This window comes from Hibiscus syriacus, unplaced genomic scaffold, assembly GCF_006381635.1.
Source record: "Hibiscus syriacus cultivar Baekdansim isolate YM2019G1 unplaced genomic scaffold, ASM638163v2 tig00109972_pilon, whole genome shotgun sequence".
Taxonomy (NCBI): Eukaryota; Viridiplantae; Streptophyta; class Magnoliopsida; order Malvales; family Malvaceae; genus Hibiscus; species Hibiscus syriacus.
Window position 1 is genome coordinate 1,974,993 of NW_024062543.1, and position 144,179 is coordinate 2,119,171.

Here is a 144,179-nt window from a genome sequence, read left to right on the forward strand (position 1 = left end):
AAAAGAAACTAAGCTTACCAGATGTTAAGATCTGGATAAAGGGTACAAAGAAATCTCGATTATCTGCTCTTCGATTAGAACTTGAACTTTCCCCAACAAACACCGAAAAAAATCCGAAATTGATTTTAGAGTCGGATAGATGAGATGAATAAAGAGAAGCAACAAGGGCGAGTGCAAAACCAGGAGGGACTCGTCCGAGTAGACTCGGTTGTCTAAATCAGGGAAAGCTTGCTTCTCTCTCCGAGTTCGATTCTATCTTCCACGCAGAAACGTATTTTAACTCAGTTGTTTTAACCCTTTCAGGGTTAATTAACTAACTCTAGTTAACACGTGTATATAAATATTATTGTAAAATATAACAATAGTCATTAAAGTTTCAAGGTATTTGTATTTTGATTGCTGAACTTTTAAAATTTATAATAAAATGGCTGAACTTTTAATTCGATTTTATCATTGTCAATGTCATTATTCTTCCAAAATCGAATTCTCCTCTTTAATACTTGAGTCCATCATTTTATTATCCCTCTCAACATGACACACGATTAATTTCTCTTTAAAATTTTTACCGTTACACTTTATTCAAAATATTTGAACCATCTTTAAAAGGTATAATAACACAATTATCCTCTAATGATTGTATAAATAGTCAATTTGTCCCTTATTCTATTCTTTAAATCATTTTGTACTTCTTTAAACCATCGATAACAAAATAAATACAAGATTGGCTGAAGGGCACCTGAATTAATTGATATGTTAAGATCCTTGAATCTTTTTTTGGTTGTGATCCTCCAAGAAGATGGAGTTCCCTTAAGTATAAACTCTCTGACGAGGATAAGGGTAAATACGAGAATGTCTATTTCTTGGGGACTATAAACCTTTATATAGCTGATTCAAGAATCAATTATTGTTTATGCTTATAACTTTGTCCCTCGTCAAGTTATAAATACAACTTTAATAGTATCTACACTTTTATTTACATGACACTTCTAATATCTTCTGACTTTATAATATAATTGATCACTTAATTTATGTCATATTTTATGATAACAATATGCTTTATAAATATGTTCTATAATTATGGATTTTAATCCAACAATCTTCCACTTGGGCAACATATGTTTCATGAGAAATATATAACCTTATGAGTTCAAAACTTGTTATCATATAATAGGTATTCTATAACAATCTCGTCCATCAACTATATCCATATAGGATCAAAGCAACATTTTTCATATCAATCTTGACTAGACCCATCAATGGTCACGTATACAAACATAGTCAAATAACATAAATCAATCATGGAGTGTAGGATGGAAATTGCATGCAATGTTAACTGCACATGTCTATTCCCAACTGGTCCTCTTTAAACATTAGTCAGATCAAATTTTACCAAAACTAGAGTATGGATAAACCAAAACAAACTTTATTTCTACAAAAAAATAACCTTAAAATAAATATTCTTAAACTGAAGTAACTAAAATTGCTTTTAAAACAAACAAGCATTTTTGAAGTTACAAACTCCCACTAAAACTGAATATCCTTAAGTGATATTACATCCACATGAGTAATGTACTCATAAAAGACCTTGGGTGACAATTCCTTAGTAAGCGCGTAATTATGAGTTTATACCAATATACCCTATAAACACATAAGCACTCTGAATTTTCTTTAACAACCAGAAATATAATGTCTATGTGCTTAGACTTTAAGGTGTTTATGTTATATATATAATAAAGGACTGCAACTTATTGTCACAAAATAACTCAAGTGGTTTTTCTTATTAATTCATAATTAGCATTTCATGTGACAAAATTTTCCATTTATATTTTAATAAATCTGAGTCCATAAATCTGATGATCTTCTACTAACTAGACCTCTGATATGTGAGCATGTAACATTTTTGTCCTTAGTTTCAAAATCATCCTTAAGGCATTGATTAAGATTAAACTTGTTTTCTTTAGCAATAAGGGGTATTATTTGTTTTAAATTATCAACTAAATTTATCTCAAAATCAAACGAGATTATCACTTAGTGAAATTTGTTATACAATTAACAGGAATCATACTTAAACTCATAAATGGATTTCCTTGATTTGCATATCATTAATTTTGTATCATTAGACACAATTTTTTTATGCAATTTGAACAAATTTTACCTCTTAAAATCTCTTATACCAATTAAGGATGTTATCCCCATGAGGGGTGGAAATTGTTCTTTCCTTAGTGCAAAGTTTATGTTCATACAATCAAAACCTTAAGTAAGTGCATTTTCTCATTCCTTGAGATTCGTTTTATTAAGCATAAACAGAAAACGTATAATAACAAATATTATTGTAGCAATAAATAATTAGTTTATTACATAATAAAACATAACTAAAATTGAAGCTCTCATCTTAAGTAAACAAATAAATTCAAAATTATGACTAATTCTCATCTTAAGATACCAAACATTACATCAATATCAAGTCTTTGGACAATAATATTAACTGTAAACGATATTCTTGTTATAGTAATCAAACATTGACAATAAGCTATGTCGAACAAAAGATTAATCTTTGGCCTAATGTAATGCTCACATAAAATACCTTACAATTGTCACATGTTATTACCACATGTGTCGCTTGAAATTCGGCCAAATACTAACTTTACTTTGGGTCCATTAATAAATGCATGAATAACAAAAATCACATAATCATCTTGAAATTCTAAATAAATTAGCATACACAAAAGCGATCACTTTGGCGACATTATGTTTCAACTAATCTATCAAAATATCAGACATAACTATAATATGAATTAATTTATTTCAAAATATATATATATTCTAGTAACCAACAATCAAAACTGAAAGACCGAATTGAATATATACATACATTACACTAACAATATAAATAAAACCACATAAATATTGTCAACCAATCAATTTCTCTTAATTTATCTTTTAATTAAATTAAAAGATAACCAAAATAATAATAAATTTGAATACACTTAAACTTTATCACAAAATATCAAATACTTCATTAATATTTCGTCTTTAGACAAAATATTTATCTTAATTAATATCTGAGGCGGTAACCAAACATTGATAATAAGAACATGTCATGAAAAAAATCCTCCTTTGGGTCGATTTATTACTTATACATAAAGACCGAATAATTATCACATGCTTATTACCAAAGTTGTACACATGATTATGCACATTACTAAAGTTGTACGCATAAAACCACTTTAACGATTTATTACTTTAATTAAGTCGTCTCAAAATTAGTATTCAAATTTAATATTTCTATAACAATCAAATGTCAACCAATGAGTGTTGGCACAAGTGATTGGGATTAGAAATTTGAGCTTGTAAGGCCAAGTTCGAATCTCACCACCATCATTCTTGGTAAACAATCTATAAAGTCCTATGTAAATCTCAATTATGTCTTAGGTATGCTCTGGCCCTGGATTGGGGGAGCCACCCCTGACCTAAACTTTTATGTACAAAAAAAACAATCAAAGGTCAAAAACTGAATTTTTTTATTGCACTACAATATCCAAAATAACCCAAAATAAGGTTGCATAAATGGTGCTATCAAAAATCGGAAACTCAGTCTTTGATTGTTTCTGAATAATTCCCTAAGCATGCATTTAGTTCATAACTTCATAAATCACTAAAAAATAAACCGAATTCAAATCAATATAACCAAAAGTAAGGGTCAAATACATACTAGTGAATTAAATCTTTTATCAAACTGAATCAAATATACTAAATATATATTCCATAAATCATAACTTGTTGGAAATAAAAACTGAATTTTCTAATCACATGATGATTTCCGAAGTAACTCATAATAAAGTTGTGTAAGCGATGTTATTAGAAATCAAAAACCTCAATCTTTGACTATTTCTCAAGAATGGATTCACCAAATTAAACCGAAGTACATGATTAACCAAATACTAAATTGAAATTTAAATTTATTTCCCATAAAAATTAAAACAAATAGTATATAACTGTAACAAAATTTCTTAATCATGCAATCAATAATTAATACAAATATGCATAGTGTACTTTACGGAATCATAATCAATGAAACCAAATTTAATCAATAATTAACTTAAAATAATAAATTAATAGTACAGTCTGAAAATTAGACAGATTACAAAGAATGAGCAACAACCATTATTCCTTTATAATCACCAATTCGCAATAAATACAATGCACACCATTAGGGTCTTCTAATAACCCAAAACACATATATAATACAAATCAATTGGTTCTCAATGATTCAACATGACAAGACGACGATATCACTTGTAATTCTTTAAATCATAAATAAATATGAAAACAACCAAGATCTAATCATGTCAAACTAGTAAGAATAAAATAAATATTATATTAGCGGAAGCGTACCTGAATTAATTGATAGGTTGAATTCCTTGAATTTTTCTTTAGTTATGATCTTCCAAGAAGATAGAGTTCCCTTAAGTATAAACTCTCTGACGGGATAAGATAAATATGCGAATGTCTATTTCTTGGAGACCATAACCCTTTATATAACTGATTTAAGAATCAGTTATTGTCTATACTTGTAACTCTGCCCCTCATCAAGTTATAAATACAACTTCAATAGTACCTACACTTTTATTTTCATGACACTTCTAATACTTTATTACTTTATAACAAAATTAGTCACTTAATTTATGTCATATTTTATTATAACAATATGTATTATAAATATGTGGACATAATTATGGATTTTAATCCAACACATTTTACCTTCCAACATTTCAATTTTTAGTCAAAACAGACCCCATTAAATGAAAATCGTTAGTTGACTAACTTTCAACACATGTTGTTGATGTAGAATTTCCACGTGTTTGGTTATTATTAACGTGGTATGTGTCATATCATCATTTTGGGTGACAAAGCACATGTCATATCATCACTTTAGATGACATGGAACATGTCATGTAATCATTTTTTGTAGCATGACACATGACACATCATCAATTGATCACATTTGAAAATTATACGTCAGTAACATGCATTAATCATCAGTCAACTAACGGTTTTTATCCAATAAGGTTTGTTTTGATCAAAAGTTGAAGTGTTAAAAAATAATATGATAAAAAAAGATGAAGTCTCCATTTATCAAACTTTGAGAGTAATTGTATCGTTATGCCTCTTCAAAATCTCGATCATTTATCCATATAAATTATCAGGATGAGAGTAGTCAAAACAAATATATTAGATTTAACTCTAAACATTATCATAATGATATTTTGAGATGGTAGGAGAGTTTAAAAAATATTTGGTGACTATTTTTATAGTTTATTGAATATTGTACACAAATGTATATAAGGACGGACGCATGATTTTATGTTGGGGGAGAGTTAGGGCAAAAACAATTTTCAATAAAAAATACATAGAAAAAATCTAAAATATAAGATAATTTTAAACTTTCAGAGAGCGACTGTCCCCACCCGCCCCTTCGATCCATCCATGTATGTATATACTGAATTTAAGAATCTTAAAAATAAATAATTATATAAATTTTTTATTATATTTAAAATACAACTGAATTTCTAAATCGAAGTAAAACAATTTTAACATTATTATTTTATCTATAAAATTGGTATATAATATATTTTTGTAGAGATATTGAACATTTTAACGTATTATCTCATATATATTTTTAATTTATTTACGTATTTTTATTATAGTTTTACGTTACATAAATTTTATTGTTTCTATACGCATTTTGTTATTATTTGATTCAATTGCTTTGGAACAAAGTTATTATTATCGTGAGATATCATAGTTTTTAATCACTCAATTAATTAACTATTACATAAAAAAAAAAACTCTATCCGATTTCTTCCTCATTCTCTCTCTTCTCTTCTCTTCGCTTTTTTTTTTTGGATAAGTAAATTATATTCATCCAAAATAATGCAATACAAAGACAAGGCAAAATCCAACACTAGATTAACCCCCAATTTATACCCACTTGCCTACTTACATCATCAATCCCCTATATACTATAGCTATACAATTTGGTTTTAACATCATCTTTAATACTACTTACAATCATATCAACAGAACGAGAAACACCCCTGAAGCTTCTGTGGTTACGTTCCTCCCAAATGTGGTACAAAAAACCAGTCCAGCAGAGCTTTAGAATCCTTACCCTGAGAGATTTACCCTTCAAGTTAACAATCAACCATTGAAGGCGATCATTCCATTTAAGCAAAGCAGGACAAATCCCACAGGAGACCTGCACAACATTCCAAACTTCTTGAGCAAAGGAGCAATCAGCAAAGAGATGGTCACGGGACTCGATCCCAGACCCACACAGGACACATCCATTATCCAAGACCAAACCGAATCGAACCAGCCTATCCCTCGTAGGCAGTCTATCAAGGGTGGCCATCCAAGCAATAAGGGATAATTTTGGAATATGAGCAGGAAACCAAATGATCCTGTGCCAACTAACTTTCTCTGCACGGACTCTAATCTGGTCCCAAAGCCATTTACCCTTGATCAGGTTCCAATTAGCACAAGGAATAAACAAATTCCTAGCCTCCTCACGAAGCTTCAACAGCTTTTTCAAAATCCAGCTGAAGTAGGCTTTATACTCAACTTCTCAGAAGCTTACAGCTTTAAGACAGTATGCATGTAACCATGCAATCCAGAGTGAGCCATCATTAGCAATATTTTTTTAATAAGCAGCAAGCCTTACTCCAAAGAACAAGACTTCTTAGACCCAGACCCCCCTCAGACCTAGGTGAGCAGACCTGGCTCCAACTTACACGAGCACCTCTGGCAGGGGAATCACAACCTTTCCAGAAAAACCGCATGCAGAGCCTCTCGACATCATTTATGATCCCCTTGGGGAGAACAAGCTGCCTGCTCCAGAAATTAAAAATACTGAACAGGACAGTTTTCACCAACTGCAGCCTGCCCCAAAGCTGAGCTTTTTGCTAGACTAGTGAGCTAGTTTGCCTTTAATACGTTCCAAAATAGCAGAGCAGTCATTCCCTGTGAGTTTACGAGTAACAAGGGGTACTCCAAGATACCTGACAGGGAGCTGCGCAATCTTAAATCCAGTAGCTTGATGGATTAGATCAAGGGTGTTTATGTTTAAGCCACATGCAAAAAATTCTGTCTTCAATGGATTTAGCTTTAATCCTGACAATTAATAGAAAACCTCTAAAGTGCTCTGCACTCCCAACACAGACTCAAGGGAACCATGGCAAAAGACTAACAGATCATCCGCGAAGCAAATGTGAGTGAGAGAGACTCTCTTGCACTTAGGATAGAATCTAAAAATTCCTCTCTTGGGAGCAACATTCAACAGGGAGGACATGACATTCATTACAATAACAAAAAGATAAGGGGATAGAGGATCCCCTTGTCTAATCCCCCTAGCCCCTTTAAAATACCCCACTAAACTACCATTCAAGCAAACAGAGTACATAGGGGTAGTAATACAAGCCTTGATCCAATTATAAAACACATCAGGCAGCCTCATTGCCTCAAGAACAGACAACAAGAAATCCCAATTAACAGAATCAAAAGCCTTTTGCAAGTCAATTTTTACAGTACATCTAGGAGAAATATTCTTCCTAGAATAACCCTTCACTATTTCCTGAGTTAACAGGGTATTGTCAACTATGTTTCTACCCTTGACAAAAGCTGATTGATTGCATGAAATCATGCCAGGAAAATAAGGAGTAAGTCTATCAACAAGAATTCTGGTGATAGTTTTATATACAACTGAGCATCAAGAAATAGGTCTAAATTCCTTAGCTAAGGTAGTATTAGGGGATTTAGGGACCAAAACTAGGCTGTGGAATTGAAGGCAGGCAGTAAGCAGGAAGTATGGAAGAAATACCTCACAGCAGAAGTAAAATCACTGCCAACAATGCTCCAGGCAGCTTTGAAGAAGCCAGCAGTGTAGCCATCAGGACCTGGGCTCTTATCATTCCCTTGTCTGAAGAAAACCTCTTTGATCTCCACATCACTCACCTCCTTAGTAAGACATATATCTGCACCTTCAGGCAAACAAACATTAATCAAGCTCTTCAGACTTTTAGCAGAGCAGCCTTTACTGAGGGGTCAGGAGAGCCAATGAGGTTAGTAAAAAAGTCCACTAACTCAGCAGCCATATTTTTAAAAGAATAAAACAACTTTCCATCCTCACTTTTTATAACTCTGATAGTGTTTCTTTTTTTGTTAGCCTGAACCTTCTGATAAAAAATTTTGTATTCAAATCCCCCTCTCTAAGCCAGTGTGTTTTAGCTTTCTGTTTATAGAAGTCAGCTTCAACAATTTCCAAATTCACAAGTTCATAGTGAACCCTACTCTCTTCATCAATCCTTCTTTGAGCTGTGTGAGCCAGATTAAAAATTTGGATATGTTCCAATTCAGCCCTTTTAGCTTTGACTCTACCAGAGATGTCAGAGAAAGATTCATTGTTAAGTTCCTTAAGTAATGGCTTGAGCCTCCTCAGCTTACTGAAAAAACAACACATAGCAGAACCACACATTGTCTCTGCCAGGAGTCTCTAACAATAGCCAGGAATCTATCATGGCCAGTCCAACAGTCGAAGAACTTGAAAGGCTTAGGGTGCTTGGTCATTGCTGCCTTGTGTGACCACAATAAGCCTAAACAGTGATCAGAGACCCCTGGGCTTTATACTATACAAAAGAGTCCGGGAAATCCAATACCATTGATCATTTACTAAAATTCTGTCAAGCTTGCGGGCTAAGAAAGAGCCATCCTGCTTGTTGGACCAGGTGAATAAAGGCCCAAGAAAAGGATTATCAATAAGGTCAAGGCTCTCCAAACACTCCTGGAAATCCTTCATATCAGGGGTGCAGTCAGAACTCTCCTCAACTTTGGCAATAATATTAAAGTCCCCACCCACCAGCCAGGAGGAAGGACCAATGTCCCTATCAACAACACTAAGATAATCCCAAAGGCCCCTTCTAACAACACCATTGTTACTACCATAGACAGCAGTAATGGTTGTCCTGTGCCCATCAACAACCCCAATGATAGTTATTGCCTGGTCACAACAACTCAAAACATTGAACAACAAATGCTTCCTCCAAAAGATCCAAAGCCTACCTCCCTCATCAAACTCATAGTTCTCAGCATAATTCCAGTCACCAGTCAATGCATTAGAAAACCTACCAGAATTAACTCTTTTAATGCGAGATTCCATCACACAAAAAACATCCACGCCACAAGCATCAAATCTTCTAATCACCTTCAACTGCTTAAGGGGGCTATTAATCCCCCTAACATTCCAAAAGGCAACCAACATTCAAGATGGAGGAGGTTGAGCACTACTGCCAGTGCTTGGAATACCTACCGTACACCTAGCTTTCTCAAGATGGTCTTTTTTCTTAGATTTGATCTCATTGAGCAACATTGCCACACCCATAGAAGCCACTCGGGCTTTCCTGGGAGCTTCAACCACAATCTCCGTTTTACTGGAAGAGCCAATAATCTCTTTTTCTTTATACCTTATATTAATTTTATTGATTAATACAACTTTTTATTCTTTAATTTTGTTTAACCGATGACAACACCGATTTTGATACTGATTATCGCTCGTCGGTTGTCTTTTTTATTTTTTTTATTTTTTAATAAGAATACTTGTGTCTTTGTGATATGTTATCTGCATTTGTAACACGTTTTTCGCTGCCTTTTGATAGTTTACGATTTTTTGCCGTTGTTTTCGTTTATTTTTTTTCTTAGGGTTGGATTTGACATCGTCATGACTGATCAAGATGATGCTTATTTGTTATTATGTTGATTTTCTCTACTTTAGACCTTCAGATTGATTTGGATACGCATTTTGCATTCGTAGATAGTTTTCTCACGTCGCTTGACTCTGATTTGCGATTGGTCGGTGGTCTTCAGTAGCTTCATCCCCTTTTGTGATTCGTTTGCCTATGCAATCAGATTTGCTCGTATCTTTATTTTGTTCGAGCATTAATTAGTTAGATTTTTTAATCTTTTTTTATCTTTGTGTGATCTAAGTGGCTATTTTTTGTGTAAATGATTATAGGAGAATATTATAACTATAATTTAGTTTATGTTTACGGTTATATTTGTAAATCTTTATTATAATTCTATATATTTTCCATTTTTAATAAAACTAGCTTATTTCTATATAAAAAATAACCGCAAGTAATTTATTTTGGGTAAATACCATACTGGTCATTCTTGTTCTCCATAAAGTACATTTTGATTTTTATAAATAAGCATGAATATGTTTAAAACCCCAAATAAAATGATTATTTTGTAAAATACCTAATTGATGTAAAATATTACATGATTTTATATTAAATTATATTTTTATCAGTGACCCAAATTTTAAACCATACTATTAATATTCAAATATATATATTTTTTAAATTTTAGTAAAATTTAAAAATAATTTTAAAAAATAATATACATATTCGACATAATTTCTCTATATATATATATATATATATATATAAACTATATGTATGCATTATGATACACTTACACTATGTAAAACTAATAAATTTTACACTATTTGATAGCAATTAAATTTAAATAAATAAACGATTTAGATTTAATTAACATTTATAACTCATGAATAAATATTTTTACTCGGAGTAAAATAAGATTTTTTTAGGATTAGAGTTTAGTATTTATGGTTTAAGATTTAAGCTTTATGATACGTGGTTTGGGATTTAAGGTTTGGAATTTAAGTTTTAATAAGGATTTTAGGGTTTGTGAATTTAGAGTTTTTTATATTTGATATTTATTTAATCTAAATAATTCATTATTTATATTTAATATTTATAAATTAGTTAAAACTTATTAAGTTTATATAATGTAAGCGAATTATGTTCATATATATATATATATGGGATATTTAATATATGTAATAATTAACTAGATTATTTATCATATTGAAGGGTTTCAGATGGGATCGATGTAACTCGATGTTTGTACCCCTATTGAATGAGGTACATGTTATCCAAAGATTCAATTTAAGTTTTAGGGAGGGTTGGATGAGATCTTGATTTGATGAATTTTGATACGATTTAATTTTATAAGATGAAGTTTTTGGGTTTTTTTTTTAAGATTTTATCTCGATTAATTTGGACTGATCTACGCCGTACATCAAATTTTGTGTGTCAGTTTCTCAACGAAAATTTTATGCATACACAAAGACTTGAACTCGAGACATTACTTATATTAAATTGTTTACCACTTGAATCAACTACCGTCAATAAAGTTTTTGGTTTTTTGTATTGCGTTCGAACCGAATTTTCTAGATGATAAAGTGTGTCGAGTTTAGGTTTAAGTAAAATAAAACCTTTTTAAATTTATAGAAGATTATATAATGAATAAAGGATATAATACTCGAATCAACTAAATATCTCTTCAGTATTATATTATTTCCTGTCGAGTCTATCCAAACATTAAGTGGAGTGATGCAAAGTCGTTATTTTAAGCCACTAAATCTTATAAATGGAATTAAATGAATACATTAAATATTTAAGTAAATTGTGTATTTAATATCTAAATTATTATTTTTGATATATTTTAATATCTAAATTTAGTTTAGAACTATACTTAAAATTTAATTTTTGTTTTATTTAAGTATATGTCGTAGAAAACTTTTTTTTTTGATTTATTTTAAGGTTAATTATACAGATGATTACTTTTGTTTGTGTTTTGTCCACTTTTGGTTATTGATTTTAAAAAAAACACAAGACAATGTCACTTTCGTTTTTATTTAATTAATATATGGTCACTCTGAGTTAACTATCACTAACATCAGTTAAATATTTTGATATAATCACACATTTGGTCCCTGTTATTTACATGTTATCTCAATTTAGTCTTACTTTCAAATCTATTATGTTAGTTTGTTAACTATAAGATTTATTCGACTGATGTATATGATAAAGCAAGTCTAATTATATTGTTTATCAACTATCATTTTATCACACTCTCTTATATCTTTGGTCACTCTAACACTTATAAATTTGTTTTATTATCGTTTATCAATTTAATTTTGTCAAAATATTATAAATTTCACAAAACTTTAACACTTATCTCTTTCTTTCTTAAAGGGGTAAAAACTTTGTTGGATTTAATGGTTTTGGACGTGGTCAATCAAAAATTTAAATAGTAAGAAACATGCTTTCAATAAAGAAAAATAATATATATGAAACTAACTTCATCGGGCCATTATCGACAGAGATCTGAGCATTAGAAATTAACATCATAACTTGATTTTCATTGATTTTAAATGAATTTCGAGAAAAACAAAATTATTGAGAAGAAAATGGGGAATAAAAGGTAAACATTGTTGTACCATATATGTCACGTACGTTGGTAGATGATAATTGAAAGGATTTAAAAGATCTTTTTACAAAAGAAAAAAAATCATATCATAAACCGTGTTAAGATATTAAGGGTTGATGACTAAAAATGAATTAGAAAACTTTAGTACTATAATTTTAACTTTTCAAAGCTCAATGATCAAAACAAAAATATGGTCAAAGTTTACTATTTAAGAATGTATTTACCTTTTAAAAAACAACAATCACAAAATCAAGCATAATAAAGGGACTAAAAATGATAATTCGACTTTTAAGATTTATATCAAATTAGGATTAAATTGAGAGAATATGTAAATAACAGGGACCAAATATGTGATTATATCAAAATATTTAATTAGTATTAACGACAGTTAACTCGGGGTGACATCATCTTAATTAAATAAAAACGAAAGTGGTCACATCTTATGTTTTTTGAAATTAGTGACTAAAAATGACAAAATACAAACAAATGTGATCATTTGTGTAGTTAACCCTTCATTTTATTTCTATCGTTCAAAATTTAACGTTAAGTTTTGAATTTTTTTTAAAAGTTTAGGCAATAAAACATACCAAAACCGACAATATAAGTACTAAATGTGATAAGTTTTTAACGACTAGATACTAAAATGAAACAACTAAATTTTAGGTATAAATTTGAAAAAGTTAAAAGTTTAAGTATTAAAATGGACCAAAACGAAATGATACTTTATCCATTTTGGTGGAGCAATAATTAAATAAAAATTTGATAATAAGTGATGATTTCCCGATCAAAATTTTAGGATAAATAAAGTGGTATTCAATGTTGTATGTATAAATATATATATAGAATGAAACTGACTTCGGTAGTTACTTCAGTGGTTAGAAGAATGATTTTTATATATATAAGTTTCAAGTTCGAGCACCAGAGTTAATTTAGAGTGGTTACAAGTGATGATATATGTTCTAAAGTCTTTCAACCATTTAACAATTAACGCTCAAATACCTTGCAACTCAAACTTAAAACCTCTAGAAATAACAACAATTCCTTAAACCACGAAGGTAATTGGGTCATGCATATACATGTAGTATTTATATACATATATTTAGGGGATTTTAATAAAACTAAGAGAACAAAAGAGGGTTTTAATCTAAATTTAATGGTTTTGATCCAACTAGATAGAATTGATTTTTTTTAATATAAATTTAGTGTTAATGATGAAAAATATCAAATTTGACCCGAGAACAATAGTACAATTAAATTTTATGTATTTAAAAATAATTATTATAATATTCTTTTCTCTATATTTTCAATCTAGCCTTTATTTTATCTAATAAAATATAAATTATATATATATATATTATCAGGTTGAATGGAGTACATGTTGTTATCCTAAAAATGGGTTTGGTTCGAATATAAATTTTACAAATTTAAGTCAAATCATATGATAAATAAAAAGGTATTATATTTTAATTGAGTTTAAATTAATCAAAACTCAAACTCTACTCAACCCATGATCCCCTTATTACAAGCCTCCCAATTACAATTGCGTGTATATATATCAGACCTTATAAGCTCTCTTCACTTATCAGATTCTTCTAAGATATCATTTTATATATTAAAAGTTTACTAAATTTAATTCGAATATTTTATTTTTCGTAAACGATTCTTGACATTACGATAGTCTCTAACTTTTTTTTAATTAATCATTAGTATCAGATCAACCAATTAATTTAAATCAAATTTTATAAAAATTTATTATAAAGTCGACCATGCCGGTCTAATTTTCTTCAATAGTAAATGTCATAGAGAATATAATGTCTCATTTATTGATTTGCAATAGATATTTGGTTTGCCGGCTGACCAAGTGCTTTGCATTGTGGAGAATCGAAAATCTGATAAAGTCGAATTCAATGAGATAGTGCCACGTCTGGTTTAGACAGATTCGTCCAAGGAACAGCAAGTTGCCTTTGGATTGAAAACAGACAAATGGATTCCTGTGAAGATAATGTCTCCAGGGAATATTATTTCCTGTGGGCGTTCGCACGCGGATTCTCAATCATCCTTCCCTCGTGTGGCCTCACGTTCTCTTATGATTTAATATAAAAATAATTATTTAAATTATATTTAAAATTAACTTTCATTGTTTAATTTCTTTTGTTAAAAATAAATATCTAATATTTTTTTGTTACACTTTTAGGTGTTTATCATTAAAAGATCGAAAAGTGACATATGTCACGTTCATATTTCATTTTTTTTAAATAATATATTATTTTAAATTAAAAATTATAAACGTGTCTTATTTCATTTTTTATTGTAGGCACTAAAAGTGTAATTAAAAAAAATATTAAGCACATATTTTAAATTAAAAAAAATTAGGCACTAAAAATTAATTTTAAGTATAATTTAACATTTTTTTATAGTAAGCCTTTTTTTTATTAACCATCACTCCTCAACGTAGGCAATTTTGGTCTAATAGAGTATGTGGGCTAATTACGACATTTACTATAGTGACTTGGAACTCGTCATGTAGGCATGACAAGTTCTAATAAAATGTATTTTTATTAGAATTTGTCACTTTGACTCGGCAAAATCTAATAATATATTTTATTGGACCTCATTGCTTCAAAATGTCGAATATAAATAAAAATATTATTTGAATAAACTCGTCATGTGAACGTGACGAATTTATCCTGCACTGTAACATTTACCATAAATCTTAAATTAATTTATGAGATAGCTTAATAGATTAATTTTCTCTATCGGGTCAATTTCCCCCTCAACGTACCAATCCCAAAATCAAATTAACAACCCCACGTGATTGGAATCAATTTGAAGATGTAAATTTGATTCCCGAATAATAATTTTTCAGGTTTTAATAGCATAAATGAATTTCATAAGTATTATGGAAGAGTTTTATATATTTATATTCTGTGTAATAAATTATTATCGTTATCATAATATAACTATAAAATATTAAATTGTGTTATTTTTTTATTTTTGTGTATGTAATGACTAAGTCAACCCTATTTTAGACCATTAGGGAGATATTCGCATATATTATATCGAAAACATTAGGGTAAAATATAGGCTTAATTATAAAATAATTATTCAAATTATATCATTTTTTTCAAATAGGTGTCTAAACTTTTTTATTAAATCATCCAAATGTCTAACGTTACAAACATTATAATTTTAGGTCTCCATGACGTAATGGTTGTTAAAAAACTTCATTAAATGGCATGTATCATATTCTAGTAATTTTAAAAAAAAATTATTTAAAAATATAATTTTATCTAAAAAAACTGAAACTTTTGAAAGTCCTTAAAAAACCCAAACTTTGAAAACCTTTATTCAAATCTCTATATCCATGCCGGCCACCCCGTTCACCGTCGTTGTTGTCGATAAACCTCTACCCGACCAAACCGTCACTGATGACCTAGACACCCGAAGAACCCCTAATTGACGATTTTAACCCAACAAAAATAATACAAAAATCACAAAAATTGAAAATACCTTACGCTTTGACGACAACCACGACGACATGGACAAGGACGACTGACAAAGGAGATGACAAGAACGGCATCAGCGATGGCATTCGTGGCTGATAAGGGAGGTTAGAGTTAGGGTTAAGGATTTGAAATATTTAGGTTTTTTTTTGTAATTTTAGGAAAAATAGAGTTTTTTTATAAATATAATATTTTTATTTTTGAAAAAACTCAAAATTATCAGAGTATAACACATGTCAACTAACGGAATTTATGAACGGTCTTTACGTCTATAATACCTAAATAACGTTTATAACGTTAGACACCTAAATAATTAAAAAAAAAGTTTGGACTCTATTTGAGAAAAACGATATAGTTTGTAGACTTTATAATTAAGGCTAAAATATAACAAAAATATCTATTTGCCTAACACTTGAGCTTTCTTCTAAATATCATCTCTTCCATCTCTTTCCTTCTCCAAAAGGCCAACGTTTCATCGAACTGCAAACATATCAAACGAAACAAAAAATTGATTTTCCATAGTCACATTCATTAAACATACACGGAACAAAAACATTTCAAAGAAAAAACATACCGATCCGCCATCTTCATCGTATTCGCTCAAATTTCGAATTATAATTTCAAATGTGTCCTCACATTGGACGTTCGATCTTTGTCTCGAAGAACAATCCTCTTCAATTCTATCTCCTTTTCCTAATCGCTTCGGTCGTTGTTGTCCTCGTTGTCGTTCTTCTTCTTCTTCGGATTCTTGAAGAGACGGAACTTCGCCGGGATCCAACTCGACGGTGCACACTTTCTTATCCTTCGCATTGCTGCCCAATCCAATGGAGTTAAAAGCGACATCGGATTCGATCAACTTATTTTTTAGGGTTCTAATATGGTTTGCAGTAATCTTCAGCAAAACGTGGAAATATCCATCAAAACGACGATAAAAAACGAGTAAAAACACAACACAACAATTGGAGTAAAGCAAAAGAGAAATGGAAGGAGACGAAAGATTGCTCCAGCCCTGAAAAAATGTGTTGAACAAAGCCCTAGCAACCGCTGTAATGGCAGACATTTTTCGAAAAAAGGTGATTTTCCTCGGTCGATCGAGTAACCAAATATATAAAAGGGTAAAGTACACAACTGGTCCATCGACTATAAGATACCGCTTTATTAAGTGTCTGGAATATTAAAAGTTACAAAATGGTCATATGATTATAGAATATTGCTTTGTAAGTCCCCTGACTATTAAAAGTTACAAAATAGTCACCCGACTATTCATTATATTCCAAACACATCATGTTCCGTTAAAAAATTGGTTGTTGTTTAAGCTGAATGTTAACGTGATGACTTATTTATGACAATCGTTTGAGATTTTGAGATCAGATTTTATCATATCACAATCAACAAGTTAATGTTCAACTCAGGATACCATCAATTTTTTTAACGTAAAATGATGGGTTTAAAATATAATGAATAGTCGGGTAACCATTTTGTAACTTTTAATAGTTAAGGGATTCAATAAAACAACACTCCATATTCAGATGATTATTTTGTAACTTTTAATAATCGAGGTACTTAATAAAACAATACCATATATTCGTTGGTTTTCTAGTAATTTAATTATAGTAATGTTTTATGTTTAAATCTATAGTAATTACTTGCATGAATTCAATTTTTTTTAAATTACTTACATGTAGGGTTTATTATAGAGGTACATTTATTTTGTGGTGACGAAACTTCGTTGAAAGTGCAGGGAATAGGATTTTAGCAGGGTATGGAAAGCAATTGGCCTGATGTTTCTACCTCGTACGACACCGTACCCACAAATATATAAGTTTAAGTATATAAGATTTAAGGTAACGAAGTGATCTTAGAAAGTTACATTAAAAATATAAGAGTACAAAATTATAAAATTTTAGAAAATGTAAGATTAATACACTAATAAAAAGTATAAAAGAAATACTTAAATTATATAATAATCTCTAATATTTCCAATGAAACCATTGGTTTAGGATAAAAGATTTGTGTTTTTGGCCGTGTAAAATAATATTAAAGTGATCATTTGACTATTCGATTTCACATTGAGTGTTTCAGAAAAAGCTAAATAAGACCATCAATCGTGATGATAATCCATAACAGTACCCTCACGAGATTAAATAGAGAGAACGTCGCGCGGTTTAAAGTAATGCATGAATATTATGATACACACCGAACAACAATTTACTCCTTTCAATTAAGGAAAAATACAATGAGCCCCCTATTTCAACACTCACCAAGGAATCCATGGGGCCAATAACAATTATCCCATATCTGTAACAGGTCTCCCTACAACAATCGACGGCAAACATTCTTCTGGGTTGGCATAAAAATAATCCTTCCGTTTAGGTTTCCCGGGGAACTGAAGTCTCTGATACGAACTCCCCATTCGATTCGCATGAGCCGCCTTCACCGCCTGCGAGAATTCATTCCATTTCAACGTTCCATTCTTGTATTGATCGACCAAACTAATGAAAACCAATCTTTCTAGACTAATTGTCATCTTGTATCCCAGGTATCTGGTTAATACAATCAGTGAAAATCAATAAATTCATTCAGTTAAACATGCTTGTTCGATTCTTTCTCCGATACCGGACGTACCTCCCATGACCTTCCACGACTTTCGCCATGTTGCCTCCCTAGGTAGGCAAGAAGATGTCACTGTCTAATGAAACCAGATAATCCAATGCTGCCATTTGGTTTGAATGGTTCTGGAATGGTTTGAGGTCTGAAGGTGGTAACAAAGTTTCCTTCTTCACCTGTTTCAGAGCAAAGGGTCAAGGACTTTGATTATCAAATTGGACTTCATTGCAAATAAAGCTAGACTCTGGGGGGTTTTAATGAAATTTACCAGATTTGGATAGAATGCTTTGAGAACTGCCAATCTCTTGTTTCCACCATATATATTGCCAGCAGCTATACATATTTGGATTTGAGGATTAATATTGAATGCTCTCAGTGTAATTGCTGTCTCTAATGGTGTCAATGGGCGGAGTCCAGCTTCTCTTTTGCGCTTCGGATCTATTTCCTTTTCCTTCCACCATGGAATAGCATACCTAGACATGAATATCGTTAGAATATTCAAATTAGGGTTTAGGGCTTAAAACACTAATCTGAAAAGACCCCAGGTAAAGGCGGAGAAGTTTCTAATCCTACGTCTTAATTTCTAACCCTAGTCTCTACTATCCATGTACACTGTGGTGATCACTTGATTATAAATGAAACATACGTAATAGAAATATATTCGAATTAGGTTTAGGGTGTAAAACACTGATCCGAAAAGACCCAGGTAAAGACGGAGAAATTTCACTAATAGTACGTCTTAATTTCTAACCCTAATCTCTACTATATATTTATTTGTGGTGATCACTTGATTATAAATGAAACTTGCGTAATAAGAAATATACTCGAATTAGGTTTTCTAAGAAGATCATGAATGGTATTAGTTGTTCACCTCAGTCTTGTAAGCTCTTCAGCTTCACTTTGATTGCAGCCCTCAGAACAACCAGAAAATGCTAACATATCCATTTCCTAAGAAAGGGCCTTTTCTCCTCAAAATTCTTATGACCTTCTTCCCCATTTCTTCTATTGCAGGATTGAATCTTAGGGCTTCATAGTTAACTCTACACCTCATCTTTTGGACCTCAACGGGTAGATTATTACCGAGCCTAATATCCGTTTTGGCTAACCGTACCACTTCGTATCTTTGGAAACGAGGCAAAACCTGCATTCAGTCATCCCCGGAAAACATTTAACGTTCGGCACCGGTTAACGATTTCCCGGTATCGTAACACGGATACGAGGTTAACTCACGGTGGTGTTGTAATAGGACATGTTAACTCACGTTGGACCAGCTAACGGGGGACATGGAGTAGAGTCCATCTCTTTCTATTGTTTTTCTCAACCGTGGAGGGAGATGTTTGATTATACAGACTTCACCGGCGAGAGATTTTATAAAGTAATCCACATTCCATATGTCTTTGAATGGGCTGCCACAACGAAAACGAATAATTACACGAGTTCAGTATGATACGGAAATGAAAATCGTAATTCGATCGATGAAATAGTAACGGAATATCCGACCTCTCATTAAGCCGAAACGAAGTTTTATCCAATTCGGGAACTACAAGTGTGAGATTCAAGAGCCTAGCTACAGAAACCATGTCAAAAATCTGTTCACGAAGTAACAAAATTTGTGAGGAATTTTAATCAGGGTCCATTTTTTAACACCGTGCAAGACAAGAAACCTGCAAATCGTTTCCCTGCTAATACCCTTTTAGGGTTTTAGGTTTGTGGTTTCAACCTTAAACTATATATATATATATATATATTCATGGTTCAGCTTCAGCATCAACATCAGTTTCTTGTTGCTGATCCTCAGAAACTTGTAATTCATCATCAACTCTTGCCAAACACTCTTCAGGGTTTGTATAAAAGTAGTCTTCTTCCTTCGGCTTACCGGAAATCACCGATCTTTTCAAAGGGTTCCCCATACGATCCACATGAGCTTCATTCATTTCCGATGAGAATTCTTCCCAGCTTATTGATCCAGCCCTGAACAGATCCACTAGATCCACGATCGCCTTCCGGTCCAACAGAATTGTTTTCTTGAACCCCAGTTAACTGATCAATAACATTGAAATTCGATTAAAAAAACACCATCAATCTTGTATTAAATTTAGACTCGAACTAGTAGATCTTACCGTCTATGGCCTTCGACCACTTTGGCCATGCTGCCATCTGGTTTGAATGGTTCCTGAAAGGTTCAAGCTCTGATGGTGGTAGTAAAGTTTCATTCTTCACCTATAGTACAAATCACCAAGTAAGTTTCAACCGGATGCCGAACTAGTCGTTCGACAGATCGTAAAAACGAACGAAATTCGAATTAATCGTTCAGCTATTAACTAACCAGATTGGGATAAGCTGCTCTAAGTGTTGTCAATCTTCTTTCTCCTCCATATATATCTCCAGCAGCTATATAAACTTGGATATTGCGGTCGATCCCCAATGCCTGTAATGTTAGTGCTGTTTCCTCAGGTGTCAAAGGGCATAAACCATCCAGTTTCTTCTTCTCCGAAACTATTACCTTTTCTCTCCACCATGGATATGCATATCTGATATTCACATTATCATATGATTAAATGATTGGATTCACTCGAATCTCATTAGAACATCGTACTAATAACGCGAATGTATAATCATGCATTCGCGTTATTAGCATGTTGCTCGAACGGGAGCTGATGCATAGCTATTTTGTTTACCTCATTTTCGTTAACTCGTTGATCTCTTGTTCGTTGCAGCCTTCGTTACAACCGGAGAATGCGATCATATCCATTTCGTATCGGAGATGAAGGACTAGGAAAGGACCCTTTTCTCTTAGTATCCGAACAATCTTCTGGGCCAACGCTTGTATCGGAGGTGCGAACCTCAGTTTCTCGTAGTTTACTCGGCAACATAGCTTTTGCACCTCTTCCGGGAGTCCATTGTTAACCAGCCTTGCATCTGGTTTATGGAAATGCATCATTGGTGTTGAAAGTATTGTTAAAATGATTTTCAAGTTTGGCAACCAACTTTGAAAAAATGGTTTTCAAAGTTTGGTAAATGTTTCTTTGAAAATGGTTTTCAAAGTTTGGTAAATGTTTCTTTGAAAAATAGTTTTTCAAAATTTGGTAGATGTTTGTTGAAAAATGATAATGGGATAATCACAATTAATCCCTAGGCTTTAGGGTATTTACAAGATTAAGTCCTTAGTTTCAACTATAAATACCCTAGCTCATTTAGCTTCAAAACAATCCCAAAAATCATTTCTTTCTCCCAATACTAGAGAGTTTTCTTGTGAGTAGTGAGTGTTTTGTAAACACCTGTAAATTTTCTCTCTTAGTAAAAGATCTGCAGCAGTCCGGAGACGTAAGCACAATTGGCTGAACTCCGTTATCAATTTCGAGTATTATTTTTCCGCTTTTATTTCGCATTCTCACTAATCTGGTTATAGGGAAATTACTCGTACTCGGTTTATTTCCTAATAACTGGCATCAGAGCTTTTGGTTGTGAATTGTCAATTTTTTGTGAGGTTACTATTCATTACTATTCATGTGAATAGTGAATTTCGTGAATAGTAAAAATTTTGTCGGCGATACGAGTTTGTCGACGGAGGTGTTCTAATACACGGTGGTTCACAAGAATTGTCAGAAACGTTCCAAACGAAATCAGATGGGAGCGATGGCTGCAGACGAAGGGAATGTGAAAATTGAAAAGTTCGATGGTGCGGACTTTGGCTTTTGGAAGATGCAGATCGAAGATTTTTTGTACCAGAAAAATCTATATCAACTTCTCTCAGGAAAGCAACCAGAGGGCATGAAGAATGAAGACTAGGCTCTTCTCGACAGACAAGCCCTCTGAGTTATCCGACTGACGTTATCCCGCAATGTTTCTTTCAACATAGCAAAGGAAAAGACCACGGCGGGTCTTATGGTGGCTCTCTCCAGTATGTATGAGAAGTCATCAGCCTCAAACAAAGTGCACTTGATGAGGCGATTATTCAATTTGCGGATGACGGAAGGGGCATCGATGGCACAACACCTAAATGAACTCAACACAATCACAGCCCAGTTGAGTTCAGTGGAAATTGAATTCGATGATGAAGTTCGAGCTTTAATTCTCTTATCATCTCTACCATACAGTTGGAATGCTACTGTTACAACAGTTGGCAGCTCGTCGGGAAATAGTAAATTGAAATTCGACGATGTTCGGGATCTGGTACTGAGCGAAGAAATTCGACGGAGAGAATCTGGTGAAGCATCAACCTCCTCAACCTTGCACATGGAGTCCAGAGGGAGAACTTCAGAAAGAAATTCAAATCGTGGCAGATTGAAATCCAGAAGGGGCAAATCAAGAACAGGAAAGAAAGATTTTACCTGTTATAATTATGGCAAGAAGGGTCACTTTAAAAGAGATTGTCGAGCACTGAAGAAATATACCGGTGTACAGGAATCTGCCAACATGACAGAGGAGACAGGTGATGTCATGATTCTAAGCGTCAATACTCCGATTGAATCATGGATCTTGGATTCAGGGGCATCTTTCCACTCCACCCCATGCCGAGAAATCATGGAGAACTATGTCAGTGGTGATTTTGGGAAGATTCATCTAGCCGATGATGAAACCTTGAAGATCGTCGGAAAAGGTGACATCCGATTAAAGTTGCCAAACCAGACCACCTGGAAGCTGACAAGAGTGAGACATATTCCTGGCCTCAAAAGGAATTTGATTTCTGTAGGACAGCTTGATGGAGAATGATATAGTACAACCTTTTCTGGCTGTGAATGGAAGATTACCAAAGGAGCACTCCTCATTGCTCGTGGTAAGAAAACTGGTACTCTCTATATAACCTCAAATTTAGAGAATATTATTGTAGTAGCAGATGCTGATGGAAAATCAAACCTATGGCACCAAAGGCTTGGCCATATGAGTGAGAAATGGATGAAGACACTTTTGTCAAAGGGGAAGTTGTCGGATCTAAAGAATGTAGATGTCTAACTATGCAAGGATTGCATCTTTGGCAAACAAAAGAAAGTCAGCTTTGCAAAGATTGATAAGACACCCAAGGCTGAAAAGTTAGAGTTGGTTTATACTGATGTATGGGGACCATCTCCAGTTCCATCTCTTGCAGGCTCATTATATTATGTCACCTTCATCGATGACTCTACAAGGAAGGTGTGGGTTTATTTTCTGAAGAAAAAATCAGAAGTCTTTGATACCTTCAGAAAATGGAAGGTCATGGTGGAAAATGAGACTGGTCTGAAAGTCAAGCGGTTGAGGTCTGATAATGGAGGAGAATACAAAAATCGTAGATTCAGAGAATTTTGCGCAAACAATGGGATCAAGATAGAGACAACAGTTCTCATGACACCGCAACAGAATGGCGTAGCAGAGCGCATGAACAGAACTCTGAATGAACGTGCCAGAAGCATGAGGATACATGCCGGATTGCCCAAATTTCTATGGGCTGAAGCTATCAACACTGCAACTTACTTGATCAACCGCGGGCCCTCAGTTCCTTTGGATGGCAGAATACCAGAGGAAGTTTGGAGCAAGAAATAAATGAACCTTTCATACTTAAGAGTGTTTGGTTGTATTTCTTATGTACACATAAACTCTGCTGAAAGAAGTAAACTTGATGCCAAGTCCAACAAATGTGTCTTTGTTGGTTATGGTGGTGATGAGTTCGGCTACCAGTTTTGGGACTATGAAAATCGGAAGATCATCAGAAGCAGAGATGTCATTTTCAATGAGAATGTGATGTACAAAGACAGGTCAACTGTAGAATCAAGCAGCTCCAATACCAAAGCTGAAACAAAGGAATTTGCTGAGTTCGAGGAGATTTCTGGAAATGATGTTCAGATCAGTCCTGAAGCAATTCAAGAAGAACCAGACACACTGGAACTAAGACGCTCCTCCAAAATTCCTAAATCAACCCAACGTTATTCTCTTTCTTTGCAATACTTGTTGCTGACTGACAATGGTGAACCAGAGTGCTATGATGAAGCAATGCAGGTGGAGGATTCAGTCAAGTGGGAGTCTTCCATGAAATATGAGATGGACTCGCTTATGTCAAATCAGAAGTGGGAATTAGCTGAATTATTATCAGGCAAGAAAGCGCTCCACAACAAGTGGATTTACAGGATCAAGAAAGAGCACGATGGGAGCAAACGCTACAAAGCAAGATTGGTTGTCAAAGGTTTTCAGCAAAAGGAAGGTATTGACTACAATGAAATTTTCTCTCCAGTTGTAAAACTGTCTACAATCAGACTGGTGTTGAAAACTGTAGCTGCAGAAAATTTACATCTTGAGCAGTTAGATGCAAAGACAACTTTCCTTCATGGTGATTTAAAGGAAGAAATCTATATGAGGCAGCCAGAAGGCTTCATAGAGGCAGGCAAGAAAAACTTGGTATGGAGGTTGAAGAAGAGCTTGTATGGTTTAAAACAAGCTCCTAGACAGTGGTACAAGAAGTTCGATAGCTTCATGGGTAGCAGTGGTTTTACCAGATGCCAAGCAGATCATTGTTGCTACATCAAGAGGTTCGACAATAGCTTCATTATTTTATTATTGTATGTTGATGACATGCTCGTTGCAGGCTCAAACATGCAAGAGATTATAAACTTGAAGCAAAAATTGTTGAAGCAGTTTGCTATGAAGGATCTGGGCGCTACAAAGTAGATTCTTGGGATGAGGATTACGAGAGACACAAAGTCGGGGACTTTGATGTTATCACAGGCTGAGTATATCAAAAAAGTACTCTCCAGGTTCAACATGCAAGATCCTAAACCAGTAAGTACACCTTTAGGTGTTCATTTTAGACTCTCCAAAGAACAGTCACCAAAGACGGAGGAAGAACGTGCACACATGGTGAAGGTGCCGTATGCCTCAGCAATTGGAAGTCTATTGTATGCCATGGTTTGTACCAGACCAGATATTGCTCAAGCAGTGGGAGCTGTTAGCAGGTACATGAATAATCCAGGCAAGGTACATTGGGAAGCAGTCAAATGGATCCTCAGATATTTGCGCGGTACTACAAACAAAGCACTTTGTTTCAAAGGTGGAGATACGATACTGACAGGCTATGTAGATGCTGACTTAGCCGGAAATGTTGACATCAGAAGGAGCACTACAGGGTATGTCTATACTCTAGGAGGAACCGCAGTGAGTTGGGTTTCTCAACTACAGAAGATAGTTGCTCTCTCCACAATTGAAGCAGAATATGTCGTTGTTACGGAAGCCAGCAAGGAGATGGTTTGGCTCCAAAGTTTCTTAGAAGAGTTAGGCAAGAAACAAGAAAACAATGTCTTGTATTGCAACAGTCAAAGTGTTATACATCTAGCAAAGAATCCATTTTTTCATTCCAGGACAAAGCACATACAATTGCGATATTATTTTATCCGGTCTCTTCTGGAAGATGGGATTTTAAAACTTGAAAAGATCAGTGGAGCTCAAAATCCGGCAGACTTGTTGATAAAGACGGTGACTACAGACAAACTGAAGTTGTGTTCAACTTCAGTTGGCATGCTAGAGTAACAAGACTAGAAAAGCTGTTGCATTGATTGAGGTGTGAAGACAGATTAAAATCAGTCTTCAAGTGGGAGATTGTTGAAAGTATTGTTAAAATGATTTTCAAGTTTGGCAACCAACTTTGAAAAAATGGTTTTCAAAGTTTGGTAAATGTTTCTTTGAAAATGATTTTTAAAGTTTGGTAAATGTTTCTTTGAAAAATAGTTTTTCAAAGTTTGGTAGATGTTTGTTGAAAAATGATAATGTGATAATCACAATTAATCCCTAGGCTTTAGGGTATTTACAAGATTAAGTCCTTAGTTTCAACTATAAATACCCTAGCTCATTTAGCTTCAAAACAATCCCAAAAATAATTTCTTTCTCCCAATACTAGAGAGTTTTCTTGTGAGTAGTGAGTGTTTTGTAAACACCTGTAAATTTTCTCTCTTAGTAAAAGATCTGCAGCAATCCGGAGATGTAAGCACAATTGGCTGAACTCCGTTATCAATTTCGGGTATTATTTTTCCGCTTTTATTTCGCATTCTCACTAATCTGGTTATAGGGAAATTACTCGTACTCGGTTTATTTCCTAACAATTGGTGCGTTTGAATCTGGGGAAGAATATGTAATCGTATTCGTTTATTTATTTTCGAAGATATTCATATTTAATTCGTTTAACGTTTGTGAGTTCCATCTAATGTTTACTTGTACAATCTCCTTTTACCCTTTCATTTGCAAAGATAACGAGAAATGGTGAAATTACACCATTAGTCCTTAAACTCTTTAAACTTTACTGTTTAAACTCTAAAATTTATTATATATTCAATTTAGTCTCTACCTTCACCAATATTTAAAATGTAAAAAAATAAAAAGAAATCGGGTTAACGAGCTTATAAGCGATCCGAAAAATGAGCTTATTCGTGAACATAAATGAATCAAACACACATTTAGTCGTGTTCATTCATAAAAAATTTATTCTATTATTTAACTTAATAAACGAACGTTATATGAACGGTTCACGAACATTTCATACCCTTTCTTCGTTTACACCCCTACGTGTGTACGGAAGCCTACCACGTTATAGTAATATGTCATGTTAGACCAACTGATTGGTGACATTGGGGAAATTCTACCGTGCGGCGACCTTAATATACGGCTAAGAAAAGACGTTACCGATTTTATTATTATTATTTTTAACATTTCCGGTAAAAAATTACAGAAACATTATTAATTCTACCTAAAACATTAATGTTTTTAATATTTTCGGTAAAATGTTTTAGGTAACGCTTTACCAAATCGGTAGAGCGCCCAATAATAAAAAAATCGGTAGAAATACCTTACATCTAAACAGTACTTCGATCCCTTATCCTAAATTACCACTTTTGTAATACTAATCAAACACTTACAGGCCGACATAAGTACTAACAAGAACAAAATATATCCTCCAAAATTTTCTGTCTTTCATCACACGCGGGCACAATTCATATCTTAATTTCTTGATTTCCTGCATAAGAAAAATTTGTTTTACATAAATTATTAATTATCGAAGTACAATATCTGATACGATTCTTGCATATTTCGATGGCAATTGAAATTTAAAATGATAAAAAATTACACGAAAATTCATCTTAAAACAAATATATGACCACAAATGTCACCTTTTTAGTTTTTTCTTTTCGTCCAAATTTTAGAAACGTAATTCAAAATTTAAATGTAACTTTTCACCTCAACAGTAGTAAGAACAAGAGTGGCATGCCTCTCTTGCCATTCACTCAGATCCTTCCGTACATTGGTCCCCGCAACACTCGCATCGGACGGTTCCGGTTCATATACTCGGAAAAACTGAATTTCAAATTTTGGTTTTTCACTTTTTAAAGAAAAATATATAAAATCGAATGAAGAAATTACCGCGGACAAGGGAAGAGAAGTTCTGGAAAGTACTAGAAGTGAAACCTCTAACGAATCCTCTCAAATCATCAGTGAGACCAAAGTTCCGGAGCTCCGAATCGTATATTGCGGAGGATCCGAGAAATATGAACCGGGGGCGGCAACGGAGAGGGAGGAGAGTTGAGGAGGGATATTATCGGAAATGGACTTGGAGAGGCTCTGGAATTGGATTTGATCGGCTTGCCGGAGAACCGCGGTTTTGAATTCATCGGCTTTATTGGAGGCTTCAAGAGCAAGCTCCCTGGACTTCTTGGCGGTTCCGGCGATTTTGTTCGGCTTTGCCGCTTCTTCAGCGAAGGACTTGGCGCGCTTCAAAAAACCTTCCATTTTTTCTCTTTTGGAATCTAATGGATTTTGAGATTTCTTTGCATCTTCTCCGCTGCTTATATACCTTTGTTTTTCTGTGCAAACTACGTCGTTTTGATATCTCTTTTATTATGTAGTTCTGCACGTGACACCTATTTTACTAGTAAATCGCATCACTCATTACTCAACTATATTTTCATTCCTATTTTGTTCATTAAAGTTTAAATTTTTTAATTTAATTACTCAATTTTCAAATTACTCCTAATTTAATCACTCTAACTTTCAATTTGTTTTATTTTTAATTATATATTAATAAATACCATGTCACAAAAATTATTAATGAAATAAATTAGATTGCTTAAAATATGAACAATTTGAAAGTTGAGTAGTTAAATTGAAAAATTTTAAACTTTAGTATCAAAATAAGAGTAAGAATATAGTTGAGAGATAAATGATGTAATTTATCCATAAAAAATGAAGTGACATTAAGCTTTTAGCGGCGAGGTAATAAAATAAAATAAAAACTAAACGTTAGGTATATTTTAAAAAAAAAATTAAAAGTTTAGGTATTAAAAAAGATCAAAGTTGATAGTTTAGGTACAAAATTATAATTTACCCAATTTGTTATTTAATATTTTTTTATTAATCTGAGTTAAGGACAAAAAAATATTTATTCAAAAATAACTCTCAATTATTTAACATTAAACGTTAACACCCCTTACATTCCTAATGCTCGAACCTAATACCTGAAGAAGTAACAATAGTTCATTGCTTGATTGGTGCTTATTTAATATTATTAAATGCGAAACATTGAGTATTGGTAAAAAGATTAGGTATATTGGGGTTTGTAGCCACCATTTTCACTACCAAGAGAGAACCACAAAACAACTCAGACTCCCCAAGTACCCTGGTTTTACGTAAACAAAATCTTATTTCAACCTTTTTGGCTGTCGGCCATAAACATAAACAAAAAGAAGACAAGAGTTCCTCATTTCCCTAATCACAGAAGGAAAAAAAACATTAGTGGCTAAACTACACTAACAAAATCTTGGTCGGAATGAGATTGTTATCTGTACTTGTCGGAATAAAATTGGATCCTCCAGGTTTCAAGGACCGACCGGCAATGACTTGTTGTGTATGGGGCGTCGTCTTTTTACGTGGGAATAATCCATCGAAAAATAGTGTGAAATGTCGGCCCCGGACTCCACCCATTCTTGCCTCGTGCCTCCACTTCCATGCACTAATGTTATACGAAACGTTAGAGTTTTATGATCTAAATTTTTTATTACATTCGAGATGATTACGAAGAAATTCAATCGAAATAGAATCTGCAGTTTACTATTTTTCTCTTTGTATACTGATTATAAAAAGTAAGAAAATATTAGAGTTTGAATCCAAGTTGGTTAAACCTAAATTCTTTTTATGCTATTTTCGATGTGCTAAACCTAAAATCTAACAATATCTACGCACATGAACATGAGTGCTTGTTAGATATGTTACCGGGAACATGTTCCTTCTGCTTGGTGTTTGAAATCGAATGGTGAGCTTCATTTACCTTAATCTGTTTTAGAAATAAAAAAAACAAAAGACATACGAGTCTAAGGATCGGATTGTAACAATTCTAAAATACTAGTACTAAAGATTATATATGCATTTTTCTGGATAAATTCTTACTGCTACAGCTTCCTCGGTGAACCTGATCTTCCTCGGAAGTGATGGGTACTGAGAAAGCTCAATTCCTTTTGCTGCTCGAGATAAACCAATCAAACTCGTTAAAAAATGAAAACACAAAAAGGGAGACTGTTGGGACAAAGATAGTCGGGTCGGGTAACGACGACGGTTTATCTCTTTCGATTTAGGCAGAGAGTCGCGGTTGGACGAAGGAACCGATCAGTGACTGCGACTCTCTGTCTAAACCGGAAGGAATAAATTGTTCATCTGATGCATCAGCAGAGATCTTTTCTTTATAAGTGCTTTACCTTGTCCATCAGAGGCATGCAGCTTCATTTCCAGGGAAGTACAAGGTGCTTGCAGTGCAAAGAAGGCAAACCACAGCACCGTGATGTATACTATCAACTCCATGGATGACATAAATATTTCCTTCCTTCCTTTCTTTCTTTCTTTGTTCTGTATGACTTTTCTCAATGTGTTGTATCAAGCAAAAGCCTCATACATAGAAAAAGGGAACAGACACACAAAGCACAAGGATGCAGGCTCCTAAAACACTTCCATGGGAAAGCATAAATTTGTATGCTTTTTAGTTTCATGTCACCTACCATATGGTATGAGTAGGACCCTAGGTTTTGTTTTATTATAGCAAGGCCTAACACACATGTCCACCAAAAGCACCAATTTCATGCTGCTATTTTTAGTAAATTTATGAGCTTTCTGACAGAGAAACAAAGTGTTTGATCATTCGATTATGGGTTTAATTCATTCTTTAGCACATCCCTTACCAGCTCATGTGTTGAGGGGAACAAGTTCAGCTTTGCATATTCTTTCTGTTTAATGGGGATGTGTTTTATTGATGATTCAGATTCTAAAAGAACCAGATTCCTGGGAGTTTGGTGCTTGACAGCAAAGAATTATTATTACAAGTACCCCTTTCCTGTACAAACTTTATCCAAGGATTCATTGGAAGAATAAAACATACCCAACCCAAAGCAGTCAAATGTAATAAATTTCCGCTTGTTGGAAAGGGAACACACGTGCATGTGTAGTAAATCCATGAACGGCCATCGAAAAGTGATGGAGGTGGACAAAGGTAGCCTGAATGTTTGACCAACAATGGCAACTCTGTGCAGACGTGTGGGTGTGTAAATGAATCTGGTTTAAAAAATTTTATTTTTATTTATTTATTTTTGAAAATGTTTATGTTTGATTCGTATTCGATTTTTTAAAAAAGTATTTATATTTAGTATATTTAACATTTATAAGCGTATTGTTTATATATTCACAGACAAATTCATTTATAAAATTCATTTAATGTTAGTGAACAAAAAAACAAAACACCATAATGATACGTGAAAATCAAAACTCAGCATGAAAACACACTAAACCTACTGAAAATTACATGCCAAGCGAGGTAAAAGGGGATGATTTATTGTATATAACTTTGATAAGCAAAAATAATATATTTGTATATAACCTAAGGATGGTATTGAACTTTATTTTCCTCTTCTTTTCAGAATTTACAGCAAAGAAAGCTATGCCTCCAACCGCGGTGCTTCCGATATTGTCTCCGGTCGGCTTTCACCATTCGTACTGGACTGCTATTCCATTCGGACTGCAATCTGTATGTATCGGAAAAGTGAGAATAAGGGGCAATAGTTAGTTTTTGAATAGGATATAGAAGAGGATCGAGACGGGAAACAAATAGTTTGCCAACGAATTTACATGGGGAAGGCGAAAGAGCGAGTGCTTGTCGTGCTGCTGTCCGATCTATGGGAGAGGTTGCCTGAATATGCTATCGGGCCAGAGTAACTTACTAGACCTGTTACAGGCCCTGCTGCAGAGAAACTAGACTCTCCGTATCCGTGTTGGAGATAGTTTGAAAAAGGCGGATCAGCTGCATCTTCGGGAGCTCTTCCGGTCTTGAGAGGTTCACGATCATCTTTGCTGGTTGTTGGTGCAGAAGAACCGGAGTCGGATGTGATGGTTCCAGTTTCCAGGTTGTTATCATCAGATACTTGCTTGACAAGGCTGCTCCTGGATGCTTCCTCTGAAGCACACGCCCGAGCAGGACTGATCGGCATAGCATCCGTTTTCCCGCAGTTGGATTCTTCGGCAGCAGAGACCAAAGCAGGAGCTGAAAGACTTGACTCTTCGCTTGGATTGTTCGATTCTTCAACCGCAGAAACAATTATGACTTCTTTTTTACTCTCGTTCTGTATACAATTCATTGCGTATATAGTGTATCTGTGATGTTATTACAAGGAGTTTCGATATCGTAAATTGAAATACTGTCAACTTTGAACCTAGATAAGCTTACCTTGAAGGACTGTTGTTCCATTCCATCACTTACACGATTTGTAGAAATGGCTTCGGGTTTCACCGTGGTTGATTCAGGCATCAAAAGTATATCTCCTTGGGTAAACAACTCTTTCAAGACATCATCCGTGATCATTTTCGTCTCACCATCCTTCATTTCCATTGTCATCGTCAAATCCTTAGAATCAGATTGATTCGGAATCCCCTCGTTAGACTCGTTTTCTTCAAGAGATACGGGAACATCTTGCATACGTGTGCCGGTATCCTGCTTTTTATTAGAGCCACAATCATTGTTGATGTCTTTCCCAGACTGATTTCCTTCCGGAGAGAAGGAAACATCTTGCATGGGCATATCGATCTCCGACCTCTCTTTCATCAGTTTACTATCTTGATTGTTTTCGGATTGCGGAAAGTAGCAGCCACTCTTCTCAATCACACCAGTGTCAAACAAGAACTTACCTTGTGTCGGAACTCCATCATCAATACAAATGTCCTTGACAACATGATATGTGCTCTCATTATAACAAACTACCAATCCAGGCAATTGACATTCCATTACACTTTTGTCGAAATAAAAAAACGAGTCCTGAAACGAATCCTTATTCTCCGAAGAATGAGAATTCGGTGTCACAAAATCTCTGACCTCCTTTTCATTACCATTGGCAAAGTCATGTGCACTGTTAAAGCAGTCGAGTTCCGATGCTGTCAATTCATCCTGTGTATTCTCCGAATATCGTGAGAAATCTGAATCCCGACCATCACCCTTTTCATCAGGCACGGTTCCATTCCGATTTTCTTTCACGATTTCATCTACGCTCAGTCCAGTGGAATCCAAAGGCTTTGCTTTGTTCTCAAAAGATACCAAGGAATAAGGCTTCGAGTCACTATTATATCCTACTATAGTTGAATGGCGAATCGCTTGTTCATTATCTGCAAGTGCATAAAAAATATCCGATAAACATCGTAATCTTCATATATAAATGTCTAAATACAGTCAGCAGAATAACATCTGAAAGACGAAGACTTGCACCGAGAGATACACTGCGAGGCAGAGGTGAGCAGAAGGAAAATTAGGAATGGTGTAATTACCGAGTTTCATGTTTTATCATCGGTTAGCCTCGGATCACGATACCTCCGACCATACAACATATGGAAATTGAGAGCTACTCTGCACACACGAAATGCAGGACAGGTTAGATCGGCATCGAACTTGGAATCATGGAAATTTCCTTCAAAGAAAGAACTGAAACAGCTACCAGCAGGCACTAAAATTAAAATAGTTCGAACGAAAAGTTCGCGACTCGCGAGGACAAAGCTGTTCATATGATCAATCAAAACCACCATGTAGTAATTGTTGTTCGGCTAAAAACTCGAAAAGATAACTATCATCTTCCTCCAAGATTTCTTTAAAACATTTCCCAGGCACAGAAATAAATGAATATCAAACAAGGAATACAGATGAAAACAGAAACAACCTTATCTTCAAATTATATCAGAGATGACACTGACATAACCCAGATTATAGTACCAAATTGCGGCTACAACTATAGTGTAACAACCGCATCGTAGCGTTTTTCAAGGTCGATACAACCGTGACACGGCAGCTGCAACCGACCCAGATTAAGAACCAACAATTATCAAATTATAAGCACCAAAGACAGAGATTGCTCCATGATCAAAGACCTTTCATTTCACCTGGAGAATCTTCTTTTTAATCACTTCCCAATGAATAAAAAGACAAGAGAACAAAGTTGTGAACTTTTTAGAAAAAAAAGCTTACATAAAGTTCAAAAATAGATTTTAAAATCCCTTTCTTTTTCAGCAAAAGCTGCCATATGTTCTGTTTATACCTTGAACTAGATCTAATCCATTGTAATTATTAACAGAAAGAAATTCCCAGATTGGTTTTTACTAAAATGAAAGAAGATGCAGTTAAAACCAAGAGGAGAGAATAATATCAAAGATCTGAAAACAGATCCCAACAAAAACAGAAAGGAGAAACAATCGTAAAAATTAGTATTAAAAATAAAGGACAGTTTTTGTACCTTAATTTCTTCTCTGTGATTCAAAAACATCAACTTCACTGCAAAAACCAAGCGAAAAACAAGGTTATGGAATTTGGGTGTCTGCAAAAAACCCAGCTTTTTGAATGAAAGAGATCAGAGAAGGTAAAGGTTTTTCTTTTTGACGATAGAAGAGTAGAAAGTGAAAGAATTTGGTTTAATAAATAAGAGAGAAGTGAGATATGTAAAATTAATTTAGATATGAGTGAGATGTAAACAAGTAATTATGGACGAAAAAAAATATTCAAATTCAACACTCCAAAGCTACCTGTTATTAATGTCTAAGCAAAGCAAACCAAACCAATTCTCTATTTTTTATTATTTTTATAATTGTTTATGGTTTTGGGTTTTAACTGAGAGTTTCCCACGTCACTCCTTCACTTTCCCGGGGGAAAAAACCCAAATTTTCTTTCCAACCAAACAGCAGCATCAAGAACACAAATGGGAAAAAATCTACCTGAGAAAGATTTTGGAGAATCTCCGCTTTTTTTTAAGTCAAAATGGTTACATATATACTGTTTAAGGAGGAACTCTTTATAACTAAAACGGCAGCGAAGAGAGAACAAAATATTGGCAATGGGGAAGCTTAATCTATGGCTGCCAATTAAGTGATCATGGTGAAGATGACGTTATATTGGCTACGAGGAAGCTTAAACTATGGCTGCCAACAGTAATCATATGAAGATGACGTTAACTGTGTACACGTGTACATTTACTAGTTATCCCACTTGTCCGAATTTTATGCACTCCGCTGTTTTTTTTAATTAATCACTAGTATCTGATTTATTAATCAACTAATTCAGATCGAGTAGTGCAGAAGCGAGAACGACCCTCCCAACCTAGTTTGCTCGGGTACTGAAGAGGTGAGGGCGACTCTCCCAACCCAATTTGCTCTATTCGCAAACATCAAGATTCGAATCTCTAACCTTACTTAAGAGACTTAATGCATCATCCATCTAGATCAACTAATTGTTAGTTATGCACTCTACTCTAATAATGTGTTAAAAGTATATAAATATTTTATTAGTAATAGAAAAGAACAATATAAAAATAGATATATGTTTTAATGAAATAATATATTGAAACGAGTTGACATATGTAGCTATACAATATCTTTAAGATGAATTTTGGGTCACTTTTATGGTAATTAAGATCATTGATTGTCTGTCTCCCAAGATACAACAATCAGATAATCAACTATAATTGTACTTCTGTAGAGATCATGAACTATTAACTATCTAATCTATCACAAAAAAAATAGAGAAAAAGAAAATAATTCTTTTGAATTACTTTCGAGTTGTTTTGAATTGTGTTTAACCTAATAGATTTACACAGTATTTATAGGCATTTCACATAGTAAGTTATAGGAAGTTTTGATCTAACGAAACATTTAATAAAAGAGAATCAATAATCATAACAAACAATTTTCAAAATTATTGTCTAAATTAAAAAATCTTTTAATATTTATCATTTTAATTTCAAAATTGAATTTTGAAAAGATATGTTTTATTTGAAATATATATATATATATATATATATATATATATTAAATTCGGGTTAAAATATCCGTAAGCCCACGGAAGACACGATCAGTTCAGATATTTACGTTACTCATATTGTGCTCGTCTTACATTTATGAACCAACAATTGGTTCCACGTTTTCCTCAACAACGTTTAGATCAATTTCTCATTCAAAATTCCAAAATTATCGATTTTTTTCAACATAATGTCCCTACAACTAACACACTAAAAGTCAATATAAATATCTCTAACTAAGACCGTAAAAAAATGATAGAACTTTCACAACTTCTATATTATCTTCTTCTTCACTGATCAATTTTTTTATTCAAACACCAACTAAAAATCGATCTCTCACCGATTACGATTCTATATCAAATTAAAAAGAGATAAATCATCCGCGGACGATGAGATAAATTTATTGCCATCATAATTTAAATTAAATTAAATTTGGACTAATTAAGTTGGTAAAGTGGGTAGCATTCATTTTGTCAATGTGAGGTTGAGCTTAAACTAACATACTTAGAATGCTAGTTGTGTGGATAACTTAATCTCATAACTCATTTGATTTTTCCCCCCTAAAATCCAAAAAAAGGTATAATCTTAGACAATAAGTGAGGCTCAACAAACATATTTAATCTATCAAATTGTGGATTTTATCGTTCTTGTTTGTCAATTTTTATGATGGAAATTGACGTTGGACCAATAAAAAATTGACACATAACATTCTTGAAAAGTAAAAAAAAACTCAATTTATTTTAGGCATAATAATAAGATTAATCCTTAATGTTTTATTTTTTTAATTTCACCCTTAATTTTTTAAAAACTATTTTTTCTAATACGGAACTAAAAAGTACTAAAATAAAACAAAAACAAAACATTATGTATGGTTTTAAAAAAAATTAAAGTTTAGGTACTAAAATAGACCAAAACTAATAATTTAGGTACTAACGTAATTTATCCAAAATTTTATATATGGAGACGAACTTATTAAATTTAGGAGATAAAAATATATTATCAATAAAAAATACGAAGAAAATACTATTTTTTTTTAAATATCTTATGTCGAAACTGTCCTGATGAATTCATGTTAGCTTTAGTCATGAAAATTAACAAACCCATTAATGGTAAAAAAAAAAGTAGTTGTATAAAAATAAAATTATATGTGGAATGGTATTATTAAACATTTCTTTAGTGTTTACATTAATTTGTGCTTGACTAAAGTGATTTGATAGGTAGTTTTAATAATTAAGGATATAAGAAAATTAATGATATTCTTCATAATAATAAAAGCAAGAATTATATATTCCTTTCGTTCAAAATTAATAGTAATTTTTATTTAAAAGAATCCAATTCCATCGTTTTCACCTAGTTTGTATATATTTTTATTTTTGACTGTTGTACATGATTCCATGAACATAGCCTAGAACTATACTCGTCAACCCCCTTTTATATATATATACACACACGATATTGTTATTTTGTTTTAAATTTTAACAAAAACAATGATATAAAAATTAGAAAAAGTCATCGAGGGGTGGTGGAGAATATCGTCCTTTGAAAATTTTAAATTATTATATAATTTAGGTATTTTTTTGTATTTTTTATTGATAATATATTTTTGTCTCCTAAATTTAATAAGTTCGTCTTTAAACATAAATTTTTTGATAAATTACGTGTTTAGTACCTAAACTATCAGTTTTGATCTATTTTAGTACCTAAACTTTCAAAATTTAAAATCATACCTAATGTCTAGTTTTTGTTTCATTTTAGTACCCCCATCGTTAAAAACATAATGAATGAGCTGACTGGGCATAGATTCGGTGGATGGAAGATCGATTAGAACGATGAACCATGGGAGAATGATGAGTCGACTGACATAGTCCAGTTTCATGCCCATCTGACAGTTGACGATGAAGATCGAAGGATGAAGAAGTCGAAGAGTCCATCATCGATTTGGGGAGATTGAGGCATTTTCCGACAAAACAAAGGTCGAATCATGTTCAAGGTGTCGAAAAGGTGGGAGCTGAAGAATTTGGGCTTCATTGGCCTACGAACGCGACGGCCGACGATTGTAGATCCAAACGACCGACGATTTCGTCCGTTAATTTTTTAACTACGGGATAATAAAATAAAACAAAAACTAAACATTATGTAGAGTTTAAAAAAAATTGAAAGTTTATGTATTAAAATGAACCAGAACTAATAATTTAAACACTAAATGCATAATTTAGTCTAAAATTTTATATTTGTCTATGCATTCAAGCACGATCTTGTGTGATAATGTATTAACTATCCAACGTAACAATCTTAGACGTGGCATGTAGGGATGGTAAAAGAGTGCGGATACTCCTTCTTATCTCTATATCTACCTAATATATTTTATTTACTATTTACCTACTATTTATGACGGGTAAAATTTTTAAATCCACATCCACCCAAGCATGTATATTTTCCAATCCACCTCTACACCCATTATCCAATTGTATACCTACCACCCATCTCGTACTTGTCTGTACCTGCCTATACCTGCCAATTTGAGATAAAAAAAACAACGACCTTAAATTCTAAAAATGTTTATACCTAACATTTGGTTAAATTATAAATTATGTCTTATGAAATTTTAAGATCTATAGAATAGTCTCTAAAATTATACCTATTATAATAATCCAAAATTTATATAGTTGGTAGTTAGTGGATGGGCGGATACGAGACGGGTAAGGTCTTAAACCCATCACCTACCCACTATCCACGACGATATGACTTTTTACATCCACACCCTCCTATTACCCACTAAACTTATACTGATTCCATTCCAATTAAAGCAAATACAATACGTCTGCCATCTCTAGTTGCATGAAACCCTCTGTCAATATTTAATTTCATCATGTTAAATGACGAAAAGCACCAATTCAAACCACTTGGTGGCATCCGGAGCAAAAAGGATAAATCTATCGACTTTGCCAAGCTTATTGACGAAATCACAATGCCATGCATGGTAATTCATTAATGATGCTGTTGTTCCAATTTAATTCAATAAATCCCTTGTTGCCATAATCAATCGCATGAATTGGACAAGAGCGAGAGTGTGGGGAGGACAAAATCTGCGGAACCCGATCTGTTGTGTCTCGGTCAATTCCAACAGCCTAAATCGACAAACCTCCATTTCTGAATCACACTTGGTCGGCCAGTTCATACCTTTTCTTGGCAAACTGTACACAACTCATACAACGGACTTGGCATCTCTTATCTCATTCTCTTTTCCGCATTGAGCTAAGGGGAGTTTGTTCGCTTCAGGGATGGATCGAGTAGGATTGGCGGGCGATTGCCCTTATAATTTTTTTATATTTTAATTGATAATATATTTACGTCTTCTTAAAATTTTATGAGTTTACTTCATACATCCTTGGTTCGAATATCCATGTATCATGTTTATGTATTGCTTGATCCAACGGTTGAAAAGAAGTCGGTGAAGGATGAGCTGTAAGTTGGTAGAACTTGGATTTGCTTTCAAATTGTGCAAGTTTTGGCTGGAAAGAAGCATGCTTTAAGCCACTGATTTGTATTAGTCAAAATGTGATGTAATAAAATATTAATATTATATATGTATGATAATGCGAATTTAAAATAAATTTTTGACAATTGGCATATTAATATAAATCAAGTCAAATTTGAGATGGCTAAGTAACATTCGGTGACTTTAATCAAAGACATGAAATGAAAGGCTTATGGTCGTCTAAAGGAAAATGCTACCTTTGTATATAGAGCTTGCAAGTCCTTCGGCTGCCAACTGGGCCGAAAGGCCACAATACGTAGTCCTATTTTGACTATTTGTTGTAGATTGGACTGATTTAGTTTGGGTTTTGGTAGGCATTTCAAGGGCCGTACATTTTTTAAGGATTAATTTAGGATAAGTACAAGTATTTGTCTAAGATAGTGTAACGTTTCACCATTTGAAATTTAACGCTTAAATTTTTTTACATATATAATGTTCGAATTCGGGATCTCAAGGAATAACAATAATTCATTTACCGTCGATGTCGTTTGGTATTTATTAAGATCTCAACTAAATTCAAAATCGAATTAAGTTGAATTTCATTTTAAAAGTAGTCTCTCTCGATATTATTTTAGCTTCATTATAAAATAAGTGTCTAAACTAAATCGTTTTTCATGAATTGCTGTCTAAACTATTTTTTGAATCATCCATATGCCTAACGTTGTAAATGTTATCACTTTAGGTGTCTAAAACGTAACGACCGTTAAATTCCACCGTTAAGTGACATGCGTCACCCTCATGTAATTTTTAAAATTTTAGTTTTTTAAAAGAACTTAAAAATATATTTAAAAAGCCCAAAGTTTTCAAAAATCTTAAAAATCTCCGCTAAACTTTAAAAACTCTAAATCTAGTCCCTAGACCCATGCTTGTCGATTGGATTTTCACCTGGTCACGCCTCCACCGAAGACCGATTACTTGAAGAACAACCGCCGTAATAGCAGCGAAGACCCCTAAAATCATGACGAAATCTACCCTGTCTACCCCGACGAAACGACGACCATCGCGACTCCACAACATCGTTCGACTATGAAGATGGCAAGGAAGGTGTCAGAGGCGGTGGTCGTGGCCAGAAATGGAAGTGGAATTAGGGTTAGGGTTAGGGTTAGTATTTGAGAATTTTAGGATTTGGGACTTCTTTGAAATTTTAGAAAAGAGTTTTTTTATAAATATACTAAGTTTTTTATTTTTTATTTTTTAAATTATCTCAAAATTACTTGAGCATGACACATATCCATTAACAATCGTTACGTTCGGGACACTTAAAGTGGTAACATTTATAATTCTAGACACTTGGAAGATTCAAAGAATAGTTTAGGCACCTATTAGTGAAAAGAGGTATAGCTTAGGCACTTCTTCTAGAATTAAGCCTATTATTTTTCTCATCTAGTACAATATTCAAACTTGATAGAGAAGTGGGGCACCAACAACAGAACAGCGCGTGGCCGGTTGAAAGGGGAAGCAAACTTGTAGGGCGTTTTTTCTAAGCTGCATGCATGCACACTAGTAAGATAGTCCATACGTTTTCTAGAAGTCGACGTATGGTACAAACGTTTATTTAAAGTCAATTTATTTATTTTACGTGGAAATTTACATATATAGTTGAAAGGCCAGGAAAATCTATTCAAGGATAAACGACTACCATGCAGACAGGAAGACCCAACTCATGATTGACTTAAAGTCGTCGTTTAAATTTAATCAGATTAATGAACATCTATTTCAGCATCGTCCCATTGATTTTGTATATTACAAGGAAATTTCAATGGCAGAATTGGTCAAATTTCATTTTCCACCTTGCCGTATCAGCTAAGCTAAATTTTGTCAATGTCCTTGTATAAACTGAAGTGAGCCGGTACCATCTTCATTAAATCCACAAACCCCTTGTGCTTTGATCTAATCGAACCTGAATCGGCTTTCGTTTTCGTGAAAGGACTGGAAAATGGCTGCAGTCGGTCGAGTTGCTGCTATGGTGACGCTGCTGGTTTTAAGCAGCAAAAGCCAAGCACAACTTTCCTCATCGTTTTATGAAAAAACATGCCCGAGTGCACTTAGTACCATTCGAACCGTCGTGAGAGCCTCCATCGAACGGGAGCGTAGGATGGCTGCATCTCTGATCCGCCTTCATTTCCACGATTGCTTCGTTCAGGTAAAGTGTTTTGTATACGATACGGATCGATAAATATGTGCATGCATGATGAAGCTCCCTTGGCTTTGTTCACCAGGGGTGTGATGCCTCGATCTTACTCGACGATTCGCCTTCGATCAAAAGCGAAAAGTTTGCGAGGCAAAGTAACAACTCCTTAAGAGGTTATAAAGTCATTGATAAAGCAAAATCCGCTGTCGAGAAAACATGTCCCGGAGTTGTGTCTTGTGCAGATATTGTAGCTGTTGCAGCCAGGGATGCCTCTAAATATGTAAGCAATCTTCCTTCCTGAAACATTTATATATATATGGTCGATCGAGTCCGTGATGCCCCGGAGATCGATTACATATATCTATTTGAACAACTCAGGTAGGTGGTCCATCTTGGAATGTGAAGCTTGGAAGAAGGGATTCTACCACTGCAAACATAACTCTAGCTACTAGTCAACTTCCTGGTGTTAATAACAGCCTTGAAGAGCTTATTTCTCTCTTTGGAAGTAAGGGGCTTAGTGCCAGAGAAATGGTTGCTCTGTCTGGTTCTCATACATGCTGCAATCAGACCAAGTCCTCTTCAGTGGTGGACGTACTGATAACATTGTGTTGGAGTATAGCAGGAACCGATCTGCTTTTGATTCCGATTTCGCCTCTGCCATGATCAAACTCGGAGAAATTGAACCTCTAACTGGTTCGGCCGGGATAATAAGAAGGATTTGCAGGCGTGTGAACTAGCCAGTTGATACTTCTCCCTAGTACTAAATTGCGGTCAATATAACATCATATCGTAACGTTTTTTCAAAATCGTTGCAACTTCGCAATCTAGTTAATGAATTATAGAAAATTATTGTGAAAGCAAAGGAACTTAATATTAGAATTAATGAATCCCTGTTAAGAAAAAAATCATTATATTCATCAGAATCAGCAATTTACTTGAAAACTAACAAAATTCCTCCAGTAAAGAGTTTGGAAACGATAACACAGATATTAGATGAGCTATTTTGTATCAAAGAACAAAGGACCATTATCTTATATGCTTCAACATTGAGGGTAATGTTCATATGCATGTCATTAGATGAGCTTTTTGTTATTCCTGAGTGTCCTGCTACACTGATTTCCGGTTGGTTTGACCTTGTGTCTCGATCAACCATTTGAGGTTCATACCAGGAGCAGTTTTGTGGTCAATTTAGAAGATGAGGAATGAGATCGTATTTAACAAAGGGAAGTTGGATTTTGCATTGTTATCCTTTCTCTCAAGGTATAGAGTAGTAGCATGGTTTACCTCAAAATTTCCAAAAGTGCTTATTTCTTTTGATAGCCTAGTGGGGATCCTTCATTAGCTGATCATGTTTCGAATCTTGATAGGATTCCTTCAAATTTGGTGAGCTGGTCTCTACCTCCAATTAGTTTTGTTAAAGTGAACATGGATGGTGCTATGGGTAGAATGTGGTTAAAGGGTGGCATCGGAGGGTTGCTTAGAGATGAGAAAGGTGTGGTGTTGGGATCGTTCTCTGAGAGAGTTGGTTCTGCCCCTCCTATTATGGCAGAAGTGTAGGCAATTAAGAGAGGGTTGTTGCTTTTCTTGGAATCGGGGATGCCGGTGAATCAAAGACTTATTTTAGAATATGATAGTGTTGTGGCTGTGGATTGGATCAAGAATCCTAATGCCACCACTCTGTTGTTCTTGTCCATAGTTAAAGATATTGTCTCGATTGTGGTTGATAAAGGTGTATTGTTAGGCATGTGTTGAAAGCAACGAACTAGGAAGCAGATGAATTTGCTAAGTTGGAATAGGCTAATTGGTTGGGGTATTTTTGTTGCATTGAGTGTGTTGTATTTGGGGAACTTTGGTCATTTTTTATAATTGTGTTTTGCTTGAGGTTGGTCGATTGTCTTTAGGATATAGTTTTATGAGTTCGGCTTGGTAATTGTTGTGCTTCTGTAGTTTATTGTAGCTCATTGTTGAGGTTGTAGTGTAGATTGTTTGGAGGTATTGTATTCTTCTTGTAATTGGATTTATGCAATAAAATTTAGGAACTCTTTTCCTCCTTCCAATGTCCGTTGAGCCACTCTTGTTGCTTGACGGTTATGAATGGGGGTTTTAATGAGGTCATTCTTTCTATCAAAAAAAAAATATATATATATAGTATCTTATATGCTTCAACATCGAGGGTAATGTTTATATGCATTGTAGTTTTTGGTTGTTTCATCATCATTTCTGGCATAAAATATCGCCTGCAGAAGAAACCCGCAGGCGGTGAAGATGACTTTTCGAAGGATGTAATCATCATTCTCAAACTAATGAAACAGATTTATAACTTCCTGCTGCTGTCTCCGACTCTCTGTTTCTTTTGCAGTAGGCTGAAACTTTAAAGTAACATTCCAGTAATTGGTGCCCTTTGCAAGGAGCTGCATTCGGCGTGGTCTACAACGCCTTCTTTTCTGCATCAGCAACGCCTCTTGGATAACGTTAAATGTAGTAAAGGAAAGAAAAAACAAGAAGAGTAGAGGCCAAGTCAAACCCAAACCCTGAAATTCTAGATGGTATGTTCAGGGTTGGTTGAATTTGACATTCTGTTTGTAACGTAGATGAAAGAACTACTATTCTACTTTGTTTAACTTGATGGTTAAATCTATAGCCTGAAGTTGATGCAATGTGTAGTTTTAATTGCTAACTTTGTAAAAGTCTCAGCAGATTCAAGTTTTATTGCCCAATCGAACGCAAGAAACGTTCCCATGGCTGTAAATCATCCATCGCATAAGCCTAAACATACGGTAATCATGCTCATGAACTCGAGAAATAACAGAAAGAACCAGTAAGCCGAATATATTATTGAAGCCAGAAACTGCGAAAACAACCAATTCATTTGAAAAAACAAAAAACATGGATCGTCTCTTTATTTTCTTTATGTATCCTCTGAAACTTGCATAGAGGTTATTGTAACTTGTTCAGCAAGGCTTAAAGGCCTAAAGGAACACACTATACCACAAGAATGCCAGAAAATTTCCCTAAACTCCCCCAAAACTCGATTCCCCTCATTGGTGTCGAACAGTTTCATTTTTCATAAACGTGGCCTCAAGTGCCCTTCCGGCTGATGGGTGCTCAGTGAAAGATTGCCGCATTTGGAGAACTGTTTTTGAGCTTCATCGTTCATGTTAAGCACCCTATATATCAACCCTTGACAAAAATACGGCTTAAAATCAGTCGGATCTTCTTTGGCCAGTTGCTGGTAACTCATAAAAGCTTTGTCCAAGTCGTTTTGGAGGAAGTGTAACTGGGAAATTATGAATCGAACATCTCTGGCTTCTTTGGCTTTCTTCTCTCTTTCGGCAAGGGCTACGACCCCTTCTAACCTTTTGAGGACAGCTTCTCCTTCCCCGCAACGATCCATCAACAAAGCGTACTCGTACAAGGTCTCGTAAGCGAACGGATCCGACTGAAGGATTTCATCGAACAGTCTGCGCGCTTTCTCGGTTTGACCCATGTCGCCCAACAACCTTCCCAACAACAATTTCCAATCAGCAACATCCGGTTGGGCAGAAACCAAGCGCTTCAGGGTGATAACCGCCGCTTCTTCTTCTTGGTTTTCGAGCTTCATGCGTATGAACGCCTTCATTGCCTCGACGGCTTCCGCACCCGATTCAAGAAACGCAGAAAGCGATGAAGTTTGCTTTGGTTTCGGATCCTCCGCTTCCTTTTCTACCGGCAAAGCAGGTTCGCTTTCGACCACCGTTACTGGTACAGGGTCGGCTCGGGCAGGGAAGTCTGAGAATTTCCCAATCATCAAAGCCGTCGCACCGACCAAAACAGCCGTCTTGGCGAACGATTGAAGCTTCTGAGCGACGGAATCAGGCTTTGCAGAACAACAAGCCCTGAGCCTGAGGGGCTTGGGTGAAGGAAAAGCGAGCAACGGGGCCGACGAAGAAGACGAAGGGAGTGATTTCAGGGGGAGAACGGCGGTGCACGGTGATGAAAATGTGGCTAGTGTTGGATTCATGGCTGAGGATATACTTTTTTCTTGGTTTTCTCAAGGTTGAAGAAAGCAACGGAATGTCGAGTGAGGCAAAGATCGAAGCTCTACTGGGAATTTAAAGGCTTTTCAATCAGTTAGTTTCAAGATTATGCATGTAAACGTAATTGGTTGAGAGTCGTTCGGGAGGTTGGAGAATCCGTTACACGTTCTGTTGAATCTGTTCAGCATTTTATGAGACTTGGATTTGATTTCAAGAATCGTCCAATTCTCTCCATTTTCGTTATTAGTTTCATATACTTTCTTTGGGATAAATTATGTGTTTAGTACTTAAACTATTAGTTTTATTCTATTTTAGTACATAAACTTTCACTTTTTCAGAATCATACCTGAAGTTTTGTTTTAGTATCTATGTTCGAAATTTAAAGTTAAGCTTTGGCAAAAAATGAAAGTTTAGGTACTAAAACAGACAAAAACTGATAGTTTAGGTACTAATCGCGTTAATTTTTAACGGTGGGTACTAAAATGAAACAAAAACTTAATGTTAGGCATAGTTTTGAAAAATTAAAAAGGTAGGTACTAAAATGGATTAAAATTGATAGTTTAGGTACTAAATGAATACTTTACCCTTTTCTTTATTTTAAAATTTATTTTCGTTTCAAACAATTTAAGAATATAATACTATTAAATTATAAATAATTGAATTAAATAATAAAAATCAAATTTATAAATCATACCTAATAAAGAGACTAATAGTAAAACTAGATTCAAACATATTTAACAAAAATTAATCATAATTAGAAATAGAAATTTCACCTTGAATCTCACTAGTTTTGATTTGATCTAAAGGGATGAGTTATTTTTTTAAAAAATTCCAATTCAAGTTAGGTCAATTCCAATTTACGTTTAAATGAAAAAAAATATCTATCTCGACTTGGGAACAGTAATATAATTGACTTTTATACATTTAGAGACAATTGTTATAATAATATATATATTTTTTTCAATTGAGTCTCTATTTCGAAACTAATTTTGTCATTTAAGTTTACTATATGGTGTCTGTAGAAAGAAAAATGCCCGTGGAGCAAAGCAGGAAGTCGGCTTTTAAAAACAATGAGATACAGGAACAAAAATGTTTTCTCTACCATACCAAGAAGCAAAACCTAAATGAGCTTCAAAAGGTCTTCCATAAAACCAAGATTATTCATAGGGAAAAAGATTAAAGCAGTCTATCTGAGGAGGGACCATATTCTCACGAAAACATGACGCCGAGTTTCTTTGCAAAGTCGTCGCCATCTTCCTCCTCTTCAGCATCCACATTTTCACCATCCTCGTAGTTTTTGCATTCCCCTTCATCTACCTGCTCGTAATAATAATCTTCACCCCTTCGGTCATCTGCTCCGTATTCATGATCTTCTATTCCCTCATCTCCAATGATCACATCCTCAGCCTCAGCCTCATGCTCACTCGTGTTGAGTGGTTGAGAGGATTCACCATGAGTGGCTTCCGTTATTCCGATGTCTGCAGTTGCGGGGTTGGATTCTCTGTCTTTGTTTTCCTCTTTCAGTGCCGCTGATGATTCTTTGTTATTGGACCTGTTAATCAAGCTTCCCTTGCTTTGTTTTTGTCTATCATCTCTATTTACAGATGCTATACCATTCCCAGAAGCTGCACCTTCAGATTGTCTCTTTCTCTTTAGAATCTCACTAAGAGGCATTGGCCCTTTGAATGAAAGATCACCTTCAGTTTGTTCATCTATGACGCTCTTTCGTTTTCTGAGAAACTGCTGCTCCTTATTATCACTGCTCTTCCCAACTTTCAGCTCCGCAAGACTTTTTGGACCTGCAAAATCAGTGCTCCGCTCATCCGTCACTTCTCTTCTAATCCATGGGCCACCAAAATTTCGACCTTCAATATTTTTGAATTCCCCTTCCACCCTTCCTTTTATTCTGTCACGGAGCCTTCCTTGGGAAGAGGTTTGAGGCTTTCCTGCTGAGTGTCGTCCCCGATTTCGCCCTCTTTCTACCTCCCTTTCAGAACGTAAATCAGACCCATGGCCAACAGATATCCCAGGAAGCTTTATTCTACCCTGAAGACGACTGCTAAGGGATCTCTCATGTGAAGAGCCCTGGTAATTCTGTTCCCCTTCATGATTTTCTACTCCTTGATCATGATTGACAACAGATTTCAGGCCATTAACCCTCCTACGCTTAGCCAAACGATGTCGAAGGTCCGACTCCTCAACATCATCAGGACTATCAACTCTTGAGAAACCCCTTCTCTCAAAAGTAGATGATCCTAGTGGTATCTTCTCAGATGAAGCCCTTTGTTGGTCCCAATCATAATTCCCTTGCACATGGTCAAATGAATCGTAGACCCGTGGATGCTCAAACATTTCTTGGTCAACATCAGCCATGGAATCATAATCAGCAGAGCGACCGATGCCATATTCATTCACATCCCTCAGGTCATCATCCACAAGAACATCAAAACCAGGAGAAGACTCCCTCAAATATTCATCAGTTTCTTTACCACCATGAAAACTCGGTTCATCTGAAGCATGGGCCTGATGCAAGTAATTAGAATAACCCATAGAGACACCATTAACAACGGAAGTAGTTTTTGTTGCTTTGTGTTGAGGAAATTCCTCGTCTATTGTACGTGAAACACTTTTCTCAGTTCCAGTACCACTCCTAGTGAACGTAGCTTTAACTTTTGCAGCAGTTCTATTTTCAGAAGCTATTCCACCAATATTTGAAACGTTATTTGGAGCAAACTTCTGTGGCTTAGGTGCTTCAACAGCACCAAAAGTCTTCTTCAAAGAATGAGGCTCGCTCACGGTGGTAGTTGTCGCTGGTTGTGTGGCTTTATTTCTTGGACTCGGACCATGCAAAAAAGCACATCTGTCGCCTTTAATGCAATGTCCTTTGGAGAAGAAAATACACGGCACCGGTTGTTTGCTGGTGCTGTAAGACACCGCCTGGTTGTAAGGCGTATGACTAGCAGGTGCTGTGGTAGCTGCTGTCTGCAAGGAAGGCTTGGAAGAACCTGTTGGAGTTGTCGCTTGGGTTCCCAACAAGCCATCAAGAGGCTGAAACAACATCAAAACAGCATGAACATTATCAAAATCAGTCCAAATATATCACAATATGGGTGAAATAGCTGGACATATAACTTAATTATTAAAAATAAATGTTCAAAGTATTTATAGTCATTTTTCAAATATTGAAGAGAAGTTGGAATATTTTAAGGAGAAGTACTAAAATATAATCTTATCAAAACATTTTTTCATTTTATGTTTTTTCATTCAATTCACCATGCGTCCAAACATTCAAATTTCATTGTCGACAATATTTCAAACTTCACTTTTGAAACTAATTATGGAAAGAAGACTCCCACAGGAACCTGTAAGACTAACATGCACATAGATTTATAATATCAGTGTAAGAGAAGAGTAGAAACTTACAGGATGCCGAAATGCACATTTTGGGTTCAAGCAGTTCCCATTCAACCAGTAATAACAATCCCTCGGGTTAACCCGGGCATATTCACTGTGACGATACTCGCATTCACTTCCCTATGGACATTGAAAATAGAATAAATATTAGTTACGATAACGGTCATCGATGTCAAAAAGTGAATGAAGCACATTAGCTATGCTCACAGCATCTTACAATTAATGAAGTAAATTATAAAACGACTTGATGCCATCTAAAACAATCGGCTCTATGCATAAACGAAATCGATGAAGACACATGGCAAAACATGAACCTCAAAACTAATCCAAAGAGACAACAAAATAGTTCCCGAATGATAAAGGTGAAACTGCAGGCAGACGACAACAGAAAGTCTCGGAGTGACGATATTAGCGACAATTCATCAAAACATTCCATCATAGATAACAGAACAAGTACATCACCATGATAAAACAACGGATCCTGCAATACTTTTAACAATTATAAAGAGTTATTATAAGGAACATCAATGTCCCCTAACTAAAAATAATTTAGCAAAAAATAATAATAATAATAATCATTTAACAGCCAACCCTTTGGAGAAAAGGCAACACTTTTCTTCAGTATATCCAGGAGGAACATCAAGGAAAGGATGCACTAAATTTCTAGATGAAATTCACCAGGGCTTTAGCACTAAGAAACCAAGATAAATCAGCAAGATCTAACCTCTAAACAGATCAAAACACGAACAAAACAGTTTACTTTTCCGATTAAATGTATTTATTATCAATTCAATATCTAAAAAATAACCGAACAAGCAGCAAATAAAAAGGGGAGAGTGGAATTTAAATCCGAAGCCCTAATCAAAGTACAAAAGCAAGATCCCAGAAACAATAAGATCTTGTTTCAAACCATAAGACAAAAGGACGGGGGGGAAGAAAACCTTTTTGCATGTTAAAGGGGAAGCGAGAAAGTAAACGCAATCTGTATTCCTCTTCAAAGCCTCCTCTTCGGCCGATGATTTTGAAGCACCAGCCACCGTCACGTTCATCGCCGCCGTATTCGGCTTCTGCTGTTGTTGAGGCGTAGCCGCAACCATGGCGGATTCTTCAAAAAAAATTCCCCCAACAAAGTGACAGAAGAAAAGTTCCTTCCGTTATTAGATTGACTATTTCAAATAATGAAATAAAAGACGGATATAAGATGATGCGATAAGGGAGGGAGGAGGAGGAGGAGCCGCCACAGAAGAGATTGGGGGTTAAGCTGATGAAATTATATTATATAAGAAACCCGGAAAGCTGGCTAAGCTAAAAAGAAGAGAATTTAATGGGGGAAAATGAAATTTAAAAAAAATAGTAATAATCAAAGTTGGAGAAGAGAAGGGAAAGGGTAAAAAACAAAAACAAAAATAAAAACAAAACGTTAGGTTAGGTGTAGTTTTAAAAAAATTTAAAGTTTAGGTAATAAAGAAAAGAGAAAATAATTTCAGTGACTAAAAATGTCTTATAATATATGATTTTAACCAACTTTTTTTAGATTTGCCAAAATGACCAACTAAATCGCAATGCGATCGATAATTCGCAACGCGATCTCCGGTATCGCAAATCAGTTTCCAGATTCGCAACGCGATTCTGACTATCGCATTGCGATTTCCCAAATTCGCGTTGCGATTTTCCTAATTCGCAATGCGAATACGTAAATCGCAACGCGAATTTGGAAAATCGCAATGCGATTACGTAAATCGCAATGTGAATCTGTAAATCGCAAAGAGATTTTGACTATCGCAATACTGAATTTCAAATTCGCAACTCGATTTCTGAATTCGCAACAGGTTTTAATTTCGCAACACAAATGTTTTGGGTATATAACTACGCAGCAGCAGCGACTCATAACCTAAATCCCTAAATCGCAACTCATTCCATCTCCATCTATCACTCTCTCTGGCGACATCCGTTCCTATATCCAACGACATCCTTCCCCATCCGGCAACAGGTTTTAGTTTCGCAGCTCGTTTGTTTAGTAAATTAATTTACAATAATGAAATCATCTAATGTTGATCATGTTTGGATATATTTGTGTTTTGGAAGGTCATGGGAGAATGTTCATGGTGTTTTACAATATATGTCTTTACCCATGAATCTTCAACTAAAATTGTCATTAAAAAAGTTAACTTATGAAACTCTAATGTTACGTGTTACAAATAAATTGAATTTAGAGCCCCTAAGTGGATTTAGGCTATCTTATCAGAGAAATGGTAAAGTTTATTTATTAACCGACAATGAAGATGTTGAACGATTCATTGCTTACATTAGTGTTTCAAGTGATGATGTTACATTGTATGTTGTTGAACCTAAAAGTAGTGAAGTTGGGTCAGTAGCGGGTAGTAATCAACTAAATTTTTCAACCCCAGTTTGTGGTGCTCAAAATTTAATGGTTCCACCACAATTTCATCACCAAGCAAATATTGTTTCACCACATTTCCAATACCAAACACAATCTCAAAACCCACCCTTTCCCTAATCCAATCCCAATCAACTTTCAGCACCAAATTTCGGTTTTCGTATTGATCAGTTAGACGATGATGAGCCAACAGAAAAATTTGTGAGTACTAGTCAGTATTCGAAATTTGATCTTGGTCAATACCCGGACTTTGATCTTGGTCAATACTCGGATTTTGATGATTTTTCAGAAGAAGAAACAGACCCTGCGTGTAATGATTTTGATATTGGTCAATACCCGAATTTTGATGATGAAACAGTCGTTGCCGAGGAAGATGTTGTTGATGATAATGAGGAGGAAGTTACGACTGTAAATGAACATGTTGAACATCCATTATGTAATTCATATAACACTGAAGAAGAAAAAGAAGAATAAGAATCCCCAAAGAAAAGTCCCCGAAGAAAAGCCACGGGAGATAACTGGAATATGCCAGAATTACTTCAGATACCGGAAAAAGAGTTGGTAAAGATAGCAATTGATTGTTACACAAAAATTATTCGTATCAAGAAAGATGATTGTTTTGATACAAAGGAAGACTTGAAGATAGCTTTGTATACGAAATGTGTGGAAGATGGCTATCAACTAAAAGTTAACAAATCAAACAAAGATCATTTCGAAACAAGGTGTATGATTGACAAAAACTGTATGTGGCGTATGATTGCAAAGAGGATAAAATATTGCGAAATGTTTCAAGTTAGGACTTTTATTGATAAACATACATGTTCAAGAACCCAAGTTTTTCCTCACCATAGACAGGCAAACAAAAAGGTGTTGGGTGGTTTTCTGGCTGAGTTAATGTTTTTGAATGGTAGGGTATATCGGGGACATGAAATTATGACTGACATGAATGCTCGGTTCAAGATTAGTATCTCATATTCTCAAGCTTGGAGAGCCAATGTTTGCCTTGGAATTGTTGAGGGGGTCGCCAGAAGCATCGTTTGCCCAACTGCCGGCTTATTGTCACAATTTAAAGCTGAAAAATCCTGGGTCGGTAACTCATATCAAAACAGATAGAGATGGACGCTTTGAGTTGCTGTTTATCGCCATTGGTGCTGCGGTTAGTAAATCAATATAATTTTATTGACTCATTTTTGTTAGTTACATGCATTTCACATTTAAATGATTATATTTCTTGTGTATATGATTTTATAGATTCGTTCGTTTATTAATAGCATGCGCCCAGTTATTATAGTTGATGGAGCACATTTAAAAGGTCGATACCTTGGAGTAAACTTATTAGCAGTAGCCATGGATGCTAACAATGGGATACTGCCAATAGCTTACGGGGTTGGCAAATCTGAAACCTCTTATTCATGGATATGGTTTATAGGGCATCTTAGGGATTGCATAGGTCCTATTAGCAATCTGACAATCATATCCGATAGGGCAAACTCAATTGACAACGCTGTTAGGTGTTTCCCAGATGCTTTTCATGGACTTTGTGGTGTTCATTTGTATAGAAATCTAAAATCAAGGTCTGTTGGTATAAAAAATCACAAATGGACATACTGGAAGGTTGTAAAAGCTTATCGGGAAGTGGATTTTAATAAGCATATAAATTGTTTAAGACGTGTTTTGCCTCAGTGTGCTCAAACACTAGAAGATGTCGGGTTTGAAAGATGGTCAAGAGTACATCAACTTGGAGCAAGATATGGTTTCATGACGTCTAATAGTGCAGAATCAATCAATGCTCTAAGTCGTCATTCCCGGAAATTACCAATTACTATGTTAATGGAGTTTTTTCGAGCCTCTATTCAACAGTGGTACTACAAGAAAATAAACCATGCATGTATTATTTCTTTAAATTCGTAACTTATCATATATTTTACTAAGTATTATTTATTTAAATTACAGGAACATTGGAACATCGTGTTACACCATGGACAGAAAAAAAGATAACGAAACGTGTTGTGAAGTCAACGTCATGGAGAGTTGAACCATGTTCAAACACTTTGTTTGAAGTACTTGATAATAACTTAAATGGGCTTGTCGATCTAAATGCAAAGACGTGTAGTTGTATGAAATGGCAAACATCTGATTATCCGTGTGGCCATGTTATAAAAGTTTCTCTTCATCTAAACCAAGATGATTCAAGCGCATACGATATGGATTGCTACACTACAGAAGTATATCGACAGACTTATGGCGAGATTGTCTACCCTATTCCACATCCTTCTAAGTGGGACATACCAGATGACTTACAAACAGTTTTGCCACCAGCCATGGACAGAAGGCTACCTGGCTGACCAAAAAGTCACGATCGTATACCGTCTAAGGGTGAAGAGAAGAAGAGATCAACATGTAGTCGGTGCAAGGAAAGTGGTCATACAAGGTTGACATGTGGATCACCAGTGCCATCACAATCATCTTTTCCTCTACCAAAATATGGATCCTCATCAAAATCCCAATCACATCGGCTTCACCTTTTGGGACGTTAACTTAGGTGATTTTAAATGCAAACGTTGTATTATGTGTATTTTGTGTGAACTTTTAACATTTTCAGTTAGGCATGTTTAGTAACTTGAGTTTGAACATTGCTATGATATGTTCAGTTGTTATCACTTATTAGACATTCATTTGACTATCGCAACGCGGAAATTGCAACGCGAATATGACTATCGCAACACGGAAATGACTATCGCAATGCGGAATTGACTATCGCAACGCAGAAATGACTATCGCAAGGAGAGAATCGCAATGCGAAATGAAAATCGCAATGCGAAATGAAAATCGCAACGAGTGAATCGCAACGAGTGAATCACAATGCGAAAATGAAAATCACAACGCAAAATTAGTTTCGCGTTGCGATTTTCATTTTCGCATTGCGATTCACTCGTTGCGATTTTCATTTCGCATTGCGATTCTCTCGTTGCGATAGTCATTTTCGCGTTGCGATAGTCTGTTTTGCATTCAACATAATGCAGATTGAAATCAACAAATCAACTATTACATTTCAATCAATTAAACAAGCACAAATATTATGTACACATCAATTAAACAAATCAACATTTACAAATCATCTTTTACAAATCAATTAAACAATCAAAAAATAATAATGAAATCAACTTTTGCACCCATACATCCATTTCACGCAGCTCACTTCAGGATTAACCTGCAGAAACCAAACATTGAATCAACACTTTCTACACATCTAAAACCTACAAACAGCAAATTATTGAATTCTAGCTACTTAACCAAACATTTTCAAACCAAAAAGAGTAAATATGTTTAACAACACTTGCATTTGACTTACAAATTGTTTATGGACACTTTCATAATGCGGATGCAGGTAGGCAGCGTCTCGCATATATCGCTCTAGCCATAAAATGCCGAAACCACAAGCCTACTGCACCTCTATCTCTATCGGTGGGAAGTAGAAAATATGTACTTCCTGTCGTCAAACGCTCCAAGCACATGCATACGAGAGGACCACAATCCCCTCTGGCTTCCTTCGTTTGTTGTGGCGTGGTCTCATCTCTGATAACTGTAACATTGAACTTCTTTGGCTTCTTGTTTCCAGACTTAGTCCAATAATCAATTGCATCCAAGAATTTAGCTAAATGCGAGATCCATCCCCTTAATCATATCTCTCAAATCAGACAATGATATGTAATTTATCATGTTGTCATATACTATTGTCTTTAGGGATGGGAGCTGAAGCTCGACGAGAAGCCAATGAGTACGGTCCAAAACAAGGATAAACACCTGCATCGAAATGTAATAATTCAAATTGCGCACTTATTTATGAACACCTTTAAAATATTTAAACAAATATACTAACATTATCGACCTCCCACCATGCAGGATAAAGTTTAGCTTGTCCATTAGCCAACACATATGATTCCTGTCGTTGATTCTTCAATTTCCTTACAATTAGAAGACGTGTCACCCATGCATCAATATGCTGTTTTACAAAAAAAGACATATATTAGTAATTACATAAATTTTTAAAAAAAATTAATCAAACTGAAATATAAGAAATATAAGACTTACCCCCATCGAAATAGCCGTTGTCTTCAACCCCTAATAATACACCCCACCAAGACCGTTCAATCAACAAATGCATATCATCGTTGAGTTTGTATATGTCAGCGTAACACCCTTGGCTCCGCTCGTGTAGATAAAAATCAACTGCGGTCTTAGCCCAAAGGGTATTATCCAAAAATTATTTCCGGTAGTTGTTTCCTCTCCACTTCATCTGCCGGAATGGTACTGGCCGGTAACTTATACGAAAGCCAACAGTCATCCATCATGTCCGGCACGTGAGGGGGCTTCTCAATAATTTGATATATTACGCCGTGTGAATCGGGCTCTAGAATATTGGGAGGGACCTCTTCAACGATGACAGTGGCCTCTTGAACGGTGGGAGGGGACTCTTGAGGGATGATAGGGGCCTCTTGAATGATAGGGGAGGCCTCTTGAACGATGACAGGTGAGTCGGGCTTTTTCTTACGGATTCTTCGCATTATTGGGGTGAACGGAGACGTAATGGCACGTGCACACCGTCTGATGCGTGAACTCCGTCTTGCAAGAAAAACCCGACGTAGAGCATCCACCTTAGCGGGCCGCTAAAAATAAATTAATACATAATCAGTAATAAACAGACATGATATTAAACAGTGAGAACAAAGACAATATATTTCAAACTTGCACGGTATTCACCCAAGTCATTATTATATCATTGTTCACAAATGCATCAGATAACATTCCAGAAGTAAGCACTTATATAAACATTTAAAACACATATAGGTTTAGTGCAGGTTCAATGACAACATAAAGAGTAGTAGTTTATTCTTGAAACTTAAATTTTCAACACTGTGAAGTTAGTATTTGTATTTTGGTTGAAGTAATGCAATTCATTCAAGTTTCAATTTGTAGAAGAAGAATAGAATTTGAAACTTAAAATCGCAATGCGAAAATGACTATCACAATGCAAAAATGACTATCGCAATGCGAAAATGACTATCGCAATGCGAAAATGACTATCGCAATGCATATTTGACTATCGCAACGAGAGAATCGCAATGCGAAATGAAAATCGCAACAACAAAACCGCAACGCGAAAATGACTATCGCAATGCGAATTTGACTATCGCAACGAGAATCGCAATGCGATTTCATTTCGCATTGCGATTCTTTCGTTGCGATAGTCAAATTCGCATTGCGATAGTCATTTTCTGGATTGCATTACTTCAACCAAAAGACAACCAAAAACAAAATACTAACTTCACAGGGTTAAAGAATAAACAGTTAAACAGTATTGGCAACAACCGAATGAATTTACTAAGCAATCTAAGTGAAATTACGAGTAAATTTATCATCAAGTTAAATATGAAAAATATTAAACTTACCTCGTTGCGTAGAGTATGAACTTCATTCTGCAACGATGCTACAATCTCACGTAGAGCTGCTACCTCACCACGTAAAGTAGACACCTCAACACGCCATGCACCATTGTCATCGCGTAAAGTACCGACCTCCTCACGCAAGGCATTGACCTCATTACGTAACTCCCCTAACTCATCCCATGGAGGTGGAGATGGAGATGGAGAACAGGGAGATAAACGTCGTGGCATCTTTATCGGTCGCCTATCATGAGGTGATGGTGGAGAAGAGGCTCGATGATGTGACAGAATAGGTGATGACTCTCGTTGTGGAGGTGTATATTCGGGTCGATCAGGTGATGGCTCTGGGTAAGGTGATGGCTCTCGAAGTGGTGGCTGGCTAGCTACTCATCATCTGTGCCATCAAAAAAAAGCTTACTAGCTTGCCACCAATCAGTGGCAAGCTTAGCTTCCGTGGGTGTCAACCTCTGTAATGGAGTGTTGGCCTCCTAATAATATAAAAGCTCAAATAAAGTTAAACGTGTACTAGTAATAACTTGTTTATAAACATATGGTAGTATTTGTGTTAACTTCCATTATTTATTGTAGTATACAGTAGTAAATCTTCCCATTGCTGCAATGACCGTTTCCTCTTCCAGGAAATAACCCTAGGAATATCATTAGAAGTTTTTAATGCATATGTCTGCATGGCTGGAAAGGCCTCAAATATCCAAATCTACAAACAATATAATAACAAACATTAGTAATTTTTAAAGAATTAATTATAATTTTGGAAACATTATATAAAAATTATTACCTTAAAGGCCCAAATAAAGCCTGATAAAGTGTATTTGGAACCTTCGCCACGCAAACTTTTCTGATCATTAAAGGCAGACGACAACTTATTCCATGTAGCTCTCCATAGATACGAATCTCACGGAAACATGTTCCATGCATTTAGGTCCTCTACCAATTTAATTAGATCATTAGGAATAGGTTGTCGGGCCTCTCTGCCTAAAAAGCCGGCTTGCAAAAGTATTAGAAGGCATACTCGGACAACATCGACGTCATCCATCCGAGTAAAACAATCTTTCTTATTCAATAATCTCGTCAAGTCTTCCACGTGTAAATTCGACTTCTCCGTTGACTGCTCAGGAAAAACCTGGGAAAACCATGATAGGCGGGTAATATGTCTAGTGTACCGATCTACATCATCGTGTCCGAAGCGTAGACCGGTGATTAAGCAAAACTCCTCCCGCCCAAAACACGTATACGCCGGTGGAAAATCAAACCATATCTCTTCATCACGACGTTGTATAGTCTCTGGTAGATCGCTAGTCATGGTTTGAAGAAACAGATGGGTCAATATAGCATCTCCACCCAGATGTTGTACTTTCAGCCATGGCCCGAGGCAAGTATCCTCAAATATTTTTCTTTGTGTAGGTGAAAGCTTCGACGCAATTGTTTTGGCCAGGCTTACTTTATTTCTTAAGGTCAATTGAGCCGAATAAAATTTCTGCAAAAACAATAAACATACCAATTTAGATATACCAAAAACTACACTGTGAAGATATGAACAATAAAGAGTAGTAGTTTATTCTTCAAACTTAAATTTGCAACACTGTGAATTTAGTATTTGTTTTTTGGTTGAAGTAATGCAATTCATTCAAGTTTCAATTTGCAGCTGAAGAATAGTTTCTGAAACTTTAAATCGCAACACGAAAATGAAAATCGCAACACGAAAATGACTATCGCAACGCGAAATGAAAATCTCATTGCGATTCTCTCGTTGTGATAGTCAAATTCGCATTACGATAGTCATTTTCGCGTTGCGATTCACTCGTTGCGATAGTCATTCTTGGTTTCAAATACTAAAATTGAAAGAAACTTGAATGGATTGCATTACTTCAACCAAAAGACAAAACAAAGACAAATACTAACTTCACAGGGTTAAAGACTAAACAGTTTAGCAGTATTGGCAGCAATCGAATGAATATAATAAGCAATCTAAGTGAAATGGTTAATTTATTATTGAAAACCAGTAAACTTATCATCAATTTCAATATGAAAAACCTAATAATAATGTAAAAATTTCAAAATAAAAATAATTAAAAAAACTAACCCTCAGTGGTTGATTTGGTTGATTTTCCATTTTTAACCGTGAATGATTTCACCGGAGATGGAGATTGTTATCGTCGTGGGGACTGATTTCGTCGGAGATCGGGACGGATGTCACCTTAGAGAGTGAGAGATGGAGATGAGACTGAGTTGTGATTTAGGGTTTTAGGTTATGAGTTGTGATTACGGGATATACTGTGGACGGTTCAGTGTTCCGATATATTAATATATTCATGTTTGGAATTTGAAAAAAAAATACGTGTTAATACGAATGGCGCTATGTAAATCGCATTGCGATAGTCAGATTCGCATTGCGGTTTACGTATTCGCATTGCGATTTACGTAATCGCATTGCGATTTTCCAAATTCGCGTTGCGATTTACGTATTCGCATTGCGAATTAGGAAAATCGCAACGCGAATTTGGGAAATCGCAACGCGAATTTGGGAAATCGCACTGCGATAGTCAAAATCGCGTTGCGAATCTGGAAATTGATTTGCGATACCGGAGATCGCGTTGCGAATTATCGATCGCATTGCGATTTAGTTGGTCATTTTGGCAAATCCAAAAAAAGTTGGTCAAAATCGTATATTATAAGACATTTTTGGTCACTGAGGTTATTTTCTCTAAAAAAAATAAAAATTGATAGTTTTAGTATTAAATACGTAGTTTACCCTAAATTATTTTAAGGCTTAAAGTAAAAATAAGTACATAAACTATGCTCCTTTTTTGGTTTTAGGTACTTAAACTATTATTTGCTCTACTTAAACTATTATATTTAATTTTTTAAGTCCTAATTTATTTTAGTTAGAAAATTATTTTTCGACCAATAAGATGTTGATACATCATACAAAATTAGGTACTTATTTTGATCTAAAAATATATTTTAGGGGCATAAAGTAAAAAAGGGGTATGGTTTAGGGACTTATTTTGATCAAAAAATTGTTAAGGTACTTAAAGTAGTTACATCAATAGTTTAAGTATAAGCATATCATATTAGAAACAAGTGATAGAACGTTTATCTTCTCTCATATTATGTTTCTTATTTTCAATTTTTATAGTTTTATTGTTTAAATATAATGCAATAATCCTCTTTTATTTAACTTTAAAAAAATTCCCGTGCTTTGTATTTTGATGAAATTTGTGGCATTTGAGCTTTTATTTTCGATTGATGATGAAAATATTTATTAAATATTTTTTTTTAGAGTTTAAGCAATATAAAAAAATGAAGTTGAAAAAAGGGGAAAGTTAACAAATCAACCCATTAACAATTTGATTCAGTAATGGGGTGCTCAGTTATGTGGATTCCCCCCCCCCCCAAAATTTATGGATCATTATTAGCTTCCAAAAGATCCAAACCCAAAATTTACATTAACTTCCTTTTTAAAAATAAAAATAAAAATAAACTCTAATTAATAATAATATAACTTGGTCAGTCTTTTAGGTGAGATGAAGTGTTTGAATATGAAATTATAGATAAAAGAATTAGCCTCTATAATACTCTATCCAAATTATTGACAAATATATGGAATATCAATAGTTATTATAAAAAGGATTAATACAAAAATAAGTGACCAAACTATACTCGATAAACGTTTTAGTGTTTAAAGAATTTTTCGCTAAAAATAGGTGCATAATATTTCAAACGTTATATTTTTAGGTGTCCGGACGTTAACTGCCGTTAAATATCTCCGTTAAGTGACACGTGTCATATTATGGTAATTTTGAAAATTATTTAAAAAAATAAAATATTTTTTATTAAAAAATAGTAGCCCCTACCTTCTCCCCTCCCCCTTTCTCCCTTCCTTTTTCCCCTTCTATGTCGGTTAGCCAACGGTGACCATCATCGCTACTATCATCATTACCGACGTTGACCCTCAATCAAACCCCCGTTGACCTTTTTGTCATAACATGCCATCTTTTGCCGTAGAAAAGCGTTCAAAGGTTAGTCAGTTTTTAAGCCATCGTCGTCGTTCTTCATCGATTCCGACCAATTTTGACATTCATAAGTTACACCACCTCCGCCATTTGAACTAGCGTGCAATTCCAATCAAAATCCAACCGTTCGACGACGATGACGATGGTCGGAGACCATTTGGGTTAGGTAATTAAAATTGAGAATTAGGGATTCGAATATTGGAGATTTTAAATTTAATGATTTTGGGTAAAGATAAGAGCGACAATTGATCAATAGGTTGGTTGACGACGGGTGAGTTACCGTTTGATGATGACAATGGTGGCCAGAGATGGGCAACGACGATTGATAATGTGATTGAAATGAGATGTTTTAATTTTTTAGGGTTTTTTATATTTTAGTAAAAAATTGATTTTTTTTAAATAAATTAAACCTTTTTTCTTTTAATTTCTAACTAAAAATAATATTTTATTATTATAAAATTAAAAAAAACAATAGACACCTAAAAATATAACTGAAAAAACGTTAAGTGCATGTTTTTAACAAAAAATTCTTTATACACACATTTTTTGAATCATAGTTTGAGCATTTATGTTAAGCCTAAAAAAATAACAATGTAAATGAATTCCCGAGTTTCGAGAATGTTAAAAAGCTGAGAGAAAAGCAAGCAAGCACAGGAATAGCATTGGTTTCAATTGCAAGGAGAAAAAAATCAAGTTAAGAACTGTTAAATATGAAAATCTAAACTCATATGCCAGCAAAACTGTGCTGTATAGAACTCCATCATGCAAAACCCAAAAATACATCGAATTCTAGAGAGTAGTCTTGGCTATCCATCGACTCAAAGAGTTCCAATCAACTGCCATATTCCAGCCCAAAGAGGCTACATTAAGCACTTTAACAAAACAGATTCTTCCTTTCTTAGTAGTACCTGCTGCTTCGGTCTCGATCCCGGTCCCTATCCCGTCCATAATCTCTACCTCTATCATAATCATAATCACGGCTTCGATCCTTCCCCCTATCTCTCTCTCTGCTCCGACTACGGCGCCTTTCCCTATCTTCACGGTCTCTGTTCTTACCACCTTCTCTATCGTCCCTTTCCCTTCCTCTGTCTCTGCTTCTCTCTCTTCCATCCCTGTCAGCCACACCTGCGGGGGTACCCACTTTTATTAGAACATAATGATACTCCAAAACATCAATACACTGCAGAATATACAAGGAAATACCTTGTTACCTATATATATATATATATATATATATATGTATGTATGTATGTATGCCCATTTTGAGAGGGTCACCAAATGGTAGCTGTTAGTCTTTTTTAATCTTTACCCGAGTGAAAACCCTGTTCCTTTTTTAAGCTTGTTCAGTTAATTAAATAAACTTGACAATTACGACAATCAGTATCTTAAAACAACGCATCCCCATATTAGGTAGTTGTTACCATAATGAACTCAATACCTAGTTCCTCAACTTCCCAACCAGCACGACCAGAACCTGGTAGCACTTGAACAGCTTCAGCTTGTTGTGTTTTTGCTCGGAACTTTTTCTTGAGATTGCCAAATTCATCATACATCTCACCATCATCCTGAGATTAACACGTAATTGCCATCAAATTAAGATACTAAACAAAGTAAGTTTCAAGTAATGATAATGGAGATATATTTTACTTCTTCTGCCTCACGTCGACGTCGCCTTGTTTCCTCTATCTCTTCTTCATCAAGTTCTTTGTAACCACCAGCACGTCCTCCTCTGATAAGAACAGGTATAAAGAAAATGTAAGAAGCTTGCACATAGCAGTAAAAATTGAAGGACAAAAGGTGCAAAGGCACAGTAAAACTGTAGTAAAATGACATGATATAAACAACTTATTTGCATTTCGCTCCTCCTATGAAAAGCATATTAAATGAGTCGAATCAATTGGATGGAGTGATTCAAAATAGAAAAGAAAACAGAAGAGGAAATGAAACCAATGGCTTTAAAGATAAAATTAAAAAACAGAAGAATACTGTGAAACCACACAATAAGAATGCCTATGCAGTAACGGCACTTACACCAGAACATCAGTAAAGAATCAGGTAAAACTGTTAAAAAGGAGCACTGTGTTGAGGAATGGATGCAATTCAGATAATAAGAGGAAATTAATCAACTGTTTTCCTTTTTAGTTAGCCCTCCAATGAAGTGACTGATTAAGCAATTAAATTTAGGAATCTTCTTGCTCTACATCATGATCATAGATGGTTTCTTGCACTACCGATTCTAACAAGTTCAGATAACAGAAATGGGTAGCTAAGAGGAAGATGATGGAACAAACTTTAGAAATGTCGATGTCAGTTGTACTACAAATTCTAACAATTAGAGGCCATTGTGTGTCTTCTGACCATGAATAAAATCTGTTCACCATGAAAGAGATGAAGTACAAAAAAAAATACAAGAATTATTTTGTGTAATGGAATTTTCTTTTATTTTCCACCTCCTTCCAGTAAAGGGAATGTAGTACAAGTTTCTTTTGAGAAAAGGGGTCTGTAAGCAAAGGTAAATGCATCTGAAAGAGAGTAAAGGCCTCGTTTTAGTAACTTCACATTAATTGAAAGAGATGGTTACTGAAAAAGGGTATGTCATGCCTGATTGGAAATAATACTGGCAACAATATACCCACAATGAAACATGGTTATCAACTTTCTCTAAAACTCAGAGGAAAACAAAGGATACCAAAGTGAAATGATATTTGGAAAGAAAGAAAGAAATGGAAGAAAAATATAGCAACGCCCATCCAAAACCAAAAAGTAAATCATAGAAAAAAATGCAACACTTGTAATATTAAAGGAAAATGATTCCTTCATACATGAATCAAAGGTTAAAATCACCTCAAGCATACTCATAATAAGAATGAACTGAAGCAAATGATTGGGCTGCACAAAAACTTCTTAGAAAAGTAAATCGATAATACAAAGATGAAAGATCAAATTTTCAATGAAAATATCCACAAGATTTTAATTTGGATCTAGGATTAGAATATATCAAATACTTATCATATACCTTACACCGCCCTCATTGTGACCAGGTTTATTAGTGTTGCAAATATTGCATTTCATACGCTTAGCCCAGTTGATGTTACCACACCTGTTAAACAGAATTTCAAAGAACTGATATAAATAACATTGCAAAAAACAAGGCATCACATTTATATATACATACCCAAATATCTTAACATTAGCAGAGTTGAAGTGTTAAAAATGTTTTAAGCCAACAAAAACGACCATCAGTGGTTCCTAACCAATTTGCAGTCCACCAAAATATTAAAGACGCCAATTTGGTTTAGCTTAAGTGGAAAGAGAGTGAGCATGTTAGTGTAGAGATCATAGGTTCAAACAGTAGTGCTCCCCTTTGTACCAAATAAACAGAAACATGAAAACAAAAAAAAATCCTGACTTCTCTATGATCACACAAGGACCAGAAAAGAAGAAAGTGTTTCATTGAAGCATTAGAGGTCATACATAGGGCAGGGCCAGTCATTTGGACCAAAAAGTCCACTAGTAGCAGCTACTGCTCGGCCATGACCTCCAGAGTCAGGGGCACCATGGTCCCTCCCACGACCAGCAGCCCCTCCACCACCACCAGAGGCACCTGTAGGTCGAGCAGTTCCACATCGGTTGCACACACCACGGAATGAAAAATTGACATTGGAACAACTGCAAACAGAAAAATCATATTGAAGTATGAACAGAACAATCAGAGTTCAAGACAAATGGAAAAAACGTTATAAAAGAGCAAGAAGAAGCTGCTCACCAATATCACATCACAGACCTTGTATTCGGACAGAGCCAGTCTCCCTCCTGTTGCCACATCTTTCCTGATGCATCAACCCTACCACCCCCCCCATCCATGTCCTTAGCTGCAGTGTCCTCCGACACACTACCATCTACTGCAACATTTGGAAGATAAACACCAGCATTACCACTCTTACTCTCTGCCATAAAAACACCAATTGTGCTCCCATGGAAATCCTTATCATTAAACCATTCGACAGCAGCCAATGCAGCATGTGGATCCTCATAAGTAACCGTAGCATCACCTTTTGGCTCATTTGTCACCTTATCTCGGTATAACCATACCTTAGGTCGACCAGTTCGCTTATCTTTCTATAAAATCAGCAAAAACACAACAATAAGCGACAAATAACACACACATAGCTGCATACCTTTTGTGTTTCCATCAAAATTTTATATATACCTTTAGCAAGCCAATCGTTCCAAAATATTCAGCTAGCATAGTTTCATCGGTTCCCTCAGGTAAATTACAAACATAGACGGAACCATTAGTAGGAGTTCCTCTTCCTAAATTGCTTGCCATAGTTTCTTCACACACATCAAAATCCTTCCACAGAGCTCTGAACAAAATGAAATGCTTAGCCAAATTTATAATTAGCAATAAATTATCAGAAAGAAAAAGAAAAGGAAAGGGGAAATGCTTAATTGATGCTGGCTGGTAGCATAAAACATTATAGATCGCGCCTTAAATTCTTTTCATAAGAAAAAAGAAACTTCAAGATAAATTGAAATTTTAGAGGAAAAAATAAATCAATTAAAATCTCTAAAAGTTAGAATAATCATAAGATAAAGATCTGAAGCCCAAAATATCAAGGGTAATGAGATATGTATTCTCACTCGTTGTAGTGGCGCAGGCAGCGGCGGTGAAAGATCAAATAAGTAAATGAGATGACGGCGGTGATTTTGACGGCAGCGGCACCGGTGGCTTCTTTTCTCTTCTTCGTTACGATACTCGTAAATGGATAGGGCTTCTTCTTGTGATTACGATTCCTGTCCCGCTCCGTGGTGTTATTAATTTAATTGAAGGGAAAATTACAACATGTCACTCTGTTATTAGTAAATTTATATTAGACCGTGGTACTTAGAAAATTGCAAACAAATTGTTTAAATAATTAATTACTATATTTAATATTGTATAATCAAATCTTAAATGTAAGCTAACCTTTTTATGTATATTTTAGGGTAAAATACAAAAATGATCTCTCAACTATAAGGTGTTGCTTTGTTAAGTCATCGACTAGTAAAAGTTGTAGAATGTCCAATTATATGGTATTGTTAAAAATAATCAATTTTTCATATGTTTCAAACTCGTCATATCTATTAAAAAAAAGCGAAACTACATCGATAGTCTCTTATGTTTTCGGTCTGACTGGTTTGGTCACCGAAAAAATTAAGGGGAAATAGTCACTAACGTCATCGGTCCGTTCGATTTTAATCTCCAACGTTATCAATCTGTTCAATTTTAGTCCCTCAACCATGTTAGTAACTTCAACAAAAGGGACTTAACATAAAAGGAGGTTAAACAAAATTAATAGCATAGAGACTTAAACCGGACGAACCGATAACGTAAGATACCATTTCCCCTTAATTTTTTGGTGACCAAAGTCGGTTATCAACAAAAGGGACTTAACATAAAAGGAGGTTAAACAAAATTAATAGCATAGAGACTTAAACCGGACGAACCGATAACGTAAGATACCATTTCCCCTTAATTTTTTGGTGACCAAAGTCGGTTAGACCGATAACAAAGGGGACTATCGGCATAGTTTACTCATTAAAAAATTAATGATCTTCTGAGTTAGATGTTAGCATGTTGATTGAGATATAATAAAATCATACCTTAATGATGCTTATTGACTCCGCTATTACTTTAAAGCATTGGCTCAACGACATAATATTACATGCATTGGCTCGACGTCATAGTGTAAATGAAGAATCAATCCACAAAATACAATTTTAACGGTTCAAGAATCATATTTTATTATATCATATTCAACAAATTAACATCCAACTCGGATAATTGCTAAATTTTTAACAAGAAAAGAGTTAAAAATATAAGAATAGTCAGGTGACCATTTTGTAACTTTTATTAGTAGGATGACTCAACAAAATAATGTTCATAAGCAAGAGATTATTTTATAACTTTTCATAGTCGAATGACTCAATAAAATAATACCCTATAATTAAAAGATGATTTATGTATTTTACTTAATAAAATAAAACCCTATAATCAAAAATTTATTTACGTACTTCACATTATATTTCAATTATTGAATTATAAATGAGTTTATATTTGAAAAGTCATTTGAACCATTAGGTAATATTTTACGAAGTCAAAACTTGGAGCATTGTTAAACAGACTACAAATTTATCCTATCAAATAGAAACCATAATACAAGAAGCACACAAGATTTAGAAGTGATCGGAGTCAGCAGTTGAATGCTGAGATAGGACAAACTCAAAGTCTAATTGCTTTGCGTATTTTATTAATGAATATATAAAATTCCTTTGCATATGAATATACGAAAACGCCATCAAAAGTTGTTTTGACTGAGGAGGAGCGATAGTTAAATGATCGATCAAACATGTTGAGTAAATTGGTTTAATGCACCAAGCCATTATTTCATTACTATAGTAACAATTGTTATTAGGAATGATCAAAATACCTAAACTCAATAGGTACCGGCCCCATTCGACCTTATAAGGGTGAATTTTTTTGAATTTTCGAGACTCAGGGCGGGATATGTAGTAAAAATTTTTGGAACGAGTCGGGGCTGGGTTTAAGGTGAAAAATCACAGACCCAACCTAATCCGGTTATTATATATATATATATATATTAAGATTTTTATTTTTATATTATTAAAATATATTATTTAATTATTAAAAATATTATAAAATATATTAATTTAACAGTTTAAATATAATATATAATTATAAATATATTATTATAAAATATATTATTTTAATTATTTTAAAATATTAATTTATTAGGATCGGGTCGGGATCAGAATTTTAATCTAAAAATCTAAGCAGGTTCGGGACGGGGAAAAACTCAAAATTCCTCGGGGCGAGGGTAGGGGCGGGGTAGGGTTTTAAATATATATTTTTGAGTCGGAGTCGGGTGGCCAAAAACCCAACATGCCCCGTGCCTATCCCTAGTTTTGTCTATTATTACTACAATAACAACATAGTGATTGATTGAGTTGTTATAAATAGATGATATTAGTGACTAATTTGTTACTTTTTAAACTTTAGAGAAAAATAAAAACTTACTCAAATATCAGTAATCATTTGTGTAGTTTATTCTTTTAAAAAATATGTCAAATTTTAGATAAAATAAAAAAATAAATTTTGTTTTTTTATAAATATAAGATGTATATAGAGTAATATCTTTTGTTTTTTTTAAATTAATCACTGGTATCTGATCTATTGACCTACTAATCTATATTAGGTACTGCAGAGGCGATGACAACTATCCCAACCCAGTTTATTCCATTCGCAAATATCAAGATTCAAACCCCTAACTTTACTTAAGAAACCTAGTGACTCATCCTACTAAACCAACTGATTATTGGTAATTTTTTTTTAATTATTTAATAATAAATACACATATTTTTATCATACGTTATATTCAAATCTTAAACTTTAAAAGTAATAATAAATATACTTTTATAGAAATCATCGTATTATTAAAATAATTTAATTCGGGTTAATAAGTTGACCGTAGGGACCTTAAATTGTGCGATCAGCTGATGGATTCGTTTCCAAACCACGCTACGGCCGCATCCGGGAGGTACCACAAATATCTTCACCCATCTGATGACGTGGTGGGCTTGTGGCTCTATGGTGCCAGATTTTTTTCCGCCCTTTGACTTCACTTTGGCTTTTGATGCGTGCTTGTCACTACACTGACGTGGACACACAATCTTTAACTTTTGCCGCTCCATTTCTTACTAAATTACGAACTCGCCACTCTCCTTTTGGACGATATTTTGGAGAATAAACCCAACAAATCCTCCCATTCGTAACAAACTTCTTTTTTGTTGTATTTGGATCAAATTCATAAATAATTTTGAGGATAATCACAGTTAATTATATAAAATATTTAAGTGGAGTAAATATAAATAAAATTTTAGGTGGATGTCGCCATTAAATTAAAATACGTAATTAAAGGAAGAAAATTTAGATTTTAGAGTAGACACAAAATAATTAAAAAATAAGTATAATCAGTCAAATAAGTAACTAATCGAAAAAAAATCAGATTTCAAGATAAACGCATGCCTACAGATGCTCCGCCTCTGTTTTGGATTCGATTTAGAGACAAGAGAACAACCTTCGGTAACATGGAAGAATACTTTCAATTTACCAATGTGAACTTGGCCAGAATAGTAATAAGAACGTTGAGGATATAGATATCAAAATTGAGTTGTATCATATTTAAATTGTTTTTGGATTTATATTGATATATGCTTAGTATTAAAAATTGAATAGAATATATTATAAATTGTTCAATAATGTTTAAATGATCATTTTGACTATTTAAATTTTTTTAAAATATAAAATAATTATTAAATTTATCGAATAATTATAGAACGATCATTATAATGTTATAATAATTATAAAAAAATAAATTTATAATAATTGTTCAACGCATAAATATCTCCCTTAAGCAAAACAAAAATCTTGAAGATGGGAAAGCCCACATATCCCGATTACAAACAGAGAAGAAAGAAGAAAAAAAATGTCTAAAGGAGAAGAACTGATGATGCATAGCAGTGGAAAACGACAACGATTTGCAAAAGAAGAAGAAGTAAAACGACAAGAAATGGAAGAAGAAGAAGATGGTGGTGGTGGTGGCGACGAAGACGATGATGTTGAAGAAGAAGAAGAGAGCCAGCTTCCTATGAAATCAGGTCTATTGTATTACCCTAAAACCCCGACTTCTTTCGTTGTTTCCGATGCTTTGGAGCCCGATTTCCCTATTATTTATGTCAATAACATCTTCGAGGTTTTCACCGGTTACCGAGCCGACGAAGTCCTTGGTAGGAACTGGTGAGATTTCTTTTAGTTTATTTGCCCTTTTTTACTTTTATAACATTTGATGCCGATTTTAGGGGTAATTAAATATTTTTGGAGTAAATTTAGGTGAAATTTGATGATTTGTAAATATTTGAAACAACTTTCAATAATTGATCAAAAACAAGTTATAAGTGCTGTTTATTGGACTCATGGTGCTCATTTGATGCGTGAAGGTCTTGCAAGTAGTCAAATATGAAAGTATAGGAGCTCAAAACTTTTTACAAAACAAACTAACAGAATTTGTAAATCGAGGCTCTAAAATGAAGTCATAAATATGAATCATCTGGCCTAAGAACATGAATTGTTGTGGTGGCAGAAAATGTTTAAGCTAAATGGAGCCAACTGCTTTAGTGTAAGAACACGAAGATAAAACAAAGCCAATTATATAAGCCTATATAATGGTATATTCTTAATAATGGCTTTTTTGGATAATTTGTATCTAGGAATTAGAATGGACTGTATCTTTAGGATGCTTCCTTTGCCTCGAGGGCTTGACAATGTGAACATATGCAGAGCCAGGCCACTTGCGCTCGGATTTAATTAATAGAAAGAATAAAGGTAGCTGAGAGTTCCAGTTTGGATATTTTGGATGACTACATCAGAAATGCTTTGATATCATGTCAAAGAACCTGTAAACTTAATCCTAGCTTATTAAGTCAGGGTTAATTACATTTATTTTGGGACTTGGTAGAAACTGTTTGTTCTTGTATAGAGGCAATGAGAAGAGTGTGCGCTGAATTGCTCGGGTTCAATCATTAAAGCCACTTTAGTAATCTACTTTTTCAACATATTAAGTCAGGGTTATTACATTATTTGGGACTTGGTAGAAACTGTTTGTTCTTGTATAGAGGCAATGAGAAGAGTGTGCGCTGAATTGCTCGGGTTCAATCATTAAAGCCACTTTAGTAATCTACTTTTTCAACATAGTGAAAGTCATTCTATAAAGCATTTTCGTCAAGTGAACATTCATCATGATGACTTTCATATAAATGTAGAAGACTTGTGATCTAGAGATCATTTACAGCAACCAGCTTCTGTTTCATCTTGTACAAAAGTAAGTTCCACTCCCAATCAAGGTTATAAAAAAGAAAGGAAGTAAATGCTTGAAAATCTTATTGATAAATTCTCCTATGAGAATTTTCCGTCATATTCTTAAGTACCATCTTATTTCAGATGTAGATCAGTATGGGATGAATTAAGAAGAGCCAAGTAAGGAATGAACTTTTGTTTGCCAATAATGAAGAGTTGCAAGGAGAAACAGAGAAGAATCTATGTAATTGAACCTATCCTTTTGAAAGATGACTTTAGTGTGTTTAAAGTTAGTATTCTTTCCAGCTTGAAGCAGAAAATGATTCTTCCAGGCTCTAAACCACCATAAATACTCATGAATAGCAGTTGTCTTTGAATATTTAGAAAAATGTTTTTCGATGGTAAATGATGATAAATCTTTTTTATTTGTGGTTAAATGAGCATAAAAAAAGTTAGACTGTGCTGCAAAATTATCTTTTCCCTCTTTGCTTTGTTGAAAAGGATTTGATTTTATTGTGGTGAGTGAGAGACATCTAGCTATTGATTGTTTTAATTTTTAACGTGTTAAAAGAATTTGAGATGTTCATGTCCTCCAGCTTACAAGGCGAAACATGGAGTGGATAAAAATTGCTCCAGAGATTAATTTATTTCCATGTTATCTTGTTTTGGGCATCCTTTTGGATGGTATTCACAATTTTGGTAATGGAAGTTTTCATTTTCTTGTAATTCTTATGCTTCCCTATCGAGTTCTGATGTTTATTTATCTTTTAATAATCACTTGATTTAAAGGATCTAGATTGGCCCTCTTATGGGATTCTTTTTTCAGTCGGTTCTTACAGTATAGAGATCAATGTGCTCAAAGACGGCACCCTTTGGTAGATCCTTTTGTTGTTTCTGAGATCAGAAGATGTCTTGAAGATGGTATTGAATTCCAAGGTGAGCTTCTGAATTTCAGGAAGGATGGCACTCCGTTGGTGAACATATTGAAAATTGCACCTATACGTGATGATGATGGAATAGTCACTCACATTATTGGTATTCAAGTGTTTTCCGAAGCAAAACTAGATCTGAATCGTATATCATATCCTGTTTTCAAAGAGACTTGCAATCAGCAGTTGGATGAGTCAACTAAATTCTCTCATTTGAATGATCCACCATTCAGTCAGCAACGAGAAATATGTGGAATACTCCAACTCTCTGATGAAGTTTTAGCTCATAACATTTTATCTCGGTTGACGCCAAGAGACATCGCTTCTATTGGGTCTGTCTGCCGAAGGATACGACAACTGACAAAAAATGAGCATGTGCGAAAGATGGTATGTCAAAATGCCTGGGGAAGAGAGGTCACTGGTACGTTGGAAATGATGACTAAAAAGTTGGGATGGGGACGTCTTGCCAGAGAACTGACCACTCTTGAGGCTGTCTGTTGGAGGAAACTGACCGTTGGAGGAGCGGTGGAGCCGTTACGATGCAACTTCAGTGCATGTGCAGCAGGGAACCGTCTAGTGCTTTTCGGAGGTGAGGGAGTCAATATGCAGCCAATGGATGACACCTTTGTTCTCAATCTTGATGCTACAAATCCAGCGTGGCAGCGGGTAAGTGTGGAATCGTCCCCTCCAGGGCGTTGGGGCCATACTCTCTCATGTCTAAATGGTTCGTGGTTGGTGGTATTTGGAGGATGTGGAAGGCAAGGATTGCTCAATGATGTCTTTGTTCTCGACTTGGATGCCAAAACAACCTACATGGAAAGAAGTCTCTGGTGGTGCTCCCCCTCTCCCTAGATCTTGGCATAGTTCTTGCACCATAGATGGCTCTAAGTTAGTTGTGTCTGGTGGGTGCACAGATGCTGGGGTGCTTCTCAGCGACACTTATCTTTTGGATCTTACTACAGACAAGCCAACATGGAAAGAGATTCCAACATCATGGACACCCCCTTCTAGGCTGGGCCATTCACTTTCCGTTTACGGTCGTACTAAAATTCTTATGTTTGGGGGGCTTGCAGAGAGTGGGAACCTGCGATTGCGATCAGGTGAAGCCTACACCATTGATTTGGAGGACGAAGAACCACACTGGCAGCAGCTGGATTGTAGTGCCTTCACCAGTGTTGGTAGCCAAAGTGCTGTGGTACCTCCTCCTAGACTCGATCACGTCGCTGTAAGCATGCCTTGTGGGAGGATAATTATATTCGGTGGTTCCATTGCCGGGTTGCACTCTCCTTCTCAGCTCTTCCTCTTGGATCCTTCAGAAGATAAACCGTCATGGAGGACTCTCAATGTTCCTGGGCAACCACCAAAATTTACTTGGGGTCATAGTACCTGTGTCGTCGGAGGGACCAGGGTCCTGGTATTAGGCGGACACACTGGTGAGGAGTGGATACTCAATGAGTTGCATGAGCTGTGTTTAGCAAGCAGACAGGACTCGGACTCGTGATTCACAACCTTGCCCATCACCATTATCTAATACAACCATGGAAGAAAAAATTTCGTTATATTCGTTTGCAGAGGTTGTTTCTTCCATAATGTTGAATCTTATTTTTGACTTCTACTACTTGACGCGTCGTGTTTTAGTCCGGATTCTGTCATTGTATATAAATCCCATTCCATGGAGCAGCTCTGGTTGTACGATGTTAAACATAAATCAGTATTTGTTCACTGTTTGTGACCACGCCGCATGTTCTACGACTCAATTTGAGTTCTCGTCTTTTACATATTATAAAGCCTAGGACTTGGTTATGAAAATGGTGCATTTATTTCAGATCTTGCCTAGTTTTTCTAAATTGGGGTTACCATTTGCTACAGTGTCAGCCATTCGAATAACCGTGGCTAGTAGCTTCTTTCCTCTTGCATATATAATCGTCCATTCAACCATCTGCTGTCGATCTTCTAAAGCTTAGTCCACTTGATCATATTGAGTCAGATTTTAAATACATTATTAACGAATAAAATACAATAAGAAATGGTTTAATGTTCAACATGGAAGTGGTCCACTTATTGTATTTGGGTAAACAAATGATCCAACCAAACTAGTCGTTTTGCATCAATGAATGCCAACCCAAGCTGGATTTGGTTCATATCATTATTAATTTAAAACCACTTAACCATTTTTTATATAATGCAGATTTTAATAATCGCAATTTTCTTCCATTGATCTCTGCCTCCCCATTCAAGCTCATAGAAACGAGAAAAATGGAGTCGGAACATTTTGGACATCAACATCCACTGGTGTCGAATGAAGAGCAGAGCAATAAAAGTGAAGCGGCTCACTGCTCAAGGTGCGGTGAACTCATGTCCGGTCCAAGTTTTAGCTGTGCCGACTGTGGGTTTTACTTGCATAAAGAATGCGCCGTGGCAACCTTGCAGATCAATCACCCTTTTCATCGCGATCTGCAACTCCAACATACGAGCAAGGCTTTATTTGCAATTTCTGCGGCAAAGATGGTGAGATGTTCGTATACCATTGTTCTTGTGATGTAGATTTACACATCAAATGTACTTTGTTCACATACAACTTTGCTGAAAACGGTTTCGGACATCTTCAAGGTATTGCCTACAAAGATCCATCCATTTCCATTGATGATAAGAACAAAGAACTTGAAAGTAGTATCTGCTTAGGGTGTTGGGAGCCACTGTTTGATTCTTCATATTATTCTCTGGATCACGGATTTAATCTACATAAGAAGTGTGCTGAATTATCTTTCGAAATCCTATATCCGTATCACCATAAGCACCTTATTGTTCTACAGTTTAGTGTTAAAAAACTCCCTTGCATCATTTGCGGCGACACCGATCGATTCAGACTTTGTTATTGTTGTTCGCTTTGCGACTTCGTCGTTCACATAGCATGTTTGTCACAACCATCTACTATTGAAAGTAAAGGTCATCAACACCCCTTCACTCTCTTTTTTTTTTACCAACATCGTTCACTTGTGATGCACGTGGTGTCGAGGGGAATAGTGTTCCCTACATGTGTACAAATTGTAACCTTCTGGTCCATAAGAAATGCATTTCATTGCCGCCCATAATCAAATTGTTGTGGCATGAGCACCCTGTTTTTCACATCTATTTCCTTGAAAGACATGAATATGAGAATATGGATTGTGTGATTTGTCTCGACGAGGTCGACTCGGATCACGGTAGTTACTGTTGTTCAAGGTGTCGTTTTATCGTCCATGTGGAATGTGCTACAAAGGTAAACTGGTACTCTGTAATAGAGTCGGTTGAAAAGTACGACGATGATTCGACATCATTGTCTGAAGAATCTAGGGATTCTTATATTGTTATCGGAAGGAATGAAGAAGGAAAAGTAACAAAGATCAGACATTTTTGTCATGAACGTGATCTAATATCGAGTGACATGATCCCGGAGGAGTACAAGTTTTGTGATGGTTGCACATCACTTATCTCGGATTCATTTTACTGTTGTTCGGAATGTAACTTTTTTCTTCACAAGAAATGTGTTGCATTTCCTAGGAAGCAACATTTTTGGCTTCACGAGTGCGAGAGACCAGTCATCCTTGTTGCAGGCAACATTTTCAAATGCTCCTATTGTCGGCGCATCTGCAATGGCTTTGCCTATGACTGCCCTCGGTGTGGGATAAATTCGTGCCTTCAGTGTGCAACTCCTTATACTCTAACATTTGAAGGACATGAACATCCTCTCTTCTTCTTATACATGTATGAAAGGTCGTGCACAGGTTGTGGTGAGGAAATAAGTGGTGCGTACATATGCAAGATTTGCAAATTTGCTTCATGTCTTAGGTGTGTCAGACTACCGAGCAGAGTTCATCACAAATGCGATGAACATCTTTTAGCCCTTACATATCACGATGATAGTACATAGAAAGTCATTTTTGCGACATTTGTGAAGAAGAACGAAACCCGAGTCATTGGTTTTATTGCTGTGGAATTTGTGACACTTCTGCTCATCTCTATTGTGTCGTCCGAATGGGAGAATATCCGTTTATCAAACCCGGAAAAATCTACAAAGAAGGAGAGCATCCGCACCCTCTGAGATTTGTGAAGAAAATGTATTATTATCCGGAATGCTTTGAATGTGGTGTTCCTTGTCAAGATTTAGCTCTGCAGTGTATGGAGCCAGGATGTGAATTCATTGTCCACTGGGAATGTGCTTGCCCTTCTGATTTGAGGGAATGAGTGCTGTGGTTTCGCAGCAAAACGACAATAGTGGTGGTGTTGTATTGTTGTACAACTCCTTACACTCTCACATGTGAAGGACATCAACATTCTGTGTCTTTTCTGTACAACTCTTAAAGGGCCATGCATCGGTTATGGTAAGGAAAGAAGTGGAGCATTCATATGTAGGATTTGCAGATTTACTTTGTGTGCTCACTGTATTATATTACCAAGCAAAGTTCGACACAAATATGAGTTTTTTTAGCTCTTAAAGATCATGATGATTATGCTTATTCAGAGAGATATTTAACTTTTAAAAGTTATATAATGAATATTAAATTTTAATTTTGTTACAAAATGGGCACAAACCCATTAAGAAACATCTCATTTAACCCTTCAATTATAACTGAAATTTAATTTTACTCTTAATTTTAATTGAAATAATTTTTATTAGGTTCGTTGAATTAAAAATAAAATAGATATGCATAAAATAAGTATCATCTTTTAATTATAAATATTAAACTTGTACTATATAAATTAAAAGTTATTTGATATGATATTATAATAATATGGTGATTTTTAAATTACATTTACATTTTTTAAATAAAAGTTAAATGCTTAAATCACATCATTAATAAAAAATAATTTTATTATTTGATAATATAAATTTTCATACTTTGAAAGTTATAAATTTTTATTTTACAAATACAATAACAATTAAATAAATAATTATTTATTAAATAATTTTTGCTTAATAAAAAAATTAGTTTCATTGTTTGATAACTGGATTTTTTGAAAATATTTTTTAATTTTTAAAAATAATTTATTTTCATATATTTTTAAAAAAAAATCTAAATTTTCTAATTTTTTAGAATTATTACTTAAAATGTTGGAAGATATTGAAATGAAATTTTATTTATAATTAAGGGGATAAATAAGATATTTTTCATTAATTTTCAATGTTTTACTAATTATTTATAAGATTCAAAATCATATTTTTTTTAATTATATGGGTTTTTACCATCTAACAGGCAACAACATTAAAGTCCAAAATCCAAAGAGCAAACTCGAAGCCTCTCTCTTCACCCGAAAACATTCCTCTCTATAGTTTTCCACAACTTTCCATTCAAGCTTACCTTTCCCTTTCCTTTCTTTCAACAAAAAGAAGAAAATTTAGCTAAATTATGTTTAATTTCTCTATCTGAAGCCCCGGAGATTCCCTACAAATAGAGAGAGAAAAACCCATATCGAAATTCCCACATGTCTTCCCCATCGTTATCCGCAACGACTACCACTACGTCGGCGACTGACCCTCTCGCGCCTCTCCTCCGCTCCCGCCAGCCCGATGCCCCCGCGACTCGTCCCGCCTCGCTGGCGCTTATGTTGGGGCGGGTCACGGGACGTCGTGGCGCCTCCATGCTGGTGAGGGAGACGGCGGCACGTGAGCTGGAGGAGAGACGAGCGGACTGGGGGTACTCGAAGCCGGTGGTGGCTTTGGATATGTTGTGGAACACGGCGTTCGTGGTGGTGTCGGTCGTGATGCTGATCTGTTCGGTGGATGAGAGGCCTAACATGTCTATTAGACTGTGGATATGTGGGTATGCTTTGCAGTGCTTGGTGCATGTTGTTTTGGTTTGGTTGGAGTACAGGAGAAGGAACACTATAAGAACATCTGCTAGGGATGAGGAGAGAGGAGATACTGCTGCTGCTGCTGGAGATGCTAATGATAGTGAAGATGAATTAGATGGGACTGATTCAAATCAATCAAGGTAAGTTATTTTATAGTTTGACTTAAAATTTCATGTGCGTCTTATTCTTTTAAGCTAAAGCCAATCTGGGTTTTTTGTGAGTGTTGAATTTGATGTCTTTGAGTGTTTATTTATTGGTTTAGTTTAATTTGGATATGGATTCTGGCCTATCTTTTTAACCAAATTTGTATTGGAGCATGATTTTTATGCTTTTTAAATAATATAATATTTGTGAAAGCATTGTTTCTTTTGGTGCTAAATTCATAAATTGCGCGAGGGTTCAAGCTCAATTGGGATTTTATTGGTTTTAAGCCGAATTAGATGGGGGTAAGTTTGATCTCTCTCGTTATTATCAGAGATTTTGAAGGGTTTTTTGGTGTTGCCTTTTGTTCCTGAATGACACTCTTTGAGTGTTCGCGGGAAAATAGTTGGTTGAATTACCATTATCCTTTTATTGTTGCTTTCAAGGTGAGCAGAATTTCCAAAACTTATGGAATATATCTGAGTGAGTGAAATCGGTCCACTTTAGGTACTCGAATACTTCCATGACTCAAATACAAGAACAAGAACCCTTTCCCTTTTATGTGAGATGCTGGACATCAAGAAAATGATTTGTGGCATTTGTCTGGTTTAATGATTGAATGGTTGAACATGATTTTTCAAGCAGGTAATAGATTAATGGAAATCGATGACCTAAATGTAGAATTCCCTTTCAAGATGTGAGTGCCAAGTCCGGATTGTACAAACTGAGTTGATGTGCAACTCGTCGTACCAACTGATTTACGGACACTATGTAGTAGTGTTTGGTAGCTATTTATTTTGATTATCGGATGATCCTATTGACCGAGATGTAAAAATTGTTACCGTGCTATCATTTGAGTGAAACTCTTCTTGTATTTCCATCTTGATTTTGCATTTCTTTTCTGTTCTAGAGACCATGATGTAGGAAATTTGAATTATTATTCTCGTACTGAGTTGATGGTTAATGGGCAGTGTAACTAAACGATGTGAATCGGTGAATACCATGGCATCATTTGTTTGGTGGATAGTGGGCTTCTATTGGGTAGTTTCTGGTGGTGACATCCTTCTTCGAAGTGCTCCACGCTTATACTGGTATGCCTTTAACCAATCTTTTTATTTGACAAGCATGTCAGTTTCGACATATACGTTATCGTTAGTACCATATATCGACTTTGACGTGATGGAGACCAGAAATTTATACGGGAGTTTTCTAAATCCGCTTACCAATTTATTGAAAAATGCAACCATTCCAGATTTTCAAATATAGTTTCTATGTTTTGAATTTTCTCGTCTTTTACTGTTTGTGACTTGTATTGTACTATGGTGTAATCAAGAACGACTTCAGGATCTTTATCTTTGCTATCTGCAGGTTGGCTGTGGTTTTTCTGGCATTTGACGTGATATTTGCGATCTTTTGTGTTGTTTTGGTGTGTTTGATTGGGATTGCTTTATGTTGCTGCTTGCCATGCATCATTGCAATTCTTTATGCTGTTGCGGGGCAGGTATAAAAACGACACTTAATAGTTACACCGACTCAGAAATTTTAAACGAATTGGTCATAGCATGATGGCATCTTCGTTTCTTTTGCTATTGACTAGGAAGGTGCATCAGAAGCAGATCTTAGCATACTTCCAAAATATAAATATCAGATTATAAACAATGGTGAGAAGACTCGTGTAGGGGCAGGAAAAATGGTTCCCACAGAAACAAGCAGTGGATATTTGGCATATGAGCGCATACTCTTACCCGAGGATGCAGTAAATTACAACTTTATTATGGAATTACTATAATTTTCGCAATTATGTTGATCCGTCAAAATAGTTTTGCCTCATTCCCTTCCTGTCTTGGACATTCATTCTTTTAAGGCTACTCCACAGGACCACAGCAAACAATCATGCTTCGTAATAATTTGATGAGTGATCAGATGGACTTATTATATTCTTGTTTTTTTCTGACCCCCCCCCCCCCCCCGAAAATAAAAGGACTCTTTTGTCTAAGTTCATATTGGGTATTTTACAAAATACATATTTTCAGGTCAGATAAAGGTGGTACTATAGGGCGGTCTGAGCACCTGCAAAATAGAGAGAGGAGGTCAAGGGTGCTGGAGTTTGGTCTCGGGAAAGAGGATAAAATAGCAGAGTAAGGGTAAGAAGTAGAGAAAAGAGCCTATCTGGATAGCTCTTTAATGGCTATTTGCACTAGTCAGATGAGTTTCTTAGATTTCGTTGTTTCAAGCATTGATTCTGGTTTCATAGCAGAAATGTGGATAGCCTTGTTTTGGGGGGATAGAGCTCCACTTGGTTTCTGGTGTCATTTGGGTTTGACTACGAGCATCCAATGTGGGTTATGACTTGAAGGTGAAGGGTAGGGTTTTGGTAGGCAGCCAATGTGTCCCTCTAGTTGATCGGTCGAGCCATCGAGTCTAATGCCATTGGTCGAGTTTTGTGCTTTTGTTTTGGATTCCCTTCATGTCAATGCCCATTGGATCGATACATATTTTAGAAAGAACTCAACTCCTTTGGTTGACTACTGTACTATCATTATACATTTTCTGTCTCTTGTAGGAATGCTGTATATGTCTATGCTCATACGACGACGGGGACGACCTCCATGCTCTCCCATGCAACCACCATTTTCATTCAACGTGCATCGTGAAATGGCTGAAGATGAATGCAACTTGCCCTCTCTGCAAGTACAATATTTTGAAGGGAACCGAACAAGTATGAAAAGACAAAACGGAGACTCGGGCTCCATATGTAAAAATCTAATCCGGTTGTTTATATTTTCTGCATACGTAAAGTAGAAAACCAAGTCATGGAGAGAAGCACCTCTGGTTAATATCTTAGCCTTTCTTTTCATCTAAGAATGGATTTATTTTCATGCTTCAAATGTTATGTTTATACTTTATGTTGTATTTTGCTTCATTAATGTTCTGATATAAAAAAAGTAGGAAATATGAAAATATTTATTGTGGAAAAAAAATTTAATCTCAGCCATCTATTTTCACTCATCAAACGGTCTTAAGTTTGTGTAAAACTAAAGAGTTTTACATTGTGTAATTGGATCCTAACCCATTATTTCACTATATCCATCTTTCCCAGCTTCTCCTCTTTTTCTAATGCATCCCTCTATTTTACGAAAATTGATAATTATGTACCTCTATTTTATGAAGATTTGATCTTTGTACCTTATGATAACTGAAATTTTAGTTCGATTAGATAATATTAGGCAAAATGGTAAATTTTGCCCTTGTAGTAAATTCAATTTATCATTTTCGTCCCTATCGTATTTTCGCACCAATTTAGTCTTTAAAGTTGTTGTATCATTTTTATAATCTTATTTCTAACTTAAAACCCTAAATTATAGGAATGACATAAAATGATACAATTGAGTAACTTTAAAGATTAAATTAATACGAAAATACGATAGAGGGTAAAATGATAAATTGAGTTCACTGCAAGGACAAAGGTGACTCTTAAGCCATAATATTATTAAACCTTATCATCATATCATTATATGAATTACCAAAACTCAGTAGTTCAACAAATTATTAAAAATTATAAGATAGTATATATGTAAAATCTTTATTAATCATTGGTAATATACATATATCTTACGGATATAATCTTTTTTACCATTAAGATCATTTAATAATTTACATTTAAAAAATTGCATGGTCATTATGAATATAAGGAAGAATTAGAGACCAAGTAAAAAAAATCCAAATTCAATTATATTTGAATTTTTAAGGATCATAATGAACATAAGGAAGAATTAGAGACCAAATTAAAAAAATCCAAATTCAAAATTGAAGGTTAATTTAAATTAGTAAGACACTGTGTTAAGGAAATTATTGTATTTTTCTATTAAAGTTAAAATCCTCAAAAACCATCACACATTTATTAAAGAGAAAAAATAATTTAAGTGACCGAAAATGCCTTATAATATACAAATTTAATCATTTTCTTTTGGATTTACGAAAATTACCAACAAATTCGCAACGCGAACTCTAATTCCGCAACACATGTTCTAAAATCGTAACACGAATAGAAAAATCGCAACGCTAATTACCGACCTAAGTAAACACTACTATCGCAACACGATTTTCAAATTCGCAACGTTATTTTCACAAATTGAATTCGTTAATTTCGCAACTCAATTACCGATATAGGTAAAACGGTAGAAAAAATCCGGTAAAAAAAATCCGAATTCGACAAATTGAAAACTGAGTTACGAATTTGGTAAATGAATTGAACAAACACGAACGAGAGTATGTTCATATTCGTTCGTTCGTTTGTTCGTTTAACTTTAACCAAACAAATGAACTGTTAAAATGATTTTTTCTTTAAGAGGCGAGATTTTTTTTCGGATGTTTTCTACTGTGTTTACCTATGTCGGTAATTAAGTTGCGAAATTGGCGAATTCGATTTGCGAAATTCGCGTTGCGATAGTTGTGTTTACCTATACATGTAATTAACGTTGCGAATTTGAAAATCGCGTTGCGATAATACTGTTTACATATATCGGTAATTAGCGTTGCGGATTTGAAAATCGCGTTTCGATTTACATATTCGCGTTTCGATTTACATATTCCCGTTGCGAATTTGGAAAATCGCATTGCGATTTTGGAACATGTGTTGAGCAATTGAAGTTCGCGTTGCGAATTTGTTAGTCATTTTCGTAAATAAAAAAAATTGATTAAAATCGTATATTATACCATTTTCGATAGCTGAAGTTATTTTATCTTTATTAAATCCACTTGGAAAACGTTAAAATGGAATAATCCACCAATTAAGACAAAGCGGATTTAATCTAATCTAAAACACCAGTATCACGGGTAAGAATTAGTGGAAAAAGTACCACTTTTTCTTATCATTATAGAATTTCAGTTTTACCCTTTTGCCCACACCTCATCAAACTATGAGACGCTTGGATTGTAAACAGTAAAAGCGTCATACCAAAGACTGAAAGAGTAATTTGGTCATTTCACGTTAACCACGTCAGTTTCGACCCCCGTTATCCTTTTATCTAAAGTTCTAAACCAAAAACTACACAATCACAAATTGATTAATTATTTTTTAAAATCAAATGTTAAAAATAATATAATTCAGAAGAAAGGTATTTGAAAAATCCGATCTCATTCGTTTTCCTCAAAATAGGAGTATAGCTTCGTTGCTGCAAAATTTCTCCAGATCTAAATTTCCCCCCAATTTCCATTTATCGATCCAAATAGAAAAACAGGAAACCCTAAAGGATCGAAAGAAGAGAAAAAAAGGAGGAAATTCAAGAAAGCTATGTTCAGATTCGAATTCGAAAATATTAGGAAACGGATTTGATTTTACCGAAAGATTTTTCCCTTCTTTCTTTAATTTTCTGCTATGGCCGACGCGATCTCCGTGATTCCCGCGTCAGTTCTCCGTAATCTTTCAGACAAGCTGTACGAGAAGCGCAAGAATTCTGCTCTTGAGGTTTTCTTTCCTTTTTCTTGTTGCATTTCAGTAGAATTCAATTTCTAAGTCTTTGTTTTATTGTTTTTCTTGCAATGATTGAGTTGCTTAACCTTTTCGTTATGACGACTTTGTAGATTGAAGGAATCGTGAAACAGCTGGCGTCGACGGGAGATCATGATAAGGTATCGGCGGTGATCAATTTGTTGGCCAAGGAATTTACCTACTCTTCACAATCCAATCACCGTAAGGTTGGTGGACGATGAGTGGTCTTGTGAATTTTTAATTTTTTTGGGGACTTTTTCCATCCTTTTTTTTTTGCTTAGTCTTGTTAAATTTCGGTGTTGTGTTTATGTAGGGAGGACTGATTGGTTTAGCTGCTGCCACTGTTGCCTTGAGTTCCGAAGCTGCCCAACATCTTGAGGTAAGCACTAGTTTGCCTTTAGTAGCTGTCTGTTAGCATGTTTAAATCTTTTGGAAACATGTAGAAGAATGTTTACCATGGTATTGTTATTCGAGGAACAAGAATTAACTCTCAAGTCTTTCAAAAAAAGAAAAGAAAAAGATTACCTCTCAAGGCTCAAGGACTTATTCCCTATGATTGTAATGTTTTTAGGGTTGTTTGCTAGTACGCCTTTAAACTGTTTGTTTGTTAATACGAAAACAATTATTAGTTATAACCTGAATTGAGCTACGGGGTTTTTCATTATCACTTAATAAATTTAGTGATTAATTTGCTCTTGATGCAATCTGCCAGCAAATTGTGCCGCCCGTGCTTAATTCTTTATCTGACCAAGATAGCAGAGTGCGATATTATGCATGTGAAGCACTATATAACATTGCAAAGGTGAAAGAAGATTGGTTTAGCTATGTTTTCTCGTAATTTCATTTTTTCTTTACTAATAGTGGACAGGATATGCCGTCTTCTTCTGTACAGGTTGTCCGAGGCGATTTTATCATATTCTTTAATCAGATATTTGATGCATTATGCAAGCTATCTGCTGATTCTGATCCCAATGTACAGAGTGCTGCTCACCTTTTAGATAGGCTTGTCAAGGTTAATAATTGCTCTCTCATCTAAATGTTGGCATCTACTTATGTGGAAATATGGGAATTTATTGCCCTACTATTTTTTCTATGTGAAACAGGACATTGTTACTGAAAGCGACCAGTTTAGGTATGCTGTGTTCCCTTCCAAATTTACCTCACAAATCTTGTTTTATCTAGAGGTCTCATTTCAACTTTCTGGGTTATATCTTTATAATATCATGTGTATGATTGCTTTGCTTTCAGTATTGAAGAATTTATACCTTTACTAAGAGAGCGTATGAATGTCCTGAATCCTTATGTCCGCCAGTTTTTGGTTGGATGGATAACTGTACTGGATAGTGTCCCAGATATTGACATGTTGGGTTTCCTCCCTGATTTTCTTGATGGTAATAAAATCTCGTGTCTTTCAAACCACTGTACTACTTCCCTTGGAGAAGTTGTTTTAATTAATTAGTTCTTGACAACTTTCAGGTTTGTTCAATATGTTAAGTGATTCTAGTCGTGAAATACGGCAACAAGCTGATTCGGCACTTTCAGAGTTCCTCCAAGAGATTAAAAACTCCCCAGTAAGATTTCTACTAACATGTTCTTTGACTGTTGGATTATCTTCATGGCCACACGTCTTGAAGTTTCTTACGCTGAGATTTTCTGTTTTACAGTTTTTTTATGGGAATAACATGATTGATTACATCAACTTTTTACTCAAACGGGCTAGGACATATTATATATCATTACGAAGATTTCTCATAAAAAGAAATGTTTTGTTCATTTGTAATTTTCTGACTCAAACAGTGCTACTCTTGAAGTCTGTAGATTATGGTCGCATGACTGAAATACTGGTGCAAAGGGCATCTTCTCCTGATGAATTCACTCGGTTAACAGCTATCACTTGGGTTAGTAGCATTTGACTCTATGCTGCCATAGATGGGAACATTTTTATATGAGAAAAGAGGAAAATCAACTTGATAATTGATTCTTTCTTCCGCTTATCAACTTATTTGTTCATACTATTTTTTTACCTTGCTATTCTAAGATCAATTGTTCCATTACCTTCACATCACATCATATAATTTTAATTTTTTCTTCGGACAGATAAACGAGTTTGTAAAACTTGGTGGAGACCAGCTTGTTCCTTACTATGCTGCCATACTGGGAGCCATTCTACCCTGCATATCTGATAAAGAAGAGAAAATTAGAGTGGTAAATTTATAGCATGCCTAATGACTATTGATTAACGTTTTGCAATGTCTTTTAGAAACTCATTTGAGTTCTTTCCTTTATGTGTTTATTTTAATATTTTTATATTAGGTTGCTCGTGAAACCAATGAGGAACTTCGTTCAATCAAGGCTGATCCAGCAGAGGGTTTTGATGTTGGGGCTGTTCTCTCCATTGCAAGGAGGTATAGTTTTTATTACTTTGGGAAAATGCTTGTTTTGAAATGTTACTAGTAATCTGCACTTCCATCAGCATATATGCCCCTTCTGTATTTTGAAGACTGTAAAGTGCTCAAAATGGTGTCTTTGTTTTATTTTACTCTTCAAATAACTTCACTGTGCAGTGGTTTTCTAGTAATTACTATTTTCTTTGACTGATCAGGCAACTGGATAGTGAGTGGGAAGCCACTAGAATTGAAGCATTGCACTGGATATCAACCCTTTTAGACAGACATCGTGCTGAGGTGAGGAAGCAGTTATTTGTTATTTTTTATTACATCTGGCTATGTGTGTTTTCTCATACTTTGTTTTGTCAGTGATCTTACTTGTCAAACACTTCTTTGAATTCCAAGTTTGTATTACTGTTTAAGCATTTAAATTCCTTGCAATAAATCTCAAATTTCTTAAAATTACACATTGAAGGTGTCTTCTTTTCATGTTGTTGTTACTTTCTATTTTGTCTTCCTTTTGAACAAGGAGTGTCTATCACTTTATGCATGTTTGTAGTTCTAGTAGAATTCACTGAAGATGGTGGCTGTTAAAATACAGGTAGACGCTAAGTAAAAGATTTGAATTAAAGTTCCACTAGCCTTTTCTTCATTAATACAACCTTTTTGATAAAAATAGGAGGCCTCGTTAAAAAACCCCTTCATAACCTTCAAACTACAGAAGTAGCTTAACGGACATTGGAAGGAGGAACAGGGTGCCACAAATTTGTATGGATATAATACTAAGTACAGTACCAGTACAATACAAACAACAACAGCCAGAATACACCTCAACCCAAAACTGACCAAAACATACAAACCCACACTTAAACAACCAGCATAACACCCAGAACCTAACATAATCACCCAGACCCGAAAACCCAGGAATCACTCAATTCCTACTTTAGCCAACCCATCCGCCTCCCAATTGGCGGATCTCAAAATATGTCAAACGATAACATCCTGTTCTACCACTAAATCAGCAATATCTTTCACCAATGACTTGAACAACGAAGTGCAGCAACCCGGATTTTTGATCCACTCCAAAGCAGTAGAACAATCCGATTCTAGAATAAGCCTCCCCCTTGAATCAAAACCGGACTCCACAAATAAAAACAGACCCCTTTTAATAGACAATAATTCAACAAGGATAGGAGGCCCGGGACCAACACTCTCTGAGAATGAACGCAGCAGCACACCATCACTGTTCTTGAGCAAACCACCAATACCTCCTCTTGACCACCCCTTAACCATAGCACCGTCCACATTGACTTTGAAGAAGCCCGAAGGAGGAGGAACCCAGCGCGCCAAGGAAGAACTGACCTTAGAACTCACAGCAGAATCTGCTACTTTTGGTTTGCCTGCTAAAGAGTCAAAAGGAATTACCAAGTCCAGAAATCTATCTACAAACCATGCTTCAATCCTATATCTAACAAGAAAAAATAACACTGTTGAGTTCAATTTTCCTTTCTCAAAAATAATCTCATTCCTACCCTACCAAACCGACCACATTACCGCTCCTAGAATGAAAGTCCAAACAGTCGAGCGTGGAACTAGATCTGCCTAAACAGAGATCAAAGCAGCCGGACTCTCCGGAACAACAAAGGAAACGTTCCAAAAGTGAAAAAATCTAGACCATAAGCGCCAAACCACAACACAATGCACAAAGAAATGAGAAACAGACTCCGAAAACCTGCCACACAACGGACAAAGTGGATCCACGATCCCTGCGACTCCACGCTTCAACAACTCCTCTTTAACCGCTAATCTTTGATGAACGACCTGCCAGACGAAAGTTTCCACTCGAGGCGGGGCTACCCCTAATCAAACGTGTCTGACCCAAATAGGATTAGCAACCGACATCTCAAAAAATTTCCTAATACATGACTTGGCTGAAAAACAGCCCTCCCCATTCCCTGTCCAAACCCAGCAGTCCTCTGCCGAAGGCGACAATAAAAATTTACTCAGCATCGTTTTAAGCACGAACCATTGGTCCAACTCCCAATCGGCAAGGTTCCTTCTCATTTGTAAGTCCCAAAACCATCCCGACGAAGTATTTTTCCTGAAATCAGAAACTCTGCTCCCTTTGTTAACCGAGAGAGCGAATAACCTCGGAAACCGATCTTTTAATGGAATCGAATCCAACCAAATGTCATGCCAAAACAAAACAGACTCTCCATTACCGACTCTTAATTGCATATTATTTCTAAGACTTTCTCCAAAATCGTCGCTTGAATAGAAATTTTTTTCCACCCAACTTGACTCTATAATGGTCCACAATTAGGGATGGCAAAAAAACCCGAACCCGACGGGAAAAACCGAAAACCGAATTAAACGGGTCGGGTTCGGGGATGATAAACGGGGACGGGGACGGGGAAAACCCATTTATTTTAAACGGGGACGGGGACGGGGACGGGTTTGGTAATCCCCGCCCTGATTACCCGATTACCCGCCCCGATACCCGACCCGATAAATATTAAAAATAATTATTTATATATATATATATAATATTAATAAATTTAATTTAAATAAAAAATATATATTTATATATTTAATTTAAATATATATATATATACCCGGCCCGATTCTCGGCCCAATACCCGACCCAATACCCGGCCCAATACTCTTTTAAATAACCATTTATGCTAAACGGGATACCCGTTTCCCCGCAGTTTTCCCCGATTACCTGACGGGGATCCCCGTTTAAATCCCCGCGGTTTTTTAAACGGGGACGGGTACCGGTTTTTTAAACGGGGACGGGGACGGGAGGACCAATACCCGGCCCGTTACCATCCCTATCCACAATTAGATATTGATGGCTGCCAAAGTCAAAGCTTTTGACTCCTTTTGGTACATGATATGCATAACATCTTCGTCTCAATGGAAGTCTTAATTGACCTTTCTTTGGACTATTGTTAGCACTTTTTGTAGATGTCTGATGCTGCATACCTGGAATCTTTCCATGTATTGAACGTACCGCATTGCCTAGCATGATAGTTTCAACGTAAATCGGAAAAAAAGCGTATGACCTCATGTAAAATTTGTAATTTGCATGTTGTATTTATTTGCAGCTTCTAATTCTTGTGTTCCTCAAATATGCATGATTTTAATTTTTTTTCAATTGAATCAGGTCTTGTGCTTTCTAAATGACATATTTGACACCCTTTTGAAAGCTCTATCCGACTCTTCTGATGAGGTATATTTCTGCTTGTGCTTGTGTGTCTCATATTTGACGATTACATTAAGAGATTTTATTTTATTTTTTCTCTATTCTTGTTTTGTATATTTGTATTACTATAATTACAACAGGATGTGCCCTCTATATGTAATGTTGTTTCCTAGATGAAACTGTGATTGAAACTTCCTAGGCCCTAGCTAACTCAGTTGGCCTTATCCTTATAGTCTCTTCAAGAACCAAAAAGGAGTTTTGCCTTTGCTAGAGATTCTCGTACTCCCCATGTCTTTGTAAACAGTAGTATTTTGAGGATCAAACCCATAGGAAGATTAAATTTCTACAATTTATACTTCCTAAAAACGAGACTAATTGACTAATTAAAGCTTCAGTTGCCAAAGTTGGTTGACCTCCTTATAAGTTCACATGAAAGCAGATTACAAAAAATGAATGAAACTAATTTCCACAATTATCTAAACAATTAACTAAATTGAATTGTAGACTTAACTCGGAAACTAGAATGGAAGTATGGTGGATTAGTGACTTGGATTTATATCATAATTAACTTGGATAATCTTTTTGTTGGACAAACTCATTGATAGCTCTCAAATTATAAGGATCCTAGGATTTCTCTCAATAACCTAGACTTCCCACTAGAGGTTGCAGATTGTCTCACATCCTAATCTGACCCTCCTAGGATAACTGGACACAAATTCTAATCGAGCTCCCTTCCTAGGACCCACTTCCGCATGCATCTTAGTGAATCTTATCTCCCAGTACTAAAATTGGAGACAATCCATTTCTAATTTCTGTAAATCAGCTAACCCCCTAATTCGATGAAAATGTTGCCTTGCTTAAAAACTGCAAAATTAACTGTTCTCCTGCTTAAATCCTCCATGGCACCATTGTGCCTTTTGCTCTCCAATTTAATTCATTCCAAGGCCCTTCTACCTACAACGTAGGCTTGGATTAGAAATTTTTATATACTAATACGAAATTAATTCAAAATCTAACAAAATAGTATGAACAATGACTTTAAAAATGAAATATAAACACTATCACAGAAAATGGGCAAAATCAACTAAAATAGTTTAGATTTACCTAAGAACAAGCTAATAGGTGAAAATAATCTTGCTTTTGGAGAGTTATCATATATGCTAACTTATTATGCAATTTTGATGTTGCCATCAGGTTGTGCTCCTGGTTCTTGATATTCATGCTTGCATAGCACAAGATCCCCTAAATTTCCGCCAGCTTGTTGTTTTTCTGGTGCATAATTTTCGAGTTGATCATTCTCTGCTGGAGAGGTAATTCTAGGTCCCTCAAGTACTCTGTTTATTTCTAAATGAAATTTGTTATAAATTTTGATTTTTTTTTTTCTGTTGAGTTGGGTCCTCATGCAGGCTATGTGACCAACTTGTCTTCTAATTTTGTACACGTGTCTCATTTCTTTCTTTTTCAAATCATTCTCCTTTCTTAGGCGTGGTGCTTTGATAATCCGTAGACTTTGTGTTCTATTGGATGCTGAACGTGTCTATCGTGAGCTATCCACCATTTTAGAGGGAGAAGCGAACCTGGATTTTGCCTGCATCATGGTTCAGGTTGTCTTGTATTTAGGGATTCAACTAATGCAATAATGCTCTTCTGTTGAAATATCTTTTTTTTCCTTTGTGTTCCAGGCTTTGAATTTGATTCTACTCACTTCTTCTGAGCTATCCAAGCTACGTGAACTTTTAAAACAGTCGCTTAGTAATGCTGCTGGAAAAGATTTATTTGTTTCTTTGTATGCTTCATGGTGCCATTCACCCATGGCGATCTTAAGTCTTTGTTTGTTAGCACAGGTAAGAAACTAAACTCCTTTAATGGCTATCCAATCCCTTTATTTTCATGTGACTGGTTGCGGTTAGACCGTCTGCTTTCATTGTTGTTAATCTAGTTTATTCGCTTGATAGACATACCAGCATGCAAGTTCCGTGATTCAGTCCTTGGTTGAGGAAGATATTAATGCCAAATTCTTGGTTCAGCTTGATAAATTGATTCGCTTGCTGGAAACTCCCGTCTTCACTTATCTTAGATTGCAGGTGACTTGATAAATGCCAACCGGGGCACCACTTGTCCTTTTAATATCTTTAATATGCTTGAATTGTAGGAATTGTAATATTGCATGTGTTCTCTTTATTTTTGATTATTTTTCTACTTAGAACTCCCCCCTTCCCCATTGCCACATATCTTATGCACTGAGATTTTTTGCCACTTGCTGCTTATTTTACCATGCCAAAATATATTAGATTTAGTGAATTCATTAGTTGTAGTTGCATTTGTACTTTTATTATAAGTAATTTCCCCCTACTTTGGGTGTTCGTCTTTTAAATTTAGCTGATCCTTTCTTTTTATTGCCAGCTTCTTGAACCAGGAAGGTATACATGGTTGCTGAAAGCGTTATATGGTCTTTTGATGTTGCTTCCACAGGTATGTCTGTGCTACTTTCTTTTCTTGGCACCCCTTCCCAAGCCTAAAAAATGGATGTCATTGCAAACAACTTGACTCGTCAAACAGGTCAAACATTTTCTTCTACTCCAGCTTCGGTATAGGGATATGGTTGATTGGTTTTAAGGGGACATCTGTAGTGAGTTTCTTGAGAGACTGTCACAAACTGACCCTCTCGCGTGCGCACATTGTGTGCTAGATTTTCATTGTTTAATTGTATTGACCCTTTGATTTAACTACAGCAAAGTGCTGCATTCAAGATCTTGCGGACTCGTTTGAAAGCTGTGCCTTTGTATTCCTTCGATGGTGATCAACTCAAAAGAGCATCATCATCAGACAACTCATACAACCAAATTCTACATTACAGTGGATCGCAAATCACAGAGGATGGTGATATAACCCAAGATAATCGGAATTTGCATGATGGAATTAACTTTGCTTCAAGGCTGCAACAGTTTCAGCAAATGCAGCAACAACACCGCATGCTTGAAAAATCACAGGCACAAGCAAAAGCACGAAAAATTTCCACTTCTTTATCGAAGGTGTGTGAGCTGCTCGTAAGTTAGTACACATGATTGTATGTTAAGTACAGGTTTTCAGTTTGAAGAGTTGACTTCAAACTTTCTTCATGATGTACATCTCTCTGTCTGCACCGTCTTTTATGGCTTTCCTATATGAGAATCAGTTTGTCATCTCTCCCCTTCTCTACGCAGGAAGGGCCAGAGGCAAAAGAATCCCAGCGACCCTCAACATCAGCCCCAAACATTCCGTCTTCAGCATCATCTAGACGAGGTCCGGGGTAGTTGCCGATTTATTCACCGGCGCTTCTTGTGGCCTATGAATAGTTCCGGGTCATTTTGTAGTATGATCTCGAGATGGTAGAGCCAGAGGGGTGATACCAAGTATAGCATGTAAAATTGTATATCATGGTAGTTTGCTTCCGTTAAAAACACTCATGATGGAAGTTGGGATGGTGCAAAATTGGGTTCTGGATGTAAGCTTGGAGAGGCTTTTCAGGCTATTCTATTCCCCCCCCCCCCCCCCATCGTAAACAAGATATACTCATGTGGTTCTGTTATTTTTTTTATTGAAATCCACATGGATTAGAGGGAGAAGTGCAGTTTTTTTTCTTTTTTCCCTTGGTGTCTAATACCAATCTCTATACCGATACGATTGGTATATGTCAAAAAACATTGGAACATTCTGCAATTTAAACGAAGAACAACGCTCCCTTCAAACACAGAAATCAATTAATAAATTTTTAAGCTTTAATATATATATATATATATGAGATGACTATCCAGTTCAGTTGGTAGAGCGTAAGATTTTTAATCTTAAGGTCGTGGGTTCGAGTCTCACGGAAGGTATTTCATAATTCGAATGTCTTCTACGGAAGTTACTCTTAATCTGGTGTTGGGAGTAGCCTATTATATTAATTCCCCCTTATCCCATTACATTTATATATATATATATATATATATATATATATATATATATATTTCAATTATCAATCTAATTATTCTCTTATAATAATTATTATTGTTGTAGTTGTTTCCTATAATTATAACTGTTGTAATCATTGATATAAAAAGTTCCGTAAGAATACGTAATATCACATTTTTCTTAATAATTCAAATTGTATCATGAAAGATTATCTAATAGATTCATTAAATAGAAATTAATTATTAATAGAAATTAAATAGGCGAAAATCTCTTTTTTTATATAAGGAAATACGCGATACTCTCTTAATCCAGTAAATTTAAAATTTCTAAGTAAATACAAAAGGTATAATAATAAAAGAACCCTTAATACTTGAGTTATTTTCAATTGAGCCTCTAATTTTTTTTTGTCGATCTCAATTTTAATGTTCCATTTTCTTCAAACAAAACTCGTTTTTACGAAAAAATCTTTATTTTTTTTAAAAGTTAAAAGGTCTTAATTGAAAAATATGTCAAATGTTAAAGAGTTCTTTTGTTATTATACCAAAATGTTATTTCCTTAATAATTTGAGTATTAAAAAAGGAGAGGAAAAGAAAAGTAAAATTAACGAAAAAACAGGAAATTATAGTATTCAACTGCCCAACAACACGGTTCCAAGTTGTTATTTCTCCACAAATTTTGCAATGTAAATCGCCGCTTAAACTGCCTCTATTACTCATTCCCTCTATATATGCCAAATAATCAGTCATTATTTGTTGAAAGAACAAAAATCCCAATTTTCCTTTCATCTACTAATTCCATTCACGATTCAGTTCCCCTATTTTTATTGCAATTATTTCATCGATCTTCAGTGTTTTGATTACAATCTAATGGGATTTGGATCGATTTTCAATCGGAAAAAGAAGCGGCGTCCCACGAATTCAACCGCTTCACCACCCGATGCTCCGTCGAGGGAATCGTTGTTAGTTCAAACCCCGATCCGACCTCCTTTAGGAAACTTCACCGAGGCCCAACTCCAAGAAATCGAGGAAGTGTTCAAGAAGTTCGACGCCAACGGAGACGGCAAGATCTCGGCGTCGGAGCTCGGTTCCATCTTGAAATCACTCGGGCAGCGTCCCTCCGACGAGGAACTCGAGAACATGATCAAGGAATTGGACGTCGACGGCGATGGGTTCATCGATTTCCACGAGTTCATCGAGCTGAACACCAAAGGGATCGACTACGAAGAGGTTCTGGAGAACCTGAAGGACGCATTCTCGGTCTACGATATCGACGGGGACGGTTCGATTTCGGCTGAGGAACTTCACGAGGTGCTTCAAAGCCTCGGCGACGAATGCTCGATCGCCGAGTGCAGGAAGATGATAAGCGGGGTGGACCATGATGGGAATGGGATGATTGATTTCGAGGAGTTTAAGGTAATGATGATGGCCGGGGCCACTTTTGGTTCCATTCAAACTAATGAGAGAAATGCTGTTGTCTAAATCTATCCATCATTGTTTTTCCTCTTCCACTGGTACTGCTTAATTGGTCTGCAGCAGCAGATTTCTTTCTTTCTTTTAAATTTACTTAAATGGATAATCTTATGGAAATTGTGTATATTTTGAACTCTTTCTATGTAATTTAATGCTATCGCGTTTTAAATATGATTATAATACGTAAAATTATGTGTTGATATATATATATATATATATTATGCAAATTGTAAGATTTATGATTGAATGGTTAGTTGTCGAAGGTGAAAAAAAAGAATCGAATATAGTTTTTGTAAAAAATTATGATTGATTTTGAGCATACTAATGGTAAAAGACTTACACTAATATTCACCAAAGACATAAAATGTTGGTCAAATGATCATATTGGTTTTTTTTTAGTTGGAGTCCCACCTTCAGGAAAAAAATAGTACGATGATTACATTAATTTTTTTTTCAAGGGTACAAAAACTTCACGTACCCTTTTACCATATGTTTTTATCTTGAACATTTGATCATCGTGATCAGATCTTTTCGATACTTGAACCCCTCACCACCAATGAAGAGGGGTACTAATCGAGCACATCATAGATCCAATCTAATGCAAGTCGGTATCTTTGCTGCATTATTGGTTTGGTAAGATCCAAATTGAGATTTGATAACATGGTCACTTTCATTTTGCCCAGAAATTGTGGGTGTATGTATATATATATATTGTAAATTCGATCAAACTATGCAGTTGAATTTGAAGTAGACTGTAATTTCAGTATGGGTAGTCTCGTCCAGATGGAAGCCACATCGAGACCCCAATGATTTGTTTCTAATATGTGAGCCATCGGTTCAATTAAATGCCCGATTGCTTACAATGGTGAAGCTCATGTCAACGAGTGTTTGATGAAATGCCTAACTGCCCCCACAGTGGTCGTTCTTGAAAGGGAGATCGTACAAAGTGAGCCTTTACGTCTCAATTATTAGCAACAAGGGTTAAAAAAATAGGTAAACTACATGAATAGTCACTAATATTTGAATAAGTTTTTGTTTTCCCCACTGAAGTTTTAAAAGTAACAAATTGGTCACTAAAATTATTGATTTATAACAAATCGATCACTCACCGTTAGCAGCCGTTACTGTAGTATCAAAATGCTGAAGTGGCGCGTTAAACCAACTGACTCAACATGGTTGACTGATCATTTGACTCTTTTTCTTCTTCTATTGATAATTTTGGATCCTTTTAGTTGATAATTTCATGTTCATCTTAATTCTTTTGCTTTTCTATTCTTCCATTTTCCACTATTGATTGAGAAGCTTTTTGTTAAAAAATATTTAAAGAAACTTATTATCTTTCATTAAAAAAACATACGGACATTCAAGCATAAATTTATGCTATTGCAGTAGTATAATTCTTGATTTTTTTGGTATTGTTGTAATTATTAACATCTCATTCATAACGGAGGTCTTCCACGGAAGCTGCTCTCAACCTGGCGTTGGGGGCAATCTACTACCCTACCTCCCCCTTATCCCATTACATATGGGAATAGGATCAGCTAATTATAATTATTTATAAATTATTGAGAGTTAGGCTAAGATATTGTTGCATGGTGTAACTTTAGTTTTTAATGTCCTCTGGCTTTCTTTTTCAGTTTGGCTAATTGCAATTATATGTTGGCTTCTATTTAGTGAATTTTCTTATGTTTTAAATTAATCTCATTGTTTTAAAACTAAACTTTGTTGATTGGAATGACAGAATGATGACTATGGTGAAGGTTACTTGGTTCAACCAGTTGTGCAAGCAGAAGAAAATGATACTGAAGGAAGTGATATGGACCCAGGTAATGAAGAAGAAGAAACGATGGAGATGAGGAAGAAGTTGAAGATGATGAGAATGTTCAAGTGCCGCCATCTACTTTTTCACAGCTTAAGAGAAAGCGAAGTGATGACGACGACGATGAGGAGGAGGATGTTGTGGAGTTTCCACATACAAAAGCTTGGTTAGGTGTGTTGTGATTTGGAGAGTTGGATCATATTTTGTTAATATTGCTTAGAATAGATTGATTGTTGTCTTTAAAGGGACTCGGTTAGAAGAAAAAGAAGAAGAGTAGTGAAACGGTCAATAGCGTGTTGAGTCAGTTGGTTTAACGTGCCACGTCAACATTCTATTACTGTAATAATGACTTTTAACTACATGTGACCGATTTGTTATATATTGATAACATTAATTATCAATTTGTTACTTTTAAAACTTTAGTAGGGAAAATGAAAATTTACTCAAAAATCAGTGATGATTCCTGTAATTTACCTTAAAAATATGAGTTAAAAAATAGAAAAAGGGTAAATTATACCGATAGCTTTTGAACTTCTAGAGTATTTATAATTTAGTCACGTAAATTAAAGAAATTTCACTGAAGTCACAATTTCTCGAGCACTTACACTTTGATCATTGCGGTTAGTGCTGACAAGCTAATAATACGTGTTATAATTTTATGGGATGTCTCAGGTACGACAGCCTTAATATACGACTAAGAAAAAGAGTTACCGGAAATATTAATATTTTTTTAACATTTCTGGTAAAGCGCTATCTAAAACATTATTTTTTTACTGAAAATATTAATATTGGACGCTACCTAAAATATTTAGTATTTTCGATAAAATGCTACCTAAAATATTATTTTTTCTACCGGAAATTAGTTAACGAAATTAACATTTCTTGTAAAAAAAATAATGTTTTAGGCAGAGTTTACCGAAAATGTTAAAAAATATTAACATTTCTATTAGGGCTTTTCCTTAATCATATATTAAGGTTGTCGTATAGTAGAACTATCGAATTTTATGGGAGTGGGGGGAGAAGAAGAAGAAAAATAATAAGTGGTGGAAAACAAACTTGGATATATGAGAAAGAAAGACCTAATACCTAATCATTATATTCATTTTGATCATTATCTTTAACGTTAAAGTGGTAATGATTAGATATTATATGTATTTCTTCTCTAGGGATTTAGGTTCAATTTTCTTCTCTTACAATTCATATGTTTCTTTTATTGTCACTAATAAGATAGACAATATGTGTTATAATCTTATTAGAGTGTGTTAATTTATTAAAAAAAATAATGTCCGCTCAATCCTCGTTAACTTATGAGCATGTCACATTGGATGTTACTAACGACACGATTAAAGTATAAGGATTTTAAAAATTCGATGATGTCAATAAAAAAAGTTTAATTTCGTACAAACCAAACGATCTTAGTGGTAAAGAAATTTTTTGTTATTTCTTGAGATTTCGGGTTCGAGTATCGGAAAAATAAGAAACGTAAACGTTTAATACCAAATGGTTAAGAGATGTCTTTGAACAAATAATGTCGTCCACGGGATTCTTCTTCTTCTTCTTACCCGGTGGTTATGTTTGGTGCATCCGTTTTGCCTTTTATATCATTATTTTACAGTTGTGTTTCATCCGTGTTTTAACTTTTTACCTTCTTCAAAGCAATGATGTATATATAGGGATGATCAAAATATCTCTGGTTTTTACTTGATTCGATATTATAAAATTGATCTTTTTAGTTCGAGTTTAGAACGAATCGAAATTGAGCCACATTTAAGGTAAAAAGTTGTCCGACTCGATCTAAATAATTACTATAATGTTTTTCTCTTTATATTTAAGCTATCTTCGTATCTTGTTGAATAAAAAATAAATATTTGGATTAAATCGAGTCATTGATGAATTTTATCTCAAAATTCAAGATGAGTTCGAAATGGTGGATCACCAAACGTCAAAAAGGATTAAGATCATGTAGAAGCCTTCAATTTTTTAATCGAGATCAAATCAATAAAAAAATTTGACTCGTTCCATTCCATGCTCGTCCTTAATTATATTTTTCAGTTTAAAACTTTGATATTTACATTATTCACACCTAGGGATGAACATGGGTCGTGTTCGGTTAGATTTTGGTCACCCGAACCTAATTCAAATTTAACCACTCTACCCATGACCCAATCTAATTTGGGTTTAAGAAAGTTTCGCCCGACATATATATCATTTTTTTCTTAGATAAAATAAAGACATAATAGGAAAAAATATACGAAAAGAGGGATTATAATGATTATCTTTAAATAAAAAGTAATAACTAAATTATTATTTATGGGATGGATGAAGACAAACATTTTTTTGCTTCAATTCTAAAATTGAATTTTGAATAAAAATTAAATTTATAAAATCAGATTGAATCAAAATTTAAATTTGAGTAAGATGATCATCAATCAGTGGCGGAGCCACAGTTTGGTGAGAGTGGGCGCCTGAAATCCAAATTTTCTTCGATTAGTTACCTATTTTACTAATGGAGCTCATCCTGAAAATTTTTATGCCCATCCAGAAATTTGAGTTTTCTTTGATTAATTACTTATTTTACTAACGATACCTATCATGAAATTTTATTTGTATTCACTCCGTTTAAAATTTTTATGTGATTAACATATATGTACCGACTCTCAAAAATATTTTTGAATCTGTCAACATCATCAACCTCACAAATCGATCAAATTGTGAGACATGGAAACATCATACATGTGATAGGATACATAGATATATGTTTACCTTTTAACCAAGTTTTGTCTTGTATTAAAAGGATAACACGCGATTACATATGTAATATGCAGATAATTGTAAAAGAAGAAATTATTAATCTAGTGTGTTTGTAAGCGATAATATTTATTTTAAATATTATCAATTATTTAATCTATAATCTCTAAAATAACAACTATATCTTAAACCACTGAAGTAATTTAATTAGTGCAATTGCAAAAAGTCGAAGAATTGGAATAATGAATTTAATATATTTACAATAATAAAAGTCATTATATCTTGAGTGATTCTCAAATTGGTATGCACGTGTCGAATATGTATCATACATGGGTGATCAATTCATTGTTGTGGGTGTAAAAAACAGAGGTGATATTGCAATAAACCAAACTGTCATCCATGAACAGAGGGACCTCAGCTGGTTAGTACGTTTGATTCAGATAAGAACAAATTATTAACAGATGAAAACAGAAACAGAGAAGAAAGAGATAGTGTGTGTTTTCTCCATAATCATATTTCAAGATATCTACAGCAGAGAGAAGAGAAACTCAACACAGAACAGAACAAAACAAGACAGAAGACACTAATCCTAAAAAACCTGTCCGTACGTCGACATGAAAGTAAACCATTTGTGTTTCTTTTCTTCTTCTTCTTCAACCTTGGTCCGTTAATTCCCGACAGAAATGGGTCTCTCGGCTAAGCCCAAAGGGGAGCGGGACCTTTGCCTTGTGATCTCCCGGAGCACTCGTCTCGTATCCGCCTCCTGCAACGATGGGTGCTTGATCTTCTCGAACTCTTTCTTTATCTTCATCACTTGGCTATGGACCGGAACACCTTTACTGTGTCCATCTCCATCTCTTGTAGCTGCTCGGTTGTTGAAGACGATGTTTCCATGGCAGATGCAGCTAATGATCTTGTTTTGATCCATATTTTCCTCTTTCTCGGTCGTGTTGTAAACCTAATTCGCAACCTCTTTTGGGGGTGGGATTGCGAGTGTCTTCACGCCAAAGGCCTTGTTTACCTGTATTTTGTTTTGGAGATTGGAGGGTTTATATATACGTGGGTGATATATAAGTCTTGAAACTTGCATGATTTCTTCATGAATACCGAGGAAAAGGAAGCTTGTTGGGCAAAGGGTATGCACATTAAAAAAATATTTTATATTTAAATATATAGGTTTGAATTGATTAAAAAAGTTTTGAATAAATAATTCTTTATAATCATCTAAGGTTATTAACAATACACACATCCCAGAGACATAACTGTTCAAGAATCTTTTAATGATAAGAATATTTTGTTTTATCACTGGAATTATTTAATTAATTATATTTAAATATAAATAATATTACATCAACGATTAAGGAATAGTTGTTATTCTTAGAGATCACGGGTTCGTACACCAACAACTGCAACAAGGTGATTGAGCATTCATTGTCAAATGGTTGAAAGTATTTAAAACATATAATCACCTAATTTAATTAAAAAATAATAACGAATTGTCATTATTATTATTATTATTATTATTATTATAATAGTGGTTGAGAGAGCATGGAATAATGTAAAATAAGGCAAGTGCCAAACTTGGCCTATGGGCCAATGTTCAATACGGTTAGGTTAATGTATGATAAAACCTGAAGGTGACTTGCTTGCATAAAAATGGTAAATAATTGGGGGGTACTTGCATGTGCCAAAAGATTAGGCAAACCATATTTGTCCATTTTCAAGCTAAACACATGTCATATTACCCACATCTTCAAAATTAAGCTAAAGTCCCATCTGAAGATACTAATTTTTTATCCATATTATTATTATTAATATTAATATTATTATTATTATTATTATTATTATTATTATTATTATTATTATTATTATTATCATTATTACTATTATTATTAAATATATTAAATACATATATAAATTACAGACCAATTACAACTGGACCGGCCCAGTTACAAACCAACCAGAACTGGTCTAAATCCAACCAGAAACCCTAAATATTTGGGTTTCCAGTTAGGGTTTCCCAACCCTAATTTACCCAGCCGCCTCAGCTCACAGCCGTTGGATCTGGCAAGATCCAACGGACCAGATTGTCCCAGATGGAAACCCTAGGGTCTGATACCCTAGGGACACGCGGCCGCCGTTGCTATCTCGCCGCCTCCGCCGCTGCCACGTCCCAACCGAAGACTCCAGAAGATAGAATACCAGCCGTCCACGCCATGGCTACTCGGTGAGTCACCACTGGTAGTCCGGTGACTCACCGAGACCCCATCTTCGGACCGGTCCGACGGCCACACCGGTGGTGGCTATAAAAGCCACCACCCCAACCTGAAAAAAAAAGAGCAGAGACAGAAACTAGAGACAGAGACAGAGAAAAAAAAACAGAGAAAGGAAAAAAAATAAACTATACCAACGATCTCAGTCAACATCAACGCAGCAAGGGAAAAAAAAAGAAAAGAGAGGAAAGAAGCTTACCCTGTCAACGGAGAACCACAACCGTCGCCGGATCTCACCAAAACCTTCGAAAAGCCGAAGGTATTATTTTAGATTTGCTCCGATTGGGAGCCGTTTAATGGAAAAAAACATCGGAACCGTCATTAGGACGGTCCGATCTACGTTTAGATAAAAGAAAATTTTTTTCCGGCCACCGAAGACGGTGGCCGGCGGCGGTGGTTGACGGCGGATGAACGCCGGCTAACGGCTGCCGGCCGGCTGGGCTTCTCTCTGTGTTAGAGAGAAGCGAGAGAAATTTCTCTCTCTCAGAGAAGAGAGAGAGAAGGAAGAAAAGAAATGAAATGGCTGGCCCTTCGGGCCAGCCGGTTTGGACTCTTATAGTCCTTCCCGAACGACGTCGTTTCGGGAAGGACTATGCGCATAATTACAAAATAGTTAAACCCCGTCCGTAGTCCTCCCAACTTGTAAATTTTACATTTTAGTCACTAAATCGAGTTTATAATACTTTTAATTTGATCTCGAAATTTTAATTTTATTTATTTTAGTCCTTTTTATTAAAATAATATATTTAGGATAAATAACAGAATTAATCCCTTAATTTTAACAAATAATTTTTTAATCCCTAGTTTATATTTTTAATTTATTTTATTATAAAATCCGAATTTTAGATAATTTTATTTTGGTCACTAAATTATTAAATCAGAAAATAACATATTTAATCCCTATAATTTCAATTAATTAGGAATTAGATTTAGTTTTATTTTTATTATAATTTAATTATTTATTTTATATGTTTTCATTTTACTGCTTAAAATATATTGTTTTAGTGGTATTTTTATTTTATTATATTGTTAAATATTTTTATATATTCATAAACATACATATAATAAATAGTAATTTTTTAAATATTTATTTTTAATATCGAAGAAAAGGACAGTCTTAATACAACTGGATGTCCTATTCTGATATTTTAAAATTAAAAAGTAAACAATATTATTTAAATTAATATTTATCAATATCAAAGAAAAGAGCTGTCTTAAGATACCTAGAAGTTCTTTTCAGATATTTTTAAATAAATAAATATTTTTATATAATTTTGAAATAATAAAATTAAAAATTAAATATATTTTTTGAATTTTTAATAATAGAGACAATTTATAATTAAAAAGTACCAATTTGGGGCGTTGTAGGGGTGCTAATCCTTCCCTAAACGTAACCGACCACGAATCCCTTTTTACTAAAAAGAACGAATTTTTGGTTATAAAACGCAGATCAGTTCATTTTTTTTATTTGATGTTTTCTTAAAACTCTAGAAAAAAAAATAATTTTTAGGTATTCGACCTACCTGATCCAAAAGGTCGATGGCGACTCTCAAATTATTTTCAAAATTATTTATTCACATCAATTTCTCCGCCAAATTTAATATTTCGTGCCCGGACGAAAACCGGTTACGACAGCTTGGCGACTCTGCTGGGGACTGGTCAAACTTTTAAAAAATCAATTATAAATTGTCTCTATTAGTTAAAAATTAAAAATTTATATATTTAATTTTTAATTCTTTTTTTTTCAAAATTTTGATTTATTTATTATTTTTATAATATTTATATGTTTTATTTTCTTTGCAAGTATTTCATTTCATTATTTATTTTTCTAAAGTTTGAACATTTCTCCTCACACACAACACTTGCATTGCATAACATAAAGCTCTATAATTGAGTTGTCCCTTTTAAGTGAGAGTGAAAGCAACGTCTTCGTGAGAATTTATTCTCCGTGTCAGACCTAGCAAGTAACTTTCGGGGTTCATATGCTCTATGTCTTCGTGAGAATTTATTCTCCGTGTCAGGCATAGAGAAATGTATCCCCTCGAATTGAACTCGATTCACTTTAGTCTGTAATGGACTAGGATTGAGGGTTAGCAACCCAAGGGGGCACTAACAAGGACAATTCGAGTACCTTTACTCCTAGATCTGAAACCCTGCATATAAAAAACCTTAGAAACTCTTCCAATCCGAAGTCATGCCGAAATTTTGTCCAAAATAGGTGTACACACAGGAGAAATGAATTCTGTCTTTTCTGTTAATTTATTTATTGTTTAAATTACATGTTTATTTAAATTATTTAAATTCAGAAAAGCATGTTTAAATAAAGAATATTTATGTAAATGTTATTATTAAATTTCTTTATTATGTAAACTAATTTATTTTCTTTTTGTGTGTTCTTTATTTTTCTGTTTGCATTGCATCATACAGGATAAAAGACATTGATCCTTGTGTTAATTGTCTCATTGGAAAGCCTTCATCTATGGATAAAAAGTGTTCAAGTTAAATAATTCTAAACTCGGAAGTAAGACAGTGGGCTGAGGATTTACAAAGACAAGAAGGAGACAGTCTGCAGGATGATTATGTATCTGACTTGGCCAGTTATACTTCAGTTTCACTAAAAAGAAATGATATGCAAGATTTGCGAAGCATTTGGGAAAGTTGGGATTCAAACAAAAAATTGCAGTTTTATCAGATCTACGGAGACATCCCATATTTGCTCTATGTTGAAGTTGATGATGAATTACTCAGAGCCCTAGTTCAATTCTGGAATCCAGGGTACAATTGCTTCACTTTCAATAAGGAGGACTTGGTCCCTACTATTGAAGAATATACAACTTTGTTACATCTTGAAGGTGCTTTGGAGAATCGAATATATTCAAAGTCAATTAAAACTCAACCCTTTCGAGTTAAATTAGCAAAGATTGCCGGGGTACGAGAAGAATGGGTAGCATCCCGTACAAAACAAAAAGGCGAAAGCGAAGGCATTGCTTGGACCAACATCAGAGAACTTATTCAGAGCCATCCAGATATTAAAGTACGATTCGATCTATTTGCTCTGGGTATATATGGTATGGTCATCTTCCCAAAAGTATTGGGATATATTGAAGCTGCAGTGGTAGACTTGTTTGAACAGCTACCGAAGAAGATTAATCCTGTTTCTGCCATCCTAGCAGAGACCTTCAGATCGTTAAATGCTTGCAGAAGGTTAGGAGGTGGACGATTCTCAGGGTGTACCCAGTTGTTATATGTTTGGATTCGTAGTCATTTCTGGAGGACGGAAAAGGTTTCATACCGACGCTTCAATACGGATTACTCACCATTAAAAGAATTTCTAGAGCAGGAATGGCCGAAAGAAATTAAGAAAGATATGTGGATTAATGCCTTTCGAAATCTGCAAAGCAATGACGTTGTTTGGCGAGCCCCGTGGCAAATACAAAGGGAATTCTTTTACAGGTGTGGTGATTACAACTGGATAATGCTGCTCGGATTATGGGGAGGAATTGGATATGCACCACTTCTGGTTATAAGACAGTATGAAGGTCGTCAATTTGTACCTGTCACTGCTGGATTACAGTCATCTGAGTTCGCATTCCACAGCAAAAATTATAAAAGAAATATCATGGAAGCCGTTACAGCTTGGAAAACAACTTTTTGTATCCGAGCTAAAGCAGCAAAAGAAATGCTAACTCCTGATTATGAAGATTGGAGATCTGTCAGAAAAAATGAAAATATTCCTCTACCAGATCAAAATGAGGATATTTCTATGGAAGATCGCATTAAGGTGGTTCCATCAGAGATTGAAATCTTGAGAGCTGAGTTTGAAGCAGAAAGAGATGGCTGGTCGAAAGAGTTAGAGCAAATGAGACAAGATAAAGCTATGTTAGGGGTTGACATTGACTTTCATTCATCACAATGTACAATGTTGAGAAAAGATAAAGAAAAAGGTGAAGATGAGTACAGAGCCTTACAGAAAAATTACCAGGAGTTATATAAATCCCGAAAATCATCAGGACCCAGCCAATCGACGGTACAGATGACCAGAGAATTGAACATCGAGAAAAGACGAGTTGAAGATCTGAAAGGAAAGAATAGCCGTCTACTCAAAAGCCTTGAGAAAGGAAAGTAAAAAATGGAAGATTTTGAGGTCGACAGAAGAGAGCGAATTATAAAACACAAGGCTGAACACCGTGAGATCATGAATGAAATACAAAGAGAAAGGGATCGAGCCAAAGATTTAGAAGAGATGAAGAATGACATCTTTGTTAAATTTGAAAGTGAGAAAAATATCATGTTCAAGGGATTTGAATCTGAAATGAACCAGTTGATTGTTGAGCTTGAAGTCAGAGACCAAAAGATGGAAGAATCCAATGTTGAAAAAGAAAAATGGGAGCTAGAAAGAAAAAATTTCAACACCAGACTTGAGGTAGAACAAGAAGTGGCTAGCAATTGGATGCAAAGATGCAGAAACAAAGATGTTCAAATCCAGAAGCTTAATCAAAGAACGCAAGAAGCACGAACAAAACTTGAAGAGGATCTGGATCAGTCTAGAAACAAAAACTCAGAGTTTAATGCTTACATTTTGCAACTTGAAGAATCATTGTTTCAAGAAAAGGTTCGTCTAGGACCTAATGATCTCAAAGAAAGTAATGAGGAAAATGCTTCACTGCGAAGACGCATTAGAGATCTTGAAAAAATTCTGCACAATTGTCAAGTCAGAATCACTGAGTTAGAGCAAACTCTTGAAGGAACAACTGAACAATGGCAAAAGTCAACTGAGTTCTATGTCGAAAGAAGTGAAGAAAGAAGCAATATGGTGTTCGAGGCCATGGTTCAAATGAGCGAAGTTGCTAGATATGTTGGGGAACTAGCTGTTGAAGCCAAAATAATTGAGCATCATGTTGATCCAGTTTCTAAGTGCGGAAAGAAGGTGTCATGGTTAATGAAAGAAATTATAGAGCTTAATAAGAAAGCTATGTCGTATCTGTAGTTATGAACTATTATAAAGAAACTTTTGTATGCCGATGAAAGTTGTTCTATGACAGTTAACTTTTTGGGATCAATGTTTTTACATACATGCATTTTGCATACATTCATCATTCATTTCATAATTTTCGCTATGTATGTATTTTATTTATTAAGTTAAAATTCATTAATTAAAATTTGAAAAAATAATATTAAAAGATTTTTCAATCGCAGTTACTCTGGCCAAAAGAGAAATACTACATCACTACGGTACTAGACAAGCTACTAAGAGAATTATGGATGATAAAATACAGCATATTGAGGAACAGCATCATAAAGAACAAGAAGAAATGAGAATGAAGTTGGAAAAAATTGAAGCCAGTATTGCAAATTCACAAGACAGTATGATGAAGAAGATAGAGGACATGTTTAAAAGGCAGGCTATCAGTGGAAAAATGCATGAAAATCCTGTATCTTTCGACCAAAAACCCATATATCCTCTAGGTTTTTCACCAGAAACAATTTATCACTCTGGTACTATACCTATACAAATCAATGCTCGTACATCTGCATTACAAGAAGCCAAACCACATGAAGATCAACAAGTGGATCCTGCCTCTTCAAGCAAAATTCCGCTTATATCAGATGTGAAAATAGGGGATCTTAATACTGATCATTTGATCCCGGATTTGAATGATCTGAATGAGAAACAAAAAGTAAATGAAGAACTGACCAGACAGATCAAGAGCTTAGAAGAACGAATGAAATCCGTGGAAATAACTGAATCGTTCTATGGGTTTGATGCTAGTGAGTTGAGTTTGGTTCCAGACTTAATCCTTCCCATCAAGTTCAAAGCTCCCGAATTTGATAAATATGATGGTACTACATGCCCTTCATCCCACATTACTATGTTTTGTCGAAGAATGGCAGGATATGTGAAGGACGAGAAATTGTTAATTCACTGCTTTCAGGATAGTTTGACAGGACCGGCTTTAAAATGGTATACTCAATTGACCAAAGCCAACATTAGATCCTGGAAAGATTTGGCTAAAGCATTTTTAGAGCAGTATCGCCATGTGACAGACATGGTTCCTGATAGATGGACTCTCCAGAATTTGGAGAAAAAGAATAACGAAACATTCAGACAGTATGCCCAGAGATGGCGTGACTCTGCAGCCCAAGTTCAACCACCTTTGTCAGAAAAAGAGGCCACAGTGATGTTTGTCCATACATTGAAGGCTCCTTATTTAAACCATCTAATGGGGAATGCAACCAGAAATTTTGCAGATTTGGTCATTTCTGGAGAATTAATTGAAAATGTCTTGAAAAGTGGCAAGATTGAATCAAATGATGGGTCTAGTTCCAAAAGACCTACGTACCGGAAAAAGGAGAATGAAGTCAACAATGCAAATTCTTACAGCAAGGATTCATCGAAAAGTGTTACAATAACCCAGCCAAGGGTTAAGAAAGAGGAAACAAACACTAATCGAGCAGAGTCCAGAGGATTTCGAAAGGAAAATGAAAGGTTGTCTTTTACACCTTTACCAGTACCATATGCAGAGATCTATGATTCGCTGTTAAAAGCAGATGTTATACGGCCCTATCCTTTGGTTCCCATGCAACCACCATTCCCTCCTTGGTATGATACAAAGGCACACTGTGTTTACCATGAAGGAATTACAGGACATTCTATTGAAAACTGTCTAGCATTCAAAAGGGTGGTTCAAAATTTGATCAACACTGGGAAGTTGGAATTCAATACACCATCCGCATCAAGTCATCCATTGCCAAATCATGGAGATAAAAACGTGAATGCAATTCAGGAAGAGGACAGAAAGAAAGCAAAGACTGACATTTCTGAAATTAAATCTCCATTTGTTTGGATATTCCAACAACTTTTTTTAGCCGGTATAATTCCACAACAATTCAGGCCAAAGCAGAATGAAGGCAAGAATTATTGTGAATATCATCAGGAGAAAGGGCATAAAATTCAACTATGTCCTGAGTTTAGAGATTTGGTGCAAAAATTGATGAACAACAGAGAAATAGAATTCTTTGAAGAAGAACCCGGAAAAAAAGAAGATGATGTTTGCTCATCAGAGGATTCTAAACCAAATCAAAGAATAAATGATCCTGTGATCATTAATGTGAAATCATCCACGGTGATTCCTGCACCAATAAGGCCAAAAGTAGTTATTACCACTCCTCTACCTTTTCCATACAAAGATACCCGCAGGGTACCTTGGAATTATACTACCAATGTTTCAATGGTAGGAGGATATGTTTCTCTAGAAAAAACAGAAGAGAAAATACAAAGTCTGAGTACAACATCAACGTCCGAAGCAGTGAGCGAAGTCGGTTTCTTTACGAGAAGTGGGAGATGTTACTCTCCCGAAACATCCAATGCTTCAGAACAAGTGAAAGCAAAAGGAAAAGCCGTGGCAATACCTCAGAAGGTATTTGAAGATGAATCCCTTCCAGCATTCAATGAGCCTGTGACAGAAAAACAAGCTCAAGAATTTTTGAAATTCCTAAAACATAGTGAGTATAGTGTGGTTGAACAACTACACAAACAACAAGCGAGAATTTCTATTCTTGATCTATTGATGAATTCAGAAGCACATAGAAATGCTTTGATGAAAATCCTCAATCAGACATTTATCCCCGAAGATATATCCCTCAATAAACTTGACAGAATTGTAGGACATATAGCCGCTGACAATTACATAACATTCACGGATGATGAAATACCAGAAGGCGGAATGGGGTCAGTAAAAGCTTTGAACATCACGACACATTGTCATGGTCATGTGTTGCCAGGAGTATTGATTGACAATGGGTCTGCTCTCAATTTGATGCCTCTAGTTACACTTCAAAGAATGCCTCTGGATCAATCACACATGAAGAGTTATCAGAATGTGGTACGAGCATTTGATGGTACTCAAAAAGAAGTGCTTGGGAAAATGGAAATACCGTTATTAATTGGCCCAGTCGTGTACAATATTGACTTTGTGGTGATGGACATCCACCCCACATATAATTGTCTATTAGGGAGGCCATGGATTCATTCAGCAGGAGCCGTTCCTTCTTCATTACATCAGAAATTGAAATTTGTTGTTGAGGGACAACTAATATGCGTCAGTGCTAAAGAAGAAATCATTGCGTCTGTAACAAGCGATGTTCCATATATCGACACCAATGATGAGGCTCTTGAATGCTCTTTTCGAGCTCTTGAATTTGTAAATGCAACCTTTATTGCAGAAGGAAGCAAAATTCCATATCCCAGACTGTCTGATTGCACCAAGATGACGGTACAACAAACTTTAGGCATCGGAGCTAAAACTGGGAGAGGTCTAGGAAAGAATCTTCAAGGGATTTCAGTTCCTATCAGTATAAAGATGAAAAAAGACCGTTTTGGGCTAGGGTTTAAGCCCAATCTTCAGCAAAAGAACAAAGAGATGAAAAGAAGATGTGAAGACAGAAAGGCAAAATTGAAAGGGGGGGAAATCTTTTGGAAACACATGTCTTTCCCACAGTTGAAGACCACATTCAGATCAGGGGGAACAATTAATGTGGAACAGCAGCTTGTTGAAGCCTTTAAAGAAGAAAAGTTGACGAAAGATCAAGACATAGTTGAAGAAGCTATGAATGGATTATTTATCAACATGATCACAAATGACAACAAGACTGGCAAGTACTTGAATAGGATTCGCCCATGTCTTCATGGAGAAACACTCACCAATTGGACCACTGAAGATCTTCCTATAGATTTTAATATTAATGCAGAGTAATATTCAGAACTAATCTTTATGTTTAGCTCAAAAATATGAAAACTTTTTGTTATATTGTAGAAGAAATTATGTTAAATATAAGAAATTTTCTTTAAAATTTTCAGATGGCAATCATTCTTTACATTTTCTTACATTTTTACATTTATTTATTTCATAAATTTACTATATTCTTTCGGAAATATGTCCGATTTAAATTTGCAGGTGTCACAGTGTTAATAGCATGTGTATTCCTAAATTTAATCCAGTGATAAATTTAGAGCATCCTATATGTCTGGAAGAAATCAATGGTTGTGAGGATGAACTGGAATGTGATGTTCCTACTGAATTATTAAGATTGGTAGAAAAAGAAGACAAACAAATTCTACCCCACATGGAAGAGGTTGAGACTGTGAATTTGGGAACAGATGAAGAAATAAAAGAGGTGAAAATTGGTACCACTCTGACAGTCCAGATAAAACAAGAATTGATAAATCTCCTTCAAGAGTTCAAAGATATATTTGCCTGGTCTTATCAAGATATGCCTGGTTTGAGCACAGATATAGTGATACACAAGCTTCCAATCAATCCTGAATATAAACCAGTCCAACAAAAGCTCAGACGAATGAGGCCAGAAATGTTGTTGCAAATCAAAGAAGAAGTGATGAAACAGATCAATACAGGGTTCCTACAGGCAGCTAAATACCCAGAATGGGTAGCTAACATTGTTCCCGTACCAAAGAAAAATGGGAAAGTTCGAATGTGTGTGGATTACAGAGATCTCAACAAAGCTAGTCCGAAAGATAGTTTTCCATTACCCCACATAGACACATTGGTGGACAATACTGCAGGACACGCATGGTTTTCATTTATGGATGGATTTTCAGGATATAATCAGATAAAAATGAATCCTGAAGACATGGAAAAAACAACATTTATAACCATGTGGGGCACATTCTGTTATAAAGTGATGCCATTTGGATTGAAAAATGCAGGGGCAACATATCAAAGAGCCATGGTAACTTTGTTTCATGACATGATGCACAAAGAGATTGAAGTATACGTAGATGACATGATTGCCAAATCCCGAACTGAAGAAGAACATATTCAAAATCTGAGAAAGCTTTTCCAGAGATTGAGGAGATATCAATTAAAGCTCAACCCCGCTAAATGCACTTTTGGGGTAACTTCTGGAAAACTTTTGGGATTTGTGGTCAGCAAAAAAGGAATCGAGATTGATCCAGATAAAGTCAAAGCAATTCAAGATCTTCCACCACCCAATACAAAAAAAGAAGTTCGAGGCTTTTTGGGAAGATTAAATTATATATCTCGGTTCATTTCTCAATTAACTGACAAATGTGATCCAGTGTTCAAATTACTTCGAAAGAATAATCCTGAAGTCTGGAATGAAGAATGTCAAGAAACTTTGGATATTATTAAGAAATATTTATCCAATGCCCCAATTTTAGTATCACCAATGCCTGATAGACCATTAATTCTATACTTGACAGTCTTTGAAAATTCGATGGGATGTGTACTAGGACAGCATGATAAATCTGGAAGAAAAGAAAAAGCTATCTATTATCTGAGCAAGAAATTTACCGATTGTGAAGTTCGATATCCACCAATACAAAAATTATGTTGTGCCTTGGTGTGGGCTACTCGAAGACTCAGACAATATATGTTATACCATACTACTTGGTTGATATCCAAACTTGATCCTTTAAAGTTCTTAATGGAATCACCAGCTTTGACAGGCAGAATGGCTAGATGGCAGATGTTATTATCTGAGTTTGATATTATCTATGTCAACCAAAAAGTAATAAAAGGAAGTGTAATAGCTGATTTTCTGGCCAGTCGTGTATCAAATGATTATCAGCCTTTGAACTTCATTTTTCCCGATGAAGATCTCTTATGCATATCCATGAATGAAGAAGTCAGAACAAATGATGAATTTGCAACTTGGAAGCTTTATTTTGACGGAGCATCTAATGCTTTGGGACGAGGAATCGGGGCAGTGTTGATTTCTCCAGAAAATATTTATTATCCCTTTACAAGTAGACTGGAGTTCTTTTGCACCAATAACATGGCGGAATATGAAGCTTGTGTCATGGGATTGAAAGCAGCTATAGAAAGAAAAATCAAATTTCTCAAGATATATGGAGATTCATCTTTGGTGGTGTATCAATTGCGAGGAGAATGGGAAACAAAAGATCCCAAATTGTTGGAATATCGAAATTTTACACTCGAATTAGTGAAAGAATTTGAGAAAGTTACCTTCAATTATCTCCCTCGAGAAGAAAATCAAATGGCAGATGCTTTGGCTACATTAGCTGCTATGTTTCAGGCAAATAAGAAAGTTGATATGATGCCAATCAAAATGCAAGTGTATGAAATTCCTGCACATTGTTATAGTGTGGAAGAAGAGGTAGATGATAAACCGTGGTATCATGATATTCTGCAATATATCAAAAATCAAAGCTATCCACCAAATGCATCGGAAATTGATAAAAGAACTTTGAGAAGAATGGCTGCTGGATATTTTCTGGATGGAGAGATTATGTATAGAAGAAGCAATGATCAAATGCTATTGAGATGTTTAAATACTAGCGAAGCTCGAAATGTCATTGAAGAAGTACACAGCGGAATATGTGGAACACATGCAAATGGTCTTTCCATGGCCAGAAAAATAATGAGATATGGATACTATTGGGCTACCATGTACACAGATTGCATTGATTATGCAAGGAAATGTCATAAATGCCAGATATATGCAGACAAGATTCATGTACCCCCATCTCCTCTACATGTAATGACAGCACCCTGGCCATTTTCTATGTGGGGAATAGATGTCATTGGGGCAATCACACCAAAAGCATCGAATGGACATTGTTTCATCCTTGTGGCAATTGATTATTTTACCAAATGGGTCGAAGCTGCTTCATACACCAATATTAAGAGGTCCACAGTCTGTAAATTCATAAAGAAAGAGATAGTTTGCCGGTATGGCCTACCAGAAAGGATCATTACAGATAATGCTCTGAACCTGAACAACAAAATGATGACCGAACTTTGTGCACAGTTTAAGATCAAACATTCAAATTCAGTGGCATATCGTCCAAATATGAATGGGGCAGTTGAAGCAGCAAATAAGAACATCAAGAGAATCATTACAAAGACTACTGAAACTTACAAAGATTGGCACGAGAAGTTACATTTTGCTCTATACGCATACCGAACTACTGTTCGAACATCTACTGGGGCAACACCGTTTTCTTTAGTCTACGGGATGGAAGCAGTCTTACCAATTGAAGTTGAGATTCCATCGCTTCGAATATTGAGAGAAACAAAATTGGATGAATCTGAATGGATCCAAGCTAGAGTTGATCAATTGAACCTTATTGAGGAGAAAAGATTGAAAGCTATTTGCCATGGACAGATGTATCAAAAACGGATGATGAAGTCTCATGATAAGAAAGTACATCCAAGAGAATTCCAAGAGGGTGATCTAGTACTAAAAAAGATCTTGCCTATACATAAAGATTTCCGTGGGAAATGGATGCCTAATTGGGAAGGGCCATACGTTGTGAAAAAGGCCTTTTCCGGAGGAGCGTTGATCTTGGCAGAAATGGATGGAAAAATTCTGAGAAATCCAATAAACTCGGATTCTGTCAAGAAATATTATGCTTGAAGAAAAAAAAAGAAAAGAAAGAAAAGAAAAAAAAAGAAAAGAAAAAAAATAGAAAATGAAAAAAAGAGAAGAAAAAGAAAGGGGGTCAAGGTGAAAACCCGCAAAGGGCATCTTGTAACCAAAGGAAGGATCTGAGTTGAAAACCTGAAAAGGCGGCTCAAATGCAGTTTGATATTAGGCATCTGGCAATTGAACTCTCTTAAGATTTTGACAGTTTGGGAGAAACTTCACATCTACAAGCATTTTGACAACGTTTGAGATCTTCCAGACAAAAGCTTACATCATTACTCTAAATTGTGTCAACTTGATTAATTTAGAAATACTTATGCTTATAATTTGTTGAGACATTTGAATTTTTATCATTCTTATGCTTGCCATAACTTTGAATACAATTATATCTATTTCAAGTTCAATTTATTTGAGATTCAATTTATTTTTGAAATTCAATTTATTCTTTTATATTGAATTAACATAATTTTGAAATAATTTAAAGATTTCTGAATATCACTTTATGTTAATACTTTTAAATACATGGAATACAAAGTAAGCAAATCATCACTAGCTTAAAGTCATGAACATCAAGATTATTACACGGGATCCTATCTACAACAAGGTCGAATTTGCCAAATCTACTCATCAATTGCTCCAACCGATCACCATTCAGTTCTTGCACATCTGTTTTCAAAGATATACTAAGACAGTAGAAGGCAACTTTTGTAGCACTGATTCCAACAAAAAGAAACAAGACATTGATATCACTGGGAAATATGTCTCTATACAGATCCTTGTGTATGGTTTTTTAAGGAAACCTAGAAGCATTTCCACCTCATCAGGTTCAAGTGGAGTAACTTTATTCTTTCCAACCCATACTAGATTCCATTTTCAGCACTCATCAAGAACATACTTCTGGACACTCGAAGGTGGCTCATTGTCATAAGCTTCAAGAGCCTTACAGATCATTTCTGTCAATTTGGCACTTCATGTACATGTTTATAAACAGTTCAACTTTATTCTTGAATCCTATGAAAGCCATCATTTCTTTGTCAATGGAAAAGCATCAGCACATGGAGGAAGCAGAATAAGAGAAAATCTATTCTTAATTGGCAGAATTATGAATATAGCCATTTTCAGTGTAGTAGCATGGAAATACTTCGAATCTACAAATTCTGGCTCTACATCAAATAAGTGTTGTGATATCTTAGTCCAATCATTGAATTTGGAAGATGAATTTGCTCAATAGCATCTTTTGGAAGTGTTCTTTGAGTTATCTGATCTGATTTGGCAGAACTAATCATTGAATTTGGAAGATGAATTTGCCAATAGCATCTTCTGGAAGTGTTCTTTGAGTTATCTGATCTGATTTGGCAGAACCAATCATTGAATTTGGAAGATGAATTTGCCAATAGCATCTTTTGGAAGTGTTCTTTGAGTTATTTGATCTGATTTGGCAGAACCAATCATTGAATTTGGAAGATGAATTTGCTCAATAGCATCTTTTGGAAGTGTTCTTTGAGTTATCTGATCTGATTTGGCAGAACCAATCATTGAATTTGGAAGATGAATTTGCCAATAGCATCTTTTGGAAGTGTTCTTTGAGTTATCTAATCTGGTTTGGTAAAAATTACAGAACCAATCATTGGAATTAAAAGATAAACTGCATGATCGTCTTCATTAAGAAGTTTCTTTTCAAGCTTCTTTTGCTTATTCCTTTCTCAAAAATCATAGCCCAAGTTTCACCTTTTCTTGTAATTGGGATCATTGCATAATGACTTCCTATCTTTTACCAGAAGAAGTGCATCAGCAGCCTTAGTCATTTGCACAGCACATATAAAATTTATCAATTTTACAATTGATGAATCTGGACCACATTTCTACATGGCTATTGAAGCTTCAGCACTTGAGAATCCCATTTTTGTCAAGTATAACAGTTTATTCTCCTCATCAGAATCAGAATTCATGATTTCTCGGTATTAGAAGAAATATCGATATCTGTGAAATCATCTTGAAAGGTCAATTCATAATCAGACGAGTTGTTATCAGAATCAACATGTTGTCTGAATGCAAGCTTTTCAAGAGCCTATACTATTGAGTTTTATTCTCAAGAGGTTTTGTGACATTATATCTACATTTGTCAAAGATGATAGATTCTCTGATTTGAAGAAGAAAGATCTATTGGGTTTTTACAATTGAAGAAATACTCAATTCACCAGTCTGAAATCAAATAAATTAACATTCATGCATCATATTTTAGGTGTTTACAAAAATAGGTGCATTTTCATTCATTTTCATCTATGTTGAATTTTTAACAGGAATTTCAAAGACTTTAACAAAGATTCAAATCTATCATTTGATGGATTATCTTTTCCAGAGAAAGTTCATAATGAGAAGAACTCATCTGAAGAAGGAAGAAGAAGTTCATAATGAGAAGAATTTGTTCAACCTTTTATTTGAATTCATCAAATTGATGGATTAGCTTTTCCAGAGAAGTTCATAATGAGAAGAACTCATCTGAAGAAGGAAGAAGAAGTTCATAATGAGAAGAATTTGTTCAACCTTTTGTCTGAATTCATCACTTGATGGATTATTTTTGCCAGAGAAAGTTCATAATGAGAAGAACTCATCTGAAGAAGGAAGAAGAAGTTCATAATGAGAAGAATTTGTTCAACCTTTTGTCTGAATTCATCACTTGATGGATTATTTTTGCCAGAGAAAGTTCATAATGAGAAGAACTCATCTGAAGAAGGAAGAAGAAGTTCATAATAAGAAGAATTTGTTCAACCTTTTATTTGAATTCATCAAATTGATTGATTAGCTTTTCCAGAGAAGTTCATAATGAGAAGAACTCATCTGAAGAAGGAAGAAGAAGTTCATAATGAGAAGAATTTGTTCAACCTTTTGTCTGAATTCATCACTTGATGGATTATTTTTGCCAGAGAAAGTTCATAATGAGAAGAACTCATCTGAAGAAGGAAGAAGAAGTTCATAATGAGAAGAATTTGTTCAACCTTTTTGCTCAAATCTATTACTTGATGGGTTATTTTTTTTAGAGAAAGTTCATAATGAGAAGAACTCATCTGAAGAAAGAAGAGAAAGTTCATAATGAGAAGAACTCATCAAAAGCTTATTCAACCTTTTGAATGACTCTATCACAGAAAAAAAGGAGGTCATCATCATCCCCAGCAGAAAGTTCATAATGAGAAGAACTCATCTGGAGAGAGAGAAGAATTTATTCAATATCTCCATTATAATCAAGTAAAGTCAAATGGATAAAAAAAATTTATTATCTTTTCATCTTTGCCCTATTCTTGTTAACACAAGAATGAGCAAAGAGGGGCAGCTGAAGATACTAATTTTTTTATCCATATTATTATTATTAATATTATTATTATTATTATTATTATTATTATTATTATTATCATTATTACTATTATTATTAAATATATTAAATACATATATAAATTACAGACCAATTACAACTGGACCGGCCCAGTTACAAACCAACCAGAACCGGTCCAAATCCAACCAGAAACCCTAAATATTTGGGTTTCCAGTTAGGGTTTCCCAACCCTAATTTACCCAGCCGCCTCAGCTCACAGCCGTTGGATCTGGCAAGATCCAACGGACCAGATTGTCCCAGATGGAAACCCTAGGGTCTGATACCCTAGGGACACGCGGCCGCCGTTGCTATCTCGCCGCCTCCGCCGCTGCCACGTCCCAACCGAAGACTCCAGAAGATAGAATACCAGCCGTCCACGCCATGGCTACTCGGTGAGTCACCACTGGTAGTCCGGTGACTCACCGAGACCCCATCTTCGGACCGGTCCGACGGCCACACCGGTGGTGGCTATAAAAGCCACCACCCCAACCTGAAAAAAAAAAAGAGCAGAGACAGAAACTAGAGACAGAGACAGAGAAAAAAAACAGAGAAAGGAAAAAAAATAAACTATACCAACGATCTCAGTCAACATCAACGCAGCAAGGGAAAAAAAAAGAAAAGAGAGGAAAGAAGCTTACCCTGTCAACGGAGAACCACAACCGTCGCCGGATCTCACCAAAACCTTCGAAAAGCCGAAGGTATTATTTTAGATTTGCTCCGATTGGGAGCCGTTTAATGGAAAAAAACATCGGAACCGTCATTAGGACGGTCCGATCAACGTTTAGATAAAAGAAAAAAATTTTCCGGCCACCGAAGATGGTGGCCGGCGGCGGTGGTTGACGGCGGATGAACGTCGGCTAACGGCTGCCGGCCGGCTGGGCTTCTCTCTGTGTTAGAGAGAAGCGAGAGAAATTTCTCTCTCTCAGAGAAGAGAGAGAGAAGGAAGAAATGAAATGAATGGCTGGCCCTTCGGGCCAGCCGGTTTGGACTCTTATAGTCCTTCCCGAACGACGTCGTTTCGGGAAGGACTATGCGCATAATTACAAAATAGTTAAACCCCGTCCGTAGTCCTCCCAACTTGTAAATTTTACATTTTAGTCACTAAATCGAGTTTATAATACTTTTAATTTGATCTCGAAATTTTAATTTTATTTATTTTAGTCCTTTTTATTAAAATAATATATTTAGGATAAATAACAGAATTAATCCCTTAATTTTAACAAATAATTTTTTAATCCCTAGTTTATATTTTTAATTTATTTTATTATAAAATCCGAATTTTAGATAATTTTATTTTGGTCACTAAATTATTAAATCAGAAAATAACATATTTAATCCCTATAATTTCAATTAATTAGGAATTAGATTTAGTTTTATTTTTATTATAATTTAATTATTTATTTTATATGTTTTCATTTTACTGCTTAAAATATATTGTTTTAGTGATATATTGTTAAATATTTTTATATATTCATAAACATACATATAATAAATAGTAATTTTTTAAATATTTATTTTTAATATCGAAGAAAAGGACAGTCTTAATACAACTGGATGTCCTATTCTGATATTTTAAAATTAAAAAGTAAACAATATTATTTAAATTAATATTTATCAATATCAAAGAAAAGAGCTGTCTTAAGATACCTAGAAGTTCTTTTCAGATATTTTTAAATAAATAAATATTTTTATATAATTTTGAAATAATAAAATTAAAAATTAAATATATTTTTTGAATTTTTAATAATAGAGACAATTTATAATTAAAAAGTACCAATTTGGGGCGTTGTAGGGGTGCTAATCCTTCCCTAAACGTAACCGACCACGAATCCCTTTTTACTAAAAAGAAAGAATTTTTGGTTATAAAACGCAGATCAGTTCATTTTTTTTAGAGAAAATCGCCTCAGTGACCAAAAAAAAGTTATAATATACGATTTTAACCAACTTTTTTTGGATTTGCCAAAATGACCAACAAAATCGCAACGCGAAATAAAAATCGCAACGCGATCCCCAGAATCGCAAATCAGTTTCCAGAATCGCAACGCGATTCTTGAAAATCGCGATGCGATAGTACAAATTCGCATTGCGATTTTCCATAATCGCAACGCGAATATGAAAATCGCAACGCGAACACATAAATCGCAACGCGTATCCGTAAATCGCAACGTGTATCCGTAAATCGCAACGCGTATGGGTAAATCGCAATGCGTATCCGTATATCGCAACGCGTATCCGTAAATCGCAACGCGTATCCGTAAACCGCAACGTGTATCCGTAAATCGCAACGCGTATCCGTAAATCGCAATGCGTATCCGTAAATCGCAACGCGTATCCGTAAATCGCAACGATAATCCGTAAATCGCAACGCGTATCCGTAAATCGCAACGATAATCCGTAAATCGCAACGAGAATCTGTAAATCGCAACGATAATCCGTAAATCGCAACGAGAATCTGTAAATCACAACACTGAAATTTTGGGTATATAACACTGAAATCATAAACTAATCCCTAAATCGCAACTCATTCCATCTCCATCTATCACTCTCTCGGCGACATCCGTTCCTATATCCAACGACATCCTTCCCCATCCGGCAACAGGTCTTAGTTTCGCATCTCGTTTGTTTAGTTACAACCATGAAATCATCTAATGTTGATCATGTTTGGATAGATTTGTGTTTTGGAGGGTCATGGGATAATGTTAATGGTGTTTTACAATATATGCCTTTACCCATAAATCTTCAACTAAATTGTCTTTACAAAAGTTAACTTATGAAACTCTAATGCTACGTGTTTCAAATAAATTGAATTTAGAGCCCCTAAGTGGATTTAGGCTATCTTATCAGAGAAATGGTAAAGTTTATTTGTTAACCGACAATGAAGATGTTGAACGATTCATTGCTTACATTAGTGTTTCACAAGATGATGTTACATTGTATGTTGTTGAACCTAGAAGTAGTATTGTTGGGTCAGTAGCGGGTAGTAATCAACTAAGTTTTTCTCAAAACCCACAACCTTTCTCTAATCCAAATCCCAATCAACTTTCAGCACCAAATTCCGGTTTTCGTATTGACCAGTTAGACGATGATGAGCCAACAGAAAAAATTGTGAGTACTAGTCAGTATTCGAAATTTGGTCTTGGTCAATATCCGGACTTTGATATTGGTCAATACACGGATTTTGATGATGTTTCAGAAGAAGAAACAGACCATGCGTGTAATGATATTGATATTGGTCAATACCCGAATTTTGATGATGAAACAGCCGTGCCGAAGAATGTAATGTTGATGATAATGAGGAGGAAGTTACGACTGTGAATGAACATGTTGAACATCCATTCTGTAATTCATATAATCCTGAAGAAGAAAAAGAAGAAGAAAAAGTCCCCGAAGAAAAGAAAATGCCACGGGCGTATAACTGGAATATGCCAGAATTACTTCAGATACCGGAAGAAGAGTTGATAAAGAAAGCAGTTGATTGTTACACAAAAGTTATTCGTATCAAGAAAGATGATTGTTTTGATACAAAGGAAGACTTGAAGATAGCTTTATACGAAATGTGTGGAAGATGGCTATCAACTAAAAGTTAACAAATCAAGCAAAGATCGTTTCGAAACAAGGTGTATGATTGACAAAAACTGTACGTGGCGTATGATTGCAAAGAGAATAAAAGATTGCAAAATGTTTCAAGTTAGGACTTTTTGATAAACATACATGTTCAAGAACCCAAGTTTTTCCTCACCATAGACAGGCAAACAAAAAGGTGTTGGGTGGTTTTCTGGCTGAGTTAATGTTTTTGAATGGCAGGTATATCGGGGACATGAAATTATGACTGACATGAATGCTCGGTTCAAGATTAGTATATCATATTCTCAAGCTTGGAGAGCCAAATGTTATGCCTTGGAATTGTTGAGGGGGTCGCCAGAAGCATCGTTTGCCCAACTGCCGGCTTATTGTCACAATTTAAAGCTGAAAAATCCTGGGTCGGTAACTCATATCAAAACAGATAGAGATGGACGCTTTGAGTTGCTGTTTATCGCCATTGGTGCTACGGTTAGTAAATCAATATAATTTTGTTGACTCATTTTTGTTAGTTACATGCATTTCACATTTAAATGATTATATTTCTTGTGTATATTATTTTGTAGATTCGTTCGTTTATTACTTGCATGCGCCCAGTTATTATAGTTGACGGAGCACATTTGAAAGGTCGATACCTTGGAGTAAACTTATTAGCAGTAGCCATGGATGCTAACAATGGGATATTGCCAATAGCTTACGGGGTTGGCAAATCTGAAACCTCTGATTCATGGACATGGTTTATGGGGCATCTTAGGGATTGCATAGGTCCTATTAGCAATCTGACAATCATATCCGATAGGGCAAACTCAATTGACAACGCTGTTAGAAGGTGTTTCCCAGATGCTTTCATGGACTTTGTGGTGTTCATTTGTATAGAAATCTAAAATCAAGGTCTGCTGGTATAAAAAAGCACAAATGGACATACTGGAAGGCTGTAAAAGCTTATCGGGAAGTGGATTTCAATAAGCATATAAATGTTTAAGACGTGTTTTGCCTCAGTGTGCTCAAACACTAGAAGATGTCGGGTTTGAAAGATGGTCAAGAGTACATCAACTTGGAGCAAGATATGGTTTCATGACGTCTAATAGTGCAGAATCAATCAACGCTCTAAGTCGTCATTCCCGGAAATTACCCATTACTATGTTAATGGAGTTTTTTCGAGCCTCTATTCAACAGTGGTACTACAAGAAAAGAAACCATGCAGGTATTATTTCTTTGAATTCGTAACTTATCATATTTATATATTTACTAAGTATTGTTTATTTAAATTACAGGAACATTGGAACATCGTGTTACACCATGGACTGAAAAAAAGATAACGAAACGTGTTGTGAAGTCAACGTCATGGAGAGTTGAACCATGTTCAAACACTTTGTTTCAAGTACTGGATAATAACTTAAATGGGCTAGTCGATCTAAATGCAAAGACGTGTAGTTGTATGAAATGGCAAACATCTGGTTATCCGTGTGGCCATGTTATAAAAGTTGCTCTTCATTTAAACCAAGATGATTCAAGCGCATACGCTATGGATTACTACTACAGAAGTTTATCGACAGACTTATGCCGAGATTGTCTACCCTATTCCACATCCTTCTGAGTGGGACATACCAGATGACTTACAAACAGTTTTGCCACCAGCCATGGACAGAAGGCTACCTGGCCGACCAAAAAGTCACGATCGTATACCGTCTAAGGGTGAAGAGAAGAAGAGATCGACATGTAGTCGGTGCAAGGAAAGTGGTCATACAAGGTTGACATGTGGATCACCAGTGCCATCAAAATCATCTTTTCCTCTACCAAAATATGGATCCTCATCAAAATCCAAAGCTCATATGGTGTGAACTTTGTATTATGTAAACGTTGTTATTCAGTTGTATTATGTAAACGTTTTAACATTTAACATTTTATGTGTATTATGTAAACGTTGCCATCAAAAGCTCATATGCAAACGTTGTATTATGTGGATTTATGTGTGAACTTTTAACATTTTCAGTTGAATTAATGACTCAGGCCAACCATTTGACTTAACCAACTCTTGTTATTCAGTTGTTATCACTATTAGGCATGCATTTGACTATCGCAACACGAAAATACAATCGCAACGCGAAATGAAATCCCAACATGAAAATCGCAATGCGGAAATGAAAATCGCACGAGAGAATCGCAATGCGAAATGAAATCGCAATGCGAAATGAAAATCGCAACGAGAGAATCGCAATGCGAAATGAAAATCGCAATGCGAAATGAAAATCGAACCGACATAATCGCAATGCGAAATTAAAATCGCAATACGAAATGAAAATCGCAATGCGAAATGAAAATCGCAATGCGAAATGAAAATCGCAACGAAAGAATCGCAATGCGAAATGAAAATCGCAATGCGAAATGAAAATCGCAACGAGATAATCGCAATGCGAAATTATAAACGCATTGCGATTTTCATTTCCGCATTGCGATTTTCATTTCGCATTGCGATTCTCTCGTTGCGATTTTCATTTCGCATTGCGATTTTCATTTCGCATTGCGATAGTCATTTTTGCCTTCAACATAATGCAGATTGAAATCAACAAAATCAACCATTACATTTCAATCAATTAAACAAGCACAAATAAGAATTATGTTCGCATCAATTACACAAATCAACTTTTACAAATCATCTTTTACAAATCAATTAAACAATCAAAAAATAAGCAATAATTCTTATTTCCGATCATCTACTATTGAATCAACTTTTACAAATCAATTAAACAATCAAAAAACAATCAATTAAACTATTGAATCAACTTTTGCAGCTCGACATCATTTTCACGCAGTTCACTTCTGAGATTAACCTGCAGAAACCAAACATTTGTTCAAACAACACTTTCTACGCAAATTATTGAATTCTAGTTACTTAACCAAACATTTTCATTTATAAGTATATAAACTTACCAATTGTTTATGGACATTTTATAACGCGGATGCAGGTAGGCAGCGTCTCGTATATATCGATTTAGCCATATAATGCCGAAACCACAAGCCTACTGCAGCTTTATCTCTATCGGTGGGAGGTAGATACTTGATGCTTCCCGTCGTCAAACGCTCCAACGCCAAGCATACGAGAGGACCACAATCTCCTCTGGCTCCGCTCGTTTGTTGTGGCGCGGTCTCGTCTCTAATAACTGTAATATTGAGCTTCTTTGGCTTCTTGTTTCCAGAACGAGTCCAATAATTGATCGCATCCAAGAATTTAGCCAAATGAGAGCTCCATCCCTTAATAACATCTCTTAAATCAGCCAATGATATGTAATTTATCATGCTGTCATACACTATTGTCTTAAGGGATGGGAGCTGAAGCTCGACGAGAATCCAATGTTTACGTTCCAAAACAGGGATAAACACCTGCAATCATAAGTAATAATTCATTCATTTGCGCACTTATTTCATAAAACCTTTAAACTCAATCTAAAATAAATACTAACCTTATCGACCTCCCACCATGCAGGATAAAGTTTAGCTTGTCCATTGCCCAAATCAAATGATTCATCTCGTGCATTCTTCAAGTGAACGGCGTGAAAAGACGTCGGCATTATTGTATATCGTATATTTTATTTTTCTTAAGTTTTCTTATTATTAGAAGACGTGTCACCCACGCATCGATATGCTGTTTTACAAAAAAAGACATATATTAGTGACTTACATAAATTTAAAAAAAAAATTAATCAATTGAAATATAAGAAAAATATAAGACTTACCCCCCCATCGAAATAGCCATTGTCTTCGACCCCTAATAATACGCCCCACCAAGGCCGTTCAAGCAACAAAAAGATATCATCGGTGAGCTTGCATATGTCAGTGAAACACCCCTTGCTCCGCTCATGTAGATAAAAATCAACTGCGGTCTTAGCCCAAAGGGTGTTATCCAAAATTGTGTCCGGTAGTTGTTCCCTCTCCTCTTCAGATACCGGTATGGTACTGGCCGGTAACTCATACGAGAGCCAACTCTCATCCATCATGTCCGGAACCGGTGGGGGTTTCTCAATACTTCGATATACCCCATGTGAATCAGACTCTGGAATGGTGGGAGGGACCTCTTCAACGATGACAGTTGCCTCTTGAACGGTGGGAGGGGACTCTCGAGGAATGATATGGGGGGCCTCTTCAACGATAGGAGTGACTCTTGAGGATGACAGGCGAGTCGGGCTTCTTCTTGCGGTGTCTTCGCACTATTGGGGTGTACGGAGACTTAATAGCACGTGCACGCTGTCTGATGCGTGAACTCCGTCGTGCAAGCATAACCCGACGTAAAGCATCCACTCTATCGGGCCGCTAAATAATTAAATACAAAAATCAGTAAATAAACAGACATGATCTTTAAACAGTGAAAACAAAGACAAATATGTTTCAAACTTGCATTGTATTCACCCAAGTCATTATTCTATCATAGTTCACAAAATGCATCAGATAACAAAGAAAAATATGTTTCAAACTAATACCCTGAAGTTAGTATTTGTCTTTGTTTTGTCTATTGGTTGAAGTAATGCAATCCATTCAAGTTTCAATTTGCAGAAGAAGAAGAAATAGTTACTTTCGCAACACGAACTTAAAATCGCAACGCGAAACCAAAATCGCAACGCGAAATGAAAATCGCAACGACAGAATCGCAATGCGAAATGAAATCGCAACGCGAAATGAAAATCGCAATGCGATTTTGGTTTCGCGTTGCGATCTTGTCGTTGCGATTTTGGTTTCGCGTTGCGATTCTGTCGTTGCGATTTTCATTTCGCGTTGCGATTTGGTTTCGCGTTGCGATTTTAAGTTTCGTGTTGCGAAAGTAAACTATTTCTTCTTCTGCAAATTGAAACTTGAATGGATAAATTTACTTTCAACCAAAAGACAAAACAAAGACAAATACTATTTCACAGTGTTAAAGAATACACAGTTTAGCAGAATTGGCAGCAACCGAACAAATTTACTTTCAACCAAAAGACAAAACAAAGACAAATACTATTTCACAGTGTTAAAGAATACACAGTTTAGCAGAATTGGCAGCAACCGAACAAATTTACTTTCAACCAAAAGACAAAACAAAGACAAATACTATTTCACAGTGTTAAAGAATACACAGTTTAGCAGAATTGGCAGCAACCGAACAAATTTACTTTCAACCAAAAGACAAAACAAAGACAAATATATTTCACAGTGTTAAAGAATACACAGTTTAGCAGAATTGGCAGCAACCGAACAAATTTACTTTCAACCAAAAGACAAAACAAAGACAAATACTATTTCACAGTGTTAAAGAATACACAGTTTAGCAGAATTGGCAGCAACCGAACAAATTTACTAAGCAATCTAAGTGAAATGGCTAATCTAAGTGAAATTACGAGTAAATTTATCATTAAGTTAAATATGGAAAATCTTAAACTTACCTCGTTGCGTAGAGTATGAACCTCATTCTGCAACGATACTATCATCTCACGTAGAGCGGCAACCTCACCACGTAAAGTTGACACCTCCACACGCCATGCACCATCGTTATCGCGTAGAGTACCGATCTCCTCACGCAAGGCATTGACCTCATCACGTAACTCCCTTGACTCATCCCGTTGAGGTGGAGGTGGAGAACAGAGAGATAGGAGTCGTGGCATCTTTGCCGGTCGCCTATCATGAGGTGATGGTGGAGAAGAGGCTCGATGATGTGAAGGAATAGGTGATGGCTCTCGTTCTAGAGATGTATAGTCGGGTCGATCGGGTGATGGCTCTAGGTGAGGTGATGGCTCTCGAATTGGAGGAAGTGGATGCTGCTCATCATCCGTGCCATCAAAAAAATTCTGACTAGCTTGCCACCAATCAGTGGCAAGCTCTTCCTCCGTGGGTGTCAGTCTTTGTAATGGAATGTTGGCCTCCTAAAATATAAAAACTCAAACAAAGTTAAACGTCTACTATTAATAACTTGTTTATATATTATATGAAAGTATTTGTGTTAACTTACATTATTTATTGTGGCATATGGTATTAAGTCTTCCCAATCCAACAGAGTTTTCCTCTTCCAGGAAATAGCCCTGGGAATATCATTTGACGTTTTTATTGCATATGTACGCATGCTGGGGAAAGCCTCGAATATCCAAATCTACAAACAATATAATAACAAAATTAGTAATTGTTAAATAATTAATTATAATTTTAGAAACATTATATAGAAATTCTTACCTTAAAGGCCCAAACAAAGCCTGACAAAGTGTATTTGGACCCTCGCCCCGCAAACTTTTGCGGTCATCAAAGGCAGACGACAACTTAGTCCAGGTAGCTTTCCATATATACGAACCCCACGGAAACAGATTCCATGCATTCAGGTCCTCTACCATATTATTAGCTCCGATGAATAGGTTGTCTGGCCTCTCTGCCTAAAAAGCCGGCATACACAAGTAGTAGAAGGCATACTCAGACAACATCGACGTCTTCCATCCGAGTGAAACCAGCTTTCTTATTAAATAATTTCTTCAGGTCGTCGACATGTAGGTTCGGCTTCTCCATTGACTCATCCGGAAAAACCCGGGATAACCATGATGGGCGGGCGATATGACGAGTGTACCGGCCTACATCATCGTGTCCGATCGTAGACCAGTGATTAAGCAGAACTCCTTCCGCCCAAGCAAGTATACGCTGGTGGAAAATGAAACCATATCTCTTCCTCACCACGTGTATACTGTCGGGTAGATTTGATGTCATGGTCTGAAGCCACAAATGGGTCAAATTAGCATCTCCACCCGGATGCTGTACTCTCAGCCATGACCCGAAGCAGGTTTCCTCAAACAATTGTCTTTGAGCAGGTGAAAGCTTCTTTGCAATTGTAGTGGCCAGGCTGACTTTATTTCTCAAGGTCAATTGAGCCGAAAAAAATTTCTACAAAAACAATAAACATACCAAGTTAGATATACCAAAAACTACACTGTGAAGATATACCAAAAACAATAAACATAAAAAGTAGTAGTTTATTCTTTAAACTAAAATTTGCAACACTGTTTTGTCTTTTGGTTGAAATGAAAATCGCAACGAGAGAATCGCAACGCGAGATGACAATCGCAACGAGAGAATCGCAACGCGAAATGAAAATCGCAACGAGAGAATCGCAACGCGAAATGAAAATCGCAATGCGATTTTGGTTTCGCGTTGCGATTCTCTCGTTGCGATTTCCATTTCGCGTTGCGATTCTCTCGTTGCGACAGTCATTCTCGTTGCGATTTTCATTTATCTCGTGCGACTCTTCTGCAAATTGAAACTTGAATGGATTGCATTACTTCAACCAAAAGACAGAACAAAGACAAAGACAAATACTAACTTGAAAATCGCAACGAGAGAATAGCAACGCGAAATGAAAATCGCAACGACAGAATCGTAACGCGAAATGAAATCTAAGTGAAATGGTTAATCTATTATTGAATGACCAGTAAACTTATCATCAGTTTCAATATGAAAAACCTACAATAATGCAAACATTTCAAAATAAAATAATTAAAAAAACTAACCCTCGGAGGTTGATTTTCCATTTCTGAATATTGTGAGGGATTTCTGACCGTGAATGGTTGTGAGGGATTTCGCCGGAGATGGGGACGGAAATCTTCGGAGATGGGGACGGATTTCTTCGCCGTAGAGAGTGAGAGATGGAGATGGGACTGAGTTGTGATTTTAGGTTTTAGGTTATGAGTTGTGATACGGGATTTTGTCTTAATATTCTTTTTGTAATTTGAAAATAAAATACGCGTAGCGATTATGGCGCTTTAAATATCGCGTTGCGATTTACGGATACGCGTTGCGATTTTATATGTATCGTTGCGATTTACGGATACGCGTTGCGATATACGGATACGCATTGCGATTTACCCATACGCGTTGCGATTTACGGATACACGTTGCGATTTACGGATACGCGTTGCGATTTATGTGTTCGCGTTGCGATTTTCATATTCGCGTTGCGATTTTGGAAAATCGCAATGCGAATTTGTACTATCGCATCGCGATTTTCAAGAATCGCGTTGCGATTTTGGAAACTGATTTGCGATTCTGGAAACTGATTTGCGATTCTGGGGATCGCGTTGCGATTTTTATTTCGCGTTGCGATTTTGTTGGTCATTTTGGCAAATCCAAAAAAAGTTGGTTAAAATCGTATATTATAACTTTTTTTTGGTCACTGAGGCGATTTTCTCTTTTTTTTATTTGATGTTTTCTTAAAACTCTAGAAAAAAAATAATAATTTTTAGGTATTCGACCTACCTGATCCAAAAGGTCGATGGCGACTCTCAAATTATTTTCAAAATTATTTATTCACATCAATTTCTCCGCCAAATTTAATATTTCGTGCCCGGACGAAAACCGGTTACGACACCATCATTTGCTCATTATTTAGCCTTAACTCTGAAGCCGATGTTTAATTTCATTTTCTAATTATAAATTAGAAGTTGTTATGTTAATTGGGTCCATCTCAATCATTAAATTAAAATTTGGACAACACCCGAAATTTCCCCACATTCAAAGTCACGACAGTGCTGGTGCCTGTGCCAGACGATCTTCCACGTGGAGATCACTCGGTATCTGATGAAAACGACTCCACGATAGAGTTTTGGAATTCATCTTTGTCACGTTCTTTTCTCATAATTTAATTCATATAAAAACCATTTTAAATTAATCAGTGAGATTGTGGGTTTTGATTTTGATTTTTTTTTAGGTAGTGTATTTTTTTTATTCTAAAATATATAAATTTTATTGACTGACATTTGTCACTCAGTTAAGCTTCCACTTTTTTATTTGTTTTTTTCCTCACGGTTCTAGGTTTTGTCTTAATTAATTTGAACTCACGTCGCACACCTGACTTTAGTGGGTGAGTCTCCCAACAACGATTTTTTGCATATACAATTACTCGAACTCGAGACCTTGTTTAAGCGATATCAACTATTTATCACTTGAATCAACTCATATCAATTGTTTTTTCTTTCTTTCATAAAAAATATTTCATAAACTCTTTTTTTCACGTAATTGTGAATGACCTAATAAGATAAATCCACATAATAATTATTTCCTCATGGGATTTAGTATAATATTTTAGATATTTATTTACAAATATAAAGAAACTTTTTATTGGATTTATATTGTTAATTTGATCGGGCTTATTTAAAACACCCAACTCTAAAAAAATAGACCCTACCCAATGGATAAGCCCCGACCCAATTTAGCCGTTCTACGGGTCCTGGCTTTACAAATCACAACTGTATCCCCAAGTTATCGGGAGATTAAGAAACTAATATGAATATATGTCGTTTCATTCAAGATCGATTTATTTGAACCCGTCTTCAGTGAAAAAAGAAATTGTTATTTTTTTTAGAGATTTCGGATTCGAGCAATTGTATTTATATGGTGCATATGCGTTGTCAATAGCTAAAAAAATTCTAAACAAATATTACTTTATAATCATCCGATACTAATAAAAAATTAATTTATTTATACTTAATGCTGATATAAAATAAAGATGATCTATTTCTAGAATGTCAACCTGCCTCAATTGGTAATTTTCTTCAACAGAAAAATTAATTAGCCCACTGATTCATTACCTAAATTGACTAAAATGTTTGAATTTCGAGCGCCGTTCTCTGGAAGAAAATGAAAGAAATATACGCGGGCAAAATTCCAGACTACTTGATTTCCTTATCCAGACTCCACGACACATATGTGGTGGGCAGAAAAGTTGGACATTTTCACATTCCCCCCCCCCTATTGCATCAGTATGTGAACGATTGGTTCGTTTCTAGGAATTTGGAAGATTCTTGTCCACTCATTAAATTCAATTTGCTTAATGTATTATATTCATATAATATAGTTTATTAATAACTAGGATTAAGTACACAAATGGTCCCCTATCTCAGGGCGTTGTTTTATTCGATTATTAAAAGTTATAAAATAGTCATTCGATTATAGAGTATTGCTTTGTTGAGCCCTTTAACTATTAAAAGTTACAAAATTATCATCTGATTATTCATTATGTTCCAAACTCGTCTTTTTTTATAAAAAAAAAAATTGACGGTATTCTCAGTTGAATGTTAACCTACTGACTGTGATATGATAAAATTCGATCTCAGAATCTCAAACAACTATCATATCTCAATCATCTTATTAACGCTCAGCTTAAACAACCGTCATTTTTTTAACGAAAAATGATGAGTTTAGATTATAATTAATAGTCAAGTGAGCATTTTGTAACTTTTAATAGTCGAGAGACTTAATAAAGCAACATTATATAATTGAAAGATTATTTTGTAATTTTTAATAATAAAAGGACTTAATAAAATAGTACCCTATAATTGAGGACCATTTGTATAATTTACCCTTATAACTATTATATTCATATGATTAAATATAAGTTACGACGAATATTATATTCATATAATTATAGTTTATAATAACTTTAAAATTTCTTTCTTTCTAATACTAAATAACAAAATTAATTTAATATAAACTATACGCATTATCATTTAATTATCAGAATTCTAGTATAATTATTCATATGTTAATTTTATCAATCATGCTATATAACTATTTAAATGATGTTAGTCAAATTATTTGTTGTTAATATTTAACAAAGAGATGATATGATAATTAACAAATTGCTATAATTATACATTTAGTCCTTATTGTTTATATATTTTATTAATTCAAAAAAATCAAATGGGAATGATCTTACCACTGGGTCAAATCTCATATTTTAAACTATAGTTAAAACAATATGACCAAATTGATTTTTTTATATATCTCATTTTATATTGGATGATCGGAATTATTAGATTAAATTAAAATTAGGATCAGATTGATAGATGGTGTAAGTATTAGGTCTAAATATGCAATTATATAAATTTTGTTATATACTACGTCAGCTCCTCCGTTGAATGTTAAAGATAAGTGACTTGATTGACATCATTTAAATACTTGAATAATTTGATTGACAACACTAAAAGATTAGAATACAAAATCTCAAATATATTGAGCCTAAGTCGAATCTAATCATTTAAGAAAGTTATTTTTGAACACACAAATTGACATGACATTGGAAATGTTGGATTGTTTCCAAGCAAATGCATGATCCATGTAATGAATGGCCATGTGGCTCACATTGACCAGGCAGGCAAAGGATTTTAAGTTGTCCGAATGACGAGATTCATTAATCACCCAACTCCCAACCGTCTTAACATTTTCTGATTTTTAACTAAAAAATAAAATAAGAGTGAATTAAATTTCTGTTCCTTATGGTTCTTGGGGCCTTCGATATATTTAGCCTAGAAAACCTCCCCGGTGAAGGAGACAAAGAAGGTGACAATCACATGGAGTAGTTATATGAAAATAATAATAATTAACTGCCGAATTATTAATTAATTAAAATGATGCTCAAATTTAATATTGATGATAAACAAATTCATATTTTATTCCAGAATTATGTATTGAAATTTAACAAAACTATATATATATATATATATGTATGTATCAACTCCTAAATAACTTTGTTGGCAAGGCCATAGCACGGGCAAACAAGGTATCGCCTCCTAAATTGCTTTGTTGGCAAGTAGGACTGTAAACGAATTGAACGAATATGAATGAGAGTACGTTCATGTTCGTTCGTTTAACTTTAACCGAACAAACGAACGAACATGAACAACTAAATGAACGAAATTTCTTGTCCGTGTTCGTTAATGTTTATTAGTTAAAATGATAAACGAACGCACGTAAACAAACATAAACGAACGAATGTAAACGAACAAACATAAAATTAAATAAGTTTATATTTGAGAAGAGTTTTTCATTTATTTGGGTACTTTTTTTATTTGAGTTTAAAATTAATTGGATTTTAAAATATTAATGAGTTTAAGGTTACATTTTTTTAGGTCTGAGGTTTGGAGATTAGGTTGAATATAAACGAACTAATATAAACAAACATAAATGAACTAATATAAATGAATAAATTATCGAACTTTCACGAACATAAATGAACGAACGAACTCATTTTTCAAGTACGTTCATTAATTAAACGAACATTAAATCTTGTTCTTGTTCATTCTTTTGATTAACAAATAAACATAAACGGACTTCCTACCGAGTAGTTCACAAATAGTTCACTGAACATTTGGTTGGTTTAGAGGCATATTGACCCGACCATGACTTTGAGGTTGTAATTCACTTTCCCATTTTTTTTAAAAAAATAGTATTACTTGTTGGTAATGCTCAATCCCACATAGTATTGGAAATACTATTGGGAATGGGTATTTATGGTTTGGATTTCCCACTTCCTTGTTGAGTGGAAGAGAACAAGGGGGACTCTCGCGCACCGCCGCCGTCCGTCTCGTGGTCGTGGTCGTACGTGTCTTCGACACGTTCGCACGGATACTATCTTTTTAGAGAAAATTCTTGAGGAATTTCTCTTTGAAAGAAACAAATGAAAAATGTGAAAGATTTTAAATGATAACAGCTGGTTTATGAGAGTTATCAGAAATTAAACAGATTTTCCTAAATTAAATAAAAAACGTTAAATAGAGAGCTATATTCAGCTTCTCAACTCACTCTCAACATTTAGAATTCACTCTCCAAGTGTTTTCTAAATATTATCTCTGTGTGCTTTCCGATAAGAAGAGCAATACCACCGGCAGTCCACTCCGATTTCCGGTGTATGGAATTCGGAGCGACCGTGTTAACATTGGGGGATGGTCTGCCTACTGCAGCGATTACACACATTGGGGCGAATTCGTTTCTAAGGCAGTGGTTATACCACGACACGGTTTACGAATCTGTTCCTTTTAATTACTGTTTATTTTTCCAGTCAGTGCTAACAATGTAGTTTTGCAGTTCATATATCCAACATTACTATTAAATTATAATTAGTATTATTATAATTCAAGTTTTAAACACGAGATTAATATATTAATAATCAAATATATTTTATTCTATACATAATCATTTGTTGAATAATATCTATAAATAAAATTTTTGCATAATATATTTTTTACCACATTATAATTATGACAAAATTTACTATAAATAAATCAAATATCACTTTTGGTACACCCAACTTGTCCAAAACATTTCTTTTCTAACTTATCCAAAACTTTCAAATCCCAGAACATAAGTTACATTGTATACGACACATTGTAAACATATATTTTATATCATGCTTTATAAAAGATAATTTTCCTTAGTAGCTGAAATTGACCTTTCGTGATATGGTTTAGTGTCCTTAAGAATGTTAAAAAAAATAGTGTCCTTAAAAATACTATTAAAGTTAAACAAAATCAAAATAATTAACCTCCCCAGATTAAGGGATTAGTGACCAATAATGTAATGCTAAGGTTATGACAATAAAAATTAGCTGACCATATTCCCATATGTAATGAGGTAAGGAGGAGGTAGGATAGTAGACTGCCTCCAATACCAGGTTGAGAGCAACTTCCGTGAGAAACCTCCAATTATGAATTGCCCACCGTAAGACAATATTTTTTTAATCTAGTGTGAAGTTATCAATCATAAATTTTTTGAGTTAAAATGTAATTCTACCATCATACGTTGATATGAACGTGTGATTTTACCAATTTCAGAAGTACCAAAGTATAATTTTACCATTTTTAGTATAAGCGTGCTTCACGTCGGGCGTGCTTATTATTATATATTAAGTAGATGGATCCAATTGACGTTGAAATTATAGTTATTTTGTAAATGGAGTACGTAAGGAAACATGCAATGGATAGGTTCATGTCATGACTATTGTCATCTCTCTAGAATTTACTTTATCATAATTTTCATATTTTTAGTTGACATAAATAAATACAGTTGAAATATATATATATAGGGATGCGGGTAAGAACGGTAGTCCTAAAAATTTAAAATTATTATATATTTAAAATTTTTATATGTATTTCTATTAAAAATGTGTTTTCGTATTTCTTAAAATTTTATAAGTTCAAATTTGTTACTCTAACTTAAAATCTTGTGTACTCACTATATATATATATATATATATATATATATATATATATATATGCCACGAAGTTGTCACGAAATTTTATGTAAAAAAGGTCAAATATGGGCAACGAATATCATGGTATGGACTTATGAAATCATTGCTCGATATTTATTACGAAAGGTGAAATTAAACTGAAAATAAATTAATTAATAAATAAGAAGGCAGCAGGAAAATGTTGATTTTCTGACGGAAGAACCCTTTGGTCCACATCAACGAGGTGTAGAAACACATTATTTTTAAAGTTTGAAAATCATAAAATAAATAAATAAATGGGAACACGAGCATGTGTTTATTAAAAGTTAATCTCGTCATAATAGCATTTGCCTGCTACGCAATGATAATCTGATTAAGAGTTTGGTTTTGAGAGTATGATTTTAGGTTTGATTATTAAGTATTCAATTCGAAATAGGGAGGAAGAATTTCATTTCGAATATATATTCTATAATTTTTTTTATAATTTATGTTCGTTTTATGATTTACATTATTTTAGAATTTATGATTATAATTTTTAATGATATTATTTTTTAATATTTTAATTAAAATTATATTGTTGAAAATATAACATATATTTTAATATATATATGTGTGTGTACGTTTATATATGAACAAGTAGATGGTAAGTACCAAGCAGGATTGTAAACGAACCGAGTCGAGTTTGAGTATTGATGAGGTCGATTCGACTCGAAAAATTCTAAAATGGAGTTCGGCTCAGTTCGAAAACTCACGAGCTTAAAGTTTTCAACCTTATCTCAAACTTGAAACCATGAATTGAAGCTCGTAAAAACTTGAAATGAAAAAATAAATCTTAAACTTAGCTAGATTGAAGCTCGAACTCGAACTTGAACCTTAAATACATAAAAATCTTATATTACATTTAAAAAAAAAGAAAATCAACACATTAATGTTAATATTATATTAATAATCTATTTTTTTTTTAAAAAAACTTAATATATTATATGTTCGAGTTGCTCGCAAGTTTTTCGAGTCAAATATAAAGTAGCTCGTTTCGACTCATTAAGAAGTCGAGTCGAATATTTATCAAACTTTAATCTTTTCAATTTTGAATAGTTCAAGATCTATCTTGTCTTATTTATATCCCTATGAATAAATCATTTACAAAATTGCGCGCGTTAATATTTCTTTTATTCTAATATTTATACGTTTCAATTATTTTTTTATTTTATTTTATGTGATAACTGATTTTTAATTTTTTATATTGATCTCCATGTGTTTCTGCTAGTACGGTGGCTGGCTACAAAGCCTAAGATTATAAGTGAAGAAAGACAAGGAATTACTTTATACTTATAACAACTGTTTAAGATTAATTTAATTATAATTATCATTTATAATATTTGATGCTGTCGTTTTCAATTTATTTAATATTTTTGTATGCAGAGACAACCTATTAATAATCAATTATTTTATCTTATTTATTATTAAGTAAAAAATAAAAAAATATACTCTCCGTTTATTATTACTTTTATTAATTTAAGATTATTACGAGTGATAGTAATGTTTTAAAGTGTTTCAGTTAGAGTAATGAGTATCGGTAAAAGTGGTTGAGATTCAAGAATTTGACTTTAAAAGGTCAAGTTCGAATTATACCAATGTCACTATTGGTGGATAATTTGTAAATTTCTATGTAAATCTAATTGGGTCTTAAAGTATGCTCTGACTCTGAACTGGGGAACCCGCCCCTAACTTAAAACTTTTTTGTACAAAAAAAAGGTTTTTCAATTATTTGATTATGAATATTCAAACATCTTGATGTTGTTGATTCTTAGACTTAACCTCTAGGGATAACAACCATCTCTTTAACCACTGAGATTATTTGGTTCGTATTCCTCTACTTATTGCTTAAAACTTTGATTTCATGTAGGACTAATATGTAAATTTTGATTTTATATTGCTGTAATTAGACTTAGAAAGTTTTGCTTTCAAAATGAATTCCTTCGGTGCTAGGATCATTCGTCGTGCATTATTTTTCATCCAATTATAATATTTTGATATAACTATATATATATATAGATATACTTATACAGTCTATCAAAATTAAATATGTTATTCGATCATCATATTTACTTGTTTTATTAATCTATAAATAATCATCATCATCTTAAAACCGACATCAACACTAAAGATCTATAGATAAAATTTTATTTATTTTGATAAATGATATATTTACACCGATACATATCGACAAGGGAAATAAATTGAGAAATTAGGCATGCTCCAAACACATGCAAGTCAACGGGTTTTATACATCATATCCCATTATAAACGCACACCAAACCGTGTTCGTATTGGTTAGAAGACCTTGGAAAATCAGAATCTTTCAACACCATTTTGGTAAGAACTTCATAGCAGTCCCTATACATTGATGATATTATGAACGTAGCCTAATGTTTCAATTAATTTTTAATAATTATATATGATTTTTTAAATCTTTTAATTCAAAACTCTTTTATTACTTACAATCTCATACTTAAGGTGTACATTTAGTCATTATTCTTTGATTTGACCGTTTTAAGTCCCCATAATTTAGATACTAAAATAATATGGGACTGAATTGAATATTAAGCCTAAAATAAATAGACTAGAAGTCGGTCTGTGCAAACTGGACGGCACCGAAGCTAATAAAAACAGGCGTTTATTTTTTTTCCCTCGACATGCCGTTTCTGATTTTAAAAACAGTTTTTTTTCTCATAATTATTATTCACTAATTAATTAATTAATTAATTATTTTGTCTTTCTTTCTTTTCTTCTATAAATACCCGTTCTTTATTTGCTCCAGCATCTTCCATTTCCACTTTGAAACCTCTTTGGCGATCTTCTGTCTGTCTGTATTTACCAGATTCCGATACTCCTCCAAAAGGAACCCACTGTCGTTATTTGTGTCGTCGGCTGCAATAATTCCAACAAAAAAAAAATTGTTAAATTTGACTTGCGGCTAAGTTTGTTCGAATCGTTTTCGGTTTCTTGTTCCTCTCGACTTCATCGAGGATGGCTTGCTTGGTTTCTCGCACCGGAAGGGACTTGCAGCGTTACGACAATCTCGGACGCCGCCAAGTCGTCGGGTGAGTCCCCCCCTACCCAACCCTTTCTGGTCAGATTTTTCTTCAATGAATGACGAGAAAAGCTAATAAATTTCTTCAAAATTTCGATGATTTGCAGATGCATTCCCTATAGATTTAAATGCAGCAACGATGGAACCGTTACTGATGAGTTGGAGGTTCTCTTAATCTCTTCACAGAAAGGTCAAAAGATGATGTTTCCCAAGGTACTGCAAACAAAAAATGGATTTTTTCCCTCCTTTTCAATACAAAGTATCCATTAAATCATGCACTAAAATTCATCATTTTTTTCCCAATTATTAGGGTGGTTGGGAGCTTGATGAATCCAGGGAAGATGCTGCTTTAAGAGAGTCGGTTGAAGAAGCTGGAGTTATTGGCAATGTTGAGGTTAGCCCTACACTCCTACTAGGTAATAATACCTTGTATAAATCAAAGTTACCGATTAATTATAGTTTTGCATTTGATGAACACAGCTTGAATTGGGGAAGTGGTACTTTCTAAGCAAAAGCCATGGCACATTTTATGAAGGTCACATGTTCCCTCTGCTTGTGAAGGAGGAACTCGACTTCTGGCCGGAGAAGAATCTTCGTCGACGGACTTGGGTAAGCCATTTATCGCATTAATTAACCGAATCAAATCTCGGGTTTTATTTAAATTAACATACGAATCGAGGGATCGCGATTTTTTTTAATTATTTTATTTAAATTGTGCAGATGAATGTGAAGGAAGCTAGGGATGTATGCCAGCATTGGTGGATGAAGGAAGCATTGGACATATTTGTTGAAAGACTGAGTTCTTTGCAGCAATAGAAAGAAAAAACATTTCAATTATCTTTGGTTTAGTAGTAATTGAAGAGGAACTCATTGTCTGTAAATAGGGGTTTTCTCTTTGATTAAAGGGCCAAGGAGACCGTGGCAGCATGGTAGATGTTTTCAGTTTTTTGCATGAGCCATGTTCTCTGTGCCTTCTTTCAGGTCAAGCAGAGAAAATAATATAAACATGTACAATTTATATAAAAAAAACCCCTAAATCTCAAACCTTTTAGAAGGAAAATAACATGAAGAAAATTATTGGGCCAAAGGCAAAAGATTCCATCATTCAATCATTTGATTCTTAATTTGTATTATTTCAAAACTTATTAAAAATTAGGATAAACTATGTATTTAGGACCTAAACTATCAATTTTGGTCGTATCAATTCCTAAACTTTCAATTTTTTCAAAACCATACTTACCGTTTAGTTTTTGTTTCGTTTTAGTATCTCACCGTTAAAAACTTAACGCATTTAGTTGGTCCGTTTTAGTACCTAAACTTTCAATTTTTAAAAAAAATTAATGTTAAATTTTAAACAGGGTTACTAAAGTGAAACAAAAACTAAACTTTAGGCATGATTTTGAAAAAAATTGAAAGTTTAGGTATTATAATATACCAAAATTAATAATTTAAGTACTAAATGTGCAATTTATCCTAAAAATCAAATTAATAAGGAGTCCTTAATCCTTATATCACATTACCGAGGACATCGTTTCAAAAAAAAAAAAAAAATACGCCATCTAGGGGCTTAATGTACCAGAACTAACTAGTAAAAGGCCTAGAGCCGGAAGTTATCTTAGAAACCAATCGCAGATGGGAACCCTTTTGAAAATGGTGAATTGGGTTCGAAAGAAGCCAATAGTATCCGCACTGCTTGCCTTAATTTCGCTAGAAATCGCTTAGTCTTATAAGGTATGGAGAGTTTCTAGTTATCATAGTGTTCGGAAGTTATCTTAGAAACCAATCGCAGATGGGAACCCTTTTGAAAATGGTGAATTGGGTTCGAAAGAAGCCAATAGTATCCGCACTGCTTGCCTTAATTTCGCTAGAAATCGCTTTAGTCTTATAAGGTAATGGAGAGTTTCTAGTTATCATAGTGTTGACGTGAGTTACCTTCCCTTTGCGTCGTATCTTTATCTGAGTTTCGATGCATATAACCTGTTTGATAATATTTTCCATCGATAATGAATATAGCCGTTTTGTGTTCTTTTCGTGTGTCTGAAGAGCCTTTTGCTTCCAGGTACTTCTCAAGGAAAGATATTCAGGTCATTGTAGGATGCGGGTGCCCGAACCTTGATAGGAAAGTTGTCAATTCCGGGAAGCGCTTAAGAGCTCATGTAGGCATTGTTGAAGGAAATGTATGTACTGGGCGTCTTCAATTTATTGTTTCATATAGTTGATGTCGTAAGTGAAAGAGAGGTTCTCTCTGTTTTTCTTTTCCCTGATCACTGGTTGTCTACCTTTCTTTGTAGGTATGCAGCTCCTGCAATTTGAGAGGAAACTGTGATAGGGCGTATGTAAAGGCGAGTGAAGACGAAGTTGGAAGGACCGTGGATGTGATGCGCATTTTGTTGACCTACGGTCTCGACTCTGTCACCGGTTCTGTCGACAACAAACCATGTCAAAACAAATTGGTTAAAGAATCGGTGAGACGACAGCTGAAAGAAATGGTTGGTTATGGCAGAGAAGATCAACGAGCTGACATGCCAAATGCTGCACCCTCAAGAGCGGGTTCTTCACGACACGATTATTCAAGTACACAAGGACACATAAAAGTTCCGATGAAGCCAGACGATTGGCTTTGCCCCAAGTAATTTGATAGCCTATTGTTATTGCAATTTGAAAATTTGGTTATCCAATTGTTTGTTCATTGTGACAGCAATTTGTCTTTGCTTTCTATTTGCTAGATTTGACTTCCTAAATTTTGCAATAAACATCAAGTGCTTGCGCTGTGACGGTTTTTTCGAAGAAAGACTGAGGCAACTACGGGAAGATCATGATCATCTGCCATTAAAGAAGGGAGATTGGATATGTAACAGGTACTGATTCTTAAAGGTCTTTTGAGTTTCTAATGGTGCATTCTTCATCGAAACTTCCAATTCTTACAGATGCAACTTCCTGAATTTTGCAAAGAATACAAGATGTCTGCAATGCAAAGAGAAACCTCCGAAGCGACATCTCAATCCTGGGGAATGGGAATAGGAATCGTGAGTCTTATCTTGCGTTTGATTTCCTTTGAATTCACCAAAGCACCAGTATAACAGCCTTGTTTGATATTATGTGGTGAATTCGAGCGTCTGGAATTATACAGGTGCAACTATATTAACTTCACACAAAATATGATATGCTTGAAATGTGACCACAAGAGTCTCGAATTCTTCAATCACATCCACTGGTGGATTTGAAGGCAACATCAGTAAATTTGAAGGGCAAGACAGAAAGCGATATGAAAGTTCAGATAGATGGAGATTTGTACATGAAGAGAATGTGAAGATGACTGCTTAGATTCAGGGACTGAGAATTCAAAGTTCTTTGATCTCCCCATTACAAGAAGTAAGCCTACCGTGCCACTTGAAACAGACAGGAAACGCAAGTCAACGTCGGAGATGTCGGAGACAGACAAGAATCCCACAAGGATAATGCAAAACGATGAATCTAAATGCAGCAACAGTCGGAGAAGGTCGGAATTGCTCAAATCTTCAGACGATGAAGAGATGGATGGGTGGTTTTGACGTCGATAGAAGAGCAAGCTTAAAGGTTAACTGCTTTATATCTGCATCTAGAAGTGATTGGCATGATCTAGATGAATGTTCTTTTTTATGATAGATTGAGGGAATAATTTTTAGATCAGATCTGTTCGTTTTTTTACTTCAAAAACAACGAAATATGATTAAACGTTAGACCAAATCAAAATAGAAAAATCTTCATTTTAAATCAAAATCAGAAACGATCTGAATCAACATGTATTTTGTACATTTGGGACGAAAGCAAGATTTTATGTTAGAGGGGACGAACTTGATCTCATAAAATTTTTGAGATGAACTTGAACTTATAAAATTTTAGGAGCGAAAACAAATTTTCAATAAAAAAATACATAGATGAAAATTAAAATATATGATAATTTTAAATTTTTAGGGGGCGACCGCCTCACCCACCTCACCTAGGAGCATCCCTAATATATCACTTAAGAAGCACTTCACAATTTTTTTAATATAATATTTGAAATATAAGTTTTATAATCCTTAAATTGATGAAAAATACGTACTTTAACTACTTTTGAACTCACTAATTATATAATATTATTGAAGTTATAATTAAATTATGATTCGATAAATATTATTCAATTTATTCTGAAAAATATAAAAATTTAAGATATAAAATATAGATAATAGAAAAGTGGTCGCCTATACGAGAGGGAAAGAATTTTGTTTTTGGGTTAACTACGAATATATTACCTTAATTATCAGTTTTAATCTGTTTTAGTTTTTAAATTTTTATTTTTTTTTCAAAATTATACATAAAATTTAGTTTTCATTTCATTTTAGTACCCAATTGTTAAAAACTTAACGCGTGTAGTACCTATCTATCATTTTTTTGTCAATTTTAGTACCTAAACTTTCAAATTTTTCAAAAATTAATGATAAATTTTTCATGGGGTACTAAAATGATAAAAAAAACTAAAACTTTTAACGACGGAGTACTAAAGTGAAACAAAAACTAAATTTCAAGTATGTTTTTGGAAATATAAAAAGTTTAGATATTAAAACGGACTAAAACTGATAGTTTATATACTAAATGCGTAATTTACTCTTTATTTTTCTTTATCTCTATTTCATTTCTCTTAACAACCTTACCTTTCCTGACCGCGATCCGAGACAAAGTAGCAGTGGAACATTCAGATGTCAGTTTTGAACAGTTGTTGTTGACTTTTCGATTTTAGATTCCAAGCTTTCTCCTTTAACATTTCCCCTTTATCCTCCTCCATCTTTCTTTTAGTTTTCATATAATTTTACCATAATTTTTTTGGGGGGTTTTCCCCTCTTTTGAATTAAAGGAAACTAATAACTATAGCTGTTTGTTCTTTCTCCCCCCCCAACCTTTGAATTGCGAAGATCGAGAGAACTGATGGGTACAGAAGGATCAAGTGTTGTTGGTAAGTTTTCGATTTGCAAAGCCCTATATTTCTCTTATTTATTACTCAAATTTCCTCTTTTTTCTGTTATCCCTGAAAAATTGTTATTATTCCGCTGCTGTTGTTGCTTTGAAGGTATATGCATCTCTGGGTTTTTCCTTAGGGGAGTGATCATCCTTGGATTTGGTCGAAATAGGGTTTTGGTTTTGATATTGGTGTTCTTTTGTTTAGTTTAATGTTCTTGTTTTTAGATGCTTGAGAATGGAGTTTTTGTGCTTGGTTTGATATTCAAGGTGAGAATTTTTTACAGGAGATTTTTTTTTTAAATTTTAATGGGTTCTATTACCAGTGTGAGATGGGGATCAAATAATAGAAATGTTTATGATTTTTTGTTTGTAGCCTTGAATTTGGAAATTATTTGAAATTGTAGGGATAAAATGAAAGATCTGTTATTTGAAATTTGGATTAAAATAGTTCTGTTATTTGTTTTCCTTTTCACTTTGCGTTCTGAGGTACTCCTCTGAGTTTTAAGGTTATTCGTGATGGTGGGATGCATATGCAACTATTTACGGAGTGCTAGCCATCTTAACTGAACATTTGAAAACAGATGTCTGTGGTTTAGCTTGTATGCTATCGGGATTACTTCAGTTATTTCTGGTATCTTGTTGACTGTTTTGGATTCTTTGACATACCATCCAAGCATTTCCTTTTAGTCTTGGATTTTACGTTTTGCTATTGAAGAAACTTTTGTTTTTAATATTTTTGAGAACTGCATTTTTTAAGGATGGTCTTCGTAAAATCTTCATACGTGACTTTGTTACAATTATGACCTAGGGACTAAAATGTCTGGTCTTGTGCAGTGCCCAGGAATTTCAGATTGCTGGAAGAGCTTGAGAGGGGTGAAAAGGGAATTGGGGATGGAACTGTTAGCTATGGGATGGATGATGCTGATGATATATACATGCAGTCATGGACTGGGACTATTATTGGCCCCCTTAATGTGAGTCCTTCTCTCTCTCTCTTTTATTCTTTTCAGTAGCCCCTGTGTGTGTCTCTGAATTTGAGTGGAAATGTGCAATAATGAGTGTAAGCCAACCTCGAAGTTGACGACTACTTGTAGCTAAGCGAATTTTTGCAAGTTAATGTCATTCTTGATGAGATATTTGACATGTTGTTGGATACCAATAACATGAAAAGAAGATATGCTCGAGGCAAATTAGTCTGTTGCTCAAATTGGAAGACTGCTTCTTTCTGCACCACAGGGTAGAAAATAGTTGACTGTCCTAATTTCGCTTATATTTTGACAATTATAGCTTGTTGAAACATATGAGAAGATAGTAGTGCTTTTCATATTTACGATCTTTTAAAAGACCTTTCTTGGTACCTTTCTATAGGAGTTGCTTAGGACTTTCTACCATCCAAACCCGACTAATTTTAATCGCTATTTCATCACATAATTCACCTGCTTTGTTATTAAATAAAAAGCACTTTGTTTGAAAAGTTGAGCTATTACCTGCAAAACCCATTGAGCCTTATTAAAACTGTGTCACCTAGAATATACAAGCTCTATGATCTAAATCCTTTTTGCAACTCAATTTAGCTGGAGCTTTGAACATTTGAAATATACTTCAATTATTCTCTCATCTTATGACAGTATACAATGTTTGTATTTAACAATTTTAATGCCTTTAACTAAAATTAGAAATCTTCCCAACTTCTTTATTTTGAGAAACTATGTTAGAGATGCACATGCTGATGTAGATATGCTTTCGTTCACTAACGGGACATGCAAATCACCATCAACATGTCGCGTTTACCGCCCTCCAAACTTGTCGTCGTTATTATCTCTTTCTTTATGAAATACGTGC

At 34.9% G+C, this 144,179-nt stretch overlaps 13 protein-coding genes and 4 pseudogenes across 19 annotated transcripts in view; 9 read left to right on the top strand and 8 right to left on the bottom strand.

The window, feature by feature from the left end:
- Positions 1–6,016: 6,016 nt before the first annotated feature.
- Positions 6,017–9,316, bottom strand: LOC120211333. Its single transcript, XM_039209894.1, has 7 exons — positions 8,715–9,316; positions 8,232–8,501; positions 7,880–8,095; positions 7,193–7,739; positions 7,062–7,150; positions 6,725–6,891; positions 6,017–6,624 (listed from the first exon to the last, which is right to left on the bottom strand). The coding sequence occupies exons 1-7, from the start codon at positions 9,314–9,316 to the stop codon at positions 6,017–6,019; spliced, it is 2,499 nt and encodes an 832-aa protein (XP_039065825.1).
- Positions 9,317–18,054: 8,738 nt separating this feature from the next.
- Positions 18,055–20,041, bottom strand: LOC120211271 (annotated as a pseudogene).
- A 112-nt stretch (positions 20,042–20,153) lies between these two features.
- LOC120211334 lies at positions 20,154–27,044 on the bottom strand (annotated as a pseudogene).
- A 283-nt stretch (positions 27,045–27,327) lies between these two features.
- Positions 27,328–28,199, bottom strand: LOC120211335. The gene is made up of 4 exons (XM_039209895.1): positions 27,994–28,199; positions 27,831–27,955; positions 27,651–27,748; positions 27,328–27,429 (listed from the first exon to the last, which is right to left on the bottom strand). Exons 1-4 carry the CDS (start codon positions 28,197–28,199, stop codon positions 27,328–27,330), a joined length of 531 nt encoding a protein of 176 aa, XP_039065826.1.
- Positions 28,200–31,254: 3,055 nt separating this feature from the next.
- On the bottom strand, positions 31,255–34,352 carry LOC120211488. Its single transcript, XM_039210012.1, has 5 exons — positions 34,214–34,352; positions 33,258–33,336; positions 32,170–33,098; positions 31,575–32,065; positions 31,255–31,471 (listed from the first exon to the last, which is right to left on the bottom strand). Exons 2-5 carry the CDS (start codon positions 33,265–33,267, stop codon positions 31,363–31,365), a joined length of 1,539 nt encoding a protein of 512 aa, XP_039065943.1. The 5' UTR covers positions 33,268–33,336; positions 34,214–34,352; the 3' UTR covers positions 31,255–31,362.
- A 6,802-nt stretch (positions 34,353–41,154) lies between these two features.
- On the top strand, positions 41,155–42,378 carry LOC120211490 (annotated as a pseudogene).
- A 2,004-nt stretch (positions 42,379–44,382) lies between these two features.
- LOC120211489 (protein SLOW GREEN 1, chloroplastic-like) lies at positions 44,383–45,508 on the bottom strand. The gene has a single exon (XM_039210013.1). It carries the CDS (start codon positions 45,434–45,436, stop codon positions 44,501–44,503), a length of 936 nt encoding a protein of 311 aa, XP_039065944.1. The 5' UTR covers positions 45,437–45,508; the 3' UTR covers positions 44,383–44,500.
- A 1,069-nt stretch (positions 45,509–46,577) lies between these two features.
- On the bottom strand, positions 46,578–50,217 carry LOC120211487 (zinc finger CCCH domain-containing protein 17-like). The gene is made up of 3 exons (XM_039210011.1): positions 49,808–50,217; positions 48,876–48,986; positions 46,578–48,500 (listed from the first exon to the last, which is right to left on the bottom strand). Exons 1-3 carry the CDS (start codon positions 49,961–49,963, stop codon positions 46,662–46,664), a joined length of 2,106 nt encoding a protein of 701 aa, XP_039065942.1. The 5' UTR covers positions 49,964–50,217; the 3' UTR covers positions 46,578–46,661.
- An 11,162-nt stretch (positions 50,218–61,379) lies between these two features.
- Positions 61,380–65,540, bottom strand: LOC120211491 (transcription initiation factor TFIID subunit 15-like). 5 transcript variants are annotated; one of them, XM_039210018.1, is made up of 8 exons: positions 65,387–65,540; positions 64,953–65,099; positions 64,527–64,861; positions 64,217–64,411; positions 63,759–63,842; positions 62,393–62,471; positions 62,181–62,307; positions 61,380–61,867 (listed from the first exon to the last, which is right to left on the bottom strand). In XM_039210018.1, the coding sequence occupies exons 2-8, from the start codon at positions 65,070–65,072 to the stop codon at positions 61,641–61,643; spliced, it is 1,167 nt and encodes a 388-aa protein (XP_039065949.1). In that variant the 5' UTR covers positions 65,073–65,099; positions 65,387–65,540; the 3' UTR covers positions 61,380–61,640. The 5 variants fall into 5 exon arrangements, with proteins under 5 accessions (XP_039065949.1, XP_039065945.1, XP_039065947.1 ...); XM_039210014.1 differs by having other exon boundaries at positions 64,953–65,109; XM_039210016.1 differs by having other exon boundaries at positions 64,953–65,109; positions 65,335–65,388.
- A 3,692-nt stretch (positions 65,541–69,232) lies between these two features.
- On the top strand, positions 69,233–73,355 carry LOC120211492 (adagio protein 3-like). Its single transcript, XM_039210020.1, is given in 3 exon segments — positions 69,233–69,602; positions 71,485–72,388; positions 72,390–73,355. Coding segments are annotated over 3 exon segments (1,914 nt in total). The 5' UTR covers positions 69,233–69,291; the 3' UTR covers positions 73,089–73,355.
- A 1,392-nt stretch (positions 73,356–74,747) lies between these two features.
- Positions 74,748–75,811, top strand: LOC120211337. Its single transcript, XM_039209896.1, has 2 exons — positions 74,748–75,372; positions 75,525–75,811. The coding sequence occupies exons 1-2, from the start codon at positions 74,748–74,750 to the stop codon at positions 75,809–75,811; spliced, it is 912 nt and encodes a 303-aa protein (XP_039065827.1).
- A 1,051-nt stretch (positions 75,812–76,862) lies between these two features.
- On the top strand, positions 76,863–80,481 carry LOC120211493 (E3 ubiquitin protein ligase RIE1-like). 2 transcript variants are annotated; one of them, XM_039210022.1, is made up of 5 exons: positions 76,863–77,559; positions 78,532–78,651; positions 78,929–79,061; positions 79,158–79,316; positions 79,594–79,685. In XM_039210022.1, exons 1-5 carry the CDS (start codon positions 77,051–77,053, stop codon positions 79,600–79,602), a joined length of 930 nt encoding a protein of 309 aa, XP_039065953.1. In that variant the 5' UTR covers positions 76,863–77,050; the 3' UTR covers positions 79,603–79,685. The 2 variants fall into 2 exon arrangements, with proteins under 2 accessions (XP_039065953.1, XP_039065952.1); XM_039210021.1 differs by lacking the exon at positions 79,594–79,685 and adding an exon at positions 80,124–80,481 and having other exon boundaries at positions 76,867–77,559.
- A 2,247-nt stretch (positions 80,482–82,728) lies between these two features.
- LOC120211494 (protein VAC14 homolog) lies at positions 82,729–92,248 on the top strand. 2 transcript variants are annotated; one of them, XM_039210023.1, is made up of 20 exons: positions 82,729–83,027; positions 83,144–83,257; positions 83,365–83,430; positions 83,764–83,853; positions 83,944–84,063; positions 84,155–84,183; positions 84,300–84,442; positions 84,528–84,622; positions 84,863–84,949; positions 85,149–85,256; positions 85,365–85,456; positions 85,654–85,735; positions 88,608–88,673; positions 89,841–89,956; positions 90,130–90,250; positions 90,329–90,490; positions 90,602–90,730; positions 91,050–91,118; positions 91,379–91,678; positions 91,850–92,248. In XM_039210023.1, the coding sequence occupies exons 1-20, from the start codon at positions 82,938–82,940 to the stop codon at positions 91,937–91,939; spliced, it is 2,169 nt and encodes a 722-aa protein (XP_039065954.1). In that variant the 5' UTR covers positions 82,729–82,937; the 3' UTR covers positions 91,940–92,248. The 2 variants fall into 2 exon arrangements, with proteins under 2 accessions (XP_039065954.1, XP_039065955.1); XM_039210024.1 differs by lacking the exons at positions 91,050–91,118; positions 91,379–91,678; positions 91,850–92,248 and adding an exon at positions 91,119–91,353 and having other exon boundaries at positions 82,736–83,027.
- Positions 92,249–93,156: 908 nt separating this feature from the next.
- On the top strand, positions 93,157–94,213 carry LOC120211246 (probable calcium-binding protein CML25). The gene has a single exon (XM_039209838.1). The coding sequence runs from the start codon at positions 93,447–93,449 to the stop codon at positions 94,056–94,058; it is 612 nt and encodes a 203-aa protein (XP_039065769.1). The 5' UTR covers positions 93,157–93,446; the 3' UTR covers positions 94,059–94,213.
- Positions 94,214–137,236: 43,023 nt separating this feature from the next.
- On the top strand, positions 137,237–138,251 carry LOC120211264 (nudix hydrolase 17, mitochondrial-like). The gene is made up of 5 exons (XM_039209848.1): positions 137,237–137,370; positions 137,468–137,573; positions 137,671–137,754; positions 138,081–138,196; positions 138,228–138,251. Exons 1-4 carry the CDS (start codon positions 137,297–137,299, stop codon positions 138,174–138,176), a joined length of 360 nt encoding a protein of 119 aa, XP_039065779.1. The 5' UTR covers positions 137,237–137,296; the 3' UTR covers positions 138,177–138,196; positions 138,228–138,251.
- A 741-nt stretch (positions 138,252–138,992) lies between these two features.
- Positions 138,993–140,641, top strand: LOC120211338 (annotated as a pseudogene).
- A 1,407-nt stretch (positions 140,642–142,048) lies between these two features.
- The window catches only part of LOC120211496 (ubiquitin-conjugating enzyme E2 variant 1A-like), a 3,282-nt gene continuing 1,151 nt past the window's right edge, over positions 142,049–144,179 (top strand). The window contains exons 1-2 of the mRNA XM_039210025.1: positions 142,049–142,332; positions 143,172–143,311. Coding sequence (XP_039065956.1) covers positions 142,305–142,332; positions 143,172–143,311 — 168 coding nt within the window. The 5' untranslated portion in view covers positions 142,049–142,304. The remainder of the gene's footprint in view (positions 142,333–143,171; positions 143,312–144,179) is intronic.

What these genes read in the sequence shown, in the direction of transcription:
- LOC120211333 (XM_039209894.1), bottom strand. Translation starts at nt 9,316, where the DNA reads ATGTTGGTTGCCTTTTGGAATGTTAGGGGGATTAATAGCCCCCTTAAG. An exon ending in ACAAAATTTTTTATCAGAAG is followed by an intron (nt 8,096 to 8,231) that starts GTTCAGGCTAAC and finishes CTGACCCCTCAG; the next exon opens with TAAAGGCTGCTCTGCTAAAA. An exon ending in AAGAAGTCTTGTTCTTTGGA is followed by an intron (nt 6,625 to 6,724) that starts GTAAGGCTTGCT and finishes GCTTCTGAGAAG; the next exon opens with TTGAGTATAAAGCCTACTTC.
- LOC120211335 (XM_039209895.1), bottom strand. Translation starts at nt 28,199, where the DNA reads ATGGAAGGTTTTTTGAAGCGCGCCAAGTCCTTCGCTGAAGAAGCGGCA. An exon ending in CTCTTCCCTTGTCCGCGGTA is followed by an intron (nt 27,749 to 27,830) that starts ATTTCTTCATTC and finishes GAGTATATGAAC; the next exon opens with CGGAACCGTCCGATGCGAGT. An exon ending in TTGTTCTTACTACTGTTGAG is followed by an intron (nt 27,430 to 27,650) that starts GTGAAAAGTTAC and finishes TTTCTTATGCAG; the next exon opens with GAAATCAAGAAATTAAGATA.
- LOC120211488 (XM_039210012.1), bottom strand. An exon ending in TGGAACAACAGTCCTTCAAG is followed by an intron (nt 32,066 to 32,169) that starts GTAAGCTTATCT and finishes AATTGTATACAG; the next exon opens with AACGAGAGTAAAAAAGAAGT. An exon ending in CGCTCTTTCGCCTTCCCCAT is followed by an intron (nt 31,472 to 31,574) that starts GTAAATTCGTTG and finishes CGATACATACAG; the next exon opens with ATTGCAGTCCGAATGGAATA.
- LOC120211489 (XM_039210013.1), bottom strand. Translation starts at nt 45,436, where the DNA reads ATGAATCCAACACTAGCCACATTTTCATCACCGTGCACCGCCGTTCTC.
- LOC120211487 (XM_039210011.1), bottom strand. Translation starts at nt 49,963, where the DNA reads ATGGTTGCGGCTACGCCTCAACAACAGCAGAAGCCGAATACGGCGGCG. An exon ending in CCCCTTTAACATGCAAAAAG is followed by an intron (nt 48,987 to 49,807) that starts GTTTTCTTCCCC and finishes CAATGTCCATAG; the next exon opens with GGAAGTGAATGCGAGTATCG. An exon ending in AATGTGCATTTCGGCATCCT is followed by an intron (nt 48,501 to 48,875) that starts GTAAGTTTCTAC and finishes ATGTTGTTTCAG; the next exon opens with CCTCTTGATGGCTTGTTGGG.
- LOC120211491 (XM_039210018.1), bottom strand. Translation starts at nt 65,072, where the DNA reads ATGGCAAGCAATTTAGGAAGAGGAACTCCTACTAATGGTTCCGTCTAT. An exon ending in GAACGATTGGCTTGCTAAAG is followed by an intron (nt 64,862 to 64,952) that starts GTATATATAAAA and finishes CTGATTTTATAG; the next exon opens with AAAGATAAGCGAACTGGTCG. An exon ending in TGGCTCTGTCCGAATACAAG is followed by an intron (nt 64,412 to 64,526) that starts GTCTGTGATGTG and finishes TTCTGTTTGCAG; the next exon opens with TTGTTCCAATGTCAATTTTT.
- LOC120211337 (XM_039209896.1), top strand. Translation starts at nt 74,748, where the DNA reads ATGGATTGTGTGATTTGTCTCGACGAGGTCGACTCGGATCACGGTAGT. An exon ending in TTGTGGTGAGGAAATAAGTG is followed by an intron (nt 75,373 to 75,524) that starts GTGCGTACATAT and finishes ACATTTGTGAAG; the next exon opens with AAGAACGAAACCCGAGTCAT.
- LOC120211493 (XM_039210021.1), top strand. Translation starts at nt 77,051, where the DNA reads ATGTCTTCCCCATCGTTATCCGCAACGACTACCACTACGTCGGCGACT. An exon ending in AGTGCTCCACGCTTATACTG is followed by an intron (nt 78,652 to 78,928) that starts GTATGCCTTTAA and finishes TGCTATCTGCAG; the next exon opens with GTTGGCTGTGGTTTTTCTGG. An exon ending in TTTATGCTGTTGCGGGGCAG is followed by an intron (nt 79,062 to 79,157) that starts GTATAAAAACGA and finishes GCTATTGACTAG; the next exon opens with GAAGGTGCATCAGAAGCAGA.
- LOC120211494 (XM_039210023.1), top strand. Translation starts at nt 82,938, where the DNA reads ATGGCCGACGCGATCTCCGTGATTCCCGCGTCAGTTCTCCGTAATCTT. An exon ending in TTTTAGATAGGCTTGTCAAG is followed by an intron (nt 84,064 to 84,154) that starts GTTAATAATTGC and finishes TATGTGAAACAG; the next exon opens with GACATTGTTACTGAAAGCGA. An exon ending in TTTTGATGTTGCTTCCACAG is followed by an intron (nt 91,119 to 91,378) that starts GTATGTCTGTGC and finishes ATTTAACTACAG; the next exon opens with CAAAGTGCTGCATTCAAGAT.
- LOC120211246 (XM_039209838.1), top strand. Translation starts at nt 93,447, where the DNA reads ATGGGATTTGGATCGATTTTCAATCGGAAAAAGAAGCGGCGTCCCACG.
- LOC120211264 (XM_039209848.1), top strand. Translation starts at nt 137,297, where the DNA reads ATGGCTTGCTTGGTTTCTCGCACCGGAAGGGACTTGCAGCGTTACGAC. An exon ending in GGACGCCGCCAAGTCGTCGG is followed by an intron (nt 137,371 to 137,467) that starts GTGAGTCCCCCC and finishes GATGATTTGCAG; the next exon opens with ATGCATTCCCTATAGATTTA. An exon ending in AAAAGATGATGTTTCCCAAG is followed by an intron (nt 137,574 to 137,670) that starts GTACTGCAAACA and finishes CCCAATTATTAG; the next exon opens with GGTGGTTGGGAGCTTGATGA.